At 35.9% G+C, this 132,340-nt stretch overlaps 1 protein-coding gene across 1 annotated transcript; it reads left to right on the top strand.

Annotated features, from left to right (window-relative positions):
• The first annotated feature begins 42,911 nt into the window (after positions 1–42,911).
• Positions 42,912–124,422, top strand: COG6 (component of oligomeric golgi complex 6). Its single transcript, XM_014868412.3, has 19 exons — positions 42,912–43,150; positions 45,878–46,021; positions 50,004–50,075; positions 58,576–58,634; positions 61,788–61,899; positions 63,521–63,603; positions 63,974–64,044; positions 66,234–66,327; positions 71,464–71,592; positions 71,671–71,762; positions 73,495–73,559; positions 78,155–78,246; positions 82,942–83,059; positions 101,763–101,894; positions 102,230–102,397; positions 105,146–105,253; positions 108,334–108,387; positions 111,240–111,319; positions 122,886–124,422. Exons 1-19 carry the CDS (start codon positions 42,998–43,000, stop codon positions 123,031–123,033), a joined length of 1,974 nt encoding a protein of 657 aa, XP_014723898.1. The 5' UTR covers positions 42,912–42,997; the 3' UTR covers positions 123,034–124,422.
• The last annotated feature ends 7,918 nt before the right edge of the window (positions 124,423–132,340 follow it).

Raw genomic sequence — 132,340 nt, 5'->3', positions numbered from 1 at the left:
GCTAATAGCATGTTCACCATCCACCTCCCCAGTTTTCTGTGGCCCTAACAAGAGTCAATCTCTACATTTCATACTTAGAAGATAACTTGGCCTCTGCCTCTGAGAAAGAGAAAACTAGGTGCCTCAGCATTGTCTTTGGTGGATAAGTGGTAAACATTAGAAATAATCTCGTATTCTTCACCATTGTGTCCCTAGGTCCTAGCCCCAGTGGCTGCCATTAACTAGAAGCTCAATAAAGATTTGTGGAATAAATGACTAGCTATTCAAAAGCCCTCAAAACTACCTTTGCAGTTGAACTAGAACAATTCTAATACTTTAAATCTTAAACCATTATGAATGTGATGTGTTCCTATGAGATATTGTAGGGTTTTGATTTCTAGAAGTCTCCAGAAACAAAGAGATCTTCATCTTTTGCAGATATCACCCTGGCTGAAGGTGAAAGTGTCTCTAGAGTCTATTGCAGTGTCTGTACATGGCAGTCACTTAACAATTATTAAATGCATATGAGAGAGTGGCTTCCAAGTGGATGGGGTGCCCTGTCTTCCTAACAAGTCTCTTCCATCCATGCCACTGCTCTGGAGTCTGCACCACCTCTTTGGGGCAATTGCTCCCCAATTGTGACTTCTAAAGTAGATTTGCTAGAGCTGAGAGCATTCAGTGTGCCAAGCCCTTGCCATCGTTACCCAAATGATAATCCAGCCTTTCCTACCAATTTTCTCTCCTCGAGTTCTGGTCCACTCCAACCTGACCCACCCAATATAAAATTGTTGTTTTATGACTTTGATGATTTCTCATTGTATTCTAGGTATGCAATTGTAAAATGATGTTGCACAGTTTTTAGTCTGGGCAGTTTCTGAGTCATTTTTATGCACAAGTGACAGCATATTTAAAACTCATAGTATTATGTAAATTCTTTTTTTTCCAGGTCATACCAGCTGAGTCATGGTTTGGACAAAAAGAAGTAGTTTAGCATAGTCAAAAGAATACAAGTTTAATCCTGGCCCTTCCCTTTCTAGCTACGTGATCTTAGGCAAGTCACTTAATCACATAAGCCTCTGTTTTCCATGTGTAAAATGGGAAGAATACCTACCCTTGCTACTGGTTCATGTTGGGGATTTGAGCATACATATTTATTTCCTATCCCTTCTCAGACTCACTTATACTTATAGTAATGGGATATAAAAGGTACACACCAAAAAGGGTTTAGAGAACAAGAGGATAAGTGATTTCAATGAATTTCTGGAAGACAGAGTATTTGGAAGAGCACTGAGTAGAAGAAGCTATAGCTCAGGATATGCTTGAAGAGTCTTGCAGGAGATGAGGGTGCCTCCCTATGTGGTAGAACCTTGCAGAGGTTGGGGACTCAGAGAAGTTCCTGGATGAAGGGGAGACAGAAGACAGTGAAGGTCTGTGTATGAAATGGTCGTCCTCCACACCACTCCTCAACTCTGGTGCCAAGAACCCCGGCAACTAGGTAGTTTGACCACAGAAAAGAGCAAAACCAACCAGCCAACCAAAAAATGACCAACAGGGACTTTTTAAAAGACACTGAAGGATCTTTCTGAGAACACTTGGGCATCTAGAGTCATCACTGGTACCCCAGCACGAAGCCATCTACATTCCGGCATTTGAGGGGCCACAGCACAACAAACAGATCTCTGGCTGTTTACCCTAAATTGAAGCCCGCCGGTCAGCAAGTTCCACTCCTGTGCTTAGAGTGTCTAGTCAGTCTTTCTCCTGTCTCATTCTTAAGAATAGCCAGACAACTGAGAATGCCCAAATATTTGAGAAAAGCCTACAGTATGATGAAGAAAGCTAAACAGAGAAAAACTGACCCCAGAGGAAACATATAATTCAGGGAATATAAGAAGGGTCAAATAAAAACCCTACAAAACTAATTCTTTATTACTAAAGAGATGTGAAATGACATTGCATCTATTAAGCATGAACATGATGCTATAAAAAGCAAGAATCATAAAATGGGGAGGAACTTTTGCAAATGAAATATTCCATAGAAGATTGTAAGATAAAGTAGAGAAAATCTCCCAAAACCTTGAGCAAAAATGTGTAAAATATGAGAGTATAAACATGCACACACACACAAGATCAATCCAGAGGGGTTCAATAAGAGACCAATAAGAATTCTAGAAAGAGCAGAGAAGACTAAGGAGAGAAAGATACCAAAGAAACAATACAATGAAAATTTACAGAACTAAAGATGGGAGCTTTCAATTAAAAAGGGCCTTCTGGATTTTGATTAGGGGGAAGGGAAAAAACCACACATCATCTGAAGCTTTCGAACAAGTTATACAGAGAAGAACCTAAGAGCTTTCCTGGGGTGAGGGAACACCAACTCCTACAAGAAACAAGAATCATACCGGCATTAGATTTCTTATAGCTACACTAGAAGTAGTGGTATAACAGCTTCAAAATTCAGGGGAAAAATGATTTTTGACCTGGGAAACCTATACCCAGTCAAATGACTTGTGAGGGCAAAATAAAGACATTGTTAAAGACTCAGAAAGCTTACTTGCCATACACCTTTTCGTAAGAACTTATTTGAGCATGTATTCCATCAGTAAAACAACAAAGTAACATGAGGAAGATGTGGGATTCAGGAAATACCAGATGTGACCAAGAATGTCAGCTGTGTGGGTGACTTAGCCACCAGTTCATATTGCAGCAAGAATAGGGCTTCAGGAAAGAAAAGAATTTCATATAACATAGAGTTGGAGGAACTTGAAGATACACTATAAGCAAAGAATGCATGAAAAGAAGAAAAGCAACTAGAAATGTTTTTTAAAAAGACTCTATAAGAAAGTCCAAATCCAACTGTGAATCAAGTTAGAATAGGACGTCAGTGGGCTTCAAAAAGAAAGAGAAAAAAGAATGCAATAGATAGAACAGACAAGGTGGCACAGCTGTCCTCATTCAATAAGAAAAGAAAACGGTAAGCATCAAAAATCAAACTAACCAAGATTTTGAGCAACTGAGCAGCACAGGTTGTGACACTGATTACAGAAAAACACAATTCTTGCTCTCCGTGAAGGAAAGTTTTCATAAACATCCTGGTGTTAGTGCTCTTTATTGGTCACTGTCTGTTAGATCTAACAGACTCTAACCTGTGGACCAATTATAGAAGACTTAATTATGGTTGCAGAAGGGAATGGAAATGTTCTCAGTCATGGAAATCTAAGAGTTCAGCTTTATGAAAAGTTTGGAGGTAGAAGTAGAGGAGGGGAGTCTAGGAGCGGTAGGAGCTCAAATCTCCTCCTCACAAAATGGAGAGCCAAGAGATGCTGTCTGTGTTTGAGAGAACTAAAAACAAAAGTTTAAGGAAATGAGAGTTTCAAAAGTGAACAATAGAACTAAAAATAGTGATGTAACTATTGTGTGTGTGGGTGTGATACTAAGTAAGCTGAATCTTGACCTGGCATTGCAGGAGTCAATAAATGAATAGCATCTCAATGGTCTATCTATACACCATTGGAGAGCATCAGCAGGACAACGGAAAGCCAGGAAGGTAAAAGTGGTTTGCACTTGCAAAGTGGGTCTGAGGCTGGGAAGCAAAAAGCAAGGAACAATTGCTTTTTGCTGTAAGTCTTCCTGTACTATTTGCCTTTCTTTTCTTTTTTAACTTTGACAAAACAAAAACCAAACGTAACAATCCTGCCTTACAGCGTTAGGGTGAGGGTCAGGGGTAACCTATTACTAATGCCTAGGAATCTAACTGGTGAGCCATCGTGTGGCTCTTATTTCTACTAATAGTAGAATTTGCTCCTGGTGGTGTTACTGGACCTCCAACCTGCCCCACCCATGTTTCTTCCTTCCTTGGGGATCTTGCATGGCTCATAGCCCCAGCTGCCCTGTCATGTCTTCTGTCTCCCGGCATTCCAACCGTGAGCTGTCTCTCACTGCCCACCTCTTCTCCGTATGCCACCTCTGCTGCCAGTGTGGGTGCCCTGAGCATGCAGTTATTGCTGTTGTCAGTTTCTCCCTCAGCTGCTGCCGAAACACACCAAGCTGCATCTTATTATTATTCATTGATTGATGTAAATTTATTTCCTAAGTTCAAATGCATGAACTTGAAAGCTTACTATTTAGCTCATAATCATATAATTGCTCAATTAAAAATATGGCTCATAATATACAAAATCTTGTGTCAGCTTTTGCTGTTTCTGAGCTTTATACCAGAACTACTTTATAATTTTTCTTTAAAAGTAAAGCAGTATGTACTTGTTATAGGACATTTGGAAAATAGACATAATTGCTGTATTCCTCTTCATCAGCTTGGGGTACAGAAAGAAATCCCATTTCGTTAAAATTAGACAGTACCCAAATCACTTCTAAAGAGAAGGTCTCTTTCCTCTTTGAGTCCTTTGGCCTGAAATAGCTCCCAACCACCCAGGGATGCTTACGCCTCCTCTTCCTGAGGTGTCACTCTGGCCAGAAATCTGGAAGTCATCCTAAACTCCTCTTTCCTCTTCATCCTTCAGATCTACTGAATAATAAGTCCTTGGAGAAATTAAGTAACTCGCCTGGGTCACGTAGCATCTGGTGGGTGGGCCTTAGGAGCAAAAATCTAGTACTTAGGAAACTTGTGCTAAATTACCCTGTTCTTAAGTAGGGTTATGCTTATTGGGGCTGCGTGGGTGGGGTCCCCAAGGAGGATGTGGATGGAATCAAGCCTTCCCAGTTCCCTTCCCCTCCCCAAGAACCTTCTCTTGGCATCATGGCTGTCACATAGCTACTAAATGGCAAAGGCAGGATTGACTTCCTCAGTGAGTTTTTATGTCAAACTATCTCTTTTCTTATTTTGTTTTCTCAAAATTTTATTAGTAAAATTTTCAAATAATCAGAAAAGTCAAAACAATAGTACAATCACACTTGTATATCAACCACCATATTCAACAACTGTTAACATTTGCTATATTTGTTTTGTTTATTTATTAGGTTAAACCATATGAAATTGTAATAGAAAATGGTTGAATAGGAAAAATTTCCTGTAGTTCAATCTAATGTCTGAGTGAGTGGGTGTGTTGCTGAACAACTTGAATATATGTTGCAGATATACATAACTCTTCAAAATGTATTTTCTAAGAATAAGGACATTCAGCTGCAAAACCCATATTATCACCTAAGAAAACAATTCCTTAAAATAATCTAATATCCGGTCCACATTCGAATTTCCCCAGTTGTCCCCAAAGTGTCTTTTTTCTGCTTCAGAATCCAATCAAGATTCATGCATTGTATTTGGTTATGTCTTCTTTTATACTAGATTCTCCCTCCACGTATCCCTTTTTAGAAAACGACATTGATTTTTTAAATTGACTGGACCAGTTGTCTTTGTCAAATGTAGATTTGTCTGATTGCTTCCTGGTGGTGGTAACTTGTCCCTCTCTTCCTGGTAAGTCTTGTAACCGGGACGTTATGTTTAAAGATTTGATTCAATTCCGTGTGAAGACTCATAGGGAGCCTGTGTGCTCTGTGTTGCAGCCCATCAGGAGGCACAGGTGTCCCATTATTAGTGATGCTAAGTTTGAACACTTGATTAAGGTGGCAATGGCCAGACCTCTCCACTTTGTGTATGTATGGAGAGACAGTTCTCCACAGGTCTCTCGTTTTTCTGGACAACTTGTGAGCAAGGCACTGAATGCCCTTTTTTCCCGCTGGACTATGTTTTCGAGGAAGTTTGGATAGCAAACAGCCTTGGAAGGTAGACATAGTGTCAGTCTCTGCAGCCAAGGGCAGGCATGCTTACTGTCCAGTATAAAAGATTAGGGTTCCCTAAGTTCAGGGTTCTTTCATTGTTATACAACCCATGGTGTGCAGGTGTCACCTGGCCCTCTTTGCTTTGCCCTGTGGGTTTTGAGGAACCAAAACGAAAATGCTGATACACAGTGAGGAATAAGTTCTCATGAGGCCAGAAGTCCTGTGTCTTTTGAAGATATCCAAGAGACTGGCTGGCTACCTTGTCAGTTTGCAGATAGGGCTTTCTCAGACCCTTCACAGTTCTTGATAATGTTTCCCTTTGTAATTAGTAAGTAATCTATGGGTGATACATTGGCACTGTGTGAATATCTTGTTTCTCTACAACACTTTACCTAATGGTTTTAGATTCCATATATAATCTTTGCCTGAATCAACAAGTTTATTGGAGGTAGCAAAATGGTGATTTTCTGTTTCTATTATTCTTTCCACATTTATTAACTGCATTCTTCCGTAGAGCTTCCCCTCATCCACTGGCGATGAACTACAGTTCCTTACAAAAAGGTAGGATGAATGCTTAATTCTTCCCCTTTAATTATCAAATATTAGGGTAAGGTGTTGGTGTAATAATTTCTGTCTCCATGAACTCATCGAGTTTTAAAAATTTAATATTTTACAATCAGTTATTCCTTTTGATGTCCGGATTGTTTGGATCTGTCCAGTGGGAGCCTCTTCACCCTGGCTCTTGTGTCCTTTTGGCACATCCCCATTAGTCTTTCAGAGCTTTCCTGCTTTTTGGTGCATTAAGATGTCCTGGGCTCATCTTGTATTTCTCTGCCCAGGACTGAAATCAGGCATTTGTCTAAGGAGTTCTGGTCCTTTTGGTGGGAAATGGCATGAGAAACCAAGACTAAGGATGCCATTGCTTCTGGTCCTTTCAAAGGACAGCACTAAGAAATATATTTTTAAAAATCAGGAGCTCATACTGCTGTTTTGATTCAGATTTTTAAAAATTGTGGTAAAATATCTATAACAAAATTTACCATCTTAATCATTTTCGACTGTACAGTTCAGTGATGTAAAATGTATTCACATTGTTGTACAAACAATCTGCAGAACTTTTTCATCTTGCAAAATTGAAACCCTTAAACCCATTAAACAACCACTCCTCGTTGTACCCTTGCCCCAGCCCCTGGCAACTACCATTCTACTTTATGTCTCTAACGAATTTCCCTACTCTAGGTATCTCATATAAGTGTAATCATACATTATTTGTCTTTTTGTTACTGGCTTATTTCACTTAACATAATGTCTTCAAGGTTCATCCATGTTGTAGCAAGTGTCAGAATTTCCTTCTTTTTTAAGGCAGAATAATATTCCAATGTACGTATATACCACGTTTTGTTTATCCATTTATCAGCTGATGGATATCTGGATTGCTTCCACCTCTTGGCCATTGTGAATGATGCTGCTATGAACATGGGTGTACAACTATCTCTTTAAGGCCTTGATTTTAATCCTTTTGAGTATATACTCAGAAATGACAACACTGGATCATATGGTAATCCTATGTTCAATTTTTTGAGGAGCTGCCACACTGTTTTCCACAGCAGTTGCACCATTTTACATTCCCATCAACAGTGTGCACAAGGGTTCTGATTTCTTCGCATCCTCACCAACACTTGCTATTTTTGTGTTTTTTAAAAATAATAGTAGCCATCCTAATGGGTGTGAAGTCATATCTCAATGTAGTTTTGATTTGTATACTCCTAATGATTAGTGATGTTGAACATCTTTTCACATGCTTGTTGGCCATTTGTATATTTTCTTTGGAGAAATGTCTGTTCAAGTCCTTTGCCCATTTTTTGATCAGATTATCTGTTTTTTGAAAATTATTATTGAGTTGTAGGAGTTCTTTATATATCAGGATATTAATCCTATATCAGAGATGTGATTTGCAAATATTTTTTTCCATTCTCTAAGTTGCTTTTTCACCTGTTGATTGTGTCCTTTGATGCACAGGTCAGTTCAGATATTAACATTACATTTTTTCTTAACTTCTATAATTTCATATTTGTACACTGTTTTTCTTACACTAAACATCTTGGTTCTAATAATTTCAAAGTATTTATTTGCTTTATTCTATAATATACACAAAGTACTCTCAAAAATGCTATGATTACAACTCAAAATAGAAGTACAGGGTGCAGTTTAAGATGTCTTCAAAATTATTTTTGTCCTTAGAATATGTAGGAGTAAGATATATAATCAGAGCATTGTGTTAAAAATTCATTCAAAATTCTTGTCTCTGTGTGGTTATCTTACCCATTTGATACATAGTTTGATTAATTTGTTTCAGTCTGTTTTTAATTTTAGGGTTTGCTTTTTTAAAAATATGTAAAACATTTGCAAGGATCACAAACAAAAACTCTGTAAAAGGATGTACTCAGAAAAGTCTCACTTATATGCCTATCCCTTCTAATCGTTCCCCACACCTCTACCCGAGAGGTTTTTGGTTTTTCCTTCTAGCGTTTCTTCGTGCAAAAACTAGATATAGTCTTTGCTATATCTATATATACATTTAGTCTATAACTATACACTTAAATTCCTATTTCCCTCATTCCTTATACAAAATGTAAAAGTTTTCGTATCTCGAAGCACTTCACTTTAACTATATGAGTCTTAAACTCTCTACTTTTAAAAATCTGCAAATCAGGCTCATAATAACCAACTACATATTAACTAAAGAAGTTGCTGGTTCAAAATGAGAAATGATGGATACATATTTTAAAATAAAGTAGCAGTGAAGGATACTCATTGTATTATCGTGAGATTTTATTAATATCTTGCCTTTGTCATTCCTGTTCTCCCTTCCTGCTGACTGTAAATATACAGCCGCCTGGGAGAATTTACAAGCCTATATTCCCACGGCACTTTGCTCATAAACGAGTTTCACGTTCATCTCATTGTTTTATAGTTATTTATATGCTTTTGTTCCCAATAGTGTGTGAGAGCTGAGAGCAGCGACTGTATATTCTATTCCTCTTTGTATCTCAAGTGGCATGTTGTAGGGGAAAGTTCATCATCTCTGGAATCTTGGCTCTACCACCTCCCAGCTTCATGAGCTTGTGCATGGTACTTCTCCACGGTGGACTTCGGATTTCTCATCCAGAAAGTCAGAATAAGCTCTTCTTGCTAGACTGTTGGCAAGATTGGGTGAGATGATGTGAGTGAAGGGTGCAGTGTATGGCCCAACCATCCTCCCAGCTCTCAGTGCCACTTGGCCACCATTTTGCTTGTCCCTAGATTCAACTTTCATTTCTATTTCTGACATCAACTCTTTCGAGAAATTTTACTTATTTCTTTACTATTAGTGTCCCAACCAGTCGAAGCCCCACATGACATCACTGTTCTCTTTCTATTGAAAATAGACATCCTTGCTTCCTAATTCATAGCAAAAATGGAGTTAATGGAGTGAGGGAGTTGGGAAGACCCCATTTCACAATTACAGGGAGCAACGGACGTCCCTGGAGTTGTGCAGCTTCGCAGCCCCGATTCCCAGCCTCCACCCTGTGAAATTATCAGTTTCCAAACCTTCATCTACTCTTTCCCCATCCATTCTACCTGCACTTAGGATCTCATGCCTTCTCTTTAGCATCAGGTTTCATGGAGAAGTTATTTACTCCATTCCTTTCTCTTTCATTAGCTCTTTTCTTCTTTTTCTTCTCATTCACTCTTCAAGTCGCTGCAGTCTTACTTTTACTTTCACTAGACTGAAACTGATACAAGTAAAAATCACTCTAATTTCAAGGCCTTTGCACTTGCTCACCAAAACCTTTGAATCACTCTATGTTACATTGCATCCACATCTCTCTCAACCCCAACTCCACACCTCCTTCCTGTTTATTTTTCTCCATAGTGCTTATCCAACATATTAAAATTTCACATATTTATTTGTTTGTTGTCTGTGTCTCCCACTAGAATGTAAGCCTAGAGGGCAGGGTTTTTATTTTCTGTTTTGTTCATTGATTTATCCCTGGTGCCTTGAGCAGCATATTCACTTAATAGGTGCTTAATGCGTATTCACTGACTTGAACAAATAAATGACTTTCTGGTTTCCAAATTCAATGTCTCCCTTTCAGATTGTGTCCTACTTGGCCTCTGGTGACAGTTGACACTCACTTCTCATGTGCTTCCATGACCACACTCTCTCCTGGATTTCCTCCTGTTTTCAGACCACTTATTATTTCCCTTTGTCAGCTTCACCTCTTCTTCTTACTCTCAAGTATTGGCCATCCTGGTATTGTCCTCATTACTTTTCTCTTTTCGCTCTCCACATCTTTCCAGGCAACCCTATCCACACTCAGAGCTTCAACTACCACCCACAAGATGAAAATTCTCCAATATATATTCCCAGCTCTTGACCTGCTCCTTCCATCTTCAAAATGGTCCTCCCAACCTGGAACCCAACACATCCTCTTTTCTCCCCAATCTACCCTATATTCTGAAAGCACCATCACACAACTGACCCCTCAAGTCAGAAGCTTAGGAGTCACTCTGAAATTCTCCTGTCTCTCACTAGCCCCCTGCATCTAGCAGGTCATCAAAGCTGTGTCAGTGTTATCCCTGCTTGCTCTAGCCCTATTGCTGCCTTATCGTTTCATGCTTGTATTGTTTCATTAATTTTCTAAAATTGCTCTGCCTCTATCTTGCCCTCCTCTAATTGATCCCACACATGGCAGCCAGAGCACCCTTTTTAAAATGCAAATCTGACCATGACATTCCTCTTGGGGAGTCCTCTTTAGTGACTTCCAAATGTCTGCAGAAATCATCCAAACTTCTCGGCATGAGATGGAAGGCCCTTCAAGATCTGGCACATTTCCTACATTGACACAAATATCCTGCAAACTGTGTACGGTTCCTTACAGAAGCCACACCCTTTCTCATTTCCCAAACTTTGCACATGCTGTTTCCAATGCACAGATACCCTTCCATTCTTTGTCCATCTGGGGACTCCTCAGGTCCTCCCTGATATCCTCAAGCAGAGATAAGGAGCTTCCTCTGTGTCCCCTGCCCCCATTAAGTACCTCCCTTCCAGCACTGATTATGTTGCAGTGTTTTTCACGTGTTTGTCTTCCTCAAGAAAATCGTCTTTGCTACCTGAGGGCTCAGGGCAGTGGCTGGCACAAACTTTTCACTCAATCAAATGTATTAAATTGAAAAAAAAAAACCCTACTCTTCATCATCATCATTGTCATCTCACATCTAACATGAAATTCTTAAGTTAATATGTTCCTAAAACACTCTCTGGGTTTTGGGCAATTGGCGATTGTTGCTCAGTGCAGAAAGGAGGAGGCCATCCTTGCGCAGTGCAGAGTGTCCTGTCTGTCAGGAGCCCGAGGTCCGGTCTCTCAGCCTCTGTGAGGATTTGCAGGGTGTTTACCCCATCAGGCTTCAGTCTCCTCAACTATCAAATGAGGAGAGAACAACCTGATTTCTGAGAGCAAACAAAAAATGTAAGTGGGACTAAAGTAACAGCCGTGATTCTCCTCTGACAACCAATTTACGAGCTTTACCATTCTAAAATCAGCCCTGTATTTCATCTGGTTTTGTAGTGCAATTACAATTCTGTTTATCCATTTTATGTCTACCAGAGTCACAGGTGGTCATTTTAGATCACAGATCCCAGAGGGACAAAAAGCCCTACCACCCTCAGCATGTGGTTGAGCAGAGTATCTGGTGCTTCATAGATCCTGGCTTGGGTGACTTGAACAGAGTTCAGAACAACTTTAGAGCAAGCTCAGAAATGGCAAGGTTAGAAGCAGATTTGCCGTGATTTTACTTATAAGTAACAAGGAAAAAAACGCTTTACTCCTGATAAATGGAAGGCACCAGCTTGTCTATAGGAATAAGAAAGGAAACTGATGACATGATTTGCTAAATCCAAATCCTTTTAGTAAAATGGGGGCTGGAAAATGGAAAAGCCTGCCTAGATGTCACCGTAATGTTTGGTTATGCTCAGACTAGGTGCTCTCTAAATACCCGTTGAATGAGTGTTGAATGATTCCAGTTACTCCCCTGGGTATGGCTTTAATGAGCTCCTAGGAGAAGCTAGCCATACCCCTTAACAGTGCCTGACAGCTGCAAGATATGCATGGTGTTAGCATCATCAGTAGATGACGGAGGAGGAGAAAGGACACCCTGAATAAATATCTAGGAATTTAGTAAGAGAAGTTTAGCAAAGAACTGCATAAAACTGCAAATAAGACTAAATACCAGTTAATGTAAACCTCGTTCAGTTAAATATACCAATTAAAAAGCAAAAACAGAAGCTGATGTCTGGTTGTTTGAGGATTGACTTTGGCCTACAGATGAGTTTTGGACAGAATGTTTTAATTAGAATCCTTTTTCTGATGGGGCCCATGCAATCCAGTTTTCCACGGCTGCTAACACTCCCTCTTCTACTGTTTCACTCATTTACGTAATATATGAGGCTCCTGAAGGCAGGAACCCCTGGCTTACAGGGAGCAGAAACCAAAGAGAAACCTTTGGGTACCAACTGGCCTAATATTAGAATCTAGTCTTCAAAATTGGCTTAACCAAGCTTTCAGAACTGATGGACATTGTTTCCTTATCTAATTTCTCTTAAGAGCTTTGTTGACTGCTACAACTTTTGACAAACTTAATAAAGAAGGGCTCACTATGAGTAACATCCCAGAGAATCTTACAGATATCCATTTTTTCCAGTAATCAAGAACTGCTTATTGTGTGAGTCCTAGGTAGCAGCTTAGGTGATGGGCATCTGACGTCTCAGTGAATTTGCATGACTGTGGGAGTCGCAGAAAGTAAGGACTCACTCAAGGTTATACAGTTGTCACCGTGTCTGAGGAAGAATCTTCTGATCCCAACACCATGTCCTTTCCACTGGTCCCTGAGGCAACATGATTTCTTATCATATTGGGCACTGAAAAGAAGGATAGGAATTTCATAATTTATCAATGATCAGCCTGAAGAAAGGTCTGTTGAAAGATTATAATAAAATTAACATAACATTTATTGAGTGCCTACTATGTGCTGGCATTGTTTTAAGTGCTGACATGTATTAAGTTAATTCATTTAATCCTCACATCAACTCTATAAGGTATTATTCCCATTTTACAGATGAAGAAAGTAAAGTACAGAGAAGTTAAATAACTTGTTTGCCCCAGGGCACAGCTAGTGAACCACTGAGTCAGGATTTGAACCCAGACAGTCTAGCTTCAAAGTTTATATATATGCACTAAACAATGTTGTAATTTCCTTTTTATTTGGTGAAGGAGGAGGGATGATGGGAGACAGCAAAGTAAGCACTAGGCCGCATTCAAAATCCAATGAAATATTTCTGGTATAAAGATAATGATGTGATCTTTATTGATATTTTGTTTAACATGTAATGTTTTATTACTATAGCATCTTGTGATACAAATGTACAATTTCTTTGGAAAGTTCTAGAACTATGAAGTATTTTTTGAAGCTAATTAGATAGAGACACCTAAGCAATTTCCTTGTTATCCTAGTTGTTTATTATTATTAGGAAAACAGGGGGAAAAACATGAGCACCTCTCAGCAGTAGAAAAGCCACATCTCTCCCTCCGTGAAGTCGCCATCTGTTTCTACTCTACTATGGCTGGGTCCAGATGTTCTTATCCTCCAAGTACAATCCCCATGGTGAATGCTTTGTGACTAGAACTTCTTGTTCAAGCAAATCAAGGCAGAGCAATGCTTTATGTAGGTTGGACTTTGGCTGTTTTGAGCCATCTCTTATTAAAAGATTCTTCTGTTGCTTTTGTGCTGTGTTCTCAATCAGTAACATGGCCCCCTCATTCATTACATTAAACTTTGGTTTTTGCATGTCAGAACAAAATATTTAAATTTCAAGTATGGGATATTACAGGAAAAATTCCTTCTAAAATATGAGATGCAGCAGGAATTTGCTGTGGGTTCCTTGCTCACAGTTGTAAAAATAACATTATGACAAGATTGTTCGCTTCACCTTTTTAAAAACCAATTGATTCTGGGGATTCACAAGATGATATTCATAAATAATGGTTGTTTGAAAGTTACATGAATCAAAAGAGGAAAGTCATTAATGAGTAATTTTAAATTAATTTCCACATATTTAAAACTTGATTTAAGACTAAAAGGAAGCTTGTGAAGAAGAAAAAAATTTTCCCAGATCTGTAACACCACTTTTCATTTTGAATGTTCCTTTCCAACCTATGACGTCAGTGAGTTATGACTGGATATAATGCAGGATACATTTGGGGTGCTAGGAATAACCTATCCAAAGTTCTATTACTTAAAGTTTTATGACCAATCCCATAAGACACAATTCAAGTAAAAGAGGGGGCTTTTTTTTTCCATTTAAAAAATATTTTTAAATATGAAATTTACTTTCAGGGAATTTGACGGTTTTCTAGCGTTTGAGAGGGTGTGGTGACTATAAAAATCAACAGCTGTTTGTTGACTTTATGTAGAAGTTATACAGGCTTGGCAAAGCAGAATGTTTGAAAGTGTTAAAGAAGCCAATTTGGTAATAAATAGCAGCAGCAGAACTGGTGAACAATTGAGTTTGGGATGGGCCATAGGCCATGTTGACGTTGTGTTTCCGGAGCTGGCAGTGATGGGCCAATGGCAGGAGATGAGAACAGAGAACAAGAAGGAGGGACTAGATCCAGTCAGAATAAATTAGGCCCTGAAATTAATATGTGGAATTGCATATCTATGAAGAAGTAGTTATGAACGCATCTACTACTTATACTCACAGTGTTTAGGATGTTAAAGAAATAACTCGCCAATGTTTATACCAGAAATCAGGACCACTCTTTGTATTTCTATATACTAAGCTAAATGGGTGTTATTTGGACATTAAAAGCTTAAGCCCAAAGAGCCTCGTCTGCTTCACATTTGCTGTCAGGGAACCACTGTACGTAATCCCAGGTAAGATTTGCTGAGAGCTTGCTTTGTGTAGGCACTGGTGAAGGCGCTTGACGTGTATTTAATAATATAATCTCTACACCAACTTTGTGAGCTATGTGTCTCCAGACAGGGACATTGAGACCCAGGGAGGTTAAAGAGTTTGTCCAAGATCACAATGAGAAAATGATGGGGTCAAGATCATACCGCAAACAATTTTCTCCAGAGGTCACAGTCTTAACCACTGTGTTGTAGCTGCCTCTCTGAGGCGTGGCTTCTAGAGTGGTATCTAAGCAATGCTTACCCTCAAAAGGGCTCACAGCAAATTTATTCACAACATTCTCTTCTAACAGATTCACAACTAACATTAGTGTGGTGGGTAATCTATCTGGTTCATTTACTGCAATGTCGTCATCTTTAGCCTGACTTTGTGTGGGGGTACAGTCTGACTTCCACCTGCTCAGTCTTCAGGCTTTGTCTCCTGACTCCCTGGGATGTCCCAGCCACCAGGATCAGTGCAAACATTAGCTTATCCTTTGGATTTGCTTTCTAGTCTTTTCTGGTCCTCTTACCATTTGCCTTATTTTTATCCCAAGCTAGCTTTTAAAAATGTACTTTTTGTAGTGCATATTTATGGGGGTTTTTCGTTGTAGCATTTTTAGATATTCTATACTGGGAAAAATGACTCTGAACACTTACTTCTCAATATTGCCCCTCACTTATCTGAGATACTCTTTTCTACTATTAATGTGTAACAGCTTGGACTCACTAAGACCTACCCAACTCACCCAAGAGCAAAAGGATTTCAGGTTGGTAAGGCATGGTTGGTGTTACTGCTTTGGAGAGGCATACATTGACTAGAGCAATGCTTCTCAAAATGTCTAGGAATCATCATCTTCTGAGGAACTAGTTTAAAATGCAAATCTCAATCTCTAACCTCCATGAGACTGAGATTCAGTGGGTCTAGGGTGGAACCCAGGAATCCACATTTAGAACAGTCACCTCCAAGTGCTTCCAATACAAGGGGACAGCTGACCTACTTCGAAAAACGTGTAACTAGCAGAAGGTTAGGAAAAGCATATTAATGTAGAGAGAGGGCTATAGGAATTACCCCCGTGGACTTTGAGAGATACTTGCTCTTTGGGAGGCAAGAGCATGACTTTGGAACCAGACCAACTGATTCGAACTTTGTTCCATACTAATGATTGCCTATCCAGTCTTGAGAAAGCATTGTAAACATATTTGTACCTCAGTTTCCTTCTGTTAGATGGAGCTAATACCTTTCACAATAAGGTTGGTTTAAGGAGTAAATGTGATAACAGAATAGAGCATCTTGTAGACTTTTTGCTAAACACAGCTTTTAAACACATACATTTGTTTCTACTTATGCTGAAGTCCCACCAAAATGATAGTAAAGGAATATAAAAATGCAAACACACCTAAGGACAAGGAGAATAGGAAAGGAGACAACAATAAACATGAAATGTTACCAGTTTTGGAAAAAAGAAATCGGATGGAGGCAGAGCAAATATTTAATTGGCACTCATCAGTTGACATTAATATGACCCTATTGATTGTTTTTAGGCAATGTCCCTTCAGTGCTTATGCCCTCCTAGTGGTTGAGTATTTTTGTGGTCACCCCTGGATGGAGGAATGTAATTGACTTAGCAAGCTCAAACCTCAACCCAAGAAAGCTGAACCTAAGGGCCTGAGGAAAGGGACACCAATGAGGAGAAGCTGATTTTCTCCAGAGAACACTGGGAGAGCTCAGGATTTGGCAGCACCAAACACCACTGAGGACATGGATGAGGAATAAGGGCGACTGGCTAAAACAGGGAGACTGGCTAAAAAAATGTGTGTTGGAGCAGATTTAGACTTAGACTTAAACTTCTTAACTGCAACTCAGAGGTTAATGAGACAATGAAATAACTCTTGTAAAATGTAGAGAAAAAAATGTTTTTTAAATGAAGCATTCTGTATCAAATTAAACTATCAATCAAGACATTTTCAGACTCAAAAGGTCTCAGAAATGGTACTTCCTATGTTTTCTTTCTCAAGAAGTTACTGGATAATGTGCTTTATGAAATTGGGGCAAGTGAACCAAGAAGACACAAAGGGCAGGAAACAGCGACTCCAATATAGAAGAGAAGCAGGAGGAATTCTCAATAGATGGAGAAGGGAAGAGTCAGGACAACTGTGCACAAGGCCTCAACTGGAGCAGGACAATGGTCACTTCTGGGAAAAAGTCCCCCACATCAAGAAAAATGGAATTCATGGATTACCTGATGCATTTGGCCATGAGAAAATATAGTAGTAAGAGCGATTTTACAATGATTTTGATAGTTTGGGAATAACAAATGTATATACACAAAAAACTAAAACAAGGCAATTATTAACTCCAGGAAAAACAAAATTTGTACAAGTAAACATATCATGATGATAGTACTCTACTCAGCTCAGAAGTAAACAAAACTGTCATATTCTCCCCCTATTGGGAGAATGGGAAAAGAAATGAAGGAGTTGAGGCAAAATTCTCATAGTCCATAATAAGAAGTCAATAAATACTGTCTAAAATAGAAAAATCAAGAAATAGCAGCATAAGGATTTTATTTATAATCTTGGATGTAAAAATTAGCAGAAAGTCAAATGAACTGAATGCAGTTTCCTCTAGGGGATAGGAAGGGATTAGAAAAGGATGATGAGACAAGGGACTGCTGTTCTTCATCAGAAATCTTGTGGCACCGTTAGCTTTTTAAAAATTATTTATAAGTAAGATTTTAACAACAATGATTAATTTAAAATAGCAGCACTCTTTTCATATATAGATGTTCATATACAGTGCCTGTCACTGGTAAATACTCAGTAGTTGGTAGTTATTTTCGTGCTGTGTGGTGAACTGTAGATGAGAACCAGGAGGACACACTCAGAGGTTTTCCAGAATTTCTATAGGAGAGGCTTAGAGGCAGCAATCAGATTAGAAGGTGAGTGTAGTGGGTTGAATTGTGGTTCCAAAAAGTTATGCCCAAGTCTTAACCTCCGGTATCTGTGAATGGGAACTTATTTGGAAATAGGGTCTTTGCAGATGTGATTAAATTAAGGATCTCAACATGAGATTGTCTTGGCTTTAGGGTACATCCTAAATCCAATGGTAAAAGTCCTTGTAATGAACAGAAAAGGAGAAGACATGGAGAGACATAGTAGGGAAGGCCATGTGAAGATGAAGGCAGAGATTGGAGCTAAGCATCTACAAGCCAAGGAACTCCAAGAATTGCCGGCAGCCACCATCTAGGAACGATGCATGGAACAAATCCTTCCTCAGAGACTCCAGAAGGAGTCAACCCTGCCAACATCTTGACTTCAGACTTCTGGCCTCCAGAGCTGTGACAGAATAAATTTCTCTTGTTTTAAGTCACTCAGCTTGTGGTAATTTATTACAACAGCCCTAGAAAACTAATTCAGTGGGGTTAGCAGATAGGCCTCGAAGCTTCATTTGTAGAGCATGTATCTTATTCTTTATTGTGTATTTATTGGGAGCTTCAACAGGGGGACCGAAGGAGATGATGGGCATGAGTAAAGTCTCCTTACACTATCCCTTGGCATGGCCACTGGCTAGATCCCAAATTGAATGAGTCTAGTAAAATAAATGTGTGTTATTATTTTTTCAAGCTTTATTGAAATGTAATTGACATATAACATTGTGTAAGTTTAGGATGTACAACACATTGATCTGATACACTTTTACATTGAGAAATGATTTTAGCTAACCCTTGCCTCATGTCACATAATTACCATTGCTTTTTTGTAGTGAGAACATTGAAGATCTTCTCTCTTAGCAACATTCGAGTATACAATACAGTATTATTAGCTGTAATCACTACACTGTAAATTTTTTTTTTTAAAGATTGGCACCTGAGCTAATAACTGTTGCCAATCTTCTTTTTTTTTTTCTCCCCAACGCCCCCAGTACATAGTTGTATATTTTAGTTGTGGGTCCTTCTAGTTGTGGCATGTGGGACGCCGCCTCAACATGGCCTAGTGAGCGGTGCCATGTCCATGCCCAGGATCTGAACCCTGGGCTGCCGAAGCAGAGCACGCAAACTTAACCACTCGGCCACGGGGCCGGCCCACCACACTGTAAATCTGATCCTCAGAACTTACTCATCTTACAACTAGAAGTTTGTACCCTTTGACCAACATCTCCTCTTTTCCCCACCCCTCAGCCCCTGGTAATCACCATTCTAGTGTGTTTCTTTGAGTTCAGCTTTTTTAGATTCCATATATAAGTGATATCATACAGTATTTGTCTTCCTGTGTCTGACTTATTTCACTGAAATAAAATGCGTTTTAAAGTGATTTCAGAAGCATATGTTCGTGTTACAAAACGTATTTTGGGGACAGCAACGTTTCTGCACCACTGTGTAGTAAAGGGCTTGAGTGTTTCCCTATTTCATCAAAGAGGCAGATATGAAACCAAGAGAAGAAACAGGTCTCTGTGCCCATCCTTCTCGAAAAGCTTAGTGAGATGGGCTGCAATAAGGCATCGTTTGTTGATACCCCACTTCTCTGTTTTTAGGACTGGCTCCTTAATACTTGAAATTAAATAGGTAATCTCTTTTTCTATCCCATTCTTTGCTTTTTTGCTCGCCTTTTCTCCTTTGTCTCATTTCTTTTAGCTGTCCTGGCAATATCTTTTAATGATTTATAGAAAATCAGCCCACGCCAAAAAGATGATAAATTTAAGATTTCAAAAATAGTGCCTGGACGCTTACTTAAAATTTTGCTGCACAGCTAAAAGGACCTATAACTAGACTACACAACTATGTACTGGGGGTGATTTGGGGAGAAGAGGAAGGAGGAGGAGGAGGAGGAGGAGGGGAAGGAGAAGGAAAAGAAGAAGGAGGAGGAGAAGAAGAAGAAGGAGAAGAAGAAAGAGAGATTGGCAACAGATGTTAGCTCAGGTGCCAATATTTAAAAAAATAAAAATAATTTTCCCATATTTTTTACTTAGAAATTCATTTGGTTGATGCCATGAGCTCAAATTCTACTTCCAAAATATATCTCAAATATGCACGTGTTTCTCCATCTCTAGCCTACAAAAGGCCACGCCCATCTCTCCAAAGCTTTACTAATGAAGCTTTGTCTGCTTCTTCCTTTATACTTCCATCTCCTCCATGGAGAACAATGGACCATATTACTCAGCTTCCTAAAACCATTCGTTGGATGGGTTTAGGATAAAATCTAGCATGCTTAATGCAGCCTACCAGGCCCTGCATAATCTGACCCCAGCTGTACATATCAGCTTCATCTCCTACCACTATTCCCTTCACACATTATGCTCCAGCCACATGGCCTTCACTCAGATCCTCAAACACGTCAAATGCTTTTTTCCTCAGGGGCTTTGCATGTACTGTTCTTTTTACCTGCCATGCTCTTTTCTCCAGTCTTTTCTCTCTTCTGAAATTACAGTTATATTTCACTTGCTTTGTCTTTGGTTAATTCTAAAAATTAAAAGCCAATAAATAATATTTAAGAAATGATTATGTAAATATAAGTCATTATAAAAACAAGTAGTAAGATTGGACCCATTAAAAAAATTCACTCTTAGGTGTTTACTCAAGAGAAACACAGGGGCTGGCCCCGTGGCCAAGTGGTTAAGCTCTTGCACTCTGCTGCAGCAGCCCAGGGTTTTGTGGGTTCAGATCCTGGGCGTGGGCATGGCACCACTCATCAAGCCATGCTGAGGCGGCATCCCACATGCCACAGCTAGAAAGACCTGCAGCTAAGATATACAACTATGTCCCAGGGGGATTTGGAGAGATAAAGCAGGAAAAAAAAGAAAAAGTTTGGCAACAATTGTTAGCTCAGGTGCCAATCTTAAAAAAAAAGAGAAGCAAAAACATATGTCCATAAAAAGACAAATATTCATAGGGCTTTATTTATAAAAGCAACAAGCTGGAAACAATCCAAATTCCATCTACAGAAGACTGGATAAACAAATTGTGCCATATTTGTACATAGATTACTACTCAACAGCGAAAAGAAATGGACCACCAATAACACACAATAAGTTTAATCTCCAAAACATTATACTGAACAAGTGAAGCCAGACATGGAAGAGTACATATTGCATGATTCCATTTATGTAAAGTTCGAGGGTAGTAAAATGAATCTATAGCAATAGAAATTGGAACAACTGTTGTCTCTGGACGTGTATGTGGTGGTGGAAGGAAGGGAGCATTGGCTTGAAATGGCACAAGGAACTTCCAGGTGCTACCGAACCCAGGTTCATTTTTGCCCGTCACCCAGAAAGCCAAACACTGAGCCAACAAGATTGAAGCAGAGAGAGAGTTTTAATCACAAGGCAGTGAAGTGAGGAAACAAGAGAATGAGTTTCAAATCCACTTCCCTGAAAACAGGGACTCAGGGATATACATGGGATAGGGGGCAAAGTGGTCTGAAATGTGGAGATAGATGGTTGGAGGTGAGGAGAGGTGAGATAATTGATGATCTGCGCAAGCGTAGTCAGACTTCATGGCTCTTCATAGGATGCATGTTCACAAAAAGGCGGCATTAGCATGATCTGAGGGAGGAGTTTTAGCCTCTTGACGTCAAAAAGTCGCTTATCGGATATCTGCGCTGGCCCAGTTGATGGGTTGGTGGTCTCAACAAGCCTGAAGAGGACAAGGGGTTCTAATCCCTGAAAAACAGCTCAAATACCCATTACTATGGTGACCCAGGCTCCAGGGAGACGTTATCTATAGGAACCTAGTGGGAGTCAGATAGCATGTTGCCTAAACAGCACAGTTAACAATGAGCGGGAGAACAGCTAAAGGCTATAATCAGTAATTGCAAAAAGGAAAAGGACTTTTGCTCCTAACTTCTTAATCATCAATGTCTACCTGTTTGCTGGTTTCACGGAGGTGATCGAAATGCTCTGTATCTTGCTTTGGGTAATGGTTACCTAGGTAGGGTCAAAACTTAATCTGTACACTGAAGATCTGTGCATTTTATTGTGTATGAAATATGCCTCAATTAAAGAACTATATAATCTTATGTGTTTGTAATTTTGCTGCTGGAAGGAGATTTTTTTCAAGAATGAAGTCCACTGAGTCATTTTCTTTTCTTTCTAGCTTCCTTCACTTCTTCTGGATCATATTAAAAGCATATGCATGTTAATAATGTGAGACATTAGCAGGCCTCCCTCTGGATCTATGGATCCCATTGTACACGCGGTGTTATGATCCCAGATATCTCATCCCCAAGCCTACATCAGATTAGAAGTAGCAGAAAAGTACACAGGAAGGCACATTGATAATAGTAAATAGCCTGACACCCTGACAGTGAAGGAGAAAGCGAAAAACTGAAAGTATGACCTAAGAATTCAAAAGAGTGTGGTCCTAGAATAATTGAAACAAAATCAGACAATGCTATACATTCCCCTAGCCACAGGGCATCACATTTTATAACAGGCTTTACCCAGAAATGTTAAATTATATGCAATATAGTCTATTTTAAATTCAAGTAAGAGTAAATACATGAACATTCCATCAAGAACAGTTTAAATAATTTTTTTTTTTTTTTTTGGTGCTCAAGGGGATAAAACTTCAGATATCTGGATTAATCCAGTTAGAGATTAAAGCCACTCCCTGGTAGAACCTAGGACTGGTGTCAAAGGAGCCACCTCTGAGTAGATGGCTATCATTAAACAATTGAGTGGAGCTCCAGGCAACTGGAAGGGGTCATGCAATCCCGACAAGTACTGACCTAACACCATTACTACCACCATGTAATTTCCTTACCGCTGTAACGATGCTGAATAATGCAGAAAGCATGTGCTTTCCTTGGGGCACATGGCTGTGAGCACTCCAGAGGGTGAGGCCCATGAAAAGGTCTTGCTAGTTTTTCTGAAAGTAAATCATTCTAAACGGGCTCCTAGAAAGTTTTCTGGGTGATTTCTACTCTACAGAGATTTGATTGCAGAAACTTTCTGGTATACTTTAAAAAAAAAACCCAAAATTCAACTTCCTATAACACTTAGAAATTAAACACTTAGAAATTAAAAACACTTGGTTGTTGCATTGAAGGACAACCTTGATGAGTAGAACTTCAAAACTAGAGAAAAAATGAAACAGTCAATAAGACGAAATTTTCTGATTGTCAACAACTAAACCTTGTTAAACTTGGAAAACATAATGAAAAGGGGATCCATCCTAGTTGGGGCATTGTATCCTTGAGCCCAGATTCATGCTTGAATTAGATGCTGTGTATTTACAGGGATAAAGGGCCATGGAGAATGAGAACAGGGAGGTGGATGCTGTTGGAAGGGGAGAGCATGGAATGTCCGTAGTGGTCAAGAGACATGCACATGTGGGTGTGTGGGAGGGTATCAAGGGAAATGAACTCTGCCAAGCTGATTTATTTTCTAGCTGCCAAAGCATTCCTGGGACATTCTCTCTAGATGCTGGGATTACAGAGGTGGCCAGTTTCAGCAATATGTTTACGCATTAGAAGCACAAGGATTTTTTTTTCTAGCAGATGTATTTTAAATTCTAAAAAGACAATGATGACATTAAAGAAACTTGGAAACAAAACGACCCCTCATAATTCCACTGCTCTTTAACTGGTAGTATTCTATTTTTCTGTTTTCTTCTAGACTATAATTCTCTTTCTTTAGCAATACTTTTGGGAGAGTAAGTTTCCTCTTGGCATAATATGTATTAAAGCAGCTTCTGACCCTTAATAAACTGGGAACAATTCTCCAGTCATTCTGGAGAATTATATCATTCTGCCTTAAACTGGAAACTTGAACTGCAGAGACGAATTACCTGAAAATATCATTTTACAACTGTTGTCAAGATTCTCCTTTTCAACAACTGCTGATCAATGGTCCTTTGGCCAGCTGATGTAAAGGAAGGCAAATATTGTGGGTAAGAGAGCAACCCATTCTCCATAATGGGTTAGGGGTCATCCATCCTAGCTCCCTGTTTAATAAGGAAAAGGATAACCAGAAAGTTCACAGAACTAAAAGGTGCTAGAGCTGAGATTTGAACCAAATTCTTAAAAAATAAAACTTTTAATTCAAGGTAATTTTAGATTTATAGAAATATTTTGAAACAGCACATAGAGTTCAGGTAGACCCTTCATCCAGCTTCCCCTAATGTTAACAATTACACAACCACAGTTCAATTATCAAAACCAGAAAATTAACAGTGGTACAATACTATTACTTAAACTACAGACCCTATTTGAATTTCATCAGTTTTCCCTCAATGTCAAAAAGACACTAGACTACACTGTCATTCTAGGATCGAGTCCACAAACTCACATTGCACTTAGTTGTTAGGTCTCCTTAGCTTCTTCTAATCTGGGAGAGTTCCTCAGTCTTTGTCTTTCATGACCTTGACACTTTTGAACAGTACTTCTCAGGTATTTCGTAGAATGCCCCTCAACTGGGATTTGTCTAACGTTTTCCCAGATTAGATTGAAGTTATGTATTTTTGGCACAAATACCACAGAGGTGAAGTGTCTTTCTCAGTGCATTTTATCAGGAAATACACATGTTGATATGTCTTATTACTGGTGAAGCGAACCTTGATCTCTTGGCTGAGATCATGTCCGCCAGGTTTCTCCACTGTCATTTTACTATTTTTCCTTTGTAATTGATAAATATCTTGCAGGAGATACATGGGGACTCTGCTAATATCTGTTTTCCCTCAAACGTTCACTCATGGATTTCAGTATCACTGGATCTTGCCTGCAACAATTAATATTGTGATACTTACGTGGTGGAAATTTTGTAATGTATTTATATCAATATGTATAGACTCATGGATATTTATTTTCTGTTATGGATTATAACCGAAGGCTATCATTATTTATTTTTTTGCTGAAATTGTTTCAACTTTGGCCATTGGGAACTCTTGTAAGTTGGATCTTGTATTCTTTTGTCATGCCTCATCATTGTGAGGTTGTTATTGTTTTGAGTATTTCCTTATTTTCTGACACAAGATTTTCCAGGCTCGATTAGATTTCTCTTACTCCAGCCCTAGAATCAATCACTATAAATCAAGACTTTTTTTTTTTAGTGAGGAAGATTGGCCCTGGGCTAAGACCTGTTGTCCATCTTGCTCTTTTTGCTTGAGGAACAGTGGCCCTGAGCTAACATCTATGCTCATCTTCCTCTATTTTGTATGTGGGTTGCCACCACAGCATGGCTTGATTAATGGTATAGGTCCACACCCAGGATCCTAACCCGCGAACTTGGGCTGTCAAAAGGGAGCAAACTTAACCACTATGCCACTGGGCCGGCCCAAGACATTTTGATGTAAACCTCTTATGCTCCTTCCACCAGCTTGTGTTACATTTGAAACGATTTTGACTTGAACTCTTTGTAAATTTTCTCAGAAATATACTATAAAGGTCAATGGAGTTTCTACTTGTCAAGTTCGTTCTAATCGTCCGATGTTGCCTTGTGGTTACTCCCAAAGCTCTTCTGTCCACTCTATTCGATTTCTGGGATGAGGTAGCAAGAAGATGAGAAGATACAGAAGTGGATTTGAGTGTAGCTAAGGGTACAGATGTAGACAGAAATGATGCGGATATACATGGAGACATGAATGGGAGGCTGGGAGAATCCCTGGATGGGACTCAAATATACACATGTAAATTCATTCTGCTTCCCCATTATGCAAATCAAAAAAACACAAAAGTTTCAAACGCAAGTCAGAATTTTTAAAGTTTCATTTCTTTCTGGTGCTTGCTCCACTCTACCTGTTCGGAAGGTGCTCTCTGTGACTTCAGATTCTCTTCGCTCTTCTTACTCTCTCAAGTTGCCTCCGGGGCTGTCTGGGCTGATTTGTGGGGTCATGGCAAGTCTTCTTCTTGCTGAGTCTCACACACTCACTGAGGACATATTAATATACTCTCTGTGTTAGGGACAGATAAACTTCAACATATGGGTGTTAAATGAAAACATAGCTAAATTCACAGTGGAAATTCAAAGGAAGACCAAAAACAGAAACTTTAAAATTCTAGATCTCTAATCTTTTGCATAAAACAATAGAACTTAAAAATCAGCTTAGAAAACTATTGCAAATAGATGAGTATGTATCATGATTTAGATACTTGCAGTAAGACCCATATTCCATTCCAGGATTTAAGAACACTTAAGAGTAAAAACCGCAGTTTCTTAGAGTTCGTTGTGAGTGTAAGGTTGTTTTTCTGCTGTATGAATAGTCATTCCACATCTTTTTATTTGTAGTTTTCTACAAATGCCACTATACTTTTTTCTATATGCTTTTCCCTGTATGTGCATGTGTGTGGCGTGCGTGTGAGAGAGAGAGAAGACGAGAGAAGGAAAGAGAGGGAGAGGGAAAAGGAAAGGGAGAGAAAGGGACGACATACTATTTTCTTACTTTTACAGGAAATTTAATACATGTCAGCACAAATCTAACTGAGACTGACTCATTTGGCAGGAAGAACAAGTTCACATGCCAGAGCAAACAGAGAATGGGGTGAGATCTCAAGAAGAGGGAAAGGGTGGGGAGGCAGTCTACAATTTAAGATATGAGTAGCGGTGCTTTATTAAAATTGTTTTCAGTTTCTCATTGTCATGTTGAATTTTTATCCTGACCTCCACAGCACTTACCTTAAACTATCTAGGAAATTTCTTCCTACTCTCTGATCCCTGCAATCATTTAGTCATTTAGTTAACCTATTCTGCCTCCTCCATATCTTGTACGTTTATCTCCTCCTTTCTATCCCAGAGGTACTTACTCGGTTCAGGTCTTTACCAAGTTTTGTCTGGACTATTGCTATAGTTTTCTTCCCATCCTTGAATTGTTCATCCCTTAAAACTCATCCCAGGCATCTTTTCTTACTCAATAAGAGCTAGTCATTTCTTTCTTGATGCCATCACTGAACCTCATGTGAATCCGTTCGATAGTTCTTCCCCAAATGTATTCTAATTGATCATTTATGTACTTATCTCCCCTACTTGACTGAGGCTGTGAGCTCCTTGAGGGCTGGGATTGTGTTCCTATTTCCATATCCCCAGTGCCTGGCCATGTTGGGCACACTAGGTGTGAAAAATGCTTAGTCACTGAATGAAAAAATGAACAAATGAGTGAGTGAATAAAAGAAGGAGTCCACCCAGTTCACTAATGAATTATTATTCACTAATAAAGTACTCATTGTCAATCTCCAGCAAATGTTTCTCCCTGGAGCGAACAATTCACTACATGGAAGATCACATCCTTTAAGATGACATCTTACAAGCAATAGTTTCTCCTCTACAAATAATTATTTTCTCAAGTTGTTATTTTTCCTTTTTGAAGGCATCTGTAATTATTATGCCTCATATCTCCATCTAGTGAAGCAAATTGGTAATACAGCAATTGAGATATCTACATGTGAATATAAGAAACACAGATGTGAAAAAAATCATTTATAGAAAATTATCTTTTCTTCTCCAGGTTCAGAAACCTTCCATTGTGTCTACTTTGTACTTTCCAGAGTTCAGCAAGTTTTCTCTTGCCAAAGTAACCTATTTTTAAATATCCAGACAGTTTCATACCACTGAAAGAAAATGTGGATATATGAAAAACAATTATAATTAGGTTGTCTTTCATCACTTTTAAATCAAAGAGCTATTGATATTTATTAACACAATGTTATCTAGATATTTTATAGAGTAACATTTTTGTAAACTATGCAAATAATACCAGCAATTTGATTTGTGTCTATTGAGAAGATTTTAGTCATCAAAATTTGCTTCAAAGTAAATATTATTTCATCATAATACTCATTTTTATAAAGCTTAAAAATAAAGATAACAAGATATATTGTTTAGGTAAGTCTCTGTCTATCTTTCTGTAGACTATAAAGAAAAGCAAGAAATTTGTGAACATAACCTTCAGATGATGGTCACCTTTATGGAGAGGCTAGGGGGAATGGAGCAGAGAGCAACCTCCAGTAGCTTCTAGAAGATTAGAAATGTTTCAATCTGTGTGAAGTCATGGGTTCATGGATGTTTATTTTATTGTTAGATGTACATATTCTTTGACCCAGTAATCCTACTTTTAAGAATATCTCCTACAGAAACAAAGTACCAGTATATAAGGATATGCATAAAAAAAAGAGAAGAAAGAAAAAAATAAAATAAAGAAATGAATACAGTTGCTACATAACCTTCATGTATACTCTACTTTCGTATTTTTGTCCAAGTGTGATATGTATTGGTTTTTCATAAAGGCAAAATTTGATAAGTACTATGAGTATTACCATATAATATGCTTCAACAAAATTATCTATGTTTTAAAACTATTTTGTTAACTTTAAACAATATTGTAACTTAAATATATTGTTTGGTATAAATAGATACATATGCATAAATATAGTAAGGTATATTATGCTGATGAACATTGAATATTACAGAGTAGAGAAAGTCTGGTAGCATAAAAAAGAGGTAAATGAATTACAATGCTTTCATATGGGGACTTAAGAAACTTAAAGTTTAAAATCATCCTTGCTGTATATTATAGGAACACAATGTTCTATAGCATTTTCTCCCACCTATCACTTTAGTGTGAATTGGTACTTGTTCACTCAACAATATTTTATACAAAAAACGAATGCCCCAAACTCAATGTGAATCCTGCCATTCATCAGTATTTTGGATTTGTTTTGTTTTAATAGATAACACAAGTAAATAACAATATTATTATTGTTACGAATTCAATATTTGCAGCTAGAAAGATAATTACATGACTTATCAAATAATAAAAGAAAATCAATTGTATTTCTATAGCTAGCAAGAAACTATTGAGAAATGAAATAAAAATTACCATTTGCAATAGCATAAAATACATAAACCTATTTATAAAAAATACAAGCATATAAATGGAGAGGCACGTCATGTTGATGGATTGGAATACTCAAGTTTGTTGATTTCCTCAGATTGATCTATAGATTGAACACAACCCCAATAAAAACCTCAGTGGTACTTTTTGTAGACAATGACAAGCTGGTTCTAAAATTAATATGGAAATGCCAAGCACCAAAAATAGACAAACCAGTCTCAAAAAAGAAGAAAAGAGCTAGAGCTTATACTATTTGATTTAAGACTTACTGGAGAACTAGAGTAATCAAGACAGCGTGCTATTGGCATAGTAATAGACAAAGAAGCCAAAGGAACAGAATAGAATCCAGAGAAAGACCCACATATATATAGTTAATCATTTTGACAATTGTACTAAAACAATTCAATGGGGAAAAAGGTCTTTTCAACAAATGGTATTATCGAACTGGATAAACATTGCAAATTAAAAAAAAGAGAGACTGAAAGCCTACCTTACACTATACACAAAAATAAATTTGAGATGGATCATATTTCTAAACCAGTGTTTCTCAATCCTTTTTTCATTATTACCTCCTCCTCTTAGGAGCCTTTTTAGATGTATTTTCCCCCCAATCACCTCTCCTCCACAGTGGCCAAAATGAAAAAGAATAGACTTTGATAGTCCTGGTAGGATATTAACAGTCCTTCTAGTCACAAACAATGTTTGCAACTATTTTTTCTGATTGCTAAATGGTCAAAATGGGTGTGAAGATGGCAAAACTAGCCCTGCAATAAATTATGTAACTTCCATTACCTAAATTGCCTTCATTATCTGTGCCTACACAACATGGTTGGATGATATCACACTGAATTAATAGATTTAACACTTATTATCAGCACAACAGCCTGCCCTCTAAAATAAGCTTGTACATAATCAATTACTGAGCTAGTTGATATGTATAAGGGTGACCAAACCTATCAAAACCTGAAATCACTTCTTGTTTTTAAAAAGGTATCTTATAGCTGTGTTAGTCAATAAATAAGACTGGAAGTGGTCAATATAATTGAGATCTGGCAGATGATTTTAAATACAGTTGCACTCTCCTTGGAAATGGCCTGTAGAGATTTGGTGTTTCTTCCTGCTCCAAATCATAGACTCATGCCATGGAAAGGGACTTCAATGTGATGTTCCACCAAATGGAGAAGTTTCTTCTGGACCTCTCTGAGTTATTGTTAGCTGGCTCCTGCTTCACCCCTTCTAGTGAGAGTTGAATGTATGACCATTCCCTTGTTGGACAGTTCTAAATGATGGAAGGTTCTTCCTTTCCAAAATTTTCATAAAAATGCTAATCCTTCTTCCATGAGACGAGTCTCTCTGATTCCAAAGCCCATATTGTTTTATAGTATCACACGGCCTCCAAATGAATGCCTCCCATATGCCAAGAAGTTTGCAAGATAATTGTCAGGAATCCAAAAATTTATGAGATCCAGAACCTCCTCTCAAGGTGTTTATAATTTACTCATAGAAGAGATAATACATGCACATAATTATTTCTAATTCAAGTGCCAAAGAGAACCTTTAAGTACTATGAAACTTTGTTCAAATGAGGTAAAAAGAACGATACCCAAATAGAAGGAGATTTCATGAAGGAGAAACCTGGTAGGTGGTGATGATATAGAGGTAAAGCGGGGAGAGCATTCAAGGCAGAAGAGAGAGCATGTACAGAGCGAGGATGAAAAACACTGGGCGTGTTTAGAAACAAGACATTAGAATGCATAGAGTGCAGCATAACATAAATATAAGGTAGCAGTGAGAGTGAAATTTAGGGGTGTATTGTTCAGACGGGCTGGGGGCAAATTAGAGAGCACCAGAAGCCAGAGACAGCAAGCACGGATTTGATTCTCCTCACCAGTGTTCTCCGAAGTGGGCATAACCCCGGAAGGGATGTAAGGGAATGCATTGGGGTGTGAGGAGATAGTCAAACTTCACTTACTTTTAATTTTTAATCTTAAAAATGAAAGGAATTAAGCATTACTAACATTTACTCTATTGATTGACTGGGGTTTCCTCACTGTCCGTGTTTCGAGGCCCCAGGCTGCATTCTAGCACAGTATGGGAGGCATCCTGAGAAAAGGGTGGGTGCTCCATAATGCCAAGAGATTAGGAGGGACCCTTCACTTTTTGCTGGTTTTCAGTGAGCTGCTCGCTGGAACATGCTACCTTTCAGTGAGTTTTCGAATTTGGGCGTCCAGTTAGGTGGATTTGTAGATTATGTCATCTAATTTTAAGTAAACTCATCCTCACAAAGTGGCATATAGTTTAAAAAGATTCCCTCAGAACCCACCGATTGAAGATAATACTAATAATACAATCACAAGTAAATACAGAGTGGCAGAGCTGAGAGTCCTTCTACTCTAAGTACGAGATGTTCATCGGCCACATTATGAAACAAACAAGGGGACAATCTGATGCGATCTGACAAAAAACACTATTCTAAAAAGTGACATTTGAAATATGGATACAGATTCAATTTTATTTATAACGAACTTTCTCATAAATGGTTTAATATGTATTATGCCTTTGTGAAATCTTGAGAGGTTTTTTTTTTTGCCATGATATCCCTTAAACTAGGTATTGAAACAAACTGAACTTGAAACAAGAACAGCAACTTCAGTTGCTATATCACAAAGTATTAACCAAAATTTTCAAAAATAATGAAGCATATACATATACTATAAATATGAATGCGTATAAAATCCATGAATATAAAACAATTAAGCATATATAATACCTATAAATTATATGCTATGTAAGTAAACACGTATGATAGAATATTAAAGACAAAAATTTAGAGTTAAAAAGTTATCTGAAACATTAATGAATAAAATTATTCAACATGTGTTTATTTTCTCTTGACCTCAACCTTTTACATTTTTATGCGTGTTTAAGAATGTATCTAACATATTAGTACAGTTATAACTTAAATATATATTTAGAAATACGTGTGGGTCTGTACACTGCACGTTCTCAAAATGTTTAACCTGAGAGGGGATGAGTTTTTACAAATCTGAGGACTACCACTTTACATTTTGCAATGGGAATTCATTAAAGATTTTGATCCAGGAAGCGATACAGCAATACATCAAGATGTATCAAGAACTGTATTTAAGAAAAAGAAAGGTACCAATGTGCTATAAAACAGACCATGATAAACTATAAAAGACAAAGAAGAGAGATGGTTAATAAATTGTTGAGCTAATTAAGGGCTGGAGCAAGAGAGAGAGTGATGGAAACAGGAAGGAGAAGCCAGATGTAGTGGATATGGTGGAGATAGGACATACAGGATTTCAGTAAATGATTCATTACAGGGGGAAGTGAGAGGAGTAATGGAGACAGACCAGAGGTAACTACGAGCTTCTCCTCTGGATAGCTGAGTGAAGGGTGAGGACGTTAATAAGAACAGAAACGCTATGTTTTCAGTTTGGTTTAGAATAGGATATAGTTTCTTAAATTTGGGTCATAGCTTATTTAAACAAATTAGTCTGTCCCTTTATTCACATTAAATTTTAATTTGCTCAACAAGTACTTATTCAACTCCTACATTTCAGAAACTGTGTACCAAGTATTCAAGTACTAAGTACCAAGTATTCAAAGAGGAATGAGATGGTCTAACCTCAGGGAGCTCACAGATTAGTGAGAATAATAAAAATGTATTGATAATGTTATATAATGTGAGAAGTGCAATTGCAATGAGAGAACCACCTGTAGGGTGATTCAAAAGCACATGGAAGGGACACCTTGCCTGACTGGAAACTTTTGTGGAAGATGAGGTCCCTGAGCAGTCTAAAAGAACCAGTACATGCTAGTCAAGGGAAGAAGAAGGGAATGTGTTCAGGCAGAGTGGGTAGGATGGCTAAGGCAAAGCACAGTGCATGTAGGAAGCTCAAGCAGAAGAAGAGTTCCACAGAAATCAGATTCTCTGTGACAGGTGGACTGCGTAATTCTGCTCAGAGGCCATGGGCTCACATATTCTGAAAAAAAAAAAAATCAATAACAATGAAAAGCAGAAGGCTGTCAGGCCTATGGCGACAGGGGGAGGCCAAATAGAAAGAAGGGGAAATATATAGCTATGCTCTAAAGCTGCAGCATAGATGTTAAACAATGAAAATATTAAGTGTAGCTATTTAAATTGGAGACATTACTATCCAGTGATTAAATGTGGTATGCATTAAATAAGAGAGGCCAGCTGGCAACCCTGCAGATTGGAACCGCCAGCACAGACAAGTAAACACCATTAGAAGCTTGCTCCTGGAGAATAAATTCATCCATTTAAAGGAAAGAGGACACAGCCAGAGCTCCAGAAGCTACATGAATGTTTATACCATAATATTAAACTATGTCTTTAAGTATATGCATGTACATATATGCGCCAGATGAAACTTGAAGCTGACAGGGGATAGGAAATGTGTGACAATATATGTGCTTTATCTGAGAATGTGGAACTGTTGCATGAGACTTGGGCAAGAATGAAGGATTACTGTACAGTTCCGCCGATGGTGGTATAAAATAGCTCAGATAAATGTAGCAACTATGTGCTACTTTACAGATTATATAATACATCTCCCATGCATCTTATTTCACCCAATCCTCATTACTCAATAACCCAGGTGGTGCTATAGCAATTGCAGATGAGAAGATTAAGTATTGGAGGCAAAAGATGAGTTGCCCAGTATTGTATGGTGGCAGAGCTGAGCTTCAAACCTGGTCTTCTGACTCCGAGACCAGGGCACCTACCACCTTACCAATGGGTTTCAGATGGGCTTCATGGAGGTCCAAGGGTTTTGCAGTTCTGTGTCAGGGACAGCATGGTGGACATTTGTAACTTTTCAGCTGTCAAGCATCATTCTCTCTTCCCATTGTGACAATGTATCAATATCTCTTTGGAGATTATCATTTGATAATTGAGGGATTTTTTTTTTAATGTGTAAAGATAGCTTTTTGTGCAGAGAGGAATCCTGACATCTGCATTCATTTTCATTAATAATCAACACATTAAAATTTTAATTGTAAGTTGTAGATACAACTTATATATTAAGTAAATCTACTTACAAATCTAGTGATGTTAATTAATATTCAATTGGTTCCAAATTTAAGATATTAAATTTCCCCAAGCATTTAAGTATATCTTATAAATTTAATTCATAAATTATTTTAAACATTTAATATTAAAGTCATACAATTTATATGTTCTCCTAAATATTTAAAAACTTTATAAATGTGATTGATTTAATTATCTAAGACTTTTAAACTTAAAATAGGTATTATATCTAGTTTTCTAAAATATTTCAAACAGATAAGCAGATGGAATTACAAATCTAACACACAAAATATTCCTAAGTACTGAAATAACACTTATAAACCTAATAAAGACTTGATCATTCAGATTTATTTAAATTTATAAATTCTGTTAAAAACTTATTAAATACTATTACACCTTTTAAAATTAAATTCACACACAAAAATTTCAAGTTGAAATTATAAGTTTAATATATCAGATTTAAAAACAAAATAACACACTTTTTTCAGATGATTGTACACTGTTTAGATTTCCAATTTTCTTTTACATTTATTTTCTGCAGTTGTGGTCACCTAGATTTGCCCTTAACATTCTAAATTTGTACAAAACTATTGATTCCAAGGAAGTGATTTTATCACTATTTTCTCTATGCTTATTTTTACATCTTCCTGGAGTTGCTAAGTCATTTATCATCTCTTTACTTAAAAACTTTCAGGCTGTGGTTAGAGATTCTGGACAGGGATCTGGAACCTAGCGGCAATTTCCAGAATAATTCTACCTGAGCTGCTTATTAATACCAATCCTGATCATACAGAGAAGAAACTTTTCAAGTCCTTGCCTTTTCTTGCAAACAGTTTCATCTGGCTACTTCTTAGGCATTTTATTTTTAATATAAGTTCTGATACAACTCTACTATAACTCCTTCATAAATATAATTGCCTAATTTGGGTACACAGCATCATATACCCACCCCACCTCCCACCCCACCCAGTTGCAATTAATCTCTCTGTCTGTTCAAAGTTAATTGAAATCTGCACGACTGCCCCTTCTACTCCCCTGTGCTGGAGTTGTAACTAATCTCTTTACTACCTAGTTGGATTTTTGCGTCTTTTTTATATAGATTATTTCCTTATTTGTCTCACAGACCGCGTATTTATGGTTATTGTGTTGACGAGAATTACCTCTCCGGTGCTGCGTGCTGTCAAGTTGGGACTGTAAATCATGGTGTCCTGACCAATGGATGAGCACGTGGCCAAAGTGGACTCACTTCAGGACTTTGAATGTTGAGCAAAGGCAGAAGAAAGAATTATCAGCAGGGCCCTAAAAACCTCCCAGTGGTTCCAGCCACTGAGATCCTCTATTGCTGCTGGTTCCCAGCTGAGTCTTCAGCCTTCCCTTCAGTTCTCTGGGCTACCTTCATAGCCTTCCAGTAAACTATCCTGTCCTACTTTGCAAACCCCACAACTCTAACTGACACAGGCAGCCAAGGGGGAGCTGCATAGATGACAAAAGGGGTGAAGTAAGTGGAGACAGGGCTCCAGGGTTACCCATGCTTCAGTCAGATCAGCCACAGTTATCCTTTCTGCACATTTCATTTGAAGAAGGTTTGAATTCCCATTTTACTACTAAAAAGCTTTGAAATTGTTACATCTGTGACTGCTAAGGTTTCAGTCAGGAAATCTTAAGATTAAAGAATTTTAAGGAAAAGTTGAAGGATGACAACTATCTCATAAAATGTGTGTAAATAAAAAATGAAATGAGAAACTTGAGGCAGCTTTCAAAATTCATGAGGTATCAGAGAGAAGAGAGAAATCAGGATGTATTTCCATGTGAGAAGCCTCAAAGCCTAAACATTGAGGACTAAACAGTAAAGGCAGATAATAGAAGATCCAAAAAAAGGGCTCAGGGAGTCCTGGTTAAAGAGAGATAGGGAATGTGATGTCATTACTTCAAAGTCCCTGAGGAAAATACGCAGCAAAGACAGTACATGTTACAACAACTTCTACAGAGAAATTGATTTAACCAAAAATGAAAGCCAAAAATTTCATACCTGGTTTCTCAGCTTTTCTAGAAACTAGGGACATGCTTTAGATTCAGCTTACCAGACACACAAACATAGAAACACAATACAAGGGCTCAAAGAAACTGGTGCTGTGGAGATTTTTCCTAGAGGTGATGTTTGTGGTACTGTATCAGTTTGCAGTGGCAGCAGTGCCAATATGACCAATGGGAGGTGCAATGTACAGAATCAGCTACCAGAATCCAGGGTTCAGCTTGGAGGCCAGTGATGTCCTCGAAAAATTGGTCCTAGGGAGTAATTTTGACCATAGTTCTGGCAACATGGCTTCCTTTTGTTTCTTCCTATTTTCTGAATTTGGTTCTCCAACTTTCACAGGGATTCTTTGATTTATCAGTAGTAACAGAACCTCAAGGAAATGATGAGGAATCTAGTAGCTGCTCTCTGGTCTGATTGGTGCTGAAGACAGCAAAACCAATTAGTTTTAAGAGAGAAGATTTGGGCAGCCTATGGCATGCAATAACTAAAAAGTTCATCTAATTATCACCTGTGGTCACTCTGGAATAATAGGCTTATTGATGGCAAAGCTTTGGAGGACCATGTGGCCTCCACTTTGATGGACATTCTTAATAATCAGATGAACAAAATGACCAATTCTGTAGATGGCAGTCATCCTTTTTCTTAACCACCCCCAAGTTTGTTCATTGGGCCCATGCACAAAGTAAAATAATGACAAGGACTTGGACTCAACAATGTGGATTTCCTTTCACTTGGCTACCACCACTGCTGAGGGCCCAATTTGCCAGCTGTAGCCAAACTTGAGCCTCCAGTATATTAACATACCCTAGGAGGACTAGCAGCCATTGCATAATTCGATTCCTTCCCTCGTGTAGGAGAAATATTTTGTTCTATTGAACTAGAATCATGCTTGAATTTGCCTTCTTTTTCTACTATCTGTTGACTTATTGAATGCTTTATTTACTACCATAATTTTGCATACACTTTACACTTAGGAAAATCACTTTACAGTGAAAGAAGTATTTTAATACCCATGGACTTCATTAGTCTTATTGTGTATTCCATGATGAGGACGCAACTACAAAATAGTGATAGAAGCTATTATTGATTCATTATGGCAACAGTCAGAAGACAACACCTCAGAAGTTTAGGTGCATGCTATTCTTAAACTAGAGACCAGTATTTGCCCTGTTTCTCCCATAGCCTGAATATACGATTTAAGAACAAATGGAGGTGGGTGGAAATGGCACCTCTCTCTATGTTACCCACTTGCAAACCTTGCTCTTTATCTCCAAAAGTCTGGTACCACTGCTGATGCTGTCTCTGGAATTCTGTGCTGCTTAAACTTCTACTGCCTCCTGAACATGTAAGAACTGATGCATGTAATTGCAGAAACTAAGTTGAGATTAAAGGGGTTAGGGCCTTAAGAAAGAGAGCTTATACCAGGAGTAGCAACAGTTGTCCCATTGGACTGGATGATGGGGCTCCTGGTGACAGTGGGTGAACAGACAAATAAGAGGGTTATGTGGTTGTGCTGAGTGACTGATCCTAACCCTGAATAAAGGGGAATTTGGGTTTTTGCTATATAGTAAGAGTATAGTATATAGTACAGTTAGGAAGGGATAAGGACAGAACCTAGACAATCACCCCAGTACCTCCCAGGACTTCCATGTCCTGGGGCAAACTTTAAAGAAAAGTACAGTAAATTAATACAGCCAGAACCACCAAGGCCCAGGTTCTTTGGGCATGCCAGTTTGGTTCACCTCACCAGATAAAGAACTTTGGTCAGCTGATGTGTTGGCTGAAAGTGAAGGGATCATGGAAAGGACAGAAATCATACATTCCAACAACAGCTTCGTGACAGTTGCAGAAATGAAAACTATGACATTTAACCCTTTCTATTCTAGCTTTTCTTTCTTGAATAACAGTTTATAGAGGATGACTTGGTGGTGGTTACTTTATAGTTTAGTCCATAAGTTGCATGATATTGGGAAAAGACTGTGACAAGATGAGAGAAAGACTTGGCCTTGAGCTGAATAGAAAAACAGATTCAATTTTGAGTTGTTCCTTAGGGGAGAAGGTAAGTTTTAGTCATGTGGTGAATAAATTGCATTATATTAGGTAAAAATATTTTTAAGTCTAAGTATAGGAAGAAGCGTATATGTTGATATTTTCCAACTGAAGGGCTAATTTATGGTGGACATTTGCCATTTATTTGTTTATTCATCTATCTATTTCTTTATTTATTAGTGGGAATAGGGGTTGCTCAGTATGTGAATACTCTGTCTATATTTAAGTAATTGTCTACTTTCTCAGCTCCCCTGGTAATGGGCACAACTCTGTTACCTAAGCTCTGCCAATGAGAAGCATCTGCCTTAGAATTTCAATAAAGAGAAAGTGACACAAAAAGCATAGACAGTGGAGAACTCTTCAGGAGGTGGTAAAGTTTTAAGCAACATAGTCTCCTGAGACAGCACTGGCAGTCCTGCCGTGGAGGCATCCTATGTCTACGGTCAAGAGTGTGGGTGGAGCCACCTGTCAGTCCCAAGCTTCAGCAGTCATGACAGTGGGGTCCACGATGAGCTGTTCTGTGGAGAGATTTTGATGATGGTTTCTGTGCCCAGCCTCCTTTGGTTACTGCCTCTCTTCTGAGTGTGGTTCTTCATCCTTCCTATTGATTCTGAGACTTACCCAATGTCCTTTTGTTAAACAAGTTTCTATTTAAATTGTCCATAGTCAGCTCCTATTAATTGCAATTAAGAACTCTAACTTATAAAGCCATAAAACTTCATTTCAAAACTTTTCACTCCGGAAGCCTTTAGTAAGTACATATATTGCATAAGATATTGTGATGGAATCTAGGAAGGCAAAGATGAGTGACATAGTCTCCCTCATCCAGGCACTTAGAGTCTAGTGGGGAAACAACAAATCCATAAATAAATTTTAAAAATGAACATATGATACAAGTTATAATAGATGTTATATATTAAGTACTATGGAACTTCATGAGGGATCAATTAATTCTGCCCCAGGACAGATGGGGAGCTTTGGGAAGGTAGAGAGAAGAAATCATACTTGAGTGGAGCCAGAAGGATAAACAGGATTTCACTAGTTTCACAGGAACAGATGTTCCTGGAAGAGTGGGTTCTATGAGTCAGTGTATGGAGACAAAAGTTTGCGATGTGTTTGCAGCCCAAAAAACACAGGTGGCTTGCATGTTGCAATCACAAGCAAGTGCCTAGAAGTAACACGAGTGATAATCTGAGATCTGATTATGAAAACCTATGTAAACCATATTAAAAATTTATTTTACTCAGTGATTGCCATCATGGTTTTTAAAGCAAAAAAGAGATATGACAAAATCCATTTTAGATAAACAATGCCCGTGTCAGCGTGAAGGCAGTAAGAACTGTGTCAAGGAAATACTAACAGAGCACATTTGAAAGTTTACTTGCAAAAGTTTTGGCCTATGTTCCAAGGGAGAGGTGTACACAACTCAAAACCAAAACTGAGGAAGTAGCAATAGAATTTGATAACTAACTGCCAACTCAGCTGGTAACTAGCTGTGTGATCTGAGGTTAGCCATATATCCTTGGAAAGATTTCCTTAGCCTTGGATTACTCATCAATGACAGGGTACTAATTATATGATAAGATGGTAATGATCGTTATGGTGCAGGTAGTTATGAAGACAAGAACAGTGTATTAAGAGGATCTAGCACTGAGCCTGATTCTCACTAAATGTGGATGCTAAATTATAGGACCTATTATTACTAATACAGTGGAAAATGCAGAGGGCTGAAAATCCCATTCTATTCTGCAATTCACCAGACATGGCTTTAATAAATGTCATATATTTTGATGAAGCCACAGTGGCCAATCTAATGTGACTGCCACTTATTCAGAAGCCAAAGAGCAAGAATGCTTAAGTAAAGGAGAAAAGAAGAGAAGTGGGCGAAAACCAGAGGCCCTCCTTTCAACCTCAGCTTTGAAGGGAAGAATCTCCATATTTTACTCTACAGCGTGGTTCTTCTGTAGTTATATAAAAATGCTTTACTATTTTACATGCATGTATTTGTTCTCCCATTAAATTAAAATATTTAGGTCAGGACCTGTCTTTTAATTCTTTTAGTGCTCTAGTATATCAAGGAACTCGATATGCAAAAATATCTTTGACATTTTCACTGAAAGAAAACCTTTATCTTCAATAATATACACCTCTCTATATAACATAGTTCTCTGATGAGGCTTACTTGAATACCTAACTATTGAAAAATATTGATTTTAAGCACTTAACTCATATAGTTAACCTCATAAAATATACGATAATTAGGTAAACATTAAAAAGTGTTTTTTACATTTTTTACATACAAATGGCTTTAAATGTTTAAATTTTACAATAATTTTCATCTTCATACTATTTCATATTACTTATTGTATGTTACAACCATAATTTCAAATTATTTTGTTTCCTTTTTTTACAATTGCAAATTCAGAGAAGTACAAATAAACAAAGAAAAGTGGGCCATAATGATCCCATCTTAATAACCTCTGTTAATATGTTCAGTAACACAGGTAAGATTAGAAAATCTTAATTCGTTTGGAAAGGTACAAAGTGAAAAGTGGAAACTTTCCTTCCACAAGAATGCCATCCTGGAAAAAAAAAAGGCTAAATTTACATGTATCTCTCTATTTCATATGCACAAGTGATCACACCATACACCCTATAATGCGCCTTATCTTTTTCACTTACTATATTTTGAAATTCTTCCCACATTAGTATTTAAATCTCCATCATAGCAGGTGACAGTTGCATAGTATTCTTCTGAGTGAGTGCACCATAATTTATTTATTCAGTCCTTTATAGATGGAACTTTGGTTGTTTCCATTTTCCCTCCTTCCTTCCCTTCCCTCCCTCCCTCCCTGCCTCCCTCCTTCCTTCCTTCTTTCCCCTCTTCCTCTCCCTCCCTCTTCCTTCCTTCCTTCCTTCCTTCCTCCCTCCCTCCTCAGTTGGGACATCAGAAATGTCTCCAGAAATTGCTAAATGTCCCTGATAGAGACAATTGTCCCAGGTCAAGAGCCACTGTTCTCAGCCATAAGCATACGAATTATCTAATGCTACATAAATTACCCCCAAACTTAGTATCTTAAAAGAACAATCATCATAGTTTCTGCAGGTCAGAAATTCAAGAGTGGCGTGGCTAGGCAGTTCAGTCTCAGGGTTTCTCATGAGGTTGCAATCAGATGTTAGCAGGACTGCCGGCATCTGCAAGCTTAACGGGTGCTGGAGGATCCACATCCAGGCTGCTGGCTCACTCAGAGGGCTGGCAAGTGGGTGCCGATTGTTGGCAGGAGACTCAGTTCCTCTCCAAATGGGCCTCTTCCTTCCTCCTTTGCTCCCTTTCTCCGTTCTTTCCTTCCTCCTGCCCTTCTTCTTTCCTGCCCTCCCTCCCTCCTTCCTTTCTTCCTGTTTCTTTGGTATTACAAACTGAGATGTTAGGAATATCTTTGTCCATATACTTTGGCATATTTGCATTACATCCATAGCAAATTCCTAGCAGTGTGAGTGCCATGTCATGAGGACGTTCAAACAGCCCTGTGGAGAGTGTATGACCTGTAAATTATATATCAACAAAGTTTTAAAAAATCTAATATAAATTAGTATTTTTATCACTTAAAAACTTTGTGTATTTACCTCCCCCCTCATTCCTTTTTAGAAACAGCTTTGAGATATAATTCAAATATCATACCATTCACCTATTTAAGGTGTACAGTTCAGAAGTTTTTAGTACATTCACAGAGTGGTACAACCATCACCACAATCTAGGTTTAGAACATTTTCATCATCCCCAAAACAAACTTGTACCCATGAGCTACCACTCCCTATTCTCTCCTTCCAAAAACCCCCTCCCCCAAGAACCACTAATCTACTTTCTATCACTATAGATTTACCTATTCTGGAGATTTCACAAAAATGAAATTGTACACTATGTGATCTTTTGTGACCCTCCTCACTTTGTGTCCTATCATTGCCATTTATTTTAATTGTATATATTTTTAAGCTCCATAAGACATTACATTATTGTTTCACACAGTTGAAATTTATTTAGGTGTACACACTTATGCACACCTTGATATTTTAATTTTGGTCACGTTGAATTTGAATGTATATATTAAACATAAACGGTATCTTTACAATCTTAAGTCTTCCTGTTAAGAAGTACAATATATCTTTTCATTTACTTAAGTTTGATGTTTCCCCAGTAATACTTCAAAGTCTGCTTTGTCTAGGGTCTGTGTATTTCTTGTCGAAATCCTACTTCGATATTGTGTTTTTTCGGCCTTTTCTTTTTCTTTTTGCTAGTTGACCCCTCTCTTCTTTACTTACTAGAACAGAGATGAGTAATTTTGTCAGAACTTTCTTCATATATATATATATACACGCAAAATGAGGCAAATTAAGGACAAAAGCTAAATGGTTAATGTTTCAGAAAAATAATTCACAAGAGGTTCAGAGATTTTATCATGATCCAAATTTTAAAAAGTGAGAAAAGAAAGAAAAAAATAACGATGTTTGTCACTAGACCCTCCTGAACTTTACTTCTCATCTTGTTACTCCTTCTGTTTCCTTGCTCTACAGCGACACTGGCTTTGGCCACTCTGTGGAACAGCCACGTTCCTTCTTGTCTTTCTCCTACCTGGCAATGATTTCACCCCATGTTTCAGATTCTCCTTCAAGTCTCAGTTTAGACGTCAACTCCTTCCCAGACCTTCCTGGGTGAAGTAGGTCCCTCCCTCCGTCACTCTCTTTCTCTCTACTTCATTTCCTTATGAGCACTCACCACAATCTGATAACATTTATTAACTCTTTTGTCTGAGGCAGGTAATATAGGTCCCCCAGTGCCTACCACAGTACCTGGCGCATAATAGGCGTTCAATGAATACTTTACAAACAACCCCCAATTCCCTTAAAGTGAATTTAATTAGAATTAACTTTTATTGAACGTACATGCCAGGCACAGGTCTTGGTGTATTTTATGCTTAGCTCAAACATTCACAGATTCAGGATTCCGAAATCCTTTTAATCCCATAAATCTTAACCGCCAAACTAGAAATCCGATTCCAATTTCGGACCGCTTGGCGAATTCCCGTACCAGTCGTCCCCTCCGGCCCTGCGGTCCTGCCCCACCTCCCCTCACTCCTCCCCTCACTCCTCCCCCACCTCGCGCTTCTGCGAGCCTGGCTGGATGGCTGTCCCGGCAGAGCCTTCCGAGGGCGCATGCGCGGCACGCTGCGCACATGCGCACTACGCGCGCTGCCGGCGTGGGTCCCAGCTGGGGGCTGAGGTGGCCGCAGAGGAGCCGGGGGCGGGGCTGGCGGCGCCATGGCCGAGGGCAGCGGGGAAGTAGTCGCAGTGCCCCCGTCTGGGGCTGCCAACGGCCTCAGCAATGGGGCAGGTGGCACATCGGCGCAGAGCAGCAACCCGCTGTCGCGGAAGCTGCATAAGATCCTGGAGACGCGGCTGGACAACGACAAGGTAATCGGGGCTGGCGGGGCCGAGCACTGCCCGGGGCGGTCTGTGCCGGACCCACCACCGTATCCCTCGTCCCCGCCGCGCAGGGCACCCCAGGCCCGCGGGACCCACTGCTCTGCCGGCGCGGGGCGGGTGAGAAGGGGAGGCCGAGGGGCCCTTGGGAAAGCGAGGAGGTTTTCTGGGTGTTACCCCTGTTTCAAAAGGTTCCTCAAAAACTCTGGATCCCGGAGGCAGATGGTGGCATCGCCCCATCGCGGAGGCATTCGAGGGTCTGAGCAGGCAGAGAGGAGAGGAGAGGAGAGCACGGAGCAGATGCAAGGAGCAAGAAACAGATGCAAAGGAGCAAATTACCAGATAAGGCAACGCGAATCGGGGGTTAGGAGGACAGGAGAACAGGGCGAGGCATAGTTGAGCATTTCCTTTGACAAGTGCCAGCGGCTAAAATAATTGGCAGCGCAAAAGAATACTGCCTGCTTTTGGCTCAGATGGAATAGTATCTACTAGTTTCTGTTGTTTGCTAAGCACTGCGTATGATTTGTGGGCTTTAGAAGGTAAACTGTCCACATGCTCTCCCAAGAACCTCCTGAAACTTAGATTGCACTTTCCAGCGCCCGTCGTAGCCGGTTCTCTCTTCTCCATCACCGAGTCGCTGGGTAAATCGGTCATGCCAGTGTAGCATAAAGAAAAAGTATGTAGAAGTGAGAGCTTTACAGATAAATTTGTAGGTAACTGAAAATAAGCTGTCAATGAGAATTTGACTCCAGTCTGTAAAAAAATAACATCATAAAGTGATTAAGAAAGACAAGCTCTGGGGCCACCACTTATTAGATAAAACCACCACATTGCTGCATTATGGTTTAAGTAAGTCGCTTAACTTCTGTCAGCTTGTGTTTCATCATTTCTAAATTGGGAGTACTGCTAGCAACTTTCTCAGGATTGTTGTGAAGGTTCAGTGAGAGAATCCGGGGAAAGTACTCAGCCCGACACTTACTGTTTCTTATTAAGTGTTAATTTTATCATACAGTTTATTAAGTGTTTAAAGTATCTATTATTGACATTTATTATCTCTTTAAGGCAGCTACTGGATGCTTTCATAAATTAACATTATGTCCTTTTTACTCATGAGAAAAGTGAGGTATGGAGAGCATGGAACTAGGTTAAGTCATATAACCAGTAACTGGTGGAGTTCTTTGCACCTAAGTCTGTGTGATTTTTGTTCATTCACCATTTCCTGACTACTTTTTTTGAGCCAGGCACTAGGACATTTCAAGGCTGCAGTCGAAAGAAACAGCTTTATTTTGTGGGTTTTTTTCTTTTTGGTATAATAATTATTTGTAGTTGTACAGGTATTTTTGCTCTAAGTATTAAATTGAGTTTTAATAGCTTTACTATTTTTATCAATACATCCAATATTTCAGAATAACATTGTAACCAAAACATGGACAGGTAAGCCTGTTAGAATACTGGTTAGTTCAGATGTAAGAACTTATATTTGCAGGAGTTAGGGTACTATTGGATATCCTGGGCTTGGTCCTCTGCCCTGTCTCCTCTATCCATATTCTCTGTAGGAGAACCTCTTGCTTTCATGGTTTTAAATAGCAAAAAGCGTGATGATTCTCACATTTATAACCCTGCCTGACATCTCTCCTGAGCTCCAGATTTATACCATCACTTGTCTATAGGACACCTCGAAATGGATACCTGATGGACATTATGAAAATTTAACATGGCCAGAACTTTTGATTTTTCTCCAAGCTGATCCTGCCCCTACTGTTACTAAAGAAAAGCCCATTTACCCATGTAGGCAAGAAGTGTATCAGTAATTTTTGTCCTGTCGTGTTTTTCACATCCCACATCCAATCCATTAACAAATCCTAGAGACTCTTAACTTGAAAAAAATTTTTTTGAAATGTTTTTTTTCCATTTCATCTGCAATGCTATGGTCTTGGTCTAAGCCACTGTCAAATCTTGCTTGGCTCCTTTTACTTTCTTCCTACCTGCTTCCTTTCTTGTCCCTTCCACCATCCATTCTCCTCACAAAGTTGCAATAAACTTTTAAACATATAAAGCATATTACATTACTCCTTTGCTTAAAACCTTTAGTAGTTTCCCACAGTGTTAGTCACACTGGCCTGCTGTTGTAGGGGCTTAGTACTCATGGCTTCATCTGCCTGTGGAAGGCTTTGCCCCCATGGGTGCCTCTTTCCTACCACTCTGGCCTCCGTTCAAAAGTCATCTCAGAGAGGCCTTCCTCTCTAAGTTCCTTTAAGTTCTGCTCCCAGTTACTCAGTTCCTGGCCCAGAGGCTACCAGTGGTACTTACTTCTTATATATATTCTTCCAAAGATAGTTTATGGATTCACATATTGCATGTATGTAAGTACATAAAGATTTGTGTAAGTACATAAAGAATTTCTACCTTTTAAAAATAGATGTATCATAATTCCTTTAGCCAGTCTTCTTTAGATGAACATTAAGGTTATTTCCAATCTTTGCAATTCCAAAAAATTCCACAGTGAATAACCTTGTATATATGCCACAATACACGAGTAAGTATGTCCTTATTGTGTTCCAGAAATAAGCTTACTGTTCAGTAATGTGAAGGTCATCCAGTATTTTTTGAATTGTTTAATGGAAACAAATTATTTGAAAATGGTTTAAGTTTTGACTTGAGAGTAGGAAAACATTTGAAAGTTGGTCCAATAATTTTCTTCTATTATCACTTCTGTAGGAGATGTTGGAAGCTCTCAAGGCACTTTCAAGCTTTTTTGTTGAAAATAGTTTGCGGACTCGAAGAAATTTACGTGGAGATATTGAACGCAGAAGTTTAGCCATCAATGAAGAATTTGTAAGCATTTTCAAGGAAGTGAAGGAAGTATGTAAACTCTCTTCATTTGGTATTTGTTGAGAATTTACTATCTACCTGGCTCTGTGCGAAGTGTTTTTATGGATTAGGTTGACATATTTGCTGTTCATGTACCATGTTCAAATAGAAAATGTAACTACTTCTCCAGAAGCATCTAGGTCTTTTGTAGATTAGTGTGATTTCTGTGTCTGTGACCTCCAATGATGTGGCTTCTTAGAAAGTTATAACATTTGTTCTAGGATATTCTCTTAGGAATTTTAGCTTTTTTAAACAAAACAAAAAAACATTTCTCTGAATGTTTTTCCAGTAGACATATTCCCTCATTGAATAAACATCTGTTGGATAACCACTTCTCCATTGGAAATTAAGATTGAGTTACTTTGCTGCATGCTAAATTATGAAATTTTCAGATTAGTTAAGATCAATACTTCAATACGCAAATAATGATTCATCATACTTGAGTGAGCAGTCTACTCACCATAGGGTAAAAATGAATTTTATTTTTTATGCTATATTTTATTTATTGTGTAATATATTGTTAACTATGTTAATATTTCTGTGTGAGTTGTATTGAGTTATACGTGGTTTCAGTGAGTCCTTAATAAAAACAGATTATTTTTAACCCAGTTTAGTAGGATTTCATTGACTGAAGGCTAATAATCTTAAAGATTGAAAGAAAAGTTTAGTAGTATTCATAAAAACAGGAAAAGTTAGTAGCAATGAGCACATCCAGATTGTGATCTCCAAACACCACCGTTTCCCACTGAAAGGAACAATCTTATCAGGACCAGAAAGCAAGCAAGCTAGCTAAGACTATTGGGAAAGTATCACAAAGACTGGAGCTAACTTCAAGAGGCTTCTACTGGCCAAAGATAGGACGGTTTGAGCATCAATAAGAATAACTCAGTGGACTGAAACACATCAAAAATGTTTAAGTCATGAAGACATAATGATACTAAAAACCAACAGAACCTTCATTAGTTATCTTTGGTGGATATAAGGGAACCAACTTGTTACTTTGAGAACTACTAAATAAAAGGAAAGAGTCAAGCATTTATCCTGTGTGTTGTACCAACTACATACAGTTGTTGAGGGGAGGCTTTTCCTTAGAGGAATATTCCATCTCATAAAGGAAGAAGAAATGATAGAAGATTCTGCAGCCACTCTTGAATTTATGGATCTAGCTCAAGGTTTTTCAACCTTGGCAGTGTTGACATTTTGGGCCAGATAATTGTTGGGACTGTCTTCTGCAGTGTGGAATGTTTAGCAGCACCCCTAGCCTCTTCCCACTAGATGCCAATAGCCCCACTTTTTCCCTAGTTGTTCCAACCAAAAATGTCTCTAGACATTGCCAAATGCCCCCTTAGGGGGCAAAATTGCCTGATTGAAAACCACTGATCTAGCCATTGGCCTTCACTAGCTGCTAAGCTCACAAAAAGAGGAACAACCATATATGTGACTTTTAATTAGGTATACAACACCACCTATGAAGAATTCTTGCGAGAAATTTGAATCAGAGTATAATCAAGCTTTTAGATCCAACTGCCAGTTTATAGGAAGTCCTGGGGACAGAGGAGTATGTTAACACCGTGAAGATGCAGTCAGCAAAATCTGGAATATTGAGAACTGTACTGGCAAATGAACTGGTTTCTTTAACAAGTAAATTGTTAGACAAAGAAAAAGAAATAGTGAGGAGTGAGAATCTATAGATCAAAAAAAGAAGAGAAATATCAACCAATTACTATTTGTGAATCATATTTGATTCCTGATTTGAACAAGTTATTAAAAAAATGAGACAATTGGGGACATTTGAACACTGACTAAATATTTGGTATTAAGAGATGGTTGTTAAATGTTTAGATGCATATAATGGCATTATGGGGTTTTTTTGGAGTTCTCTTAGAGGTGGATACTGATATGTTTATGAGTGAAATGATATAATATCTGAAATTCAGAATAATTCAGTTTGTCAGATGGGGGAAGGGAGCTCCCTTCTTTCAAAAAGTGGATGGGGAGAAAGGTAGAAAGCAGGCAGTGAGAGAGATGGAACAAGAGTGGTCACGAGTTTATAATTGTTGAAGCCAGGTGATCTGTACATAGGCGTTCCTGTTATCTCAGCTTCTGAAAATTTTCCATAATAAAAAGTTTTTAAACAGTTTTATTATACTCCAGTTATATTTCACAGTCTAGAATTTTATTTAATTGGGGAAAAAAAGAAGACAGTTACCCTAAGTTCAAATGAAGACTTTAAATTAAAGGCCCTTGAATTACAATTTAATAAATCTCTGCATTTAAGTCATATATTAAGGGGTGTAATTTCTGTTATTTTACAAATCAAATCCATTTACTGTATTATGATAGTAAAGTAAGTATTAGGAGTAGTTATTCTTGACCAGGCTGCCTGATAATGTCATAGTGCTCTTCTTACTAGATTATACTGTGAAATTTAAGGGAATGATGATATTAGTTAGTTTTATGTATCTGCTATTGTGGATATTAATTGATATATTGAAATCATGGTGCTTTTACTGTTCACCTCAAAGCAGTTTAGGACTTAGTTTAATAATTTGATTTACATCATATTTATAGTAAAATATAGAGAGTAACATTTGAAAATATCTGGTGCTATGATTTTTATAATTCAAAGTACTTTATAAACAGAAGGGAAAAAATCTTTATTTTAGAACTAAGATTTATGCTCATATTCTTATCTGTGATTTCCAGCTCTGGTTCATACTCACATTTTGTTATAGCTCTGCTTAACTGCTTTCTTATCTCTTGCCCTGTGATGGGCCATCCCTTCATAAAGCTGTCATGTTTCTCTGAAGGTCTGGGCATTGTGTTGAACGGGATTACAGTAAGACCCTGTGTACCACGGAAACTTTCCTTCCTCGCATATCTTTCTGTTGTGTGACACGAAGTGAATTGGGAAAAAGAAGATAATAGTGCCATTGGAAGCTAAAAGTGATTTTGTAATACTGTATTTTCGTATAAGAGATTGGTTCAGTGAAGTCTAGAGAATGGTTTTGTAAAGAGTGTAGAGCCTGGGAGACCTCTAGAAGACCTTATTTTATCACTCCATGGAAGAGAGAGCAATTGACCTGAACTAAAGTAGTAGCTGTTTGGGTAGTAAAAAAGAAATGGAGAAGATGTATATATTAGGGGTATAAATGATAGGACTTAATGACCAGTTAAATTCATACTTATGTGGAAGGGACTGGAGGTGAAAATACATAGGGAGAGAGTGTTACTGAGAAAATTATTGGATTTTTGACATGATCTAACATGTGGTGACTTTCAGCAAGATAGGAAGAGGCACTATTGTTAGTTTATTGAGTTTTCAAATTTCCTTGTTTTTATTAATTAAAAGCTGCAAATCATTATATAAAAGTTTGGTAAGATCAGAAATAGAAAGAACAATTACTTATGATCCTAGCACATATATATGTATTTTTCTAAAAAATGGGGATGTTATATGTATTGTTTTATAACACTTTTTTTTACCTTACAATAGACATCTTTCCATGTGAATAAACATATGTGTACACACCCACACATGCATATAGGCACACACATCATCCTTAATGTATGCACAGATTTCCATTGTGTGGTTGGAAATGTTTCACATTTTCCGTTTGTTTTAGGCAGCTCTGTGTTATTCATCCTTGTGTATATACTGTTGCAAACTCATCTGTTTAAATTTTTTAGAATAAATTCTTAGTATTATAATTTTTGAATAAAGAAGTATTAATATTATTAATCAATTTGCCATTTCCTATTACACCCTCTAAAAAGAATATATTAGTTTCTTTACGTCTTTTCTAACACTAGATGTTATTCTTTTTAATCATTTCCAGTCTTAAATATGGGATCTTTTGTCATGCTTTGGCAAAAAAAAAAAAATCATGGGATGAAAATAAGGTTTTGGCTAACAGAAGAGAAATTTATTTGATGATATATATAATGTTTGATGTTTCTTTCTCCTTTTCAGGAACTTGAAAGCATAAATGAAGATGTTCGAGCAATGAGCAACTGTTGTCAAGATATGACAAGTCGCCTACAGGTACCATATAATGGCTGGATTTTAGCATAGTTCCTGGTACAAAGTAAGCTTTCAAAAATTGTTAGGTCTACAAAATGTATGGATATCTAATACATCATGCCCTGTGGGAAGTTTGAATATAAATAGTATGCTTATTTTTTAAATTTATTTTATTGAGGTCATATAGTTTATAACATTGTGAAATTTCACTTATACTTTATTTGTTAGTTACCATGTATACGTGCCCCTTTACTTCTTATGCCCAACCCCCTTCCCCTTTGGTAACCACTAATGTTTTCCATTTGTCCACATGTTTGTTTATCTTTCATGTGTGAGTGAAATGATACAGTGTTTCTCTTTGTCTGGCTTATTTCACTTAGCATAATACCCTCAAGGTCCATCAGTGTTGTTGCAAATGGGCCGATTTTTTCTTTTTTTTTTGAGGAAGATTAGCCCTGAGCTAACTGCTGCCACCAATCCTCCTCTTTTTGCTGAGGAAGACTGGCCCTGAAGTAACATCCTTGCCCATCTTCCTCTACTTTATATGTGGGACACCTGCTACAGCATGGCTTGACAAATGGTGTGTAGGTCCGCACCCAGGATCCGAACTGGCAAACCCCAGGCCACCGAAGCAGAACATGTGAACTTAACTGCTAGACCACTGGGCTGACCCTGATTTTGTCTTTTTTAATGACTGACTAGTATTCCATTGTATATATATACCACATCTTCTTTATCTGTTCGTCAATTGTTGGGCACTTGGATTGCTGCCATCTTGGCTATTGTGGATAATGCTGCAGTGAACATAGGGGTGCATAAGGCTCTTCGTATTGTTGATTTCATGTTCTTTAGATAAATACCCAGTAGTGGGATAGCTGAGTCATATGGTATTTCTATTCTAATTTTTTGAGAAATATCCGTACTATTTTCATAGTGGCTGTACCAGTTTGCATTCCCGCCAGTAGTGTATGAGTATTCCCTTTTCTCCGCATCCTCTCCAACATTTGTTTTTTGTCTTGGTAATTATGGCCATTCTAACAAGAGTAATGTGATACCTCATTGGAGTTTGATTTGCATTTCCCTTGTCATTAGTGATGTTGAACTTCTTTTCATGTGTCTGTTGGCCATCTGTATCTCTTCTTTGGAAAAATGTCTGTTCAGATCCTCTGCCCATTTTTCTTTTCTTTGTTTTTTGGTGGGGAAGATTGGCCCTGAGCTAACAGCTGTTGCCAGTCTTCCTGTTTTTGCTTGAGGAACATTGTTGCCAAGCTAACATCTGTGCCGGTCTTCCTCCGTTTTGTATGTGGGATGCTGCTACAGCATGGTTTGATGTGTGGTGTAGGTCCATGCCCTGGATCTTAACCAGCGAACCCTGGGCCACCGAAGTGGAGTGTGCAAACTTAACCACTACACCACTGGGCTGGCCCCCACCCCACCATTTTTTTGATCAAGTTGTTTGTTTTTTTGTTGTTGAGTTGTATGAGTTCTTTATATATTTTGGAGATTAACCACTTGGGTATACGATTTGTAAATACTTTCTCCCAGTTGGTGAGTTGTCTTTTCATTTTGTCCCTGGTTTCCTTTGCTTTGCAGAAGCTCTTTAGTCTGATGTAGTCCCACATGTTTGTTTTTCTTTTGTTTCCCTTGCCTGAGTAGACATGGTATTCAAAAAGATGTTTCTAAGACCGATGTCAAAGAGTGTACTGCCTGTATTCTCTTCTAGGGGTTTTATGGTTTCACATCTTAACTTCAAGTCTTTAATCCATTTTGAGTTGATTTTTATGTATGGCAAAAGATAATTGTCTGCTTTCACTCTTGTTTGCCATTTGCTTGGAGTATCATCTTGTATGCCTTCACTCTGAGCCTGAGTTTGTCTTTAGAGGAGAGATGTGTTTCCTGGAGGCAGCATGTTGTTGGGTCTTGTTTTTTAATCCATCCAGCCACTCTGTGTCTTTTGATTGGCGGATTCAATCCATTTATGTTTAGAGTGGTTATTGATATACAAGGACTTAATATTGTCATTTTATCGCTTATTTTCCAGTTGTTCTGTATTTCTCTTGTTTCTCGTTCCATGTATTTCAGACTGCCAATTCAGTTTGGTGGTTCTCTATGATGGTTTTCTCAGTTTTCTCTTTATTTATCATTTGTGTCTCTGTTCTGATTTTTTTTAGTAGTTACCATAAGGTATGTATAAAAGATCTCATAGATGAGATAATCCATTTTCTGGTAGCCTCTTATTTCCTTAGTCTAAGCAGGTTCCATCCTGTGCCTCTTCTGTAAGTTATTGTTGTCACAACTTACTCTGTTTTTGTTTTTTTTTTTTGAGGAAGATTAGCCCTGAGGTAACATCTGCTGCCAATCCTCCTCTTTTTGCTGAGGAAGACTGGATCTGAGCTAACATCTGTGCCCATCTTCCTCTACTTTATATATGGGACGCCTGCTACAGCATGGCTTGCCAAGTGGTGCGTAGGTCTGCACCCAGCATCCGAACTGGTGAACCCCAAGCCACCAAAGCGGAACGTGTGAACTTAACTGCTGTGCCACTGGGCTGGCCCCAGCTTATTCTGTTTTGTGTTGTATTTGTGATTAAAATGAAGTGATTATAGTTATTTTTGATGTTTTTCCCTCCCTTTATCTTTAATGTTATAATATAAGTGTTTGCTAACCTGTTCTGATAGAGAGCTGTGATTTTTTTATTTTGTCTGTCTTTTCATCTCCTTGTTCAATGAGGCCCTTCCTGATCATTTCTTGTAGGGGATGTCTTCTGGCAATGAACTACCTCAGCTTTTGTTTACCTGGGAAAGTTTTTATTTCTCCTCGATATCTGAAGGATATTTTCACTGCATAGAGTATTCTTGGCTGAAAGCTTTTGTCTTTCAGAATTTTAAGTCTGTCATTTTACTTTCCTAGACTGTAAGGTTTGTGATGAGAAATCCACTGAAAGTCTGATAGGGCTCCTTTGTAAGTTATTTTCTTCTGCCTTGCTGCCCTTAGTCTTATTTCTTTGTCATTGTCTTTTGCCAGTTTTACTAATATATGTCTTGGAGAAGGTCTTTTTACATTGATGTAATTAGGTGTTTTATTGGCTTCATTTACGTGTAATTCCAGCACTTTCTCCAGGTTTGGGACATTCTTAGCTATTATTTCTTTAAACAATCTCTCCACTCCTTTCTCCCTCTGGAATACCTATAATCCTTACGTTGCATTTATTAATTGAGTCAGCTATTTCTCAGAGAATTTCTTCATTTCTTTCTAATCTTAGTTCTCTCTCCTCCTCCATCTGAAGCATTTCTATATTTCTCTCCTCTAAATTACTAATTTTGTTCTCTGTGATATCAGCTCTCCTACTTATAGATTCCAGATTTTTCTTTATCTCATCCATTGTGATTTCCAACTGCAACATTTCTGATTGGGTTTTTTTAATAGTTTCAACCTCTTTTGTGATGCATTCCCTCTGTTCGTTAATTTATTCCTGATTTCATTGAACCATCATCATCAGTTTTCTTGTAACTTGTCGAGTTTCTTTATGACAACTATTTTTCATTCTGTGTCATTTAGATTGTAAACTTCTGTGACTTCCGGATTGATTTCTGGGTACTTATCATTTTCCTTCTGGTCTGGAGTGTTAATATACCTTTTCATGTTATTTGATGGGATTAACTTGTGCCGTTGCATAGTGGTAGTATCTGGTCACAGATTCTACCTCTTGCCACTAGGAGGGACATGAGCTGTGTATTCTGAGCCCGCCACAATCCCTGGCAGCTGTGCCTGTCCTTTGGAAGCTGTGCTGATCAGGGCCTGTCTGTGTTTGCCTGCTGGCCATCGCTGCTTTACACATGTAGGTGCACAGTTACTCTAGTGGGAGTCCCCTGCTCTAGGCGATTGGCCGAGCTGGTGCATCAGGTGGGAGGGGGCTTGAGGGGTGCTTTCTTTTGTGGGCATGATCCCAGGGGCACTCCCACTCTGCCCTTACTGTCTGCTCTACTGGGCTGCTCCGCTTGGTGAAGATGCCCCTGCGATTGCTTAGCCTCCTTGGTGTTGAGTGTTCCCACAGGCTGGGAGTCAGCTTCAAGAGCGAAGGTGTTCCCATGGAGGGCTGCCCTTTCCCCGTTCTCCTCTCAGAATCACGTGCCAGCTGCTGCACAGAGTCCCACACCCTAGGCCATTGCCGTTGGGGGCGGGGGCCAGAGCTCCCTTACCTCCTTCCACTGCCTCCCGGGTGAGTCCAGCACCTCCACCTTCAGATGTATAGCTGTGTGGGTCTCTCAGGTGTCTGTTGTGTTGTATGAATGTCCTCTGTTGGTTTATGAGTGTCCTTTTTGTTTTATCAGCGAGAGACTAAGGGAAAAGCTCACTCCATCATGATGCTGATGTCACTCTCTGCTTCTTATTTTTTTAACTATTAATGTCTGTGTTTCTTTGGGTGATGGTTTACTAATATTGTTCAGTTAACTCCAGAAGCCTTTATTGTTTGATCTAGCCAGATTGAAGAGCTAACTGTGTAGAATTTTGATAAACCTTTTAATACCGTGATAATCTCTTAAGTCCAGCAGAAATGAATTCCTTAGTATAAAGGCTTAGGAATAAGTCCAATCTAAAGCTATGCCTGGTAAAAACCCAGCTTAATTGTGATTCATACTCAGCCTAAAAAAAAAATCTCAGGAAAATATTGTAATTTCACATCTGTTTATTAAAGCCTTTCTAAAACCTCTAGTTTGGCTGCAGAGTTAGCACTTAACCTAATTACCCTCAGTCATGTAATTGGAATAGTGAATAGAATAGCTTCCTCCTAAAAGTCAATAATGCTTATGTCTCCTGCTTCACAATTTATTCCAAACTTTTACCTCTAAGGTTCTCCTGGAACTGTTGACTAGGAGAATCATTAATCTATGCATATTCCACAAATTAATTGTAGGCTACTTGCATGATCTGACTGCAGAACTGATCAATTTCCTGTTTCTCTAAAATTTTAATTTTCCTATCTTGTGTAAATTTTTATATTCTTACTAGTATATAAAATATTACTGGCCTACTTATTTTCCAATCTTTAGATCTTTGTTAATTATACAATTCTTAAATAATTGTATAATCTTTACTAATATTGTCCTTTCACATTTTTTGCATGTTACTTTTGTTGCTAAGTAATTGATTTTAACTATTTTTTTTTGAGAACAGTTTTTTTTTTTACTGAGTTCATAATAGTTTACATCAATGTGAGATTTCAGTTGTACATTATTTCTTGACTATCACCACATAAGTGCTCCCCTTCACCACCACTGCCCCCCGACCCCCTTCCCCTGGTAATCACTGATTTGTTTTGTTTGTCCATGTGTTTGGTTGTATTCTATATATGAGTGAAATCATCTGGTGTTTGTCTTTCTCAGTCTGGCTTATTTTGCTTAGCATAATTCCCTCTAGGTCCTTCTGTGTTATTGCAAATGGGATGAATTTGTCTTTTTTTCTGGCTGAGTAGTATTCCATTGTATATATAAACCACATCTTCTTTATCCAATCATCAGTCAATGGGCACTTGGATTGTCTCCATGTCTTGGCTATTGTGAATAGTGCTGCAGTGAACATAGGGGTGCATATGTTACTTTGGATCGTTGACTTCAAATTGTTTGGGTAGATACCAAGTGGGATAGCTGGGTCATATGGTAGTTCTATTTTTAGCTTTTTGAGGAATCTCCATACTGTTTTCCATAGTGGCTGCACCAGTTTGCATTCCTACCAGCAGTGTGTGAGTGTTCCCTTCTCTCCACACCCTCTCCAACATTTGTTATTTTTAGGATTTTGACTGTTCTTTTTCTTTAACTTTATTTTTCTCATCTTCCAGCTTTTATGATTTAATACCTTTTCTCAAACAATAGTCTATGAAGTTTTCTATATTATTCTCTTGTATTTATTTTGTAATACTAATTTTACATTTTGTGTTATTTGGGATTACTCAATTTCCTCTGTTCTTAAGATGGTAGTACCTCTTATTGTATAATTCTTATCCTTAATTATATTTTTATTTTTCTATCATACCTGTTTTTAAATGTAAAAAGATCAAAGTATTTTTGCTCTTCTTGCTATTTTCAAAACAGTTGGTAGGAAATAAAAAATGTCATCTATTTTGTCTGTTGTATTTTCTTTGCACCCCTCAATCCTGCTTTTTTCCTGTAATGACAGGGCTGTTTTTCTTTTCCAATCAACTTTATTGAGGAATAATTTATGTACAACAATAAACTGCATCCACTGGAAGTATACGGTCAATACATTTTGACAGTTTTATACACCTATGAAACAACCACCATAATCCAAATATAGAACATTTTCATCACTTGCAAAAGATTCCCTCCTAGCTTTTTAGAATATTTAAAAGTATTTTATGCTACCTGTTGTTTATCTTCAGTTTTGATTCTTAGATTAGTATGGATTAGATCCATGATTTTGAAAGGTTTGTTCATCCACTGGCACTAATTTATTTGAATATAGGTAATTGCAATCTTAATAGTACCCACTCCTGTCAACTCTGGAATAATGTTTTCAATTTGTTCATTCATAAAGAAAAGTATTTCTTGGAATGCTCCCCCCCCTTTATTATAGACTATTATAAGGACTAATTTAAGAAGTTTATTTTTTCTAAAATACTTTGCATTTGGGACAATTTAGAAGTTATTATTATGAGATATATTTAGAAATTTAATTGGCAATTTTTATATGCTATTGTTTATCCCTTTGACTGTGGTTTTGCTTGAATAAATTACATTTAGAAGTATGTTTTTATTATTTAATGAGAAATAATCATCCTTAACATTTAAGATAAATTGACTGGAAATTGTTTTAGGATAATAATCTTATTAGACTTTATTTCAGAATCCTTATCACAATTTATAAATGAATAGTCAGGAAATCCACAGAAATTCTTAATTGTGTAACATTGTACTCAAGTATCATATTTCAGTGATTAGTAGATGTTATTTGTAAGATATACCCTTAATAATGGCAGAGTAAAAAGAAGCTAGTAAGCGTTTTTTGATATTGCTTTTGTGAAGCATTCTTTTTTCACAGATTTTAAAATGTAAATATCTTTTAGAATTGAGGAAATACTATATTTAAAAAAATTGTACAAGGCAAAAATAAGGCTGGAAGTGGATCTTTAAAACAAAATGACTTTAGGAAAGATAAGCATCTGAAGAAATGTTTGGGTTTAAAGAGGAAATTACTGGATTTAAAGAGTAAAAATTTTAGAAGAGTACCATGGGAGCTGTCATGTTCAGCTCCATTCCTTAAAAGTTAGTGATCTGCTGAATTATCTAGGTTCAAATCTGTTTTCTTAAAAATATCTACTATTTGCTAGACATGTAATTTGGTTGCAAGGAACACAGGCTCAAAAGAGCTTCATAGCTTCAGTAGAGATGGGGATGGGGCCCTGTTATTGACGGGATGTGCGTGAAGCAGTAAGACAGAACACTTCACTGACAATCTGAGAATTTGTCAGAAGATTAGGCCTCTAAGAACCCAGGACTTGTGCTTCTGGAAACATTAGCAGCTCTAGAAAGAAACATTAGCAGCAGAAGCTTGGCTCTTTATTATAGTGTTCCAGCATGAAAATGACTCAGTATCTTCATGTGTTTATTGTGGTATTCTCTCTTTAACAGACTGACCCTCCACTGTATGTGTTTTTGTCTACTTTATAATTTCTGCTTACTAGTGGCTTTATTTTTACGTAATTCTGGCTTGCCTAATGTCCCTTCAAGGCGTGAATACCTTATCTCTGCCTCACGCCCACTGTTTCTTGTCTCATTGTTAACTGCCTTATGTTCGGGTCTTTGAGAGAGAAACTGATTGGCTACATTTGTCTTTTGTTTCAATACGCTTTGTAAATATTTGCCTAATATTTGGATAGATTACCTTTTCATCATGTTTTCACTCCTGATCCTTCCAGTTCTGGCTTTAAGGAGGGAGGATTGCTTAGTATGAAACTTGGTCAGGAACAGCCCTGTGTCCTTCAGATAGGGCTATCTCTAATCTTCACCAAAACCATATATGAGGGGTCGTTTGTATATTCCAACTCTCAAATTTTCATCTCCGTCTTTGGCCATTTCTTTCGAGTTCCAACTCAGCATTTCAGTGACTTAACTTACAGCTCCATTTAGAGGTCTCATGGTATCTCAACTCACATGTGCATAACTGAAGTCATGCTCTTCATCCTTAACTTGCTCTTCCAGGGCTCTATTTCACTAAAAAGCATCATGAACTGTTAAATTTCTTAGTCAGCATCCTGATACCTTTTCGCTTCTTGTAAGCCTTAGCATTATGTGTGTATTGAGAACTCTGAGTGAGTTTCTCTTAGGAAAGGTATTGTATGAGCCTCGAAACATCTGTTTCAATTACTTGGGCCTTTTTTAAACTTTTGAGTTCTGGAGTGTGATCTCATTCGCTGTAAGTCTGAACTCCAGTAAGTAGTAATATTAGTTTTCTGAAATATAATCCAATTGAAATGTATTGATATGAGATATGTTTATAATTTTAGGCAGCAAAGGAACAGACTCAAGATTTAATAGTAAAAACCACTAAGCTTCAAGCTGAAAGGTAAGTTTTCCTTTATATAGTCACTTCTTCATTAATTTGGAGATTAAGTAGAAATAAAATTATAGATAACTCCAAATCAAAGTTAAAAGAAAATAATAAAAATCATGATTCAAAATTGATGTCGCATATAAGGTTTTAAACTATTATCCAAGAGTAAAATAAACATAAAGCAATAGTTTAGTAACATTACACTTGATATTGGGATTGAGAGATTATTCCCTCTTTGGAGGTGGTGATGTGGTGTTTATTGTCTGCTGTGAAATTAAAAAATGATTGCTTTTTAAAATTTAGATGTTTTCAGATTTTCAGTAATTTTTTTTCATAATTATTGTGTCTTATTTTTTAGCTATGATTACTCCTCTCTGGTATAATAAAGAGTTAACGATATAAACTCTTCTTGTAGTAGTTTACAGATAGGTTTACTAATATTTGTTGACTGAGTAAATGTGTGAATGAAGGTGGGTACAATATGGATTCATGTATTGTAGTGTGAATTACAGTCTCTTATAAGTAATTGTTGGTTTGATTGTCTCTTTTCCTACTACACTGTGTGCTCCTTGAGAACCATGACAATTTCTTATTCTCTTTTTGTATCTCCAGTGCCTACCCATTGTAGATTAAATAGTTTTTGAGTGAATGAATATGGAATGCAACTATTCTAATGTCAGGAGAGGAAGAGAAAATAAAACTGAAAAATAAGCATTGTATTGGAGCTGGTAATATATATAGGACTTTGCAGTATTAGAACACTGTGCTTCTGTTCATATATTCTCAAAACTATTTAAGCAAGGGTATGTTCGTTATTTTAGTAAGCCCATGAGAGTGAGTTGGACTGGTATGCTTTGGGTAGTGAAAATTTGTGACATCCTAGTATCCCAAGAGCTATAGATAGGATGTGCCGAGTGAACATTTGTGTGAATGTATTTTAGGAAAATTACATAGCAGAAATTATGATAACAGATTCCTGGGAGACAGAGTGTTGTTTCTCCATTTTTAAATATTACCTTTTCTTTTTAAGAAGAAACTTTGTTAAATAAGCAGTTGGCTTTAGAAATAGAAATTCTGTGGGCTTATTTGTATAACGTGATATTCATATTCAGACAACTGTGTAAAAAATAGAAATATTTTTCCAGCTGGGTTAGAAAGAGGTCAGTCATTGTGACAACTGATGCTCTACCAGGTAGCGTGTAATGTGGAATTGTCTTCACAGAAATGCAGCTTAGCATTTCCCCTTAATATTTAGTTGATAGTCAGTGATTACATGAACACATCTCAAATTCTCTAGAAGTTGTAATTTATAATCATCATTTATACGTTTTCTGTTAACATTTATTTCCTATAACTTTTATTTAGATATTAAAAACCCTCCAAAAGATACCATATTTCACTTGTGATGTGAGGTGAGGGCAAGCTCTGCATCATATTTAGCTTTTGTCACACCAGACTCTGGCTTTGGGCCTTTACACATGGTAGGTCCCCACTAATATTACTCAGTTGCACAAACCAAACCAAATCATTGAACCATCTAACAGTAACTTACTGCCAGAATGGTTGTGAAATTTTACCTGGAGAGAATATATATGGTGAAACGAAAGAGTAATATGATTTTAGAAATAGGTTAGAATTTATTCTGTCACTAATTTAAAAGTTGTCATCTTGAGATAGCAAACCCTTGCTTTAGCAGTGTGCCTATGTTAAACATATTTTTGGACTAAATCTTTTGTAGATTTAGAGCCTGTGATTCGAAGTCTTTATTTCATTCATCTGTCTTTAGATACAGTCAACCATATTATTTGGAATGAATTTTAATGATTAAGGGGTAAGAGCAAGATGGGTAATACTAGATTTGGTTAAAACAAAATGAGGCTATAAACTAAATGGATTAATTTTCCTCTGTGCCTAGTAAATTGACTCTAAAGATAGATCCAACAGAAGCACCAAAAAGGTTTTATTTGTATAGTCTCAAGGAATTTTATGAAGTTTTATAATTTAAGTACTGTATGATGATGATTGGAGTGTACTCTAAGAGTATAGAACAAAACCTGTTAAGATTAACGTCATTATCAGTAATAAGATGATTAAGGACATATGCCATTTGAATCTCTGTAGATTTAATTAAGTGATTTATGTTATCATTTGAGATAAACAGAACGTCACTGCCACCCGGAGGACTTTTCCTTTCTTCCTTTCTGTACTATTCAGCAGCAGCATTTGATTTTGTGAATTTAAAATCTCACAGTCCAAGAGTACAAACAGATGGCAGACACATTGTATTGTGTATACAAGTAATGTTAGTATTTATCTTTGTTCACTTTTATTTGAATATTGTTAGACTGTAGACTATTGCTGCTCTGTGAATACTAGTGAAACACTTACAATTGTATTTATATATCTTCACATGTAAGATCTAGGAGCCAGGAATGTTCAGTTTCTACCTAGGTAGTGTATATTTCTAACTTGCCTCTAGATGGTGAGCCTTTTCAGTCCTTCAGGTCCTTGCAGATTGTGTTCCAGGCTAGAGCGTGCCTTTTCCTAGTTGTCAGCTAGCCTAGATAGGCTGCATGCAGATATACTTCAAAACACTTTTTTATTACCACAATATGCAGAAAATTTGGGGAAGGTGAAGTGGAGAAGTGACTTTATGGATTTATGAGGAATTAGTAAATGAGTTCCTGACTTGTATTTCTAATGTAAAATAAAGAATAACAATAGATCTGATTTTTGGTTGTTGTGTACTTCATGTGAAGACTTCAAAGGGTTAGTATTTTTTAGTGACTGAGAAGAAATTAGTTGAAAATGATCATATTTCTCTCCTGTAAGATAAGCTTGTTATTACAAGGTAAACTATTCAAGTACATGTTAAGTGGCTGAGAATTTGTAATGTGGGGACCATTTGTGAACTTATTTCTTCTTTTGTGTGATCATTAACTCCTTTTACTGTGTTCAAGTATCTGAGATAGAACAGTATCAGCTAGTTTTATCACCTAACATCCCTGATTAGTTTCCAGTGTTTGAGGCAGAAATGAGGTTTGTGAAGATGTTGGGAATCTTTCACGTTTGTTTTAAAATTATGTCAGAGAGGTAGGTTGTTTTAGAGCTATGCAAATGCATAGCGTGCTTGATTTTTATTTTTTCTTTTTATTGTTATTATAGTCAAAGGTTAGAAATAAGAGCACAAGTTGCTGATGCCTTCTTATCCAAGTTCCAACTGACTTCTGATGAAATGAGTCTTCTCCGAGGTACAAGAGAAGGACCTATTACTGAGGTATCTTGCTTTTGTTATAATCATTTAAAACATAACAGTTACAGATGTTATAGAGAAATCTTTTTTTTTAAGGTTTTATTTTCCCATCTGAAAAAAAAGTTTGAAAATATTTTTAAATTTGAAAATTAAAATGTATATTTTAAATTATCTTATTTTTTGTTTTTCAAAGCAGTACATGTATTTTTTTTTTATATAAGTCAAAGAGTACAACAAGGCTTATAAAGAAAACCTACATCACCTTTTCCACTCTTAAGTCCTTCGTCAACCATTTTCAACTTTGTTGATTGCTTCTTTTGTAAAGTCTGTATTCTACATCTATAGTTGAAAATGATATGCTTTGATTATCTAATGTTAACTGTTTTCTATTGATTTTGTGTCATGAAGTGTGAGGATTTAGCCTCTTTCTGCCCTGCCCCCTCCTCTCACACACGTGCGTGTTCTCTTTCTTTCAGACCTCATAGGAGAGTTATATGGCATTTTCTGTTTTCATTACAATGATTACATGTTCTTTCTTTTACAACTTTTTGTCTTTCTTAGAAATCCTTTATCTTTTCATATAATTAATTTTTTAACCTATGCCGTTCTTTACAGACTGACACAGAGCTATAAAACCTCTCAAAATGCTAAACAACAGGGAAAAGTTTCCTTTTTTTTTTTTTCTTGAAGACATTCGGTTTTTCCAGAAAGGAATCTTTTTGTCTCCTCACTGGGAGGGGCTGTAAACACCTGCTGTCATCATTCTGGGATCTGAGGACAGGAAGAGTTCTTGAGGTGGGGGTGAGGTCTCATTGAGTGGCTCTTGATAGATGTCACTGTTATCTTATTGCCTAGGCTTGAATGGAGCCAGTCACCTGGGTGTAGGGAGTTAAGTAAGTGAGAGAATTGGGTGGAACATACATAGCTGCCCTTGTAGTTTGAGAAACTTGGCACATTTGAAATATTTGACATCTCACCTTTTTTCCACTTGGCAGAAATAGTAAACAGCACTAGAGATTTTTTAAATAATATTATTCATCAAGAAAAATAATACATTCGTTATTTTCATGGTTAGAACACTATTTGTGGTTATCTGGAAACTAAGGCTCCAGTATGTTTTTCTAAAGGAAAAAAATCTTGGAGTTCAAATCAGTCAACTCTGTATATTTAACGAGCATCTTTTATGCATCCCACTTTGCATTTTACTCTTGGATAAGGGAGCAAGAATGGGCATATGAAAGATATATAAAATATCATCTTTGGTGATAAGAAAGCCATGGTTAAATCGTGAGATGTGTAATACATAGCACATTTTCTCTAGGTAGTAATCTTTAGGTTTGTGTTGCTCTCTTACTAGACCATACATTTCTTAAGGACAGGGATTTTCGTCTTTATAAATTTTGTGTCCCTGACAGGTAGCACACTATTTGGCATATGGTAGACATTGAATTAATATGTTTTAAAATGCAAATAAATGCTATATTTTCTATAAAAATTTAGAGAAAGTTGGAATGAGTATATAGGAAGGCTTTGTTAGAGTAGGTGAAAGAATTTGTTTTTCCTTTGTAGTGATATTTCAATTTAGAGTAATGTAATTTTACCTGAAAACAGGAACATTTTAAAGTCATATTTCTTAATTTTAAAGGATTTTTTCAAAGCATTGGGAAGAGTAAAACAGATTCATAATGATGTCAAAGTTCTCTTGCGTACAAACCAACAAACAGCAGGGTGAGTAACCTTTTCAATTCATAATTGCATTGCCTCTTATATTTCCAAAATTTTTAAAACATGCTAGATTATTTTTGAAGCTATCTGACATTTTGGGAAATAGGAGTTTAATCTTTATGTATCTTTGGATAAGGAGGAGGTTGTATGCTGATATGTTCAGAGTAAAACAGCAGCTGGATAACTAAATGATGGTATTGAAATTTGACAATATTTATTTAATTATAAAAATTTTAAAAATCATTCCATAAAATGATGAAAAGCTAATATACTATAACTAAATCATTTGTAATTAAACAATAATTAGGTTCTTAAATGTAGCTATTGTCTACTAAAAGTTTAAATTATAGTAAATCTTTATTTTTTTTTTTAGTTTAGAAATTATGGAACAAATGGCCTTGCTTCAAGAAACAGCTTATGAAAGACTTTATCGATGGGCTCAAAGTAAGTGATTTCTTTCATGTGGTCTGTATTCAAGAATATCAGTGTTAGACTTTTCTTATTTCGCTTGGTCTTTATTTGATATCGTATATTGATTTTAGTAATCAAAAAAGTATTTTTAAAAAGAAAAGCGCTACATTTGAACATAATGTTTGTGTGTGTATCATGAGCATCTACTGTCAGTCAAGAAACATACTTGATTGAAGATGGGAATAAAAAATAAAGTCAATATTTCTACCCTAGATTATCCTAAAGTTGATTGGACATCTCGTTATTTATGTAACTGCATTATGAACGGTGAAGTAATTTCCTATTGCTGTTATAATTTTCTTTTGCTATTGTAATTACCACAAACTTAATGGCCTATAACCAGACAAATTTATTATCCTGTCCTTCAGTAGGTCAGAAATCAGCCATGGTTCTCACCACACTAAAGTAAAGTGTTGGCAGGGTTGCATTCATTTCCAGAGGCTCTGAGGAGTAGTCTGTTTTCTTGCACATTCAGTTTGTTGGCGTAATTTTGTTCCTTGAATCTGTAGGACTGAGGTCTGAGTTTCCTCGCTGGCTGTCACTGGGGGCATTTCCCAGTTCCTAGAGGCTGCCTGCATTCATTGGCTTGTAGCCTCTTCCTCCATTTTCAAAGCTAGCATTGGACAATTAAGTCACTCTCTCACTTGGAATCTCTCTTGCCTCTTCTTCCATCTTAGATCTCTGAGTAACTCTTCTGTCAGCCTCTTCCACTTTTAAGATCTATGTGATTACCTTAGACCCACTTGGGTACTCTGGGGAAATCTCCCTATTTTAAGGTCTGTCACCTTAATTCCATCTGCAGTATCTTTTGCCATTTAATATAACCTATTCACAGGTTCCAGGGGTTAGGGATCTTTGGAGGGCCATTATTTTGCCTACCATGAATGGTTTATTTACTTTAGTTTTGTTTTAAAATGTTTCAATAGGCTATTCACAAAATTATCTGTTAAAACCAAGGAATGTAGTTAAGACAGCAAGAATGGAACCAGGAGCACATGATATTTTAATACATGTTACCAACTGACTATTGGACAGGGCAGGGATGAAATCCATTTAAGTAGTAACACCTGTGCTGGACTGTGAACACCTAATTATCTGGTTCAGATGATTTACTCTTTATCTCCAAAATGTGTTTCTTTTTCTGCCTCTCTTGCTTGCCCTGTTTACTCCTCTTTGGAGTGCTGTCTGACTTTCTCTCTATACCCAGGTGCTACCTCAGTCTTCAAAGCTGAGTTCAGGTTCTGCATCTTCCTGGAACTCTCCATGACTACATTTGATCACAGTGATTTTTCACATCTCTGAGCACTAACTATCAGAAATATTTATTTGGTGTTTAATAATGTACTACTCTATTTTTTTTTCATATATGCATTTCTTAGCTCTCCAGTTAGATTTCTTTCTCAAAGGCAAAGACATTGCCTCATATTTCTTTGTGCTTCCATGACATCTAACATAGTGGTTCCAAACTGTGGGCCTCTTACTCCTATGGACTCTGGAGTCATTTTAAGGTATCTCCAATTCCATACAAGCGTATGTTTTTCTGAGTCAATGCTTGCTGAAAATATACCGCTAGTGTGATGTCCTCATAAATCAAAAGGTTGGGAATTTCTGTACAAGTTTGAAGTTCTTTGAACATAGTGGACACTTAATGAGCATTTTATGGATAAGATTAGAAGAGTAAAATAAAGAAAATGTTGATGTTGTGGTTTTTCAAAGTTTAAAATCTAAACTTCAAAAATTATAATCTTATTTACCATATATTAGTTACTCATATATACATTTTTAGCAAACTGCTTGAAGATTACTCCCGAAGGAAGGAATTGGTAATATGTTTTTAGTATTCCTCCTCTCCCACCTTGAACATTGCCAGTTATTCAGTGAAGATTTGTTCATCGATTGGTTTCTTCAGAACTGTCTTTTTTTAATAAAAATGAAGTAGAGGTTTGTGGTGTACTGGCCATTTGAAGTTATATAAATACTTAACTTGAATTTTTAGTTTGGTTGACAGCATCAACTAGTTTTTGATTGGCATATTCTCTAGGTTTTCCCAAGCATTTTTTTGATGTGATATTTGCTATAGGATTTAGACTCTGGCTATACAGCAGACATAATAAAGACTTAACTTTAATTTAATAAGAATTATAACGTTAATTATTTTTCAGATGAATGCCGAACATTGACACAAGAATCATGTGACATATCTCCAGTATTAACTAAGGCAATGGAAGCCCTGCAGGATAGACCTGTCTTATATAAGTTGGTGACTTTTTCCAAATTGAAAAAAAAAAACCCTACTTTTTCTTCCATAATTTTCATGAACTGTCAGTATTATTGAATTCATATACAATAGTTTAAGTAATCTTGATGATAATTTACAGTGATATTTTCATCTCATATTGTGTGTGTATCAGCTTCTTGCATGTTATGTGCTATGGAATGTGGTATGGAGGGGAAAGCCCAGATGTCCCTGTATCTAGATTGCCTCTTATTTGTGTGGAGGCCAAGGGGCTTTTCCCCAGTCTGTCGTCATTTACTACCTTGGGATTGTAAGTAGAACTCCTGTATCAACCCTGTCCTGGAGAGGAGGTCAAATAGACTAAAAAATATAATTGCTCAGAGATGAAAAAGAAAATTTAAAATCAGGATTCCAGTAATAGGATTCAGGAAAAGAAAGTGTCCAGGTCTTTGATCCTGTATGTTATGCCAGCCAAGAGATATGTGATAATATTTTGGATAAGAACTTTATGCATTATTCACGTGTATACATATTTTTTGTTATTCTGTATTTTAATTTTATTATCTTATTTCTCACATAAAATAGAAGTAAGTACTTTTTATTTTTGATGCCTGGAATATTATGAAACTAGGGTGACCAAGTGGGGAGTTATTATTCAGGGAACAGCCAGGGGACCCCTACTTAGGCACTGAATCCTTCTCTGAATCATCTCGAACTTTCAGATGCTGGTAATGTTTGTAGAAGATTTCTCCATTACTCTTCTTCCTGATTGGTACCTTTCTGGAGTCTAAAATAAGGTTCTAGAGTACAAATGCTGGGACAGCTTTGTGAAAAATAACGTTCCAGTGCAACTTACTGAGTACTTACTGAGTGTTAAGCACAGTTGTAATCGCTAGAGACACAACATCAATAAAACACTGCCTGGCCTGCTGTTGCTTTATTTTATGGAAGCAGACATAAACACATCCATTTAATGAATTTATTAATTGCAATTCTAGAGGTCATGTCTCAGGGGCTCTGTGGCTCCAGTGTTCTGTGGTAGGGGAAAGGGATGAACGTTAGGGAAAGTCTCCTCTGGGAAGTAGGTATGAAGTGAGTTCTGAAGGTTGCATGGGCGTTTTCCAGGAAGAAAAGGAAGGAGAGAACATTCTAGGTTGAGGGACCAGCAGGTGCAAAGATGTGCTTTGAGAAAGAACATGCACCTTGGGAAAGTAATTGCAGAAGCTTGTGCTAGCTCTGGGGTCAGCAGCGAGAGCAGGGTCATAGTAGCCCTGAATGTTGTGCATGTTCGCGTGATAACTGATGTTCGCTATTGATCGCCAGCTCAGCAGGGTTTATCAACTTTGAAATTTCTTTGCCATCTTTTTCACTTTAAGGCATTGGTGTTTGATTATGAGAGTCTTTAGTACTTAAAACATTTGGCGTTTGGGTTTAGTAAAGTGTTACGTTGTCCACAGATTCGTATTTGTTCACAAAGTTAACATTTTTTAAAAAAATGCCTTTGTTTTGGGCATCTGAAAAGGTCAGCTGACTTCTACCATCTAAATATATTTTTACTAAATTATCATTCTTGATTAACCCTTGGAAAAGAGCAATATTGCATAAAGGTTTAGAAGGTGGGCTCTGAGTTAGATTTTTTGACAAGCTCCGGAACCTTTGTAAGTTCAGTTTTCTTAGCTGTAAAATGAGAATAAAAATAGTACCTGTCTTACAGGGCCTACATGACAGATGGGGACAAAGCCTGAAAGACAATAAAACTATAACAGAGAGGCAAAGAAGATTTTTCTCTGAAGGACATGTGTCAGAGAACAGGGGCCAATTGTAAAATTTGGAAGATTGTCAGAGGCATGGGAAAGAAGGAGGATTTTAAGACCAGTTGATTACATTAAGATGAATGCTAAAAAAGAGAAAATTGGGGCCTGGCCTCACAGTGTAGTGGTTAAATTTGGTGCGCTCTGCCTCAGCAGCCTGGGTCCCGGGCACCAACCTACACTACTCATCAGCCGTGCTATGGCAGCAACTCACATAGAAAATAGAGGAAGATTGGCACAGGTGTTAGCTCAGGGCTAATCTTCCTCAAGCAAAAAAAAGAGGAGGATTGGTATCAGATGTTACCTTAGGGCACATTTTCCTTAGCAAAAAAGAAAAAAAACAGAGAGAGAGAAAATTGTTCTTTCATTAAGTAATCATCTATTTTCAAAGTGATAGTTTCTTTAAATTTAGGAAAAACTTAATAATGTGTCATGTTAACCACCAGATGGCACTATATGAACTTTATTTAAGTATTGTGTAAAAGTGTCAGTGTTTATTATGGTGTCTCAAATGTGTTGATATCATGTGCAAGAAAGATGTCAATTATTGAAGTGCTTTAAAATTGCCATACTCACTTTTACTTAAGTAGTATATAACAGGAATGCTTATGCATTATTAACTTTTAATAAATCAAGTGCAGAAATTTCTTCAAAAAGAAATATATTGTAAGTGGAAATGAAAAGATTGATGATGTCTTCTTTCGTTTGGTAAACCTGCAGAATATAAATTATTGAAGAATGTAGTAATATGTACAATGCTGATTTTTCTTCATTCTTCATGTGTTTGTTACATTTCTTAGGCTTTTACAGTATTCTTTCATCTTTTGTTTTTGACCAAAATTTTTCATCTTTTAATTTACTTTTTGACCACGGTTTTCTTTTTTTACTATAGCTAGACGTAAAAAGGGGGGATTTTAATTTTAACTAGAGGCATTTTAGAATATTTACCTAATTTTAACTTTCACTTTTGTAAAGCTGCATTTTGAATTTTTGACCTTTATTGGAAAGGAATCTGGTTTTGGTCAAAGAAGTTTTCTTCTGTCTCTGGGAAAAGATATTTCATGTCTACAGATATTACTGAAGGTTTATTGTAGCTCATGCTGTTCTTGCTTCAAATTATATGTTATCGCAGGAGGAGTAATATTTATGTTCACTGGTATTTCATGGTATTATACAGATTAGATTCCACTGTTTGTCAGGCTTGATAATTTCATCCCCATTTAAAATGCCAGTGGATTCACTGGTTTCTAATATAACTTGTGGTCACAGTGAGTGTTCTAGAAACAGAAGTTACATTGTTTCTGTTTACTGTGGGCAGTTGGGTCCTGAGAGTGAGCATTTGTTTTATATATTTAAAAACTTGAGGGACTTCCCTGGTTGCATAGTGGTTAAGTTCATGTGTTCTGCTTCAGTGACCCAGGGTTCACTGGTTCAGATCCTGGGTGTGGACCTATCAAGCCATGCTGTGGCAGCGTCCCACATACACAATAGAGGAAGATTGGCACAGATGTTAGCTCAGGGACAATCTTCCTCAGGCAAAAAGAGGAAGGTTGGCAACAGAAGTTAGCTCAGGGCCAATTGTCTTCACCAAAAGAAAAAGGTGAAAGTTTGTGAAGTTTGTGCTGTGATAAGTAGTCATCTGAGCTTAAGTCATTTAAAGGAATGCATTCTTTACGCTGAACATTTATAATATAAGAGCATGAGGGGAAAAATAGAAATAAGCATTGTGGTTCTAACTTGTTTTAAACAATAGTGAATGGAAGGCGGTTGTGCCAGTAGAAAAACTTACATTGATATTGCATTTTCATGTTGAAATATTGCTAGTATGTCACTGTAGGAAATTTCAAAACCGTTTCCATTCAGCTGAAAACAAACACACACAAAGAACCATGATCTGGTTACTAGTGAGCAGTCCTTTAAAAAGGTTCAGATTCCTAAAAATTTATAGCTGTTGACCACTATGCTTTCCCCTTTATTTAAAAATATTCCCTCTTCCAGCTTTCTTGTGTTTAAAACAATGTGAATTTTTCGTTAAATCAGTAGCATATCAAAGAAAGCAGTATAGCCTAGGAAGTTAATTCTTTGGAAATCTTTGAGAAATTTTGGTAACTTTTTTTATATGTACAGTAATGAAATAATTCTTAATACTTAGTCTGTTAGAATACTGTTTAGGGATTTATAAGTTAATGGGTCTAGAATCTGCTGATAATGGACTGAGAAAAAATATTTTATTTTCCTGTGTACTTTTAAAATAGAAAGAACTTTGAATGGGGTGATGGGTGTAAGGAATGGTGGTGATAATGGGAAGCAAAGACTGATTTTATTCAAAGAAATGGGTACTCTTGGAAACTTCAGTCCATCCTGTGATTTCACCCCAAATTGTCTGAACCCCCAGTTCAAAGCTTCCCTTCCCTAAAAATCCCTCACCATAGAAATCGTTTTTTGCCTTTTCAACCACAATGGATGACTTCTAAATATGCATAAGAGAAAGTATTTGCTCTGTATGCCTAGTTGGTCAGTGAATTTAAGAAGCATATAATATGTCTAATATTGAAGTCAAAATAAGGTTTTAAATATGGATACTATGTTTTGGGCAAATTTTGATGGTAAATTGTGATAATATGTATAAAGGGGAATTTTTTTTTTTTTTTGCTGGGAAAGATTCACTCTGAGCTAGCGTCTGTTGCTAATCTTCTTCTCTTTTTTTGTCTCCCCAAAGCCCCGGTATATAGTTGTATATTCTAGTTGTAAGTCCCTCTAGTTCTTCTCTGTGAGCTGCCACCACAGCATGGCTACTGACAAATGAGTTGTGTGGTTCCACGCCCAGGAACCGAACCCAGGCTGCTAAGCAGATGTGCTGAACTTGAACTGCTAGGCAATCAGGGCTGGCTCAAGAATTTTTTAATGTAGAAGAAAAAGTCTTGCTTTTTGGATTGCAGAGTTGTCACTGTAACTAGCCTCTGAGAACTGAATATTATGGCCTAATGTGAACAGTGGAGCATCATGTCTGGGACGAGGAGGGTACTGAAACCTGAAGAGTCCAGGATTCCCACCTTACCTTGGTCTTTACTTTTACCAAATGTGGTGTTCTGTCCCTTATTACCATGCTCTGTTATTGATCCCCACTCCCAGCATTCCTTCTTATGAGGAATAAAAAGATGTACCTTTAGATGGATTTTCATTAGGATAAAGTTATTTCATAAATATTTTTGTTAAGAATAGTACTGCTTGAGAAAGTTGTGTAAAGAAGCTTTAGATGTCTTGTTTATCTCAGAAATTGCGGGAATAGTTTGATATAACCATTAGGAAGAAAAACAACTGTTTTTTGTACAACTTTTCTTCTAGATATACCTTAGATGAGTTTGGAACAGCCAGAAGAAGTACAGTTGTTCGTGGATTTATTGATGCTCTTACAAGAGGGGGCCCAGGAGGTACACCTAGACCTATTGAAATGCACTCCCATGACCCTTTGAGGTACAATAATCAGATAAATTTGGAGTATTTGGTGTTTTTCTGAAGGAAATCTTTACTAACATTTAGTTTTTTTATTAGGTATGTAGGAGATATGTTGGCTTGGCTCCATCAAGCTACTGCTTCTGAAAAAGAACACCTTGAAGCTCTCTTAAAGCATGTGACTACACAAGGTGGGTCCTCCCAGTGTTATTACTAATGCCTAAATATAGAAAATAACACAAGGCTTCTCTGTTTCTATTCTTATTGCTGTCTTCTTTATGGAGATAAACTCTTCACACCTAGATAGTACAATAAGCATCCAATTAATCTTCCTCTCTCTAGTTTCCCACTTTTTCTGCTAATAGACTTTTTCCTCCATCACTTTCATCCTGTCACACGACTCTTCACACTTTCATAGCTGACCCTTGTTATCAAGCCTGGACTCCTGCTTCACTTTTTTTTTGAGGAAGATTAGCCCTGAGCTAACATCTGTGCCCATCTTCCTCTATTTTATTTGTGAGACTCCTGCCACAGCGTGGCTTGATAAGCAATGCACAGGTTCGTGCCCTGGATCTGAATTGGCGAACCCTGGGCCGCCAAGGCAGAGCGTGCAAACTTAATCACTGTCACACCAGGCTGGCCCCTCCTGCTTCACTTTTAAGGCATTTCTGGAGTGCCTAACATACGTTATCTCAGGTCTTCTGTGCCACCACACTTTGAGGGCAGAAGATGGCGTTATCCTCATTTTATCTGTGAGTAAACCGGCTGAGTGACTTGCTTACGGTCATTAAACTGCTAATTCTTTCCTTTCTACTGCCTTCCCCCTTTTTTCATTCTCATGTGTTTTAAAGTTTTTGAATAACTACATATATACTAAATGTTTTTAAAATTTTGGTCTCGATTTCAAGGAAGAAAAACTACTATTTTTGCGTTGCTCATGTCTGTGGTTTACAGAATTTCAAATCTTAGCTGTGACTACCTTAAGATGCCTGTTACAGAAGGGGTTAATGGATAATTAAGATGCTCTGTTTTTGATAGGACATGAAGAGAAATATTGTGACTGGTATCACTTGACTGTTTTGCATAGCTTAGCCCCACATCGTTCTGCTTCACCAGTAATCTGCAGGAGAGACCAGTGCACAAATTGGTGCAAGACTTAACCTCCTGGTTTTTAACTCTTTGGTATTGAGATTAGACTCAGCACATATGTTAGATTGGCACAAAGTCTGCACTTTGTAAAGTTGTTTTCTCTTTTGCTAATTACCCAGTTTAAAGGAGTGTATTTCTTAAAAAATGTTTTAGTAAAATATATATGATACGCAGCCTTAAGAGGTGGGAAGAAAATATATTGGAATTAGGTGAAATAGGTTATTCTGTGGGAACGGCTTAATTTTTCCAAGCCTCAGTTTCTCCATCTGTAAAAGTGAAGGTGGTTACAAGCAGTAAACATCAAGGACCTAAGACAGAGTTTGATAAACAGTCAGTATTTAGTAAGTGTTAGTTTTCCATTAGATTGCAAGGTATGTTTTCCGTCTTTCTACTCTCAGCTTGTGTGGTAAGTGCCGCTGCCTGGAATAGGCTGTCTGTGGAACGAATGCTAGCGCATCTTCACGTCACTCCTTTCAGTTAGGACGTTTAACAGTCTTCTTCCCCTTGACTCATGTATTTACTCTTTCACAGGAATCATGTTCATTTTATTAATCAGTAGTCAAATGAATTAACAGGGCTCTAGACTCAGATATTAACATAATTGGTAATGTCCTAAAAGATAGCGAATTTAATAAAATATTGTTATGGCTATTATAAATGTTTTTTATTAGTGCCATTAGTCATATGTATTATTGTTTGTTAGTTTGTTGAACTTAGGCGAGGCAAACTGTAATCGGAAAAAAAATTTTTCAGTTATGTTATAATTAATTGTAGGCGTTGAAGAAAATATTCAGGAAGTTGTTGGGCATATCACTGAGGGTGTGTGCAGGCCTCTAAAGGTAAAATGTTTTATTTTTACATATATGGTTTGTGGGTAAATTATTGCCTTATTCTTATGAGTTTAAAGAAACTGATAACAGCTTGAATTCAAGCTGTAATTTCGTCAAATTAACAGATTAACATAGGGTGATAAAGTACATTTTAAAATAATCAGTCAATTTTCTAAGAAAGAAAATTCTTATTTTGCATATATTGACTTTTTTTCATATTGTGTTTCCCATAGTAATTTATGTTAATCAGTTGAGCAAAAGACTATTAAATTGAAATAGCTAATCTTTGAACTCTTAACAGAGATTTACTCAGAACATATTCCATTTACTTTATTACTTAAAGCATAGAAAAATTTTGGTTTATCATAACAATAAATAATGGTAAATCCAAGGATAAAATAATAATATGTATAAATGTTATTATCAATACTATTTATAGTACAAGGAACAGAATTTAAAGTCCAACTTGGGTTAGAACCCCTACTTTGCCACTTAATTGTGTTCACTTGTTCCAATTGCTAACTCTTCTGTGTGTTAATTTGCTCACGTTGAACCTGTATATAAAAATACCTGCCATTAGGGTTGTTGTAAGGAGTAAATGAGAAAACTGTGTAGATGAAGTACATAGTTCCTTGTATCTACTAGGCCTGCAACAGATGTTATTTTTCCTTATTAATGTTTCTAGAACACTTTGCAATTTTTGGTTTACTTTTCCTTCTTAACTGACTTCAGTTTATTATATAGAAGTTGAAATCCAGAAGTTTTATGATTTTTTTCTTACCAAGAACTAAATATTAAAACTAAATTTTTTTTGTATCTAAGATTTTCTTTGGTATTTTGTCCCAGGCAAGGAAATCTCAGGTGACATGTCTTGTGACAATTGATTATATTTACAAATTTAATTAGTGCTATAACTTGATCATCTTAGGGCCCAGTTACATATTCAGCTAATAAATAGCAAACTATTTCGAAATTATTTTACTTATTTCTCCCAAATGAAAAATTTACCTTCCATAGTTTGATTTTCAGACATTTATATTCATATAATATCATTTGTTTTGTGTAATAGCAGTTATTAAAAAGACAAGAACAGGCAGAACAAAATTTGCTTTTTCTGCATTTTTCATACTTTTTTATAATGACATGTAGTTAAATGAAACTCCTATTCACTTTGGTGAATAAATTGTATTTCTCCCCCTCTCCATTATGTTCCTGATTAGAGCTTTTCTTTTTTTTTTTTTTTAGTAAATTGTATAAATTCTAATTCTAGATCTGAGAGTTGGAGTAGACCTTAGAGTTTCCTGTCCTGGTCTGAGTAAAAAATGTTAATTATGTTAAAAATAACACCCATTGCTTATATAAAGAAATTATATACTGAAGTCTGCTTTTGTTTTAAAAATGTATTTAGAATTCTCGTTTCGTCTTCCTTAAATGTATGGAAAGGTGTTTACAACAATTGTGGGACATTACTGTGACTCCCTGGGAAATTTTAACATAAGGTTTCAAAGGATAAAGAAAATTAGTAAGCAAGCAAAAACCTTTTTATTGTAAAGTGAAGAAAAATCCCTTTAGTTTCTGAAGTGACAGAAACCTTAAATCTTTCCATATGATAGTAATATTTATTGCATATTCCAGACAATGTAACAGGTATTCATAATAATTACACATCAGGTTGGCTTGGTAGTGATGGATGATAGGACCCACAACTCTTCCCTTCCTTTATGGACTCACAGACAGTGTCACATTATTTTAAGAGTTTTCTTTCTGTATTACCTCATTTGAGTATCTAATTTTCTCAGTGATCTAGTTGTTAGCTAAGAAAAAAACTTGCTTTAATATTGTTTTTGCAGTTATAATTTGGAATTTTATTTTTAGTGATCTATCTGCTTTTACATTCCATTGATATAAATTTTTTTCCTCCTAAGTGATAAGCAGCTAAACTTTTTTCATAATGGCATAAGATATTGAGTGTTTTGGCTAAATTTCTGTCCTTCAATCTTTTTTCTTTGTAGGAATGTATTTTTTAGGGCAGGAAAGATTTTGATTTTTAGAAGCATAAAGAAAAAAGGTTGTAATGGTAATGGGAGATATTGCAAAACTATATATTTGTTTTACTGTACTCTGAATTAAACTTTTTCTTTGTGTTAATAAAGTAAAACTTCATGGGCAATGGACTATATATTTGTAAGTATATGCATTGGGATATGATCTCTGAAGTTATTTCCAGTTTTAAAAATCTGTACTTTAAAACTAAAATTTCATAAAGATAAAATTACTTATATTGTGGAAAGGGTACAGTAGTCCCCCCTTATCCATGGAGGATGCCTTCCAGGAACCCCGGTGCATGCCTGAAACTGCAGATAGTACCGAACCCTGCATGTACTATGTTTTTTGCCTATACATACATACCTATGATAAAGCTTAATTTATAAATTAGGCACAATAAGAGATTAACAGCAACAATGATAAAATAGAATAATTATAACAATATACTTTAATAAAAGTTACCATAAATCTTAGCAACCTCAATATACAAGTTTTTTTTTTTTTCTTACTAAGTTGAGAACTTTCACGTTTTTCACTTAAAGGAAGCACTTTACAGTTTCTCTTTGGCATATCCAAATTGCCAGCATCACTGTTCTTGCAATTTGGGGCCATTATTTAAGTAAAATAAGGGTTATTGTATTTATCAGTGCATTTATCACAAGCATTGTGATACCACGAGAGTTAATCCGATAACTGAGAGGGCTACTAAGTGCTTAGTTTTCTTTAGTCTCTTTTACCCTTTTACTTTTTTATTTTTGTTTCTCTTACCTGCTGTGGTTTTTCCTGTGACTGTTGGCTTTTGCTGACAATGGGTGGCCTCTTATATAACCCTCATAAGACAGAGTGTGACAAACCAGCTGGTCCTGGTGTCTCATACAGAAATCTGATTTTTCAGCCTTTCTCTGCTATTTTCATTGTAGCTAAAAGAAGGCTACTTTTCCTCAAAACTATTGTGCATGTGAAAAGAGGTGAAAGTTATTTTTTTTTTAATCTTCCTTCCTGCCTCCCTTCCTTCTTTTTCCTCTCTTCTTTTCCTCTCTCCTCTCCTTTCTCACCTTCTTTAAGGGAGTTGAAATGAAGAGTATTTTCTTTTCTTTTTCTTTTTTTTAAATATATGTTTATCGTAGGAAAAAATAAAACAAGAAAATACCCCTCAATGTCCACCACAGAGATAAATACTGTTAAATGTTTGAATATACAAATGTATAGGTCAGTAAAAATATTCTTAAATATGAGATCATTGTATACATGTAGTTGTACTGTGCTGAAGGGTATTTTTGTGATGCCTGAAAATTCTGAAAGGCAGGTTGCCAGATGGCCGAGATGGTGTTATAAATCTACTAGGGAAGGGCTATCTGTCTACAATTAATATCCTTTATATATTTGTGTCCTAATAATTATGTTAAAATTCAGAAAATATCACTTTTATTGATATAATATACAATTTAAATAGCTAATGAGGCCTTGGACCTATAAAGAAATTGTAATATGAAAATTTATGGTTTTTAAATTCAAATACCATTCATGATTTATAATATTGTGTTAGCTAGTCTTTACTTTATGCCAAAAGATGTATCAGTTTCATAAACATGTTAATGTAAAGGTCAATTAATTTCTATAATCCAAAAGGTTTTTGTATGCTCATATACATAGATTTATAAACTCTCAATTTAGCAGATCACATTTGTTGGTATTATGACATATTCCAAAATCTAAGTACAGAGAAACTTCAGCTATCAAAAGCGTTTATTAAACATCTATTGTGTATTTGCTGTTCTACCAGATGCTGCAGAGATGTAAAAGAAGTGGAAAACATAATGTCTGTTTAGAATCTAGTTAGGAAACAAGATGACACAATTTAAGCAGCAGCTTAAGAATAGATATAATGTAATATGTAAGTAAGCACATAGCAGTGTGGTTTAGATTGTATTCATTAACTAGGGAATATAAAGTAAGAGTAATCAATGAGGGATGGAATTTGATTAGAAAAGATTCTTAGTAGTTAATCTTGAGACAGAGCAAATTAGATCTGAAATTGCCATGGTAGTCTTATAATTAAACAAATACGTTGGCGCTAATTTAAGATTTTCTGCTTTCCTATTCTCTACTTAATATAAAAAGAAACTTGGTATAATAGTTTAAAGATAAGAATTCTTTCATTTTTTTCTAATATTTGCTGAAAGAACAGTACATTTCCACTGAGAACTGTTTTTAGAGGTTTAACAGCTGCTTTGTGATTTAGTGCTCAACTAAATTCCATTATATACAGGTGAAAAACCCCAAAATGATCTCATCATTATATTGATTATTTTGGTAACAGTTGCCTTGAGCTAAATTGTATAGATAATTGATCAATTGTAGAGTATATCTGTGTTAAAATGTTTCTATTGTAATGTCACCTATGACAATATTCAGAAACTCTTTATTTAGAAGGAATTTTGTGATTTCTGCAATAATAAAATTTTCTCTTTTTTTAATGCTGTTTATACAACATGTAATTAATGAAGAAAAGTTATACTTTTAAGAAATGTTTAATTTTTTCTCACATGTTTTAATAGGTTCGAATTGAACAAGTAATAGTTGCTGAACCTGGGGCAGTTCTATTATATAAAATTTCTAACCTCCTTAAATTTTACCATCATACAATCAGGTATGTGGAGTGGTCAGATGTGCTTGTTAAATGCCATGTGATACCTCATTTCAGTTAGAACACAGTGGCAGAGTTTTTTTGTTTTCACTATCTGCATGACTAAAGTATAACTAGTAAAACCTCCACACCACACGAATTGTTATGTGCGTGTCATACTTGCTCTGTTTTGAGATCTGTCGTTTACTTTTACCTTTCTTCTCTAATGTGACTGTGCACACACATGTTATACAACAGTATAGGTGTATAATGTAAGCATTTTTTGAGTCCTCCTGCATTAGTGAAAGAGATCCATGGCACCTAAAGCAACTATATATTGTACTCAGAATAGGCCACAGTAAGTGAAATGTCTTATTCTGGATGTAAATAACATCAGTTCTTCTTTAACATTTAGTTTTCTATTAGTGACAAAACAGAACCATAGCTTTATCTTCTCTAAATGAAAGCTACTCTATCTGGTTAGGAACCACTTGTCTTATTTAGAATATAATCTTTGACTCCAAAGTTTGCATTCATTTTTGCTTTGCATATATATGTTTATGGTATACACTTGAGCTTTATTATAAATGTCACTATAAGACCATGTTATATGTATAGCTGTGTTAAAACAATATCCTCTCAAGCTATATGTTTGATGGGTTCCATAATTAGTCCATTAAAAAATGATTTAAAAATTACTTTTCATCCAGTATGACAGTATCAGGAACAGAAAGACAATTGTGAAATCCAAGAGGGTTCTTATAACTAACAGATCCAGGAGAGGTGCAGGGATCACTAGTTCATGAAGAACCAAAGGTCCATGACGATGATGTAACCTACCTCCCAGTGGCTGCGATTAGCCACAGAAAACTTCACCGCTGAGAGATGGATTTCAGATCCTACTGGTAGATTTTCAAAGAAAACTAGCAAGCCACAAGCTACCAAACTGATCAGAGATAGGATTTGGGTTAGTCCTGTAACCCATTTTAGATATAAATTTATTATCACTACTTTCCATGATTCAAAAGCAATAAGTTAGTTTCAATTGTAATGTTATAGGCTTCCTAAAATAAGCAAATGATACATACTTAGAAAATGCAGGAGCAGCTGAAAGCAGCTAACTCGTAGCTAATGCTGTATTATGCAAAGATAGTGGTAAAGTAATTTTTAAGTTATCTATTTAGTAATGCCCATGATGGTACTGCATGAAATTTATTATTTGAAGATAGTGATAGCTCAATTTCTAATGTAGGGAATGCTAAGAATAGAATCATTTGGATTCTGAAAGAGATAGTAGATTTTTAGGCTCTGAGAATTCTAATTTTTCTGTGCTTTGAAAGTGACAATTTTGAGGATGACAATTAAGATCTTTTGATACATTTTTGCATGTACTTTTTTTGCTTGTTCACACATTTCCTCATTTAGTCAATTAAAAAGTTGACTATAAATGCTGTTCTTTTAGGTGCTAAGGAAACTGCAATGAACAAAACAGAGCTTAAACTTACATTCCAGTGGGGGAGACAAACAGACAAGTATAAAATAATTCTAGGGAGTGATAAGGATCCTGAGGAAAATTAAAGCAGGAGAAAGGAAGTAGAAAGTATAGGGAGAGACCATATATGAGTAGATGTATATACATATGACTGTTTTTGAAGGCCTTTCAGTGGAGGTGATTTTGAACAGAGACCTGAATAACATGAAGGAGTTAGGCATGAGACAATCTGGGAGAAGAGTGTCCTAGGCAGAGGTACATTCTGGCCCTGAGGCCAAGAAACACTTGCATTTTAGAAAAGTAAAAGGAAGGCCAGTGGTTGGAGTGGAGTGAATTGGAAGGAGTAGGGGGAGATGCAATCAGAGAAGTAGGCAGAGGCTGGATCACGTAGCACTGTAGGCGGTGGCAAGGATTTAGATTTTATACTGAGTGGGTTGGGGAAGATGTGGGAGAGTTTTGAGTGACTTGAGCTGATTTATAATATAAGGTGACTCTGAGCACTGTATGATATAGTATAATGGGGCAAAAGGGGAAGAAGGAAGGACTTTAGGGAGCGGTTTGTGGTTCTGAGCAGAAACAATGATAAGTTAGACTAGGGTGGTAGTCTTGGTGGTGGTGAAAAGTAGTTGGTTCTGGAGATTTTTTATGTTTTAGCCAATAGGACATATATATGGACTAGATGGGCTGAGATATGAAGAGTCAAGTATGAATTCTTGGCTTTTGGTTTGAACAACTAGATGAACGGCATTGTCGTTTGCTGAGATGGGGGATGTTGGAGAGGAACAGGTTGATGGGAGTGGGTGGGTAATGAAGAGTTCAGTTCCGTTTTGGCCATGTCAGTTGTGATGTACCTGTAAACATACAAAAGGAGATGCTGAATGAACAGGCAACAGAGAAATTGGGGCTAAAACTATAAATTCAGTAGTTTGCAGCATGTAGATGATATTAGGAGCCATAGGACTAGGTAAGATCACTTAGGAAGTGAGGGTAGATAAAGAACGTGGCCTAGGACTGAGTCCTGGGAAGATCCAATATTTAGAGGTTAAGCAGAGAAGAAACCCACAAAGAAAATTTGGAAGGAATAGCCAGTGAAGCTGGGAAAAAATTGGAGGCAAGCAAGTTCTCAAAAAGTTTTGCCTCCTATACATTAAAACTCCTAGAGGTTAGAGTCTATCAAGAGGTAGTAGTAAACAGAAAAAGGAAGATGTGGAATCCAGGAGACAGGGAATCGGCATACTTCTATTACATTTCCTTTCCTGTAAAACCTTTTCTCTCTGCAGTTACTGATTGCTTGGAGTTTGCACTTGCTTACTTTCCTATGCCCTTCTCACTATTTCAGACCCAAACTATTAAGTGGACTCTCCGTGTTCTCACCATGTAGTCAAGCACATCAAGTAATCCTTCCCAGCATCCTTCCCTCTTCCCTTCCACGTCCCTCTTGGAGCCCTCACTCACCGTCTCCAGCCCAGGCTGGGTACTCTCTAGGCCTGCTGCATGGATGTCCCACTAGGGTTTGTCTTCCTCACCAGCCTGCTCATTCCCCTGTGTTGGATTCTCTGATTGCTTGACCAGCTCTACATAGTATTTACACGCTTGTAATAATGTAAACATTGAATATTTATTTACCAGAACCCTCTGATACAACTGTATTAGGAAGCCTGGGACAGATGAAGTTTGAGTAGATTGTGGTGGGGGAGGAGCATTGCATAAGAGAATTTAACTCATCTTCTGTATCAGGGAATTTGTGTATAATACTTAAAATTGAAAAATCAAGTAATAGCAATGTAAGCATCTTGGGTAGAAATATGAAGTGAAATACAAAAAGCATCCGCAAGTATGTCTCCCAGTTACTGATACCTAGTGAGTACTTAGTAAACAGGAGTACATCCTAGGTCTGAGTAACTGCAAAATACAGCTGATAACTGCAAATTAAAAAAAAAAAAAAAAGAATGTAAATGTATCTTGATATCTCTCCAAATTTTTTGTTAAAATATCAGTTTGTATTTGTAACCATTCAGTTTTTTTCCATTGTTTAGTGTATTCATAGGCATACTTATTTTTATTGTATCCATAGGCATATGTGGGAATTCCGTCCAATTTACTTTGGTGTTTAGCTTATAATATTTTAACTGAAATGACTTTTATCTTTTTTTAAAATACAAGTATTATGGCTACCTGGTTAGGAATTTGCTTTTACTTTGCTGTTTGTTTTATGTATTTTTCTAACTGATAATTTGCTTTGTCTGCATTAACTCTATATGAATTCATTCCAATTTATTTTAGTTTCAGAATGTATCGAAATACATAGTATTAGTATTTGCTTTTATTATATATCATATGTAGTATTTCATTTCTCAGTAAATTTATTGTACTTTTTGTTTACTATCTACTGGTATTTATTAATGCCACCATATTTATCTTCAGCAATCTAAATTTTTTTAGGTATAGTAAGAAGTTATTGTGCCTTTAAAAATTGTGATTTCCCACTGGATTACAGTATATTTTCACATCAACAAAAACGTTTTACCCTAAAACGGATTCTAAAATCACTTTCAGTACATGAATTAGGAGAATAAAATTGGGAATTGTTTTATATACATGCTTGTCTTACATCCTGGCAAAAATGGGAAACCCCATTGGATGGGTCTAAGAAATATCCTTGTAATTGCAAGTTGAGAATTATAGAATGTACTAGTAATTATTTAAAAATATTAGGGATTTTTCATAATTAGTCTTAGTATACTGCTATTAGGCAGCTGTATAAAAATTGAGAAACTTTAAGTATATTATTGATATGGTGTAGCAGTTTTAATTGAAAGGATAACTCAGTATTAATAAAATTTAAGTATTTTATTGATAGAGCTATTGATGGAATGGCTTTCTTAGAATTAAAATTAGATCTTGGATAATCAAGACATACATTTACTGTAATTGAGGAAAAATAGAGATATGAGTTTAGATATTACAAGTGTCTGTTCTAACCCAATGTTTTTCTAAAAGATTGTGAAATATTGAAAACATAGTAGTTTGTTTTCGTTTTTTCATACCCTGACTCAAAAGGAAAAAAAAACTTGTCATTTGTATATGAAACTAGAGTAATTCTTTTTAATTCACAGGTTATATTCTACACAAAAACTTATTTGAATCTGGATTTTTTAAAAGAATTATACTCAAAGAACTGAATTATTATAGTCTGTTTTGCAACCTAAAATATTCTTTGCTTTTAGTGGCATTGTTGGAAATAGTGCAACTACATTGTTGACTACAATTGAAGAAATGCATTTGCTAAGCAAAAAAATATTCTTCAATAGCTTGAGTCTTCATGCAAGTAAATTAATGGACAAGGTATGTTTGAAAAATGCAGTTCTTAAACTATGTGATTGTGAATCTTTCATATTTAAAAATGTTGTTTTACTGTTTTTATATTGGTGACAGTTTTTTCCCATTCCATGCAGTGTTCTTTTGAGTTCTTCCTGTGAACAACAAAATTCATTTTGAGATGGCTTACTGGATCTAGGTTTATAGTCTGTTCCTGGAACAGTATATCATTGAGTCATAACTGGAGATAGAATCTCAAACATTAGTTTCATTTTTCTTTAGTTAGCATTTTTATGTAACCAAAAATTTATAATTAAAGCTAGCTTACTATATTTAGGTCAGGGCTAAAATGACATACAGATTGGAAGACTGGAACTCTTACTAAATGTCTTTTCTAAACAGCTTTCTTATGTTTTTACTCTCTGATGGTCCAGCTTTGTCCTTATGAAATTTATGTTCCTTTGAATTATATACTATGAATAATTAGAAAACAAACAAGATAACCCATCCACAAAAACTAAATAAACAACAAAACTGAGACTCCTATAAGAGCTAATATTTTAAGTTAATCAGTGTCTTGTGGCAGAACTGTAAGGAATGGGTTTATAATAATTAGATCCTTCTTTATTTTTGTTTCATTATTAAGGACTCAAGTTTTTTAAGGATTCATCACAGTACCATGCTGGCTCTTTTTTTTTTTTTTTTCAAATCATCCATCTCTGTCTAAGAGCCTGGTTATCTTAGGTACAAGTTTTGTAATATAGTCTAAAACAGTCAGTCACAATCCAATCCATAGTACCTGTTGCTTTTTACATTCCTAAGCTCAGAGAAACCTTAATAGGAGTCTGCTTTCTGACCCACATTCATGACTCAGATTCTTCTGGAAAAGCAACATGAATTTGTGGAACTGGAGTATTTATCTTATATTGTTTCCTGTTTTATGTATTTCTGTTTGTGCCAGAAGTTTACTAACAATTCTGGTTATATATATGCTTATATGAGTTCTTATTTAGACATAATTTTTCTAAAATCATTCATACATGATACAGACTTTGAACATGAACAAACACATGCTAGCTGATAAAGTACAAGGACAAACACAATCAGGATCTTTTGGGCTCAGGTTGCTTTTTCTTTGGTGGAAAAGAGTCTAATAAATCAGTGATTACTATAGAATCACACGTTTATGAAAGACTTGTGCCCAGAGTGCTTTGTCTGCACAACAGGAGGTATATAATCTAAGTATACTCCTTTGCAGAGAGGGAGCTTTCCAGGGAAGGGGACTTAAGAATTGAACTTTGAAGGACACAGGGGATTTAGATAGGTAAAAAAAAAGGGTGGGTAGAGGTCATCCTCAGTAGAGGAAATGAATAGAATATGCAAGAGCACAAGCTGTGAGTCCCCAACAAACAAATTTTCAATTATTTAAAAAAGTCACTTGGGAAGTGATATGGCATGTAGATAGGAGAGAGGCCAGGTTGCAGACAGGAAATTAGGGGAGCATTGAAGTAGTTTTTATGAAAATGCATCATCTAAGGCAGAGATTCTGGGAAGAGCCATGAAGGGACAGATTCTTGAGGGGCCAGGTAAATCTTCAAAACTTGCTGACTGATTGAATGTGGGTAAATGAGAGGGAGGGAGGAGTCTAAAATAATTCCTAGGTACCAACCTGAGAATATTGATACTAATCATAAGTATTTAGAATACAGAAAGAGCATAAAATTTGAAGGATAAAGCTGACTCTATTATCTAAGTTAGAGAAGATACCCGTGGGATATCCCTCTGCAGTCAATCTGATAGGGAGCTGTACATTTGGATTTAGAGAGTTTTGCATATAAAAGAGAGTGAAATCCATGAGTTTGGATGAGGTCACAAGGAATCATGTTTAATAAGAGTAGGACTCCCAAGACACAGTCTTGGGAAACACTGACATTTAAAAGAAGGAAAGAAACCCACCCATGGTAGGATGCTGAGGGAGGATGACTGGAGAAGCAGGAGAAAACTGAAGAGAGGGTTTTGTCAGAAAACCCAAGAGAATAGAGTTTCAAAAGGGGGGACATGGTTAATTACAGATACAGTATGAAGAATTCTAATAAAACAAGGACAGGTTTGTTGTCTTTGTCAATATACAGATGATCCATGACTTACTGAGAACAACTATAGTCATGGGGTGGGGACAAGAGCTGGATTACAGTATGTGGAAAAGCACATTGATGAGCATATTACCCAAGGTTTTACCAATTGGAAAACAAATGGGCCAAAGACTGAAAGTAAAATGCAATAGGCATTCTTATGAAATTTAAAAGAGAATAATAAAATGGTAAAAGGAAAGATGGAATTAGCTTTCTAGGATAAATTACAAAACAGAAAAACAAAATTTATTATTTGTTGAAAGATCAACAAAATTGGCAACCTTGTAGCAATTCTTTAAGGAAAAAGGAAATTTAAAATTATGATATCAGAAATTAGAGATAATAAACAGAATGAGGATTAAAACTTATTAGAGAATATCATATTAAATTTTACCAATCTTATGCTAAAATAATCTGAAAATCTAAATAAAAAGAATAATTTTAAGACAATGTAAGTTGACAAAATATGGTTTGAAAAGAAGTGGAAAACTTGAATACACTTAGGGAGGAAAGAAAAATTATTAAAGAACATGCTGCTAGGCCTAGTTCAGATTATATAGGTTCACACCTATGCAGAACAAATAATCTTCCAGAGCACAAAAAAATATGGAAAGCTTCCCAGCTCCTTTTAGGTGGTGTAACACTGACATAAAAGCCTGGTAAAAACAATATAAAAATGAAAACCTCAAGCCAGTCACTTTTTAAGCTTTAAAAAAAGTAAAAATAGTTAAAAATACCACTAGGTCAAATCCAGCATATTAAAACTAACTGTCGGTTATTCCCAGGAATACAAGAATGTTTCAGCGTTAGAAAATATGTTAAATGTTTCAACGTTAATTAAGAAAATTTTATATTCTCATATTTTATCAAATTGTTAGGATAAAAATCTCAGTAAATATGAAAGTAAAAGTGCTACCTTCATCATATAAAGATAGATAAAACTAACAGCAAACATAATGATTAACATAGAAGCACCAGCGATATATTCTATTTAAGTCAAGAAAGAGCAAGACAAGAATGCTTGCCAATAACGCTTTTAAATAATAGAAAAACCAGATAAAGAAATGAGATAAATATTTAAAAGGAGGCGACATTAGTTTATTTGTGGGTACTGTGATTGTCTACTTCAAAAACCCAAGAGAATTAATTCAAAAATTGTAGAACTAGTAAATGGATTTAGAAAGGTAATTGTTGACAAGATCAATGTACAAAAATAAATAATTTTGGGAGAGATAGCTAAGTAGGAAGCATCAGGAATTTGTCTCCTCACCTAGACTACAATTGTACCGGCAGAATTTGTCTAATATAACTATTTTGGAACTCTGGAGTCTATTGAAGGCTTACAATTTCTAGGGAAAGGCTTGGACAATAAATTGCAATCAATTTTGGTCAATTTCAGCTCTTAGCGGAGTAGCAACTACCCATCTTTCACCCCCAGCCCTGTAGCAGGCAGCTGTACATTTGTTCCTGGAGCACCTTGCACACAGCTTATGGAGCCAGTTTGGACAAAAAAGACGTTGTCCTCCAGACCTCAGGAGGATCTGTGCTCTGATCACAGAGGTGTGAAGAGGAGGGTGACCATTGTTTTTGCAACCCCTCCATTGTTGCAAACACCTCATCCTCTGTCTAAAGTGACTTCCTGGGAATTTCAAGGGCAAGTGCATTTTTTTCATTCCCTTAGTTTTTCTCCTTTCTCTTTTATGAGCCAGACATTAGAGACTAAGACGTTCAAAAGCAACTGTATATACAGGGAAGATTAGAAAGTAACTGTGTATGTCCAAAGAAAGGAACAGGCTCAGAAAAGACCTGAGAAGACCTTAAGTGTATACTTTATGCTGATCCTTGTTGCAGAGACAGCCTACAACAATTAAAAAACAGATAACAGAAAATGACAAACCCTGGGGAAGGAACAGAATATGATTTCCAGAGTTACCAAATTACTACATACGAACGTTCAGTTTTCACCAAAAAATTACAAGGCATGCAAATAAACAGGAATGTCATATTATGGTCCATTCAAAGGAAAAAAATAAGTCAACAGAAGCTTCCTGGGAAAGATCTCATGGCAGATCTACTAGACAAAGGCTTTAAAAAAATTGGGGTAAAGATACTCAACTAAAGGAAGATTTGGAGAAAGTCAAGAAAACAATGTACAAACAAAATGGAAATATCAATAAAGAGGTAGAGGAGCTGATCCAGTGGTGTAGTGGTTAAGTTCGCACACTCTGCTTCAGTGGCCCAGGATTTGCAGGTTTGGCTCCTGGGTGTGGATCTAGCACCACTCAGCAAGCCATGGTGTGGCAGCATCCCATATAAAATAGGGGAAGATTGGCACAGACGTTAGCTCAGCAGCAGTCTTCCTCAAGCAAAAAGGGGAAGATTGGCAACAGATGTTAGCTCAGGACCAGTCTTCCTCACACACACACAAAAAGAGTTAGAACACCTGAAAAGAAACCAACCAGAAATCCTGGAGTTGAAAAGTATAATAACTAAGATGAAAAATTCACTAGGGGAGTTCAAAGGCAGATTTTAGCAGGCAAAAGAAAGAATGAACTTGAAGATAGGACAATGGAATTATTGAATCTGAGGAATGAGAAGAAAAAAAGATTTAAGAAAAGTGAACAGTGCCTAAGGGAGCTGTGGAGCACCATTAAGTGGACTAATATATGCATTGTGGGAGTCCCAGAGGAGGAGGAGGAGAGAGAGAAAGGAGCAGAGATTATCTGAAAAAGTAATAGCTGAAAAATTCCCAAATTTGATGAAAGATATGAGTCTAAACATCCAAAAAGCTCAACAAACTCCAATCAGATAAACTCAAAGAGACCCACATCAAGGGGCCTGCCTGGTGGCACAATGGTTAAGTTTGCACATTCTGTTCTGGCAGCCTGGGGTTTGCCAATTCGGATCCCAGCTGTGAACACGACACCGCTTGGCAAGCTATGCTGTGGTAGGTGTCCCACATATAAAGTAGAGGAAGATGGGCACAGATGTTAGCTTAGGGCTAGTCTTCCTCAGCAAAAAGAGGAAGATTGGCAGCAGATGTTAGGTCAGGGCTAATCTTCCTCAAAAAAAAAAAGAGAGACCCACATCAAGACATGTTATAATCAGTATCACATTATAATCTGAAAGCTGAAGATAAAGAATCTTGAAAGCAGCAATAGAGAAGTAACCTGTCACATAAGATTATCACCAAATTTCTCCTCAGAAACTTTAGAGGCAGGAAAGCAGTGGCAGATACATTCAAAGTGCTTAGAGAAAAAAACCCCATTACCAAGAGTTCTGTATCTGGCAAAAGTGTCCTTTAAGAGTGAGGGAGAAATTAAGACATTCCTAGATAAACAAATCTGAGGGAGTTTCTTACCACTAGACCTGCCCTGCAAGAAATGCTCAAGAGAGTCCTGCAGGGTGAAATGAAAGAATAGTAGGTAGTAACTCAAGCTGTATGATAAAATAAAGATCTCAATAGAAGTAAATACACAGGCAATTAAAAGCTAATATTGTAACAAAGGTTTATAACTCCACTTTTTGTTTTCTGTGTGATTTAAGAGACTAATATATTTTTAAAATTTATTAGTGTAAAAGCTGGTATTGTTGTAACTTTGGTTTGTAATTCCATATTTTGTTTTCTGCATAATTTAGGAGACTAATACATTTAAAAGAATTATTAGTTTATATTTTGGGCCACAAAATTTCTAAAGATGTAATTTTATGACATCAGTAACCAACAAGGGTTGGGATAGAGCTGTGAAGTTTTTGTATGTTACTGATTAGCTGGTATAAATTCAAATTAGAGTGTTAAAACTTTAGTAACTTAAATGTAATTCCCATGGTAACCACAAATAGCTAAAGAATATACATAAAAGGAAACAAGAAAGGAATTTGAATGTTTCACTTACTACAAAAAATCAACCTAAATGAAGATAGTAATGCAGGAAATGAGAGACAAAAAAGTCTTTCAGGTATATAGAAAATAAATAGCAAAATGTCTGAAGTAAGTCTCTTTTATCAGTATTTGCTTTAAATGTAAATAGATTAAACTCTCTAATCAAAAGACAGAAATTGGCAGAATGGATAAAAACACATGATCCAACTATATGCTGTCTACAAGAGACTCGCTTTAGATCCAGCAACACAAATAGATTGAAAGTGAAAAGAAGGAAAAAGATATTCCATGCAAATACTAACTGAAAGAGAGCAGAGTTGGCTGTACTAATATCAGACAAAATAGATGTTGAGTCAAAAAAGTTTACAGGAGATAAAGAAGGGCATGAGATATTAATAAAAGGTTCAATACAGTAAGAAGATATAACAATTATAAATATTTACATACCTAATGACAGACCAGCAAAATATATGAAGCCAAAACTGATGGAATGCAAGGGTGAAATAGATCTACAGTAATAGTTGGAGACTTCCATACCCCACTTGTAATAATGGATAGAACAACCAGACAGAAGATAAAGAAATAAGAGACTTAACACAATAAATCAACTGGCTCTAACAGACATATAGAGAACACTCTACCCCACAACAACAGCATACACATTCTTCTCAAGTGCACTTGACTCATTTTCCAGGATAGACCGTATGTTAGACCACAAATTAAATCTCAGTAGATTTAAATAAATAGATATCATACAATAATCTTCTCTGACCACAACAGGATGAAGTTTGAAATCAGTAACAGAAGGAAGACTGTAAAATTCACAGATGTGTAGAAATTTAACACATTCTTAGGCAACCAATGTATCAAAGAAGAAATAATGGAAATTAGATACTACTTAGAGACAAATGAAAATGAAAACGCAGCAAGCCAAAACGTATGGAATGCAGCAAAGGCAATGTCAAGGGGAAAATTTGTAACTATAAGGACTTAATTTAAAAAAAAGAAAGATCTCAAATCAACAACCTAACTTTACAACTTAAGGAACTGGAAAAAGAACACACTAAACCCCAATCTAGCAGAAGGAAAGAAATAATAAACACTAGAGATAAGTGAAATGGAGAATAGAAAAGCAATAGAGAATATCAATGAAACCAAAATATAGTTCTTTGAAAATATCAACAAAATTGACAAACCTTTAGCTAGATGGAGTAAGAAAAAAAGAAAGAAGACTCAAATTACTAAAATCAGAAGTGAAAGTGGGGACATTACTACCAATTCTACAGAAATAAAAAAGATTTTAAGAGAGTGTTATTGAACAACTGTATGGCAGCAAATTGGATAACCTAGATAAAATGGACAAATTCTGAGAAACACAAAAGCTATGAAGAATAAATCATGAAGAATTAGAAGATTTGCAGAGACCTATAACTAGTAGAGAGATTGAATCAGTAATCAAAAAATCTCTTCCCAAAATAAAAATCCTAGACCTGATGGCTTCACTGGTAAATTCTACCAAACATTTAAAGAAAAACTAATATCAATCCTTCTCAAACTTTTTCAAAACATTGAAGAGGAAGGAACACTTCTTAACTCATTCTATGAGGCCAGTGTTACGCTGATACCAAAGCCAAAGACACTACAAGAAGAGGTAACTGTAGACCAGTATCCTTTATGAATATTGATGCAGAAATCAACAAAATACTAACAAACCCAATTAAGAAGCATATTAAAAAGATTATACACCATGACCAAGTGGGATTTATTCCTGGAATGCAAGGATAGTTCAGCATATCAAAATCAATGTAATTACCACATTAATAGAACAAAGAAAAAGACTCACATGATCATCTCAATTGATGCAGGAAAAGCATTTGACAAAATCAACTCCGTTTTACGATAAAAACACTCAAGAAACTAGGAATAGAAGGAAACTGCCTCAATGTAGTAAATACCGTCTATGTAAAACCCACAGCTAACATCATCCTCAATAGTGTAAGACTGAAAAATTTTTTTTTTAGGATCAGGAATAAGGCAAGGATGCCCACTTCTATTCAACATATCACTAGAAGTTCTAGCCAGAGTAATTCATTAAGAAAATGGAGTAAAAGGCATCCACATTGGAAAGGAAAAAGTAAAATTATCTCTGTTTGCACATGATATGGTCTTATATGGAGAAAACCCTAACATACCACCAAAGAAACTTGTTAGAACTAACAAATGAATTCAGCAAAGTAGCAAGATACAAAGTCAACACAAAAGTTAGTTGCATTTCTATATGCTAACAATGAACAATCCAAATAGGAAATTTAAAAAACAATTCCATGTACAATAGCATCAAAAAGAATAGGAATACTTAGGAAGTAACTTAAGCAAGGAGATGAAAGATTTGTACAATGGAAACTGCAAAACATTGCTGAAAGAGATTAAAGGAGACGTCAATAAATGGAAAGTCATCTCCTATTCATGGATTGGAAGACTTAATATTAAGATGTCAGTACTACCTAAAACAACCTACGAATTCGATTCGATCTCTATGAAAATCTCAATGACACTTTTTGTAAAAAGAGAAAAACTCACCTTAGAATTCGTATGGAATCTTTAATGACCCTAAGTAGCCAAAACAGTCTTGAAAAAGAAGAAGAAAACTGGAGGACTGACAGTTCCTAATTTCAGAACTTCCTATAAAGCAATAGTAATGAAAACTGTTTGATGCTGGCATAAAGACAGACATATAGAACAATGGAATAGAATAGAGAGCCTAAGAATAAACCCTTGCATACATGGTGAAATAATTTTTGACAAGAGTGCCAAGACCATTCCATAGGGAAAGGACAGTCTTTTTCAACAAATGGTGCTGGGAAAACTGGATATCCACATGCAAAAGAATGAATTTGGACCCTTATCTAACACAATATACAAAAGTTAACTCAAAATGGATCAAAGACTTGAATGTAGACCTAAAACTATAAAACTCTTAGAAGAAAACAGGGCAAAAGCTTTACAACATTGGATCTGGTAATGATTTCTTAGATATGACACCAAAAGCACAGGCAACAAAAGAAAAAACACAAATTGGACTTTATGAGAAAGATTTAGTACATTAAAAGACACTGTAACAGAGTAAAAAGTCAACCCACAGAATGGGAGAAAATATTTGTACATCATGTATCTGATAAGGGATTAATATCCAGAATATAAAGAGAACTCCTAAAATTCAACAACAGAAAAACAACCTGATTCAAAAATGGCCAAAGGACTGGAAAAGTCATTTCTCCAAAGAAAATATACAGATGATCAATAAGCACATGGAAAGATGCTCAGCATCCCTAATCATTAGGGAAATGCAAATCAGAACTACAATAACACACTACTTCACATCTATTAGGATGGCTACTATCAGAAAAACCAGAAAGTTACAAATGTTGGCAGGGATGTGGAGAAATTGGAACCCTTGTACACTGTTGGGGGGAATGTAAAGTAGTATATAGCTCCTGTGGAAAACAGTATCACAGTTCCTCAAAAAATTAAAAATAGAATTATCATATGATCTAGCAATTCCATTTCTGAGTACATATCCAAAATAACTGAAAGCAGGGTCTCCAAGAGATGTGTGTGCAGCTTTGTTCATAGCAGCATTATTCACAGTAGCTAAAATGTGAAAGCAACCCAAGTGTCCATCAGTGGATGAGTGGATGAGCAAAATTTAGTATATACATACAGTGGAATATTATTCAGCCTTAAAAAGGAAGGAAATTCTGACACATCCTACAACATGAATGAAACTTGAGGATATTATACTAAGTGAAATAAGCCAATCACAAAAAGAAATACTGTATGATTCCACGTATGTGAGATACTTAGAGTAGTCAAAATGGTAGAGACAGAAACTAAAAATTGTGGTTGCCAGGGACTGGGAAGTCGGGGGATGGGGACTTATTGTTTAATAAGTATGGAGTTTCAATTTACAAAATGGAAAGAGTTGTGGTGATGGTGATGATTGTACAACTTTATGAATGTATCTAGTACCACTGAACTGTACACTTAAAAATGGTTAAGATCATTAAATAAATAATTTCCTAAATGCGAGCTCACAAGTTACACTAATGACTGATTCACTCTTTTTCTGCCAGCCTGTGATCTGTCATTATCTTGCCATTATTTTTAAATCTCTTGCACTCTTGTAATTTTATCACGTTCACTTTGCAAAACCACCCTGGATTCATACAACTACTCAGTTTCTTCTTTGTATTCTGTGACTGCTGAGCACTGCTAAAGAAAATCATATAATCAGCGGGCTATAGTCACTAAAATTCACTCTCCATCAGCGAAGCCCTCCGTGATGTCCAGCATTTCTGCATGTTCTTAGGCCAGCCACTTATATTCACTGAACTTTCACCTGTTTCCTCAAATCTTCCATACTACTTGCTACCAAAAGTGCCAACTTTTGCTAACATTGGATAATAGGCATTTCAAAATGTCTTTGCCAATATGATGAGCAAAAAGTGCTATCTTATTCTTTTTTTATTTGGATTTTGGTGCTTCTAGTGAGAATGAACATTTTAAAATATGTTATTGGCTGTTTGTAAATTGCTTATTCATGTCCTTTGCCATTTTCCTACTAGGTTGTGTCTTATTATTATTTTTTAAATTTTTTATACCTTGAGAATATTAACTCTCATATATATTGCAAATATTTTCTCCAAGTCATCATTTGCCTTGTAAAATTGCGTATGGTGTTTTTTGACATGTCACTTTTAATTTTTGCGTAGTAAAACATAACATTTTTTTCTTGTTTCTCCCTTGGGAGCATGCTATGCTTGAAAATTTCCCCACAAACATTTAGAATTTAATACGTGCTAAAGTTAGCGTCTATCAGTGGGAAAATGTTAGATTATTTAATAAATTCATTGAAATGTATGCTGTTGGGTTGTTGTGTGGTTTCACTTTTATATCAAATTTTTAATCTACCTGAAGTTTATTTTTGTCCATGCTAGGAAGGAAGGATCTTATTTATTTTTCCCAAGTAATTATCCATTTATTTTATTTCATATTTGCTCAAAAACTCCCCACTGGGGCTGGCGCCGTGGCCAAGTGGTTAAGTTTTCGTGCTCCGCTGCGGCGGCCTAGGGTTTCACTGGTTTGGATCCTGGGCGCAGACATGGCACCACTCGTCAGGCCACGTTGAGGCGGCATCCCATGTGCCACAACTAAAAGGACCCAGAACTAAAAATACACAACTATGTGCTGGGGGGTTTTGGGGAGAAAAAAGCAGGAAAAATAAAAATAAGATTGGCAACAGTTGTTAGCTCAGGTGCCAATCTTTGAAAACAAACAAAAAACCCCCACTAAGTTCTTATATATTTTATTTCTCTTGTAAAGTTAAAATGAAAGTTTCAAGAAAGTAGGAAAGTATAATGAATAATAAAAGCAAGTTTTGAAGGTGGCATCTTCCAATTAAAACTTAGAATAAAATAGGATAAAAACAGGGAGAGAAAGAAATTGTAATTTGAATATATTAAGTGCCAATTAATACTGCAGCCTATGTGAGTTTACAGCAGTGAATGAGTTTTGACTACTATTATTGTTTAGTGTTGTCATTATTACCAATAATGTGCCTTGAAATGTTTTTCTCAGATATGAATTGGGCCACATTTAGGAATATTTTAACATTAAATTGAGATTGGAATATGATACTGTTTACAGGTTGTGTGTTGCTTAGATCTACAACCATTTCAGATTTCTTTCAAGAATTGTCTTCTTTTCAGCAAATTTTAATGTTCCATATTTTATATAATTACATCTTGTAATCCATTTGCTTCTTCTAAAAAGATTCTAGCCTTATGAAGAAAACAACACTTACTGCAGAAAAGTCTTCATTAGCAAAACCCCCAAGTGGAAATTTTTGTTAATAGAATTTTAAGTGGATAGTAAAATTGTTGGGAGAATAGCTTTTAAAGTAAAGGTATAGCCAGAGATGAGCTCTTTTCATATGATTCCTTCTGTGCTTTTAAAAAGACGTATTTGGGAGCTAGTTATTTATCTAATATGAAAAAAAAAAATTCAGGGACATCATTTTATTGAAAGATGTACTTTTTCCCTACCAAAGCAGTTTGAAGCACTTGAGTGTTCAAGTATGTGTTCTTCCTTCCTTATCAGTCTCTCCTGAAACCTTCACAGCTGTAGATCTTGCTAAGTCTAAAGGAAATATGTATCTGTACTGCAAAAGACACAATGCCATAGCAATTTAAGCTGGACAAACTCTGTCTGAAATTCTTTTCGCTATAGTAATAGTACAATTCTAATTCTAAAGGATATTGTATGTCATAAATGAAACCCATACCAGATTAAAAGTAGTCAGGATTAATTTGCTCAGCCCTCTGAGAAAAACCTAAATGGTCCTCTAAGTAAATTGTGCTTTAAATTCTAGGATATGGTTGCTGTTTAGAATCTCTTTTTACTGTTCAGAGTGTAGTACATGGAGCAGCAGCTTGGGCAGCACCTAGGAGTTGTAAGATATGCAAAAATCTCAGGCCCCACCCCAGACCAAGTGAATCGGAATATGCATTTTAACAAGATTCCCTGGTTGTTCCTATGCAGGTTAAGTCTGGGATGTGCTGTTCTAGATGAGTAATTGGAATTTTGCATTATTCCTTACAGATTGTTCTACTAGGGAAAACAAACAAAAACAATGTTTTCAGCTAAAATGCTTTTTAAATAAAAGTATGTGAAATAAAAAGTTATAATTAGAAGGTATTTCAAATGTTAGTTTGCACTCTTAAATTTATCTTCAATAATTTTGTTGACTTAATTTCAATTCCATAAATAAATAAATAAGGCAAGAGGAAACTTTTGGAGGTGATGGATATGTTTATGACATAGAATGTGACGGTGGTTTCGTGGGTGTGTACTTATCTCCAAACTCATCAATTATATACATTAAATATGTACAGCTTTTTGTATGTCAATCAAACTTCAATAAAGTGGTTTTTTAAAAAAACTTAAGTTCCATTTATTGTCAATTACTAGAACATATATGAATTTCGATAGAACAAAAGGAGTCTACATATAGAATGAAGACATTAATTTAAAAGTATGAGGGGTTGTTTTTTGGTTGATTGGTTTTCTTAAATTTTTTTGAAAGCAAATGGGTGAGTGGCTTAACAAGCTACAGAACAGAAAATTGGAGGACCTTAAGTGGAAGATATTTAAAAGGATATAACTAAACTTGGCAGTGGAATGGGGTTGTGAAAACAGCTTTTGGTTTTTTTATGGTGCAACCTTTTCATTTTTCTCTAATAAAGTCAGAGAATCTATCCGCAAAAGGGATAGAAAGTGTCATAGTAAATAGTCGCAGGAAGAATGAGAACTCTGTTTAGTGTTAGAGCTCTATACTTTTCAAAAAAGAGAGGTTCTAATATGTGGAATATGAGGTTTTCAGTAGACTAAATGCTTTTAAATGTGAAATTTTTCTTTACACTTCAACTTTATCAATTAGAAGATGTACATAAAAATTACGAATATATCTTTCATAAAGCTCTTGAGTATTATTAATGATCACTTTGTTTAGGAATTTTGGATATTTTTATAAAACGATTCTCAGTATTTACGTAATACAAATAAAAAGATCAAATGAACTTTCTTTTTAAGTGAAGATAAAACTTATAGTACACAAATCTTAAATGTACCGTTCATTGAATTTTTGTATTTGTATATATTCATTAATCACCACCCAGATCAAGATGTAAAATGTTTCCAGAATCTCAGAAAGCTGCTTCATGCCTCTTCCCAGTCAGTACCCGCCCCAGGTGGACCTCTGTCTGACTTCTGTTTCCTCTTTTTGTGTGCTATTTAAATTCACATAAATAGATTCATGCAGTTGAACTCTTGGGGCTGACTTCTTTCATTTGGCATTATATCTGTAAGATTCATCCATGTTGTATGTAGCAGTAGTTCACTTTTTAATCATTGTGTAATCATTGCGTTATATAAATGCACCACAATTTATTGATGGACATTTGGATTGTTTCTAGTTCTTAGGTATTAGAAATAAAGCTCCTGTGAATATTTTTGTACGTGTCTTTTGGTGGATGTCAGTTTTCATTTCTCTTGTGTGGGTGCACACAAATGGGATGTCTGGGTGATAGGGTTGATAGCTTTAGTGGGTACTGCCAAGGACTTCCGCAAAGTGATTTTACCAATTTCCTCCAACAGAAATGTGTGGAAATTTCAGTTCCTCCACATTCTCTCCAGTACTTGTGTTAGGCTTTTTTATTTTAGCTATTGCAGAAGTTGTGTGGTGGTATTTCATTTGTGATTTTCGCTTTTCTGAGGACTAATGATGTTGAACAGTTTTTCATTTTATTGGCTGCTGGATATACTCTTTTGAAGTCTGATGCCCAATTTCTATTAGATTACCTGTGTTTTTCTTACTGATTTGTAAGTGTTTTAAAAAAATGTGTTCTGGATACAAGTTCTTTATGGGATAATAAGCATTACAAATATTTTTTCCCAATTTTGACCTGTCTTTTCACTCTCTTAATGGTGTATTTTGATGATTAGTTTTTAATTTTAATTCAGTTCTGTATACTAATCTTTTATTTCATGGTTATTCATTTAGTCTTTTTCTATCACAAGGTCTTGAAGTTGTTCTTCCATGTTTCTTCTGAGAAGTTTTATTGTTTTGGCTTCCACATTTAGGTCTTTGATCTATCTCAAATTAATTTTTGAGTATGGTGTGAAGTGGAGGTTAAGGTTAGTTTTTTTTCCATATGGATAACTGGTTGATCCAGCACCATGTGTTATAAAGACAATCTTTTCCCACTGAATTACAGTGGAAACTTTGTTACAAATCACCTGTGTATGGATTTGTTTTGTAACTGTTTTATTCTGTCCCCATTGGTTTATTTGTCTGTCCTTGCTCTGGTACCACACTGTTTTAATCATTCTAGAACTTTATGTGGTGCCTTGATATCTAGTATATCAAGTCTTTTTGGCCTTGTATATCTTTTGTTAGATTTATTCTTAGGTATTTGAGGGTTTCTTGATGCTATTTTTTAAAAAATGTTTTGCTTTTTAAATGTTTTTGTTTTGCTTTTTAAATGTTGTTTTCCACATATGTGATGGTAGTATGTAGCATATAGTTGATTTTAAATGCTGACTGTGTCTCCACACACCTTTAAGGCATTTGGTTTTTAAGTGCTAGGGTAAGCCATTGAATATTAAAGAGCTTAATGAGAAGGTCTGACCTCTTTGTTTATTTTTAAAACATTTTAAAAAGAACATTATGGCTGCTATGTGCTCAGTAAAAGGTCGAGTTGGGGGAACAAATTTCAAAGCAAGGAGGCCACTTTAGGAGACTCTTGGAATGGACCAGGCAAAAGATGATAGCCATAGCATTGGGATGGTGAGGAACAGTTGTGTTTGGAATGTATTTTAGTAGTATGGAGCTCATTGATCAATTAGATGAGGGAAGTGTGAAGAAGAAAAATCAGTGACTACTCCTGAGTTGTTGGTCTGATTAATTAGATAGCATTAATGTATTTAAAGTTTACGTTAATGTAAAGTTAAGCAAATATTCCCATTCATTTAATATTCATAAAGCAAAAAGTGATAAATTAGTTGTTGTTCCTACTCCCTTTTACATATAATAGATACTTAACATTCTTTAGAAGTTTTTTTGTTTTGTTTTTTTAATGAGGTAGTGAAGACATCAGCTTTTGGTAGTAAAAATTTTGGTAAAACAAAAATGTTAACCTTACAATGTAATACTAATTTCTATGCTTTTAAAATCTTAATTTACAATTTAATATGTCTAAGTTTACTTGTGCTTAAGCTTATATTGGAGCCCATGGGTGGGCTTCTATTAATCCTAAATGGGTTGTATAATTTTCCATGTGTTTATCTTTTCCTTGGAAAACAAACAATACCTTCTATGAAATTCTTAAAGGATGTTTGCTTTCTCCCCCTTCCTCACACCCTCATTACATATAAGAATCACTGGTTTGGAAAACTTAAGGCAGGTGAGTCACAAGGTATAAAATTAGCTAGCAAAATTTCAACATAACAGAAGATTTAGGCAGGAAGGATGCTTTATGTAAACTTGAAGAAGCCATCATCTTTGTTGTAAGATACTGGAGCCATTAGCACAGGTAGATCTCAATGTGGTGATGATCTTAAGAGCTTTTAACAACACTTTATCATAGATTCTGTACGATCTATATAATATCCTCTTTGAAGAAAATTAACTTTTTTTGCTATTCTTATATGTCTTAAGTGATTTTTGTTCCCCTCTCCCTCCATTACTGCCTTCTTTTATGTTAAGTAAATATTTTCTAGTGCACTACTTTTAATTCTTTTGTTTATTTAAATATGTGTGTGAATGTGTATATATAAAATATATATTATGTATACATTTAGTTATTTTCTTGGTTATCATCTCTGTTTATAGCAATCTAGTTTGGAAAAATACCAAATTCTTTTCATTAATATACAAAAGCTTTGCTCCTGTATAGCCCTGTTCTCCACTTCTTTTACACTATTATTGTTACAAATTATATCTTTCTACATTGTGTGCTCATCAGCATAGGTTTGTAATTTTTGCTTCATGCAGTTATCTTTTAAATCGGGGGAAAAAAGGAGTTATACACAGAAAGTACATCAATACTGTCTTTTATATTTACCTGTGTTGGAACTTTTACTGATGTTCTTTATTTCTTCATGTGAATTTGAGTTACTGTCTAGTGTTCCTTGATTTTATCCTGAAGAATTTCCTTTAATATTTCTTATAGAACAGGAGAAGTTTTGTTTTTGTTTATTGGGAATGTCTTAATTTCTCCTTTATTCTTGAAGAATAATTTCACTGAATATAGAATTCTTGGTTGACAGTCTATTTCTTTCAGCCCTTGAATGTGTCATCCAGTGCCTTCAGGCTTCCATGTTTTCTGATGAGAAATCAGCTGTTAATCTTATTGAGAATGTTTTGTTCATAATGTTACTTTTCTCATTACTTTCAGATTCTTTCTTTGTCTTTTGACACTTTGATTATGATGTGTCTCAGTATGGATGTATTAAAGATTATTCTACTTGGAATTCATGAATTTCTTGCATGCTTACATTAATTTTTTTAATCAAATTTGTGAAGTCTTCTGTTATTTCTTCAAATATTCTTTCTGCACCCCTGCCTTCTGAGATCTCCATTGTACTTATGTTATTGATGGTGTCCCACAGGTCTCTGAGGCTCTGTTAATTTTCTTTTATTTTTCCTTCTGTTCCTCAGACTGCATAATCTTAATTGACCTGTCTTCAAGTTCACTGATTCTTTATTCTGCCTGCTCAAATCTGCTTTTGATTCCCTGTGGTGAATTTTTCGTTTCAATTACTGTGCTTTTCAACTCCAAAATTTTTATTTGGTTATTTTTTATTATTTGTGTCTCTTTATTGATATTCTCTATTTGGTGAGATATTGTTCTCATACTTTCCTTTAGTTTAATAACATAATTTCCTTTAGTTCCTTGCACATATTTAAAATAGCTGATTTAAAGTCTTGGGCTAGTAATTCCAACATCTGGGCTTCCTCAGGGAAAGTCTATTGACTTTTTTTTCTATGCATGGACCTTATTTTTTTGTTTGTTTGCATGTCTCATAATTTTATTGTTTTGATTGCTTTTATGAAGGAGGATGGGTTTTCAGAGGTCCATACTTTTCCATTTCTGCTGATGTCACTTAAGTATTAACTTTTATACATAAAATATTCTTAATATAAATCCTGGGGTGTTTTAAAATTTTTACGTCTTTCTGTCTTCCTGACGCAAGACTGTAGTCTCTTACATGGATTCTAAGTACCAAATTTTGTTTCATTTACAAAATCTGACTGTATTAATATAATAAATACTCTGAAAAATATTATTGAAAAAATTCATAGGCGCATGTTCTTGGATATTGTGATGCCAGCAAGTAGGGATAATAAACTCAGCATACTTCCAGTTAGTAAGTGCCAGGTACTCTACTCAGCAGTTTAGATGCAACGATTTCATTTAATCCTTGCAGAATTCTTCTGAAGCTCTGAGCAGTTAAATAACTTTTCCAGGGTCACACAACTAGTATGTGGTAGATCCAAAATGTAAAATTACTCTCTTTAACTCCAGAGCCCAAGATTGTGTGACGGTGTTATATGGTTTTGGGGAAGTGTGTGACCCATAGACCAGTTTTCTGAAAATCTCCTGTGGTGCTTGTTGACACAGAGATTCCCAGACCCCAAACCTATATATACTGAACCAAAATATTTGAGATTTGGGCCTGAAGGTGGGTGATGATTCTCAATTATATTATAGTTGGGAAAGCGCTGATCTCTGGATTGCTTTTTTCTTATGACTTGGGTTAAAAAACAAAACAGCCCATTTCAAATCCATATGAAAATATAATTCTACAAAGACCACTAAGTTTGCTTAAAATATTTTGAATTTTAGAAGTACAAATTCTCTACTTCTAATTATGATGTATTAATTCTGAGATAATCTAACAAAAAACTTTTGTGTCATTTTCTGAGCTGGTTAGTATAATATAAAATAAGCTATTGAAAAATTGTAGATTTTGTAATGTGTCAGCCAATGCTTTACATCTTTTATATGCATTATTTTATTGTGAACTGGCATTTATTTATACATTCAGGTTTAGTGGAGAAATATAAGCAGTGGATAACCATCCCCTATTTTAGGTTGAACTCCCACCACCTGATCTTGGACCAAGTTCTGCCTTAAATCAGACACTCATGTTGTTGCGTGAAGTTTTGGCATCTCATGATTCTTCAGTCGTACCACTGGATGCCCGTCAAGCTGATTTTGTGCAGGTGCATTGTAAATTCGTTTTTAATGATTGCTTATTGCTCCTCTATTGTACATTCTGTTGAGATTCTGGCATTTTATAACCCATATATTTCGATAATCCCTCTCATTGATTTTTCCTTCGAATATTAAACAAATTCTCTTTGATTTAAAAAGTATTCAATGATGCTCATTTTTAAAACTATTATGATTATTGTACCATTTAATCTTTTTCTTCTGTGCTTCTGTAAGTTGGCCCCCTTCCAGTTAGTTTGGCATTCATTCTGAAGTGCCATTAACCCAGGCCTGTATCACTGTTTGGGAAATAAAGAATAAGTTTTATTTTATTTTTTGTTTATAGGTTTTATCATGTGTCTTGGATCCTCTCCTCCAGATGTGTACTGTATCAGCCAGCAATTTAGGCACAGCTGACATGGCCACTTTCATGGTCAATTCACTATATATGATGAAGACAACATTAGCTCTGTTTGAATTCACTGACAGACGTCTGGAAATGCTACAGTTTCAGGTTAATTTTGCTATAAAATGATTGCTCACTGTGATGGAATCTTTTTTTCTATGTATGATCTCAGTTACTGGCTTTAACCTAATTTCAATGACTTAATTCCTATAAATCCCTTGTTGTAATCTGATGGAAGGCCACACACACACACACACTCACACTCACGCTCATACTCTTAGTATTTCAGTTTTGTTTTGGAGAAGGCAGAATATGTGATGGGTAAGATATTTTATTTAAACCATAGTATGTGATGGTAGAATGAAGCTTTTCTAATGTATGCAGATTTCAGTTTCTCAACTGTGAATAATATGCTATATTTTTCAAGCTGTGTAGCTAGTGCGAAGGTGTTATAGAGGACAGATATATTTTTATCTATGTGTAAACCAGTGTTAGGCAAAACATTACAATTTGTTATACCAATCACTCTAGTCCTGTAAACCAAATGGTATCTCTTAAGAGTCTGTAAATGGCTAAAACAAAGCCATTTATAATATTTATCAGATACTTGGCTTCTGATTTTGAAATAGCAATTTTTGGGGAGATAGAATGTTTCAAAAAAACTCTGAATGTTCTGTATTATCACAAGTGTATAAACAGTTTTTCAATGACTATAGTAAAAATTCATTTGTAAGGTTTTGGGGTTTTCTGAAGAATGAGTTTTGACACATCTAAAGTTTTGATATTTTATAATTTCTAATTCCTTTTTTTAAAAGAAATATAAGGAAGTATGACTGATTTTCCTTATTTGCATAAATTTTTGTTTTATGTGGAATAATAGAATTCTTTTTTAAAACAAATTCATTGATCTTTACTGTATTCATCAATAATTCAACCCCAAACTCTCTGCCATTTGCCTAAATCTTTTCTCAAGATGTTCAGATACATCGGGTGTTCATCAATCTATTTTATCACCAATTATCTGCATTTCTTACATATTCCATAGTCACCTTTTGCCTTTTAGGAGGACAAGCCCCACTGTGTAAGCGCTTATTGATCCTGTACTTGCATCACGCTTGCTGATGGGCTCTTGGCCAATGTTAGTTCCATGGACCAGCCCATAGTCACTGTGAGAGGATCAGATGAGGATGTGGTTGCTGGAAGGCATAGTTTATTTGTGCCTTGCACAGTAACGCTTCACCTTGTTAAGTTGAAGATACTTAATTGTCAGACCTTTTCTATCAATCATCTATTGATTTTCTTCTGCTCCTACTTTGCTTCTTCTAGTGTTTCAAGTAAGAAATCCAGGCCAGTCTGATTTTCTCTTGTTTGTGGTAATGTATTCTATCCATCTGGAAGCTTATAAGGATTTTCCTTTGAGTTCAAATATTTCCTCAGGATATTTTTTCGTATTTCTCTCTTTCCGTCATTTCCATCTTGGACATTGCAGAGCCATTTCAATCTGAAGGTGCAACCCTTTCTTTCGCTCAGTAAAGTTTTCTCTTGTTTTTAATTAATTATTACTCCTTCATCTGTTACTTTTTATATTCGGAGGCTTCTGTCTTTAGTTGGTTTTATCTCCTGATTCTGTTTTCTAATTTCTTTTTAAATCTCTTCACTTTATTTCTTTGATGTTTTCTCTGTATTATGTTTCTTCTGTTATTCTCTCAGATACTAATTTGGTTCTTAGCAGTAACTCTTTCATTAAATGTTTACATTTGCACATCTTGTTCTTTTATTTCTAGTAAGTCTAGTAAGTAAGGGCTCTATTGTACTTTCTTGAGCATTCACTTAAAAAAACAATTAAAGTACTCTGCGTCTTTTGTTCCCTCAGGGAAAGATACTTGTTCAGATTATTCAGGTGGGTTTCCTCTTAGAAGCTCCTCACCTCTTTTATACCAGTTATAAGTTGTTTAGATGGAGGGGCTCAGCTGTTGGAGTTCCGTGGACAGTGGCAGGCATTCAGATGGTAACAGCACAGTTAGTAGTGTACTGTGCCGTTGGCAAACAGACTGGTAAAACTGCGGGAACTTGTGGTGAGGAATAGAAGGAAGAACTCTGGACTCTCAGGCCTGTACTGGTAAAGTAAGGGAGCAGCAGACTTCTTCCCACTAGGGAGTTCTTCAACCCATCAGGGTAGTCCCCTTCTGTGTCTTCTGCCCCCATTAGCATTAGGTGGCTTCCCAAAAGATGGCACAAGGCATCTGAGCACATATAATTCACATCTCCTAGCCAGGTCTTCTTAGGCAGTTTCTGAACTGAAGTCTTTGACCAGTCTTCTGCTGGGTCCTCACCTCTCCCCTAGTAGTCAAAGACCTGCGTTCTCCTCAGAAAAGCTTATTGCCTCAGCCCCAAAGGGATTTCCTCCCGGCTTCTCCAGATGGCATATTTGATTGAGTCAGTCCAGCAAGTGGGGAGGGTGAGGGAGCATGGAGGTCAGGAACATCAGGCCTTCTCCTTCCCAGAATTGTTCCTAAATATTTTATTTTACACTGTTCTTGTTTATTAGTGTTTTTTGTTTGTGTTTTGCTTATTACCAGCTTCAAAGAGCTGGGAAGCAACGCAAATGTTTTGACTGGTGGCTAGTCCTGGAATCCTCCTTGGTTATCATTTTTTAAGGTAAGACTTTCTCTTTCTTTTGTAGGAGGACTTCCTCTTTGGGGGAAGGAAAAGCCTTTGTTATAGAAGCAGCCCCTGTGCCTCAGAGCCACTGCAGGGAACAAGTCCGTGATGAAGACCTAAGACTCCAGGATAGTCCACTTCTGCTGTCATCAGTCTTCTTTTAAAACATTTTCTTTCTTTTGTGTTTTATTTTAGATTGAAGCACATTTGGACACACTTATAAATGAACAAGCTTCTTATGTTTTAACTAGAACAGGCTTGAGTTATATCTATAACACTGTACAGCAACATAAACCTGAACAGGTAAGCACATGGATGTTCCTAATTAGAGAAATGCACATGTTTAGAGTTTGTCAATGAAAATAATCTATAAATGAAAATTTTGGGTGAGTTTATTCTGAGTTAAAATGTGAGGACCATGGCCCGGGGCCTTTCTTCCCAAAGGAAGAAAGGGCACCAAAGAAGTGGGGTGTACAGAGTGGTTATATACCCCCAAAGAGGAGGTTTCACATATGATTGAAATGTCGCTTTAACAATAGTCGTGAGACTGCTCTGTCGGCACAGTGATTGATGGACACAGCAGGTAGTAGGTCTCCTGTCTTAGTGGACATAGCAGGGTGGTAGGTCTGTTGTCTCGAGCTGGATGGTCACAAGTGAGCACAGCAATCAGTTCCTAGCCTAAAGAAAGTTTCTTATCCTTAAGGAAATGCCAATGTGGGGGGAAGTTGCACCTTTATCTTAAGAGCATTTGTTCTTAGCATAGGCAATGTTTAAAGCAGATATACAATGCATGCTCAACAGCCACGTCAGGCCCTTTTGGGGGAAAAAAACAAAGTCATGCTGAATTAGGTTTACACCAAATGGCTTCCTCATATACTCCAATATATCCTGTTGCTTGCCATTTCTATTTGTCAAGTTCTAGTGGTAGACTCTGGTTTGAATCTTAGCTCTGCCACTTAATAGCAATTTTTCACTGGGAAAGTAACTTATCTCTCTGTCTTATTTCCTCATCTGTAGATTGGGGGTAATAACATCTGTATCACACAGTTGTTCTGAAGATTAAGTGAGATAATACGTATATAATTCTTAGATGACTACCTGAGATATAGTAGAGTGCCCCAAAATATTAACTGTCCTTTTTACTACACATAGTTTGGGTTAAAAGTAATGAGAATATATAAAAATTAGTATTATAAAGTATATAAAGGACAGTCTTGATGTGGGCTTGGCGAACCGAGGAGTTGAAAGAAAGATTTCTTGGACTCTCAAGGTCTGGCAGTAGTGCTCTTTTATTTAGAGAATAGTATGGAATACCATGGGGACAGGACCCATGGGCAGTAAGAGCTGCTGCAAACATGGGTTGAGGGTAGGGCTAAATTTAAGGTATAGGTATGTGAGTTATCTCTTTACAAGATGCAGGAAGGAATATGTAAAAAAAAGTCATTAAAATGGTATCAGTACAGTTGGGGTCTGGTTATTGGGTGGTCCTATAACTTTTAGATAAGAATCAAACCGGATTAAGTAAATGGCTGAAGCCACCACCTTAAATATTATCTTCAGCTAAAGACAAAGGAGGATGTTGGTGGTGGGGGTGTCAGTTACATGAGGTTACCGGACAGTAAACAACTTAAGTCCTCGCCTTCCCCATTAAGAGTTTCTAGAGATAAGGTCATCCCCCCTTCCTCCTGGTGCAGAGAGAGAGAGACACCCCCACAGATGGAGACTTCCTTCACAAATGCAAATATCTCTCATCAAAGGGCAAGCAAATTCCACTCCTCAGAGCCTCCTTCCCATCTGCAGTTTTTCAAAGTAACCAGCCTAAAATAATCCACATCAGTCTTACTGGTAAATTTTTCAGAGTCCTGTATCACTATCAGTTAATTGAATGCATAGATTACTGTATAAATAGCACTCATTCCCTTTTTAATTTAGTAAATCGTGGTCTATTACTTTGGAAAGGTAAATATTTCTGGGGCCAGCACTTGATCTTAAGTTTTATGCTCCAGTAGAAATAGATAATGGAGTGGTGGGAAACTTAGAAAACTATGTAAGCATCTTTCTTTAAAAAGCAAAGAACTCTGTTAAATGACTTTAACATGAGGAGTATTTTATAGCCCAGGAACTCTTAAGTGAAGCTTTCAAAAATCACAAGTTCTGGGGTCTGGCCCCGTAGCTGAGTAGTTAAAGTTCTGTGTGCTCCACTTCAGTGGCCTGGGTTCATGGGTTCAGATTCCAGGCACAGACGTACTGTACTCACCAGCTAGGCTGTGGTGGTGTCCCACATACAGAAAAAATAGAGGAAGATTGGCAAAGATGTTAGCTCAGGCCTGGGCTCATCTTCCTCAAGTGAAAAAAGAGAAGGATTGACAGTGGATGTTAGCTCAGGGCAAATCTTCCTCAGAATAAATAAATAAATAGATGGATAGATAGATAGATAAATCACAAGTTCTGACTTAAAGTAGTAAGCAAATTTCTACCAGTAGAAACCAATTCTGCTGCCCTTCTTATACTATCAAAAATTGTCAGAGTAAAACTCATAAAGCCTTTCACTGCCATTTTCTAAATGCTTCATTGCCTTTCTTTCTTGCTTATGAGTACTTCTGAAGTATCCTGGCATTTCCATCATTAATAAACGTATGTGCTTATCACTCCCCCCAACAAATACTATTGAGTGCCTTCATGCTTGTGTAGGGGAGGAAGACATTTCCTCTACCGTCTCTGGGTTCTTCTGGCCGGAGAACGAATTAAATTCACATGGGACAGAATAACAGGAGAAAATTAAACAAAGCTTTATAACATGTATACATGGGAGAGGCTCAGGCAAACTGAGCAACTGGCCAAAATAGCTGAAGCCACCACCTTAAATATCATCTTCAGCAAAGGAGGATGTTGGGGGTGGAGGGGGAGTTGATCATGGGAGATTACCACACAAGTACAGTAAACAAATGCAGATTTAAGTCCTTGCCTTTGGCATTGATTAAGAGTTTCTAGAGATAAGGTCATCTGCCCCAATTCTTCCTGGTACAGAGAGGGAGACACCTTTACAGGTGGAGATTTCCTTTACAATGTAAATGTCTCTTAACAAAGGGTAAGTAACTTCTACTCCTCAGAGCCTCCTTTCCTGTCTGCTGTTTATTAAAAGTAACCAGCCTAAAATAATCCTCATGCCAAAGAGACATATCTTGGGGTGGCCAATTCCCATCTCCCACACTAGTTACACAAAAGTGAGCAAATCATAGTCCCTGCTCTAATTGAGGTTGAAGAGATGACACTTGAGTTCTTTGGAAATAAGCTAAATTTCCAAATTTGGGCAATCCACTATTGGACTATATTTCATAAGTGAACTGAAACATATAGCACCTTTTTTTTGCCTTTTTTTCCAGGGCCCTTTAGCTAATTTGCCCAATCTAGATTCTGTGGCATTGAAGGCTGCAATGGTAAGTGCATAATAAAGCATTTCAGTATAGATTTCCTTATGGAACATTATTCTTAATTTTTTTGGTAATTTTGTCCTGTGTGGTAATTTATCTCTTGATATTCTGTATTTACATGGGGTCCAAGAATAATGACTGTGCATGTATTCCTTTAACTAAAGAGGTCTGACCAAGACATACATTTGTGGTAGGTAATATTCTACCATACCATAATAGTTGCATCATTTCTGTTTAGGTTTTCTTTACTTTCAGAGTTTTACTCCTAACCTAATGGAGAAATAGGAGTGGCAGATGTGAAGAAGTTAGGCTGTTTATCATTATAGACTTCCTCCTGTCAACACTCCTTGGCTTATAGTTCTTAACTTTGTCTTGAGAGGATAACTGAAATTGGATTCCAGTCTTAAAAATAATATATTACGCTTGAGTGTGTACCTCCACTTTAATACCTTCCTTTCAAGTGAAGACCTTGCTTGCACATCCCTTTCTGTATGAGTGCAACTTTTTGTAGCATGTTTCCATGTCTTAACTGTATACTTTGTATATCATGTATATCCATCAGGTGGATGACACTCATTTAACCCTCATAGGAATTACCCCCTTGGAAGCTTTATAATAATACCACTAGTAGTAGTAATAATAACAATGAATAACAACAACAGCCATTAACATTTTTGAGCATGCCAAGCATTTTTCATGTATTAACTCTTTAATCCTCCTAACAACCCCGTTCAACCCAGTACTTATGCACTTAACTACTATCCTGCTTATCCTAGGTGTTTAAATACTTGTACTCACTACCACAATGTTTTCACTTTAATAAATAGTGCTCTTGGATAACTTTTTGATTCCAGGGTTTTCCTGTCCATCTTACAGAGCTAAATTTAACTGAAAATAAAAGAATAGACTGACAAGTTACCTAACAAATGCAAAGAATGCAGAGCTGACAATATTAATATTAGACAAGGTAAATTTCAAAAACTGAATAGGATAAATAAAGAACATTATGTCATGATAAAAGACAATATACATAAAAGTAACAGTCATAACTGCTATATATGAAACATAACAGTAAAAACTCTAGAAACGCAAAGATTTGGTTCTAAAACATTCAAATAAAAATAAATGAAAATGAATAAATTTTAGATTTATTAAAAAAAATAAGTTGCTTAGTTACATTCATCATACTACGTAGTAATTCCACTTCAAGGTGTTTACCTCCGCAAATGAGGACATATGTCTACACAAAGAGCAGTAACCTTAGTTAGTACTCAATAACTGTTTCCCTCCCTCTGCTTCTCCTCTCCCCCGACACATATCCAATCCATAGTAGAAACCCACAAAATATATTTAAATCTTATTACAAATTCTTGTACACTTGGTCTTAAACTTTAAAAACAGTTAAGTTGAATATTTTATATCTCTCTTAAGAAACAAAATCTTGATTGAGTTTTGTGTATGAGCCATCATTTTATATCTAACTGTTGCCTCCATTTGGATGCTTCAAAGGCACTGCAGTTCAGGATATCCAAAACTGAGCTCTTCTAACTCTTCCCCACCCGCTAATGCCAGGTTCTCTTCCAAGTGTTCTTAACTCATAAAGTGGTAAGAGCATCTATCCATCTGTTATTTCAACAATTATTAATCAAGGGTTTCCTATTTTCTAGGCATCATGCTAAGAACTGGGATGAAAATAGACATGATTTAGTAAGGGATGTGGCTATTACACAACTAAATAAATGTACAAATATACAGTTATGAATTATAACAACACTGAATTAAATTATACAGATTCAAAATCTGGGAGTCAACCCCTTCATCCTATCAATAACCAAATCTTGATGATTTTACTCTTTAATTCTCTGCAGCATCTCCTCTTCTGTCCACCTTTATTGCCCTTGCAGTCTAAGATGCTGCAATAGCTACCTATTTGGTGTCCTTGCATCTACCATTACAACCTTCCATTCCATTCTTCTTGCTGTAACCAGATTTAACTTCTTAAAATTTAAATTAGGTAATTCCCCTACTTCAGTGATTTCCTAATGCTTTTAAAATAGGAATTAAAATCCTTTGAAAAAGCATACAAGTCCTACAGTAACTTACCTCTATTAGCATTCTCTTTCTCACATTTCTCTTTCTCACCTTCATCCATGCTGTCCCCACTCCCTGAACCCCTGCTACACCTGCATTTACTTAATGTCTGTTCATCTTCAAGTTCTCACTTCAGTGTCATCTCCTCAGAGATGCTTTTGCCAAACACAGAGACATAAATCTGTCCTCTTGATTTATGCTTTTATAGTACATTGGTTTTTTCTGTTATAGCATTTCACACAGTTTATAGTTACATATTTAATTACATTATTGTTTGTTTCCTGCCTCTCCCACTAGGCCATAAGCTCTATGAGGTGAGGGACTCTCCTCTTTTGCGCACCATTATATTTACATTACCTAATACACCTTATAGGAGGTACTTAATAAATGTTAGTTGAATGAATAGATGAATTAATAATTAACAAATACAGTAGATTTAAGACTTGAAATCTGATGACTTTACTTCTTGATATAATAAGTATCAGAGTATTAAACTCGGAAGTTTGGTGGGGGAGACTAGGATGAATGGCTTGGATTCAGAATTTTAAAAGTATGTGTTGCTGATATTGACTGCGTTGAAAAGTTTGGCACTTTTAGGGAGTTTTGGTTAGCATATTTGAGAAATAACTCATTTTGATCACAAAGAAATCATTATTTGAAATATGAGATTTTTCCTGAGATTTAACCCTTTAAAGAGATGGTTATATTTGAGATGTCTATTAGCAAATATATGCACCTTATGTGTTACATTTCTCTGTTTCTTTTAGGTTCAGTTTGATCGTTATCTGTCGGCCCCAGACAACCTGTTAATGCCCCAGCTGAATTTTCTTCTAAGTGCCACAGTGAAGTAAGTATTTTTTTGGTCTCAGTTAGTTGGTTCACATATTTTTAAATACCAAGCACATTTCCTAGAAAAAAATTATTTTCAAGAATAGATTTACCATTGAAGATATAGTTCTCAACCTTTTTCTTAGTACCCCTAAGAGATCTGACCCTACCTTGTTTGTACTTATTCCTTGCATGTATCTAGCTCCAAAATCTCTATTTAGTGAATGATTTTTTAAATTGATGTGAATATAATTGGAGCTACATAGCCTTAATACCAAATTCCCTTATATTAACAAACATGTCAGACGACATTGAATATGTCATGAAAGAGCCATAACATGTTCATTGTGCAGTGTAGATGGTGTGCTGTGTAGACTATTTCGGATCTAAGCAGTTTCTATAGATACATTACAAAATTGTCCGGTATCACATATTTATCAGGAATGTGTTCCAGATAAAGAACTATATACTAAAATATTAGATTATTACAATTAGAAGAAACTGAGAGATCCTATTGTCTGACTGTCTTGATTTTAAGGAAAATATTGACAAGTGTAAATTATCTATAAGTATGAAATCAGAGAACATCTATACATTTTTTTCTTTCCATTCAACCAGCTGTGTATTAGGTGCTTTCTATGTAGCAGGCACTAGGGATTAAGATTGAAAAGCCGTTTGGACTGTCTTCATGGATTATGTAGTCTGATGGGTCAGTTAGACATGTGAACAGATAATTACATTAAAAAGTGCAGTAAGGAAAACTGTGAAACTTGAAGAAAATGCTTCAAGAAAGGATGTAGTAGTGCAGAGGTGGTGACTTGTTTTCTCGTGTTCTGCAGAGTAGGCCTACAGCAATAAAGAAGGAGAAGGCAGCTTTTGGCTCAACAGGCAGAAATGATTTTAATATTTTTTTGATTCATATTTTATTATTCTAAAAGATCTCATACTGTCTACATAGCAAGAATTCCAAAGACCCAAGAGATTATAAAACAAGCTCCATTATGCCATGGCTCAAATTGTGTGTATTTCTTAAATTATTTAATTTTTTAGCCAAATACCTGCAATTTTTTTAGATTAAATGTTTCAGTACTTAATATTTGAATGTTAAGTTGTTTGGAACATTACTAATATAAAACATACCGTTATTCTTTTCATAATATAATGATTGAGGGGAAATTTTAATGTGTTTTAAAGCATGGCATGTAGCCCAGATGCCACAAGGGAAAAAAGGGGCAGATTTGCCTACATAACACTCTTAAGTTTTTTTTGTAGAAAAAGACAAGATATACTAAGTTAAAACATGAAAAATAATTTGGAAAAATATTTTAAAATTATGAAACAGCCAAATTATTCTTAATGTATTATCCTTAATATAGAACGAGATTCCACAAAACAGTACAAAACAGTAGAAAAACACACACTGTTGTGTTTGGACAATTCACAGAAGAAATGCAAATAGCAAATGAATTATGAGAAGATAATAATTATCCAAAAATGCAAATTAAAACAGCAATGAGAATTCTGCCTATCAGATTACTGACAATAAAAAGTTTGTTATTATATGCTAACGGAAAAGGTCTGGGAAAATGGGTATTTTCATACTCTGGGTGACAGTATAAATTAGTACAGTCTTTTTAGAGGACAATTTGGCAGCATTTATAAAAATTTTAAAAATAAATGTCCTTTGGTTTAGAGATATCTCTTAATAGGTTTTTCCCCTTTCTTAGTAAAAGTTAAAATCTTAGTAAGAGTTAAAAAATAAAGTTGTTGAAATAGCTGCGGCATTAAGCACTTTCTAAGGATCTATCTGAATTCTTTATTTCTGAGGACTTCTCAGATTTTCTAAAGCTTATATGATATTCAGAACACATGTTTGTCTTCTGTTACTGAAGAAATATTTTAGCTTTCCATTTATTTTTATTGTTTTAACAGTTTAACAATTAATAGTTAAACAGTATTAACAATTAACAGTGTTAACAATTAATACTGTTAAACAATTTGTTTAACAGTAATGTAAATTTTGTTATTTTATTAACAAAGTCAAATGAGCCTAGTTTTTGGTAATTATTTAAAAATCTGAACTTTTATTTAGTATTTTGGTTTTATAGTATGTACCTAACGCCCTGTTATAAATTCTTACTAATTATAATGACATTTAAAAATTGAGATATGCACATGGTTTATATAAATAATAATAGTGCAACTAAGAATTAGAAATTGGTTAGTACCTATTTACTCCTTTTTCCTTCAGAAAATTTCTAAAATATTATTTTCAAAGTATTCTAAAATTAAATATAACCTGTGAATGTTTTTTCAGTTTTTTAAGAAGAAAAGAAATTATGGTATCAGTTTGGCTACTTATTTTAAAAATCAGCTTGCTTGAAAATATAGAGTATTTTACATATCTAAGATTCAACATTAAAGCAGATTTTATAACTGTGCTTTTTACCCCCTTTTTTTTGATTGATGACATTTCCCTATTTTCAAATATAATTTTTGTCCTTATTTCTCCTACTGTGTAGGCGTGGTATATATTTGATCTTATTTTTATAAAGCATTTGAAATAATAGGAGTTAACTTTTATTCAGTTAAATTTTAAATGTTTTCAAAATGGCAATTCACTTTTAAGCAAAATTAATTTAATACTGTTGTCCCCAATTTCTTTCTTTCATATTTTATTTAAATATCACTGGTTTCTTTGAAATAGATCTTTGAAACGAAAAACATTCTTTTTTCATCCTGTCTCACTTGGTTTTGTTAGTTCTGTGTCCTGAAGTTTGCCTGTCTCTATGGTTGCAGGACCTTTGGGACACCAACCACTCTGTCTCCCTTCTTCTTGTCCTATAGTTTGACTGCCTTCTTCCTTCCTTCCTTCCTTCCTTCCTTGCGGTGAATTAGAAGAATGGTGTTCTTTTTTCAATGCCAAACTCCTGGATTCATCTTTTAATGGTATAAAAATGGCCATTGGACTACAAAAACCTCAATTATGCATACATAAAATGTTCTCAGTGTCTTTTCTTATTGAATAAGAATTATTTCTGTGAGTAATTTAGGAAATAAAGGGACTATAGATGCTTCCTAATGTGAGCATATAGGAAAGTGGGTAAAATTTAAGATTTCTTTTATTCAAGAATCTTCTTTTATTATATATACTAGAAATAAAGCATATGCCTTGCAAAGGAACTGTTTTCTTTATGTTTAAGAGGTAAATGGAATAATTTTCTTTTCTTTTCTTTACCTCTTTTAAGCCACTTGTATTAACTATCAGGAATACCTGTATAAACAAAAATAAAGCAGGTATGGGGGGAAAAAACCTACCAGGGCAAGAACAACTACTGGAAACTATTGAGCTGAAAAATAAGTGGAGCTTGTACAATGCTTTAGAGACCTCTGAAGAAAGTCCAGGCCTTAAAAGGGTTAATCGAGCCCTATGGTAAAAGCAGCTTTAGACTCACACTGAAAATAAAGCTGAAAAACAAACCTCTAAAGGATCACACTGATCTTTAACTAAATTAACTGCCTTCCAGAGCAAAACTTACCATCTTAAGGATGACAACAAATACAGACAACCAACAATGTAGCATTTATAAAGCTGAGCATGCAATAAAAAATTACTTAGGTGAAGTAGTAGGAGAATCTGAACCACAACTGGAACACAATCTGTCAATAGAAACAGACTCACCAATGCCAGAGTTTACATAATTAGCAGATAAGGTCTTTAAACAGCTATTTAAAATGTGTTCAAGGACTCAAAGGAAAACATTATTATATTGAGAGAAAAAAAGAATTTTACAAAATGGGAATGCTAGAGCTGAAAAATACAATAAAGTGAAAAAGTCACTGGATGGGCTAAACTGCCAATTGGATGCTCTAGAGGGAAAGATGAGTCAACTTGAAGACAGGACAATAGACCATCCAAACTGCAGCACAGATGGAAAAAAATTAAAGGCTGGAAAAAAGATGAAAAGAGTCTTAATGAGTTGTGAGGTAATATTAAGCGGTCTAATGTAGGTAGAACCTGGAGTGACATAGTGAGATTGGGGCAGAAAAAATTTGAAGAAGTAGAGAAGAATTTTTTCCAAATGTGATGGAAAATATGAACACACAGACCTAAGAAGCTAAATAACTCCAACAGGGACAAGGCACACCATAATCAGATTATAGGAAACTAATGATAAAGATAAAAAATCTTAAAAGCAGCCAGAGGGGGAAAAAAGACGTATTGTTTGCAGGGAACAATGGTGAGTATGCTTCTGACTTCTTGTTAGAAATAGTGCAAACCAGAAGACAGTAGAATATCATCTTTAAAAAGCTGAATGATAATTAAACAATGTCAACTTTGATTATATACTCGTCAAAAGAATCTTTCAAACAAAGTGAAATAAATACATTTTGAGATAAACAAAAGTAGAGAGGATTTATCACCTGAATACTGCATTGCAAGAAATGATGAAGGAAGTTCTTCAGGCTGGAAGAAAATGATACCAGAAAAAAACTCAGATCTACACAGAAGAATGATGAATGCAGGAAATGCTAAATATAAAAGCTGACCATTTAAAACAAAAGTGCTAACAGTGATTTGTAAAATTTGTAACACATAGAAATAAAGTTATGATAACAAAAGCACAAAAAATGGAGTGAGAGGGAAGTAGAAATATACTGTTGTGATTTTGTAAGGTTATTAATTTATCCATGAAGTGTATAATATTGTTTGAAATCAGATTATAAATCTTACAACCAGTACTGAAACAGAAATCATTTAACATGCCAATAGATAAAAAATAAAATGGTGAAAAAACAAATATATCAAAAGAAGGTAGAAAAAGAGGAAAAAAGAACAGAGGGGACAAATATAAGACAAATAGCAGGATAATAGACCTATAAATACAGCCTTATAGGTAACTATATTAAATGTGAAAAGATTGTATACTCTAATTAAAGGGCAGAGCTGGTTAGATTGGATGAAAAAGCCCAGCCCAGCCATCTTGCTGTCTATAGGAAATCTGCTTTAAATATAAAACACAAATAGTTTAAAAGTAAAAGGATGGTAAAAGATATAGCATGCAAATACTAATCATAATAAAGCTGAAGTAGCTATATTAATATCAGAAAACTTAGACAGCAGGACAGATAACACCAAAGATAAAGAGGGACATTTCACAGTAATGATAGGATCAATTCATGAAGAAGATATAATAAGAAATACGTGCATCAGATCAGAGCTTCAAAAAACATGAAGTATAAGCTCATAGCATTGAGGAGGAATAGATACATTGACAATTATATTTAGGTATTTCAACATTCCTCTCTCAGTAATTGATAGAAAAAGTAGATGATAGCTAGTATGGTGTAAAAGAACTGAACATGCCACTAATTAGCTCAACCAAATAGAAAGATCGAGTACTACACACAGCTACAGAAAATAACATTCTTTTTAAATGCGCATAAAACATTCACCAAGCTAATGTAAAACGGAGCAAAAGGGAAATAAGAAAGCCACTAGTGAATATTCCCATCTATGAACATGGTATTCCTATTTATTCAGATCTTCTTTTAGAATTTCCAGTAAAGATATATAGTTTCTTCATATAATTTTCTATGTATTATTGCCTTTATTCTTAGGAAACGGTTCTATGGCTATTATGAGAAGATCTTTTATTTTCCATTACATGTTCTAATTAGATAATTGCTGGTATTTAGGAAAGGTACTAAATTTTGTATGTTAATTTTGAATCTGGCCAAGCTACAAAACTCATTTTAGTTCTATTAGTTTATCAGTTGTTTGCTTTATTTTGTTTTTGGTACAGACATTTAAAATTAATGTGTTATTAATTCTTTTCAGTATTTATGACTAAACTCATTATATTGGCTAGGAGCTCCAAAGTAAATAGTAGATGTAATAGTGAGTGTGAATATCTTATTTTGAACTTTAATGAGAATATTTCTAATGTTTGATGATCAAGTGTGTTGTTTGCTATAGATTTTCAGTGTTCCAACGTGGTTACATGGTATTTTCTTCTAACTGATTACATCATGTAGTAATCTGTAAATTCAATATAACGTCAATCAAAATTCCCATGGAACCATTTTATTAAATATTTATCTAGAAAGAAGTATGTGAGAGGAGACTCTGGTCACTTTTGACCATCTCCGCAGTTACCCTCCACATCTCCACAGTCCAAGCTACTCTCATCTGTGCCTGGATTATCACTTTAGCCTTTGAAATATTCTGTTTTCACCCTTGCCCCCTCCACCACCGCCACAGCAGCCCCTATATCTAATCTGAGCACCTCAGCCAGAGTGATCCTTCAGTGGATTACTTCACTTCATCTTCCCAGTGGAAGTGGAAAATAGGATCTCCATTTTACAGAAGAGGACATTGCTTAGAAAGGTCCAATAAATGAACCAACTCAAACAATTAGTAAGAAGCAGAGCCAGCATTCATTTGAATCTGGTATTTCTGCTGCCAGATCCTGTTTTCTTTGACACTAGCCTGAAGTGTATTTTTATTAACTCTTTCTATGTTGAGATTTTATTATTCTTCTTAAAGGAAGCTCAAAAATGTTAGGCATATGTGATAGATAACACTTAATGTGAGATATGTGGCTTTAGTCTCATGGAAAATATACTTTAATTTTACTGTGAGTGACAGAAAGCCGACCCAGGATGAAACATTGACTTGACCCATTGTGACATCTTTGATGTTTATATTGTGATATACAGTCTTTAATGTGCATTCTTTCAACAGTCTATTATTCATAAGTATATTATCTTTTCTCTTACTTTTTCAGGCTTATGCTGTTAATATTTCTTTTCTCCTGTGGCACATTTGATTACACTCTTAACTGTGGTGCTGTAATAAAGCTCAATTTTAGTGATCACAGAACCTGAATGTTGAAATAAGCTATTTTTAGAAATGCTGGGTTTATGATAATGATGAAAGTTGTATCATGTTGTTATGGCAACAAAATCCTAAAGTACTGATTAATGACAGGCTCACTGATTCTGGAAGTAAGCAGTTCATTTCTTCTCACAGCTCAGTGCTTTAAATAAGTAAAGTACACTTAATTTCAGTGAACGTATTTTAAAATGAAAATGATATCTCTGTTTAGCTATATGTTAATCTTTATTAGTATTTTTGAAATTTATAATACTAGATTTTTATAGCATTGTTACGTTTATAACTGGATAAATTGAATTTCCTAATGTATGATATTGTGATGCATAAGTAACTGAAAAATGTTCCCCTTCTGTAAAATCGTGTAACAAGCTCTTCTCCTCCTTCAATTTTTTTTCTTTTTCCTAGTAGTAAATTAACCACGTGATTATTTTCTTTGCTATATGATACACTGATACAGTACACTACTTTCTAAATGTAAGACAGACTTTCCAAGACTTGCAGAATAAGGCAGATGGGGTCTGGGAGAACAGCATGTCCTTTCAGTTTCATACTGAAGCGTTATTAACATGCCCATCCGAAATTACTTACTTATTTAGGGGGACGTACCATTGTTTGATTGTCTGTTTGCTATTGATGACAGGTCCCACGGTTTTTCATGTCCTATGGTTTTTCTTGCTGCATGGGACATTAACCCATTTTGTATCTAACCTATTTTATTCTAACCTTCCTATCCAAATGCCTATAAATGACTAGTTCCTCAACATGTTCTGTGAACCAACTTTACCATCTTAGTAGTTTACTCATTAATGAGTTATTAAATTTTTGACATTCTTTCATTCTTTTCTGTATGAGTCATGTTTTTAATTTTTGAAAGTTATCCTTGCACTGGGAGGATTATTAAACTGTCCAAAGGCCAATAGGGCACCACTTAACAAATTACTACCTATGAGAATTTCATGGTCATAAAGAGACCAAGAAAGTTAATGCTCTAACTCTATAGATCATAGCTTACATTCAAATAAAAGTTTTTCCCTTTCAACTCGCCTTTTTGCATATCCTTTGGTCATGTGAAAAGCAGGACTTAATCTTGAGAGTTTTAACATACAGAAACAGTTCTAAAAGTACTCTCCATCCGTCAGCTATGGGCTTGACTGTAATTGATCAAATACAGCATGTAAGTACAATCTGAGGTGGATGCCCATGCTAGAACCAGTGCTCAGCACACACTTCTAAAAAAATACTGCTTTTCTTTACTTGTCCACAAGGTGATGAGTGGATAAGGATTTCCAAGTTTTCAGAAGTACATGACTGGATGGAGATGATTTGTTAGTCATTGTGTGTTTAGTTAGAGAACACCTGAAACTTTTCCACTTCAAACATTGACTGTCACTATAATGATTCATCATTATTTGAGACTGTGTATTTCATACATGATATTAGTGAATAATTTGGGCAAAGCCACCAAGCAGGCAGGCAGACAGATAGAGCTACAGATACATGCATATACTTTTTAAGATAAAGGATGAACATACATAGTAATTAACACTATAAATTTGAAAAAAGGGGTAGTAAAATGGCAAGAAAATAAAGCTGTTTTAGCACTTCAAAAACACCACCCATTTATATACAAATAACTGATATGCTTATTATAAATAATTATTTAGGGATCCCAACTCCCCAAAATAATGTTGGTGTGTTTTTGTGCGTGTATACATGTATGGACATGTGTGTATTTATGTGTGTGAATAGAAAGGCACACAGATGTTTTTAACAGCAGTTCATTAAAATTCTCTCAATGGAATGGTATAATTTACAGTCTGAAAGTACTATAAACATTATGAGTTCAATATTTTGTTTTACAACAGTAAAAAGGTTAAATTGGAAACGTTAGACTAGAAAGGTTAAATTACTTGTTCAAGGCAACAATTAGTGGCAAAGCTTCAGCTTGAGTCAAGGTCTCCTGACAGTAGTGTCTTCCACTATACCGTTTATCTCAATCATGTGTAATTCATTAGAAAAAAATTAATGAACATGAGTGTGTGGACTTAGACCTGGCTTTGGTAGGGACAAATGAACTCTTAGATTTGTCCAGAAATGCAGAATCACTGTCAGGCACAGTTCTTGCTCTTGACAGTTTGACTTTGACTCAGATTCCCTTTGGAGAATCTCCGTTTCTATTGTGTTTCTGCCTTCTTGGCTTAGCAGCTAACTGACAGGCAGGAGGAACAGTTCTTTCCCCTTCCCTTTTTTCTTCCTACTACGTGAAAGACCTTTTTCTCCACGAGCTTTGGTATCTCTCATCTTGTTCAGCACAGCCACGTTTATTTTTTAATTCCTTCCTTAGCTCAGTGGCTTCTTAAACTGAGGAGCAGAATGAGGAAGCCCTCTGCCTTGAAACGCCAACTTTATTCTGGTCTCTCCACTGCAAATTTATAATGATTTGTCAGCTGCATTGTGAGTTACAGATATTTTTAAGCTGGTTTAGCTTGTAAATAGAAATGTGCCCTGAGTTACAACTAGACTTTAGTAAATTTAAAATTTCATTATTTGAACTTGAAAATAAAATTTAAAATTCATTACTTCAGAATTTTCAATACATTCTACATTTACTAGTTACTCTGGATTTTTAAAATTATATTTAATATTCATTACTTTAGCATAATTTTAAACTTCTAGTGAGAAGGAATAGCCTTGTTTCTTTGTATTCCTTTCATAGTATAAATATATATACTATGTTCAGATTGAGTGAAGTGTGAGTAATGGATGCTTTATACACCCCCCAAAAATCTGTCTTATTGCTTTGAGTAAAGAGCTTAAAATGCTATATCTAAAATCCATTATTGTTGCAAAATGAGTATCAGAGATACATTATATTTAACAAATTTTTAAAATAGCAGTTTATAGTATTTTTCAGCTATTTCATTGATGGAAGATAATTTTTGCATGATTTTGATGCACTCATTGTTAACCTCAATTATAGGAATGATCACCAATTGGTAAATCAAAAATATCTCGAAGCCTCATCTGGTTAAGTAGATTTCAGACTGGTTTCTACCATCCTCCCTTGCAATGAGAAGGTGGTACAGCCAGTAGCATTACTCCAGTCTGCTCAGAATTTCCTCAGCGTATCTTCCTTCTACCCACTCTCATTTTGGAAGCTTTAGCAAATTTTGGAAAATGTCAAGTTGCTTCAATTCACCAGGAGTTTGAGATCCTGTCAGAATAGGATGCCGATGACTCAAGATCATAAGTGGACTTCCCTCATTCCACCCAACTAGTTTTGGGTTTTTTTAGAGGACAGATACACATATTTCCATAGTCTTACAAAGGTGTTATTTTGGTCATGGATGTTCCAAAAATGGGATAATTCTTTCTACCTCTGAAGATCAAGAAAGATTTCATGGATGAGGGAGCACATTTTTGCTGAGGATTAAGGGCTTTTAAAGGTTAGTGGGAGAAAGATATTCTAGGCAAGTGGAGGAACGTGATACAAGGAATTGACGTCAGCAAGAGCAGGGCAGAGAGAACAGTCAGGAGTTGCACCGGACTGTAGAATTAGCGTAGTGATAGAGAAGGTATTATAAAGGATTTTGAATGATAGGGTAAGGAATTTTGACTTCTCTGAAATCAGAAGAAGCCATGAAAGCTTTTGAAGGAAGGCCCTGGGTAAGGGGGAGACATGATAAAAGGTATGCTTTAGAAAAGTTAATCTAACCGCAGTGCTTATGTTAGATTGGACGTGGAAGAGACTGAAAGGGAAAAACCAGATAGGAGTTTTTTTGTATACTCCAGGCAAGAGTTTATTAGGGTCGGAACGAGGTGATGGAACATGGTTATGCCATTGACAGAAGTTGGAAACATAAGAAGAAAAGAAGGTTTGAGAGTAAAGCTTGAACGACACATTTTTAATTTAGTTGTAAAAATTAGAAAAAAATATTGTTTTCATCCCTACATATAGTGATACGTAAATAGAACTAGCTAGGGATGACAAGAAGTAAATGTCATGGAAAGATGGAGAGAGTTGATGCAGGTTTATTGAACTCAGTGCTGTTTTTTCTGGCCAGATATTTTTTTAAACATTTTCTTCAGTTGATTTAAAACTTTCTATTACTATTTTATGTGCTTCTGTAGAAATGCATATTTGGAAAGTGCTGTTATCTGTTGTAGGCAAGTGTCGCATTATTTTAGCCTGGTGATACAAAGAGATGAGAAATCTAGGAGATGTGGTCATTAGTGTAGAAACTGTAGGTGAAAGAGCAGTTTATCACTTATTCTGAGATTTGCAGTCTTGATAAATTTGGATAATTGTAAGCCTCTTTCTTTAATGTGTTAGCAGTCGTGTTTGCAAAATCAGTACATTGATGGTAGGTCACATTTCTCTTTCTTGTTTAGTGATCCACTATATATCAGGCACTGTTCTAGCCCTAAGATATAGCAGAGAAGAAAACGTAGTCTTGCCCTCCTGCAACCTACATACTAATGGTTAAGGTTTAATATATAATAAATCTAAAAGTTTTGTCCCAAAATCAAGGTAAGTAACTTGTGTAGCTGTACAATAATGTTTAATAGTATATATGTGATAATTATGAAAATGAAATGCGTTGGTTCAAACATGAAATTTTCCTATAATTCTCAGTGTTTTATTTTCAGATTATGTGTTCACATTTTGTTTGTTTATCAATAGAGAGCAGATCATAAAGCAGTCTACAGAATTAGTCTGCAGAGCCTATGGTGAAGTGTATGCAGCTGTGATGAATCCAGGCAATGACTACAAAGATCCAGAGAGCATTCTCCACCGATCGCCGCAGCAAGTGCAGACACTTCTCTCCTGATTATCTTATTTGAATGTATTAGCAAAATATTGTGTCCCTAAAATCCTGAAGGTTTTCTTGGTTTTTAGTCTGTTAATCTTTAGGTTGGAATTTTATGGTTACGGTTTTCTTTGTATCATAAGATTGTGGGTCCCAGTAATTGCTTTACTTTGATCACAATAATGTGGACGTAGGTTACGTTGACCTGACTTAGTGTTGCTCTGTGTCTGCTCTCCATGTAGAGATGCTGTCTTCTCTACTAGCCACCTCTCCAGCTCTGCAGTTTCCCCTCGATTCTGGAATGTAAATGTGTGGGGAAAAAGTAGTATGAGAGTTTGGAGGATTTCATTTTTACAAGAACTAGTTCTAAATTAACCATACATAAAAAAATTTATCTAAACTTAAGAATTAGTTTGAAGATATAATCTAATAAATGTCTCTTTACCTAAGTATTCATTTGCTTTCTTACTAGTTATTAATGTGAGTAGGTATACTTAAACTGAGGAGCAGAAACATACACTCAGCAGAAAAGGGAAAAAGGGAGACAGAAATAATTTAAACAGCATGGCTTCCACTCTGTGTCCCCTGGACTGAATTCAGGGTGAAGTTCAGCACTTCAGATGGGTTTTAGGTATATGGGCATCCTGTGCTGTGTGTAAGTCTGGTGTTTACGGGTAGATTTTTGTCATACAATGTGGACTCTAAATGCAACCAACTACAAATTGTATCTGGTGTTCAAACCAAAGAGATAACGATCTACTCTAACACTGGCAGGAAAATGCCAGGGTAGCAATTGCTGACTGACAGTGTATCTGTCCCCATGATGGCCCCTCACAAAGAATAATTTGACCTCTGACTTTAAAACTTGTGAGTAATTTGAAATCACTGTTTTTTTAAAAACAAATCTCAATGTATTTGATGTGACTTTACTTTGTTGGTTAGATTTTGAGGACAATTCTTAATAACAAAATATCTTAATTTCTGGTAAATTATGAGAAAACTGAGGCATAAAGAAAAAAATGACTAGGTTAAAATCTTTTGAAAAGTAGTTAGTTAAAATTAATATTTATATAGCAAATAATTAGTATTTATAGAATGTGGCCTATTCATCTATCTGAAATTTATAATTGTTTATACTAATATGATTCTTTTGGAGCAAGAGTGATTATATATTATCTCCTTTGGTATTAATCTGTATTTTTAGTCTTTTCCTTCAAAGGGTATATGCGATGTATAAAAGATAGAAAATAAAGTATAACACAAATCAAGAACTTAAATTTTATATAATTTATTTCTGCCATGAAAAAAGATTGCTACTTTACCATTAGTGAATTCCTTTGTTTTCTAGGAAAAAAGTGTATTTGGCTTTTTACCTAGTTTTCTCAAATAAAATATTAAACTATTTCTAGAGCAGTGATCATTGCAGCGTTTTTATACATCTCACTGATGTACTTTTAGAAAATATACTGATAGAAAAGGAAGTACAATACAGGGCCAAATTGAGATAACCAGTGAAAGGTTGATGAGCAGAATGTGGTGTCAATATGATCTTGAGAACTAAGTCAGAATAAAAGATTGTAAGTGTTAATCCATTAGCATAACGCTCGTATTTGCTGTATACTTCATAGTTTGTGTTTTGAACTGTTTTGATGTAGCATAATTATAACCTTAGATAATGCATGTCAGCCTTTCCTTCAGAGAGAAAAGGTGTTTGCCCGGCAAAAACCTTCTCTGGTTGAACTTTTGCATTTCTTCTCTATGCCTGTACTTGAACAGGTGAATGTTACCTGCGAGAAATCACACAGATGGAGCAACTGACTTTAAATTCGTGATCACAGTCTTCAAGTGGCACTCAGTATTGTTTTGTAGTTTTACTCTGTCTCTTTGTTAAACTCACCTCCCCACTTTTCAAGATGATTTTTCCTCTCTGACTCTTAGTTAACAACATTCATAATTCATTGAGAAAAAAGAGCCTGTTAGATTACTCTCCCTCATTTTCCTACCCTCAAATATTGGCCTCATCTTCTCCATCTTTCCTCCTTTTGTGTGGGAGACAGTGTCCCTCCTCCTGTGACAGATTGTTCCCTTGCTTTGTACTCTGAATTCCATTCTCTCACCTTCTCAGAGACTTCTCTCTGAGTTATCCCTTCATTTTGTTTCAACAACTTGTGCCCTCTCTATAGGATTATTCTCAACAGCATACACAATGCTCTAGTGTTGATAATATCTTTTAAAACTTCCACCTCCCAGATCCTAACACCACTATTTCTTTGCTGCTTTTTATGGTTGTTTACACGTGCTGTCTTCTACTTCTACTGCCATTCTGTCTTTACAGTAGCCCAATATGTCTTAACCTCTCACCACTACAACAAAACTAACCCTGATGAGATCTCCACAGTGTTGTATGTTGTTGAATCCAGTGGATTCTTTTCTATCCTTACTGTATTGAGCTCTCAATAGCATTCTACACACTTCTCTTTGAAATATTATCCATCCCAGGCTTCCATGCACCACTTTCTGCTAATTTTCCTTCCATTTCACTGGCCAAACCCCTTTGAACCTTCTTCCCTGGTTCTTTTGCCTCTATGTAACTTCTAAAAGTTGGCACACTCTAGGGCTTAATCCTGAAATCTCTTTTTTCCTCCCCTTAGGAGTTGTTTAGTACCTCATCATAGCCCAGCCTTTCCAGACTACTATTAGCTCAAACGTCTTTAAATATATCCATGTAATGGAATATTCTACAGTAGTGAAAAATGAGTGATTTCTGCATACGTAATGTTGAACAAAAAAATAAAAGCACAGAATAATATTGAGTCCATTTGTAGAATATTTTATAAAAGGTGAAAGAAAATTATATATTATTCATGGAGACAAATGTGGTAAAGCTATAAGGAAAATATAGGAAATGATTATCACAGAAGTCCAGATATCTCTGGGGAGGGAAACACAGGATCTGTTCAAGTCACTAAAAATGTTCTATTCTTGCTCTGGATTGTTGGTATGTGAGTGTTCATTTATTTAATTACTTAAAATTTCCATATGCATTACATAAACTTTCATTTGTATGTTTCATAAGTTAAAAAAAAGTTTAAAAACTTGCTTAACACAGGGCCTACGGTAAAATTAGACCTCAATATATTATAGCTAGTGTTTTTCATTACTCTTGTTGCTAAACACGTTTAATAAGTACCTACCAGGATCCAGGCTCTGTGAGAAGCAACTAGAATTTTAAAAGATCACTAAAATGGGCATCTGTCATTGAGGAATTCCCTGTCTTTCACAAAGATAGTCACTTGTATTATGAGTAAACATAATGCAATTTGATAGGGTGCTTGTGTATGTAGGTAAGAGGAAAAGATGAACTAACATCATCCTTTATAACAGCCAGATGTATGTACTTGATGCTAAGAAGCTGAGAGCACAGAAAAGAAAGTTTTAAAACACAGCTGTGCATTTTTCATTCTGAGATGATCATAATTACTGGGTCCCATTAATTGGCTATTGGATTAAGATGTAAAATTCTATTATAGGATGGGGACATCAGCAAAAATGATGGATTAAGGAATCCCAAAATTCTGCCTCTCCATAAAAGCAACAATAAAACTGGCCCCAAAATACTGTCAAAATACATTTTCTCAGAATTCTGGAAACTAACTGAAAGCTCACAGCAAGTGGATTATGCTTATTATTATTATTTTTTTAAAAAAGGGTGACTCTTGGTAAGAGTCTTGGTGGTATTTTAACTTCAGGTAGCTGTATACCTTGCTCCAAAGCTCAGCAGTAGCCTTGAAAATAACATCCTACATTCCTGGTACTGGAGAGAGCAGAATGGACCTTTTTTGCAAAGATTGTCCTTATTTGACCTGTCTCATGACTGCCTGGAAAAGCTTATCTTTATCTTGCCTAACTTGGAACTTGCCCAGTGCTAAAGTCACAGCCCAGTGGGAGGGTTTAGTCATGGGGCAGGGCATTTCTCTGCTGGGACAAGCAATAGACAAAGCAAAAAGCTTGGGAAGAGATTAGAAATGAGCTATGCATAAGGGCTTTGAAAAACGGACATTCTTGGCAATCTAGAAAGCTGTACACATAGCTGAGACTGTGCGTGCTCAAGGAAGACCAGAGAGACCATGAGCTCTCGCTGATTTTGAGGCTTTGTGCAAGCAGGAAGTGAAGGCTGAAGCAAAGTTAGAAGCTGCCTGGCTGAATGTTGAAGGCATGCCTCAACACTCACACTGAACACCCCAACAAAGACTGGGAGATATTTTTGGTGCTAGACATTTAAGGAAATCTGTCCAATCATTAGCTGACAACAAAGCTAATGGACCACCTTAAGTGGTCACACACAACAAAGAATGTGGATTTTACAGAGTTGGTTAAAAAAAGTCACAAAAACACAAAATAACTAAAAGCAACAAAAGCAAACTCTGAGGGATAAGATGGAAGACTCTGATTTACCAGCACATTATAATATTCAAAATGCCCACACTTCAAAAAAGAAGTTGGCAAGGTACTAAAGCAAATTATGGCCAGTACACAGAAGAAAACCAAAGCCGTCAATAGAAACTGTCCCTGAGGAAGCCCAGATGTTGGACTTACTAGACAAAGACTTTAAATCACCTATTTTAAATATGTTCAAGGGCTGAAGGAAATATGAGAACAATGTCTCACCAAATAGAGAATATCAACAAAATAGATATTGCAAAAAGGATGTTTTTATAAAGTTATAAGTTTATCATAAAAGTTATGAAGTTATAATTTTATAAAAATTATTTTTAAAACTTCTGGAGTTGAAAATGATAATAAGTGAAATAAAATTCACTGTAGGAGTTCAACAGCAGATTTGAACCAGCAGAAAAAAAGAATCAGCAAACTTAAAGATTGGTCAATTGAGATTATCCAGTCTGAGAAACAGAAAGAAGAATAAAAGAAAATGAGCAGAGCCTCAGAGACCTGTAGGATATTATCAACAATATTTGCACAATGGGAGTCTCAGAAGGAAAAGAGAGGGAGAAAGGGGCCAAAAGAATATATGAAGAAATATTGGCAGGAAGCTTTCCAAATTTGATGGAAAAATATAAACATTTGAGAAGCTCACCAAGCTTCATGTAGGATAAACTCGAAGAGATACACACCGAGACACATCACAATCAAACTATCAAAAGCCAAAGACTAAGAGGGAGTCTTGAAAGCAGGAGGAGAGAGAACTCATCCTCTACAAGTGAGGCTCAATAAGATTAACACCTGATTTCTCATCAGAAATCAGGCCAGAAAGCAGTGGATGACATGTTCAAAGTGCTGGAAGAACAAAAATGTTAACATATTTCTATATCCAACAAACTGCCTGTGAAAATATAGCAGAAATTAAGACATTCCAATGTAAACAAAAACTATCAGACCTGCCTTAAATGAATGTTAAAGGGAGTTCTTGAGGCTGAAATGAAAGGATACTAGACAGTAACTCAAACCAACAAAGAAAGAATAGCAAGGAAGTAAAAACTTGGTCAACACTATAAATCAGCTAGATCTAATAGACATCTATGGAAGACTCCACCCAAGAACAGAGTACACACTGCTCTCAAGTGCACATGCTACATTCTTCAAGACAGACCATATGTTAGGCCACGCTACAAGTCTCAATAAATCTAAAAAGATTGACATCATTCAAAGTATACTCTCCAACCACAATGACATGAAATTAGAAATCAATAACAAAAGGAAATTTTGAAATGAATAAATATGTGGAAATTAAACAACATACTCCTAAGTAACCAGTGAGTCAAAGAAGAAATCACAGAGGAAATTAGAGAAAACTTTGAGCTGAATGAAAATTTGGTATGAAACAGCATACCAGTTCTTATGGGATTCAGCAAAAACAATGTTAAGGTGGAAATTTATTGCCTACATTAAAGAAGAAATAAACTAATAACCTAACTTTGTACCTTAAAAAATTAGAAAAAGAAAAGCAAACTAAACTGAAAGCAAGAAGTAAATAATAGCAGACATACAGAAAATATAGAGTGGAAAAGTAGTGTTAATTCAGTGAATGGATATACTAACCATTATGTACAGCCTGCCAACAAGTGTTTAAAGATATATGTAAGAAGACACGTGTTTCTAGGAAAGCTCCCTGCTTATCATGTTGAGAACAGTGTTATTTCAGTTATTGGATGTGCTGACCATTCAGCATCACATGTAGAGAGGTGTTTAATTATATGTGTAAACATATAAAATAGAAAAATAAAGAATAGAAAAGTTAATTCTTTGAAAAGAAAAAAACTGACTAACCTTTAGCTCGACAGACCAAGAAAAAACAAGAACCAAATTACTAAAATCAGGTTTGAAAGAGGGGACAATACTACTGACCTTACAGAAATAAAAAGGATAACAATACTATGAATAATTATGTGTCAACAGTTAGATAACATAGATGAAATGGACAAATACCTAGAAAAACACATACTGTCTAAACTGACTTAAGAAGAAATAGAAAATATGAATAGACCTATAACAAAGAGGTTGAGTCAGTATTCAAAACAGTTCCAATTTAAAAATAGCCCAGGACCTGGTGGCTTGCTTCACTGGTGTCTAAACAAATGTTTAAAGAATTAACACTAACCTTTATCAAATTCTTCCAAAACATAGAAGAGGGAGCACATCCTAACTTATTAGAATCTTCCAGTATTTACTATTGCTGTAACAAAGCCAGAAAAGGAATCACAAGAAAACCACAGACCACTATCCCTTATGAAGATGAGTACAAAATTCTCAATACTATCAAACAGAATCTAGCAACATATTAAAGGGTTATATGCTACAACTAAGCAGATTTACCCCAGGAATGCGAGATCAGTTTAACATGTGAAAGTCCATCAATGTACTACATCATATTAATAGAATAAATGAAAAAAAAATACATCACCTCAATAGATGTAAGAAAAGCTTTTGATAAAATCCAACACCTTTTCGTGATAAAATAAAAAACATTCAACAAAGTAGGAATGAAAAGGAACTTCCTCAAACTGATAAAGGACATTTATGAAAAACACACACTTAACATACTTAGTAGTGAAACCCTGAAAGCTTTCCCTCCTAAGATGATGAACAAGATAAGGATGTACAATTTTGCCACTTCTAGTCCACATTGTACTATAAATTCTAGCCAGGGCAATTCGGTAAGAAAAAATAAATGCACTCAGATAGGAAAGGAAGAAGTAAAACTATGTCTATTTGTAGATGATATGGTCATACATATAATCCTAAAGAATAAAAAAAAACCCCAAAACTAATGAACAAGTGTAGCAACATTGTGGTATATGAGATGAGTATGCAAAAATCTGTTGTATTTCTATACACTAACAGTGAGCAATCTGAAAATTAAATGAAACAATTCCATTTATAGTAACACCACAAAGAATAAAATACTTAGGAATAGATTTAACCAAGGAAATTAAATGCCTATCCACTGAAAACTGCAAGACACTGTTGAAAGAAATTAAAGATAGCCTGAATAAATGGAAAGATACTTCATATTCATGGATTGGAAGACTTAATATTGTTAAAATGGCAATATTCCCCAAATTGATCGCCAGATTCAATGCAATCTCTATTAAAATTCCATCTGCCTTTTTTTTTTTTTTTTGAGGAAGATTAGCCCTGAGCTAACATCTGTGCCCATCCTCCTCTACTTTATTTGTTGGATGCCTGCCCCAGCATGGCTTGGTAAGCAGTACGTAGGTCTGCACCCAGGATCTGAACCCTGCGCCACTGAAGTGAAATGCACGAACCCAACCACTACGCCACTGGGCCGGCACCCCATCTGCCTTTTTTTTTTTTTTTTCCAAAAATGGACAAGCTGATCCTAAAATTCATATGAACATACAGAAGACTGTGAATAGCCAGAACAATTTTGAATCTTCCCAAATTTAAAACTTATTACAATGCCACAGTAACCAAAGCAGTGTGATACTGGCATAAGGATAGACATACGGTTCAATGGAGTAGAATTTACAGTTCAGAAATAAACCCACCCATCCATCCTCAACTGACTTTTACAAGGCTGCCAAGACCATTCAACGGGGGAAAGAATAGTCTTTTTAGCAAAGGGCACTGGAATAACTGGAAATCCACATGCACAAGATTGAAGTGGGACCCATATCTCATTGCATATACAAAAATTAACTTAAAATGGGTCAAAGATCTAAATGTGAAAGCTGAAAGCTACAAAACTCTCAGAAGGAAAGGTAGGTACAAATCTTTGTGTATTAGGCAACAATTTTTCAATCTTTTATACAATGTGGATTGTAAAATATATGGATAAAATACAGTCACGTATTAATGTTGAATACTTGCAGCAGGTCAGCTTATTTTTTCTATTTATATAAATATGCTGTTTAAATAATAGTATAAATAAGTAAGCCTACGTGGGCTGTAATTGTATTTAAGCATGACTATCTTGAAAGTGCATATTTATTTCTCAGAGAGAATGTGTTTTTGGATAGAGATAATATAATTATGTATTTTTACAGATCCAAATATAAAATTACTATAAATTGGCTAGAAATGAATGTAATAATCATATTAATAACAGCATGCTGGTCTCTCAAATTCAACTAACATTAATGCCAGTGAATGTTAAAAATGAAAACTTTCCTAGCACTGATAATTTAGTAAGTAAAAATAAATGGTACTTATAAAAATGAGCTGAACTGGAGAAAAATTTTGATAGGGCCAAAAATATCCATGTGAAATGTTTGCTTGCTTTGAGGAGCTGTATCATTTTTTGACAAAGTGTTTTGTTGTGTATTTTAAACAGTGAAAGTCTATATCAATCTAGGATTTTGAAAGTGTATAGTTTTGCCACTAGGAAATTAATTTACTTGAATATTCTCTTTATCAATGTCAAGATCTGAAATTCCACTGGAGCAAGCGTTAGTTTTTTGCTTACTAAATGCAAAATGACAAGAAACGAATGATTTTTTCTTTGTGCAAGCTAGCGTCAAAAGTTGGGTCTCCTGTGTTGAGATGCCATGAGCCTTTCTAGGGGCATCATCTTTATAAGCGTCGTTTGCAGGATTCAGACAAGAGCTGACTGCTGTTTGCTAAGCAAGCCTCAGATGGAATATAAAATGGTAATGGGTATTGAACTGAGGTAGAAAAATGCAGTTGCCTTAGAATCCAAGTCTTATCAAGGAAAGCAAAGATTTGATTAGAATTCCACAGACTTGCAATATGTATTTAATAGCAGACCAGAAATGTTTCTTGCCTAAAAACTGTATTAGTTCCTTTTCATAAACAAAGATATAAGCAAAGCAAGCATTCAAAAACCAGA

The sequence above is a fragment of the Equus asinus genome, chromosome 11 (assembly GCF_041296235.1).
Source record: "Equus asinus isolate D_3611 breed Donkey chromosome 11, EquAss-T2T_v2, whole genome shotgun sequence".
In the NCBI taxonomy this organism is placed as follows: domain Eukaryota; kingdom Metazoa; phylum Chordata; class Mammalia; order Perissodactyla; family Equidae; genus Equus; species Equus asinus.
Note: the sequence above shows the minus strand (reverse complement) of the source record. Positions and strands in the feature narration are given on the sequence as shown.

Excerpts from the sequence above, each read along its gene's own strand:
- COG6 (XM_014868412.3), top strand. The coding sequence starts at position 42,998 with ATGGCCGAGGGCAGCGGGGAAGTAGTCGCAGTGCCCCCGTCTGGGGCT. Across the intron at positions 58,635-61,787 it reads ACTAAGCTTCAAGCTGAAAG|TCAAAGGTTAGAAATAAGAG; the intron begins GTAAGTTTTCCT and ends TTGTTATTATAG. Across the intron at positions 83,060-101,762 it reads CAAGTAAATTAATGGACAAG|GTTGAACTCCCACCACCTGA; the intron begins GTATGTTTGAAA and ends CCCCTATTTTAG.